The sequence below is a fragment of the Neovison vison genome, chromosome 7 (assembly GCF_020171115.1).
Source record: "Neovison vison isolate M4711 chromosome 7, ASM_NN_V1, whole genome shotgun sequence".
In the NCBI taxonomy this organism is placed as follows: domain Eukaryota; kingdom Metazoa; phylum Chordata; class Mammalia; order Carnivora; family Mustelidae; genus Neogale; species Neogale vison.
The window spans coordinates 42031998-42170368 of NC_058097.1; the positions used below are offsets into that span (position 1 = coordinate 42031998).

At 50.2% G+C, this 138371-nt stretch overlaps 9 protein-coding genes across 20 annotated transcripts; 7 read left to right on the forward strand and 2 right to left on the reverse strand.

Moving 5' to 3' along the window:
• Positions 1-23645: 23645 nt before the first annotated feature.
• Positions 23646-55561, reverse strand: LOC122911546 (protein FAM187B-like). 5 transcript variants are annotated; one of them, XR_006385487.1, is made up of 3 exons: positions 55206-55299; positions 53285-53402; positions 23967-24033 (listed from the first exon to the last, which is right to left on the reverse strand). XR_006385487.1 is itself a non-coding variant. In XM_044256320.1 (2 exons), the coding sequence occupies exons 1-2, from the start codon at positions 27141-27143 to the stop codon at positions 23646-23648; spliced, it is 1101 nt and encodes a 366-aa protein (XP_044112255.1). The 5 variants fall into 5 exon arrangements, 1 of the variants encoding a protein (XP_044112255.1); XR_006385488.1 differs by lacking the exons at positions 23967-24033; positions 55206-55299 and adding exons at positions 50859-50884; positions 55390-55561; XR_006385486.1 differs by lacking the exon at positions 23967-24033 and adding an exon at positions 50859-50884.
• LOC122911547 (protein FAM187B-like) lies at positions 44233-44949 on the reverse strand. The gene has a single exon (XM_044256322.1). The coding sequence runs from the start codon at positions 44947-44949 to the stop codon at positions 44233-44235; it is 717 nt and encodes a 238-aa protein (XP_044112257.1).
• LSR (lipolysis stimulated lipoprotein receptor) lies at positions 54821-69693 on the forward strand. 3 transcript variants are annotated; one of them, XM_044256317.1, is made up of 10 exons: positions 54821-54918; positions 56980-57324; positions 62233-62352; positions 64468-64524; positions 65065-65211; positions 67965-68126; positions 68282-68341; positions 68440-68571; positions 68830-69467; positions 69558-69693. In XM_044256317.1, the coding sequence occupies exons 1-10, from the start codon at positions 54831-54833 to the stop codon at positions 69591-69593; spliced, it is 1785 nt and encodes a 594-aa protein (XP_044112252.1). In that variant the 5' UTR covers positions 54821-54830; the 3' UTR covers positions 69594-69693. The 3 variants fall into 3 exon arrangements, with proteins under 3 accessions (XP_044112252.1, XP_044112253.1, XP_044112254.1); XM_044256318.1 differs by lacking the exon at positions 54821-54918 and adding an exon at positions 55557-55781; XM_044256319.1 differs by lacking the exons at positions 54821-54918; positions 64468-64524 and adding an exon at positions 55559-55781.
• Positions 69694-70854: 1161 nt separating this feature from the next.
• Positions 70855-81152, forward strand: USF2 (upstream transcription factor 2, c-fos interacting). 2 transcript variants are annotated; one of them, XM_044256323.1, is made up of 10 exons: positions 70855-70943; positions 71215-71261; positions 71367-71485; positions 71621-71821; positions 72240-72390; positions 72515-72602; positions 72877-72935; positions 80004-80098; positions 80270-80398; positions 80507-81152. In XM_044256323.1, the coding sequence occupies exons 1-10, from the start codon at positions 70882-70884 to the stop codon at positions 80594-80596; spliced, it is 1041 nt and encodes a 346-aa protein (XP_044112258.1). In that variant the 5' UTR covers positions 70855-70881; the 3' UTR covers positions 80597-81152. The 2 variants fall into 2 exon arrangements, with proteins under 2 accessions (XP_044112258.1, XP_044112259.1); XM_044256324.1 differs by having other exon boundaries at positions 70856-70943; positions 71621-71740.
• Positions 81153-83222: 2070 nt separating this feature from the next.
• Positions 83223-84664, forward strand: LOC122913817 (hepcidin antimicrobial peptide). The gene is made up of 3 exons (XM_044260442.1): positions 83223-83376; positions 84394-84453; positions 84539-84664. The coding sequence occupies exons 1-3, from the start codon at positions 83290-83292 to the stop codon at positions 84638-84640; spliced, it is 249 nt and encodes an 82-aa protein (XP_044116377.1). The 5' UTR covers positions 83223-83289; the 3' UTR covers positions 84641-84664.
• A 3240-nt stretch (positions 84665-87904) lies between these two features.
• On the forward strand, positions 87905-101495 carry MAG (myelin associated glycoprotein). 2 transcript variants are annotated; one of them, XM_044256326.1, is made up of 12 exons: positions 87905-87980; positions 89810-89869; positions 90357-90425; positions 90611-90979; positions 92167-92463; positions 92571-92828; positions 93981-94241; positions 98369-98656; positions 99018-99114; positions 99908-100007; positions 100271-100309; positions 100979-101057. In XM_044256326.1, exons 3-11 carry the CDS (start codon positions 90380-90382, stop codon positions 100295-100297), a joined length of 1743 nt encoding a protein of 580 aa, XP_044112261.1. In that variant the 5' UTR covers positions 87905-87980; positions 89810-89869; positions 90357-90379; the 3' UTR covers positions 100298-100309; positions 100979-101057. The 2 variants fall into 2 exon arrangements, with proteins under 2 accessions (XP_044112261.1, XP_044112260.1); XM_044256325.1 differs by lacking the exon at positions 100271-100309 and having other exon boundaries at positions 100979-101495.
• A 12364-nt stretch (positions 101496-113859) lies between these two features.
• Positions 113860-125336, forward strand: CD22 (CD22 molecule). Of its 4 annotated transcripts, none has more exons than XM_044260446.1 (14): positions 113860-113940; positions 116175-116230; positions 116455-116835; positions 117977-118294; positions 119414-119680; positions 119800-120063; positions 121066-121323; positions 121526-121789; positions 121871-122134; positions 123292-123388; positions 123542-123617; positions 123788-123919; positions 124122-124206; positions 124521-124612. In XM_044260446.1, exons 2-13 carry the CDS (start codon positions 116197-116199, stop codon positions 124167-124169), a joined length of 2403 nt encoding a protein of 800 aa, XP_044116381.1. In that variant the 5' UTR covers positions 113860-113940; positions 116175-116196; the 3' UTR covers positions 124170-124206; positions 124521-124612. The 4 variants fall into 4 exon arrangements, with proteins under 4 accessions (XP_044116381.1, XP_044116378.1, XP_044116380.1 ...); XM_044260443.1 differs by having other exon boundaries at positions 113862-113940; positions 123788-123912; positions 124521-125336; XM_044260445.1 differs by having other exon boundaries at positions 113862-113940; positions 116557-116835; positions 123788-123912; positions 124521-125336.
• Positions 125337-128234: 2898 nt separating this feature from the next.
• FFAR1 (free fatty acid receptor 1) lies at positions 128235-130160 on the forward strand. Its single transcript, XM_044256328.1, has 2 exons — positions 128235-128511; positions 128932-130160. The coding sequence occupies exon 2, from the start codon at positions 129251-129253 to the stop codon at positions 130148-130150; it is 900 nt and encodes a 299-aa protein (XP_044112263.1). The 5' UTR covers positions 128235-128511; positions 128932-129250; the 3' UTR covers positions 130151-130160.
• A 138-nt stretch (positions 130161-130298) lies between these two features.
• FFAR3 (free fatty acid receptor 3) lies at positions 130299-135589 on the forward strand. The gene is made up of 2 exons (XM_044256327.1): positions 130299-130347; positions 134040-135589. Exon 2 carries the CDS (start codon positions 134051-134053, stop codon positions 135020-135022), a length of 972 nt encoding a protein of 323 aa, XP_044112262.1. The 5' UTR covers positions 130299-130347; positions 134040-134050; the 3' UTR covers positions 135023-135589.
• Positions 135590-138371: the final 2782 nt, after the last annotated feature.

Consider the following 138371-nt stretch of genomic DNA (forward strand, 5'->3'; position numbering starts at 1 on the left):
AAGAAGATAGAATTCTAAACCATTAGGGGTGCCTGCGGGGCTCAGTCAGTTAAACATTTGACTTTTGATTTCAGTTCAGGTCACGATCTCAGCGTCATGGGTTTGAGCCCTGTGTTGGGCTCTGAGATCAGTGTGGAGGCTGGTTATTCCTCTCCCTCTGCTCTTCCCGCCCCCACTCTTTCTCTCTCTTTCTCTCTAAAATGAGTAAATAAAGTGTTTTTAAAAAGGAATTATTAAACTTTACATTTCTAACAGACCATGAACATATATGATGCAAAAAACTGACAGAACAGAAGGTAGAGATAGACCAGACAAGATGGCCGCTGAGGGCAGAGTGAATACAGAAAGGCCTCTTAGTCTATTCAGTCGCTATAACAAAACACCACAATCAGGGGTAGCTTATAAACAATGGAAATTTACTTCTCAAACTTTTAAAGGTTAGAAGTCCAAGATCAGGGCATCAGCATGGTCAGGTAAGGGCCCTCTTCTGGGTCCAAACTTCTTCCTATATCCTCACATGGTAGAAGGGGCTAGGGAGCTCTCTGGGATCTCTTTTGTAAGAGTCCCATTCATAAGGGCTCCACCTCCATGACCTTATCACCTCCCAAAGACCCCACCTCTTGGTATCATCATATGGGTCATTCAACATATGAATGGGAGGGACCCTAAACGTGGAGACCATAGCAAATGGATAATGGGAAAGGGAGTTATAAATATAATTATAAATGCCAGCCATGAGCAGGTACAGAAGTAAGAACTGTAGCTATACTACTAGAAAGAAATACTTACTTCTTCCCTTTTTTGAAATGAATACATTTGTGTGTGTGTGTGTGTGTGTATATACATTCCACATATTTTTATTTTCTTTCCCTCTTTCCCTTTGTTCGCTAACAGAGGATGTGTTCATAGCAGTTAGCTTTATTGCTCAATATGTAAATGACAAGATATCAAAGGTGGAGAATCAGCTATGAGAAGAATAAGCATCAACCAATAATTTAAAAAAAAAAAAAGGTGCTCTATCTTCTCCTTAGAAAAAGGCTAGCAAATTCTGAGTTTTAGCTGGCACATGTGTACTTTAGTTAAAGCACGACTCTGTTATTCTTTTTATTTGGAGATTAAGTATGGTTTAAGGAGATGCGTACATGCTGGGTGACAAGGGGTAGACTGTGTGTAGTGGTTTCCTAATGTAGCAACTTGCTTGCATTGAACTACATTTCCCAGAATCCCCTTCTCTGTGTGTTTCCATAAGGTTGAGCCCATAGGCGGGATTCTTATGGAAGATTTGGGGCAGCCGGAAGTAGCAGGCTTCTAGAAGCTCATGCATCCTGGCCTTTAGCTGGCTCACTCCACTGGTCCTGCAACTGCTCCACCTTCCCCCAGATCCTCCTTCAGCTGCCTAACTCCTGGGCCAGGTGTACATTTAGCCCTCTGTTGAAGGGCTCCGACTCCAGAAGGACACACACACCACCAAGTTGTCAGAGGCAACAGGAACTGACATAGGCTCAGTCCATCCTCACAGACTCCAGCCTGGGGGGCATGATCCTGCTAATTCTTGCTCTCCCTGACCTGACATCCATCTTTCCTTCCTGCCTGCCTGCCCTGTGGACTTCAAGTTCATGTATCAGACTCAAATACAAACCCCTGACAGAGACTGCTTCACTTGCTCCCCAGATTGCATAAGATCAGATCCAGGAACAAGAGCCTTCATAGCTATTTATAGGTATAGCTCAGTGGTTCTGCTTCTCCGGTTGAATCCTGACTGATACACCCACCAAATTCTTGTGATTTCAGGACCAGAGCCCAAAACGTGGGCATGGCCCATTGGGTGTAGGAGATTTGGCCAGAATAGAGTTTCTATTAGCATCTGACTGAAGCTTCCCCCAACTCCCCCACTGCAAGAGATGGGAAGATGGAATTTCACAGGGAAGAAGGGAGGAATGCCAGATTCAAAGGCTGGAAAGCAGAGCTATAGGGGGAAGGTGGAGAATAGAACAAGAGACAACAGGAGAAAAGATTTCACTGTAGATACTTTCCCTTCCAAGAAACAAGCCCCAGTGGCTCATTTCCCTTAGTCGTTCAAGGAGGCAAGAAAGCTGGATAAAGTCGTACCCCCAAGCCATCTAAGCAGAGATCTGTGTGGCTGTAGAGGACATCTCTGGTTTCCCTCTGACCAACAACCACTCTCTCTTCTTTGAGTAACAGCCTTCATATTTTCCTTTGGGCAATTCTTGTCCCAGTGTTCAGCCCCTATACTTTGGACTAGGACATCCTTTCCTAGCTCCAGAAATGAGCACAGGCCCTAGCCCTGGCCAATTGTACCCTGGCCACTGCCATTGGTTCTGGGATGAGTACATGGTTAGGCTCAACCAGTGATACTCAGTTCTGGGAATTCTGCTGATATTTTGTCTGGGTTACTCAGCCTTTTAATAGGATGTGAACCTCAAGTTGCCATTGTTTCTCCCAGGAAGGGAGAGTCAGCCTGAGAATGAGGCCACATAGAGGTACATTGAACTGGTAGAAGAGACAGAGATACGCTCCTACTATTGTCGTCTTGAGCACCTGAATCCAACTATGCCTGAATCTGAAAACATTTTAGTGTACCAATAAGTTTCATCTCCTTTGTTGTTGTTCTACTTAAGTCCACTTGAGATTGGGGTTCTGACACTTGCAGCAGAGTCAACACTAATTAACTGACCCTTCAGTAAAAGAACTTGTTTACACCTGCCTCACATCTCAGGTGTGTTTGATTTGGGAGGAACTTCAGGAGCCCAGAGACACTGTTAACAATGGCAGCTAAACTTACTGAAACCTTACTAGGTACCAGGTCCTCAGATATCTCAATGTACCCCACAAGGAGGCTACCACAATTACCCCCATGTTTTAGGTGTGGCGCAGCTTAGACAGCCACTTACCAGTTACATAACAAACAAGAGGCATCAGTGGGAAAGGAACGGCAATTGTTCTGTGACAGCAGACGGAGAAGACTCCCCAAGAGCGGGAAACTGAAAGGTGCTATCCCGACCACACGGGGACAGGCTAGCTGCCCCCTTACAAGAACCCCTTTATGGGCGCCTGGGTGGCTCAGTGGATTAAGCATCTGGCTTCTGCTCAGGTCATGATCTCAGGGTCCTGGGATCCAGTTCTGCCTCGGGCTCTCTGCTCGGCAGGGAGCCTGCTTCCTCCTCTCTCTCTCTCTGCCTGCCTCTCTGCCTACTTGTGATCTCTCTTTGTCAAATAAATAAATAAAATCTTTTTTTTTTTTAAAGAACCCCTTTATGACTGCTATAACAACAAAGTATAAAGATGCCCTCTCACTCTGCCCGCCAAGACCTGTGGTACTGAAGCAGCTGCCTGTGCCCTGTATCTTCTCTGTCACCAAATGTGGTTTCTTCCACTGCTGCCTGAAGGCTGTTCTGGCCGCCCTCAAAATATATTCCATGTGTGGGGCGACAAGCTCCTCCCTTTATCATTTTTAAGTAACATCAGGCCAACCCATCCTCCCTTGCACCAGTGAAATGCTGAGCTCTCCAGGTCTGTTTTCTCACATCATGGACTCATCTGACCTGCCCGAGGTTGACTCTTAAAACCCCCTTCTGCATCATTAACCAGAGGCACATGCAGAAGAGACGGAATTGTCGTCTCTGCCCCACAGCTGCGTACAATCTGTACTGTACATCTCGTTCCTAGAGTCTGATGGGAGAAAGCATGAAAGAAGGCATTTCCAGGAACATCCCGTCACACGCCGTGGGAGGAGCCCTGTGTGACTTGTGCTTAGGATCAAACCCAAATGCCTCGCCCTGCCACAGACCTTGCTTGGGCTGCCGCCACGTGCAGACACATCTCCCCGCCTCCCACCTTGCTTCTGCTTGCTCTCCCCTTAGCCCTTCTCTTTCTTGGCACAAGGCTTTTGCACATGCTATTCCTTCTGCCTGAAACACTCTTCCTTGCAATCTTGATCTAGTTAAATCCTCTCATCCTTGAAGTCTCTGCTCAGATTTCATGTCCTCTGAAAAGCCCTCTAATAACAGAGATTGCAGTTTGGAATACGCAAACAATGGCAAACCTATAGGCAAGTCAGGAGAACTTTAAGGAGAGGAATACTATTTCATGGAGGAGGAGGAAGTTGGGAGCGGTTGTTCTGAATGAAGGTCTGTTGGAGAAAACAAGAGTCCAGGCTGCTGGCGGTTCCTCATTGGCTGAGTAGTGAGATGTCAATGTCTTGTAGAAGATTCAGTGACTTCTCTTAGGGCCTACAGTTGATCATTTTTTCCCTTGGGGGTTATCCCCTGGGGTCTGTAATTGACAGTTCTTCCTGTCATTGATAGGACTGGTTCAGTTTCCATTTCCAACCTCCCACTGGACTTTCCTGGGGTTTCCTTATATTAATTTTCAAAGGGGTAAGGTGTGTGTATGTGGGGGGGACTCTGATTGATAGCTCTTCATGATTCGTGTGGCCCATCTCAAGACATCAGTGTGATTTCAACCAAAACTGCTGAACATTTTAACACCTGACTCCTGCCGGCCGGTATGATCCAGCTCTAGAACCCCACTGCTGCTAACATCCCAGCACCCAGCAACAGTTTTGTTGAATGAGTGAATGAATGAATGAATGAGTGAAATTAATCCCACAGATATAGCTTCCCCTATTTGTGCTTCTTTGTATGCAGCACATTCTCATCAGTCCGCTGCAGATTTAAAAAAAGAAAAACAAAACTATGATGCTTTCATCAAGCAAAATGTATTCACCGTAAAGAAATATTCTTTGGGTCCCACTTTTTCCTGGTGTTAAAGCATCCTTTCTTGCCTATAATTAAAGCTTTGCAGACTGTGAGTAGTGACTCATTAGTAGTTCATGAGATCAATTTAGAAAGTCATGACAAGCATCTTTTAAATTGAGTAGAAGACAAGACAAATTTCAGAATACCAGGATTTGTCCTGGGCTGTCAGGAATTATTGTTTTGGGAAATTTCTTTTGTTTGCATGTGTTCATCCTGACTTGTGATGTAAAGTGACTTTTTAGCATCAAGAAAGTTTGAAAACCACTGAGATTAAAAGCAATCCTTTTTAAAAAAATCAATAAATGTTATTTTTAAAGCAATTTTAGGTTTGCAGCAAAATTGGGTGAAAAGTACAGAGATTCCCCCATAAAATCCCTATCCCCACACAGACACAGCCTCCCTGTTATTAACATCTCCTGCCACAGTGGTCCATTTACAATAGAACCTGCAACAACACATTGTTATCACCCAAAGTACAGAGCTTACATTAGAGTTCACTCTTGGTAGTGTACATTCTGTGGGTTTGGATAAATGTATGACATATACCCATCAGTGTCATATCATACAGAGTAGTTTCACTGCCCTAAAATCCTGGGTGCTCTGCTTTTTATTGCTGCCTAATATTCCATTGTCTGGTTGTACTATGGTTTACTTAACCAGTCACCTACTGAAAAACATCTTAGTTGTCTCCAAGTTTGGGTAGTTATAAATAAAGCTGTCATAAACATCAGTGCTGGTTTTCGTGTGGACAGTTTTTCCCTCCTCTGGGTAAACACCAAGGCCTGAAGTTGCTGGATTGTGTGGTAAGAGTAGGTTTCATTTTGTTGGAAACTAACAAACTGTCTTCCAAAGTGGCCGTATCATTTTGCATTCCTAGCAGCAATGAGTGAGAGTTCCTGGTGCTCCATGTCCCCGTCAGCATTTGGTGATATCTGTGTTCTGGATTTTGGCCATTTTAATAGGTATGCAGCAGTACCTCAGATTTAGTTCCTTGATGATATATGGTGTTGAACATCTTTTTACAGGCTTATTTGCCATCTGTATATTTTCTTTGCTGAGATGTCTGTTCAGATCTTTTGTCCATTTTTTGATCAGATAACAATGCTTTTTCATTTAGTGGACTTGTTTTGTTTTCCATGTCTTTATTGCAATTTTTTCAAAAGCAAGAATACTATATCAGACTTCATGTTTTTGGTGTACATATTACCAGTTTCTGGGAAAAAAAGTATCAAGTTAAAAAACAACAACAACAATCCAGCTTTCCCAAGACCTCAGGGACCAAAAGGTTAAGTCCACTGAGCTCTGAGAGATGACAGATGGATAGATGATAGATAGATAGAGGGATAGGAAGGTGTCTGGCTTGGGGGGTAGGGAACTTCTATTCTGGTCTACCTCTCCCCCCACTCCCCCACAATGACCCTGGTTATAAGTATTCATCCCAGAGTCATGGGACCCTTTTCGATCTGGCTGCCCCTACCTGGGAACAGCATGAGCAAGGCAGGGAGCATGATGAGGGTGATGCTTGCTGTTCCAATCCTCTCTACATGCAGGGGAAAGCCCCTAGCTGGCCCTTAAGAACAGAGCTAGGGGTTGGGGGAGGATTGGAGATAAAGCCAGACCCAGGCCATCGGTGGAGTCCCACGTCCTGCCATGAACCCTCTCTAGATTGTAGCTGGCTGAACAAATTACATTGTAAATCACTTTCCGTTTGCTGCCTGGAGGCTTGCACTAGATACTTTTATCTGCATGAGTTCATTATACCCGCCCCACAGCTGTGTGTGCCTGCTTGGATGCACATCCATGATGGAGAGCAGAGAGCATGGTGGTGCAGCAGCAAAGCTCATTTTCCAGAGAGAAACAGCTCCGGAAGAGAGAGATCCCTTGGACAGGGTCACACAGCCAGGAAGCCACAGTCGTGGCTGGAATCTGAGCCCTGGAGAGTCATATACAGGTGACCGCGGTGCCCAGCTCCCTCCCAAAGACTTCACGACGACCCTAGGGTGGTAAGAATGAGACCATAGTGACTGACCCTGATGGGGCACCTATGTGAGCCGAGCTCCAGGGGCTCCGTATGACTTAGATGGTTGTCTTCAGAGGGCGTGTTATGCCCCCTTTACAGAGGAGGGAATTGAGGCACAGAGAAGGCACCACCTCATTGGAAAGAGCAGACAGGGGGCATAGCTGAACCTTGAACCCTCTGAGCAGGTGCTCAGGGAGGGGGAGCAAACTTCTGTTGCCGAGGTTTGTGCTGGGCACTGAGGTGACAGCTGCAACCGCTGTAGCCTCACAAACATGAAAACCTCAAGGAAAGAAAGTAAAGCAGAGCAACGTGACTGGGAAGGGGTCGTGGGGCAGGGGGCAGGGAATGCCATTGGGGTGGTCAGGGAGGGCTGCTCGGAGAAGGGGACTTGGCTGAGACCTGAGGGCTATGAGGAGCCTGGCTTGCAGAGTTCTTGGGGAAGGGTGTTTCAGGTGAAGGGAACAGCAAGTATCAAGGCCTCCAGATGGGAGCAAGTTAGGTGTGTTTGAGGAACTGAGAAAAGGAAGTGAGAATGAGAAGGCGGGGTGGGAGGAGAGAATGTAGAGAAGGAGGGGAGAGCAAGCTTTGGAAGGGGAGGGGGTTTCTAGGCAGCCATAGGAGCCTTAAGGACTGGAGGGAGGGATGTGGGGCGCGGTCTCCAAGGCAGGGTTCAGTGCCATCTTCTCCTCCTGGCTCCCGAGTCCAAATACCTCTCCCCTCTTTCCACTTGGGCAGTCTGTGCTGTCTACTTCCCCTGCAAGAGCTACAGCCCAACCCCAGCTCCCCTATTACCGCAGGGCTCATGGGCTCCTTCTGAACCAGAACATAGCGCTCTTGCCTGCAGTCCTGCCTGCAGGCATCCATTCATTAATTCCTCTGTCCACTTGTCCATCAAATGTGGATTGGCTGCAAGTCTTTTGCTTTTGCAGGTTCCTCGGCCTGAAACAGCCTTTTATCCTGCAGGGATCTGCTTCCAGTGGCGCCTCTTCTGAGATGCCTTCTCTGACCACCCCCAGCTAATTTAGCCCCTTATCACTCTGTGAGTGACTGTACTGCGCTTCATGATGAAACAGGTTAGGCCGGTGCGCTCTCTCTCTCTCTGCAAGAGATAAATATGTCCTTCTCATTTTCTTTTGGGAACCATCCTTCCCTTCTTTTTGTCTGCATGATTTGTTTGTGTCAGCCATGTTCCCCCACTTCAGAAATGAGCACATCATCCAGGTAAATCCAGTGAGAAAGCTGCAGGACTTTTGCTGAAGCTCCTGAAAAGCTAAGCTTTGTTCCTACCCTGGTTGCTCACCTGGTGGGCAGCAAGTTTGGAGCTTCTGGGGGAGGAGAGGACCTTCCTGAAAATGAAATTGATATTGAGGGCAGAAAAGGTGAAAGAAGGAGCAATGCACAGTCCTGACTGAATTGTTTGAGCACCTGGATTCAGCCATACCTGCTGGCCAACCCCCCCCCCCCGACTTTTCCATTGTAAGAACCAGTACGTTCCCTCTGTGCTTAAGCTAGTTTGGGTTTCAGTAGCAGTAGACAGTCTAATTGGTAACAAAGTCTTGAAGATACACATGCAGCCAAACTTAGGTACTTTCCCCCTGAGGGATGTGGGCAGGCACTTCCCTCATTCAGAAGCCACGCCCCCTCTAGAGGCTCCTTTTCTACAAAGCCTGAATGGTTCCCTCAACCTGAGACAAAAAAAGCAGAATCCAGGCGTGAGCCCAAGACATGGGGTGACTTACAAAAGCAGCCACGCGACCAGCAGCAGGAACTGGGAATCTGCATTATTAATAAGCAAATCCATTTTCCTTCCCTCTTCTGGATGGGCTGAGCCCTGATTTTATTAGCTTGTTTTTACTAGCTCCGTCCATGTGTCCAGGGAAAGTATGTAGGCCAGTCATAGTTCTCTCGTCTCCTGGTCAGTGACTGGTTCTGGAAGAAGCTGTGACTAACCACTTCCCAGCAGACTTAAACTCACATGTCGGGGTTCCTGGGGTAAAATGGTTTTGTTCTTAAAAAGTAGTGCAAGGGGAAGAAACTTCCCTTTTGTGCCTCCCACAGAAAGTGCAGCCATGTGAGGAGGCACTAACGGACCTCGGATTCAACTTTCTCAAACTCTTCATCCAAAGCAGAATCATGACAGACTCTGCCTGGTTGTCCCCTCCATCCATGTGGGAGAAAAAAAAGGCAGTGCCGATCACACTTGAGTAGTTTAACAAAGGAAAAAAAAACCTCACAAATATTTAGCCTTGTCACAATCTATATGGCAATCTAAGTATTATTCCCAGGGCAACAAATTATTAAGTAAGACAGATGAGAATTACAGAATTTGGAAGGTTAAAGGTTGCTTGATAGAGTATTTTCAAGAGGAGTTTTATAATGCTGAGGAGTGTCTGATTTTCTACAGCTGCAAAGAAAGATCAGTTTTCTACTTATCTTTCTGCAGTTTCTTCAACCAGCACTTAGAAGAGCCTATAAGTACCAAGAGAGAAATCAGAGAGGTCAAACACTTAAAAAGGAGGAGGAAAATGGGCAGAGCAAGATTTTAGCAAAAGAAACAGTAAGGTTGTAATGTTTTGCATCTGTAGGAAATGATGGCTGGAACTGTAGCAGCCATATTGCCACCTTGAGGGAGGAACTCCCCACATGCAAGGACTCTTAGTCCATGAGAAATGCAATGACCTTGTAGAACTTCTCTATCTTGGTGATATTCATTGTTTTGCAAAATAATAAAAGCCTTTTTTTTTTTTTTAAAGATATTTGGCATCTCTTCTTCCCCTACTTGCAGCCAGGAGTATCCTACATGATCCTCCCAGAGTGAGGGATGCACAGGAGACGGCAAGGGAACTTCAACAGTATGGCCCATGCAGTGCTCAGACCACTGCCCTCACCAGGCATGGTCCTGGCTGTCTGCACGAGAGGCCCCTCATTCCCTCCAGGCTCTGTCACTGCTGGCATCATAGTGATTATGGTTTCTGTATTTTGCAGAAGGGCTCAGTAATTGTTTTTGGTTTTGTTTTTTAACTCTAGCCACCAATTCTTAACATTTAGCTAAGGTTACTCCCGGAGCACAAATGTCATCAACCCTGATAATTCAATAACAGAACCATGACCGCCTTGGGGAGTGGGGCAGGGATTACCTGGGCAGGATAACTTCGTGGGGTGATGGCGCTGTTCTTTCCCTGAGTCAGGATGTGTGTGTGCACCAGTGGAAACTCAGCAACATCCATTTAAGATTCGTACATTTCATCGTATCCAAATTTTACCTCAAAAAAAGAACTGTAGACCTCAAATCCCTGTTAGTGATGTGTGCATGCTGAAATGAGTTTAAAGTGCTGATGTCAGCTTTAAAATCCTTCACTTGAACTCATTTAAAAAATCCAACGGAGAAATCATACGGTTGATGAATGAACAGAAGCGGGCTGATGGGTATGTGATAAAGCAAACGGAGGAAAACGTTAATGATCGTGGAATCTAGATGATGGGTACCTGGGGGTTATGGTAAAGTTCATTCACTTTCTTTGTAGCTTGGACAGTTCTAACACAAGGGCCCCCAGGTGGCTCAGTCATTAAACCATGTACTCTTGATTTTGGCTTAGGGGTTCCTCGTTGGGGCTCCACACTCAGCGAGGAGTCTGCTTGTCCCTCTCCCTCCCCCCATACTCCTCCCTCTGCACAGTCTCTCTCTGTCTCTCAAATAAATAAATAAATAAATAAATAAATAAATTTTTTTTTTTTTTAAAGAAAGTTCTCTTACTTCAATGTTGGTGGTTTGGGGGGAGGAGGAGAAGCCTATGGATCTTTCTTGGTGACAGTCCAGTGGGCCCTTCTCTCCAGCGGGGGGCACCCCCAAGGGTGTGGTCCTTGCCCACAGTCCCACCTTCTAGGTCTAGGCCAAGGGAGGGGAAAGGCCAGAAGGAGACTTGGAGATCTGCCTGAGATGGAGAGTTATAGAGATAACTAACAGAGAAACCAAAAGTGATGATAGTAGTAATTGTCAGAACAAGAGCCAACACCTGCTCTTAGCTCCATCCAGGCTCTGCTCCAAGGGCTTTAGAGGAATTCATCCACCTGTTCTTGGTTGTTCTCATTTATGGATGTGGAAGCTGAGGCCCAGGGAGGGGTGATATTAGCTTGGTGCTGCGGTGGGAGGGGGCTGGTGTCAATCAAATCCTCACCCCACCGCGGGGTGGGGGCAGGAAGTTGATGGGGAAGGGCTTTGTGGGTAACACTAATGAATCAAAACCCAGAGGCATCAACATCTTGTGAAGAGATGGGGAGACTGTGGTGGAAGGGTGTGGAGCAGCCGTGACAGCTGCCTGCCTCTGGAGGAAGTGGTGGGGGGCAATCCTGGGGTGGCCGGTGCTGTTTCCGCAGCAGGAAAGGAGGGCCGAAGCCACGAATCTGGGAGTCTGGCAGGCTGCGCTCCCCGGGTCCCAAGCGTCTGCATGGCCCATGGAGGCCAGCGGGCCCACCCAGTGAGGGTATGTGGGATGCGGGTCAGCATGATCCGAGCCCACGGAGGAGGTTTCAGGCTGAGGGTGGAGCATGAGGCCAGAGGCCGGAGGCCGGGGTGGTCCACGCAGGCACACCCACGGGGGACCCGTCCTGACAACAGGCCAGCTCTCCAAAGCCGCCGTTGAAGACAATAGCACCGAAGCCTGTGCTCCAGGCCAGGCTTGGAGTGTTCCAGGACCAGAAGCTGTTTCCAAACTCAGGTTCTGCGGCTGTTTGCCCCTTGAAAATCAATACTTAAGAGACAAGCGATGGCGGGAAAAGAAAGGTTGCTTTATGCAGGGAGCCAGCAACCTGGGAAGACGGTGGACGGCGGACGGAAGTCCCAAGGCCATGTTCTCCCGTCCAGGGGGAGCCGGAGGGTTTTCACGGGGAGGCTACGAGAACAGAGACAGGGAGGGGGCCTGCGTGCAGGAGAGGCGGGTGCCCGGCAGTTAGCCGTAGGTCCCCACGACCCTGCACAGACGTGCTGGCATCCGTGGCAGCTGTTTTGAACGCAGTTGGGCCTTATCTCTGGGGAAAGTTTGGTCTTTCATGTCTCAGGGCCAGTTGAAGCACGTGATGGCCTCAGCTGACTCGATCCTCCCAACAACAAGGACGAGGAGGGGACACGGAAGCACAGGGCGCGAGATCCCAGGAAAGGCTGTTGTCCTGGAGACTCCCATGTGACATGGCGGCCTCAAAGGACCCCTGGAGACATATGCCAAGTCAAACAGCAGCTCCCCACGGGTGGACAGCTACCTGACTCATTTCCGGTGCCCTCGCTTCAGTCTCAGTGGCGGGAGCCACAGGGTCTGTGCACAAGTGCTGAGAGCGTCGGTGGCCGGCGGGGACACAGCGTGGAGGAGCCACCGGGCACTGGCCTCCATCTGGAAAATGGCTATAATTTGGGCATTTGCTAGAGAATCCACTAAGGCCAGTGGGCTTCCGTGTGGGGAGAAGTCGGGGCACAACGGAGCCTCTCTAATGCCAGATGTTGTGAGCGCTGTGATTATCGCCTTGACAGAAGGAGAGGGAGGAAGGGAGGAAGGAAGGAAGGGGGCAAGAATGCAGGAAAGAGAAACAAGAAAGAGGAAAACATGTTCCATTCAAGAGGAAGGAAGGAAGTGAGGTGGGAAGTGGGGTGCGGAAGAAGAAATGGGAAGCAGGTGGAGTGTTCCTAAAGATTCCCACGAACAACTGGACAAAGAGCTTTGTCCTTCCGGGGGTGGATGGCAGGGTCCTGACCACGAGGCCGAGGAGGTCTGCCGAGTTGGATCCTGTTTCCAGCCCTGCCACGTCCCAGCTGAGGCGATGAGCGCCTGACCCTCCCCCGCTGAACCTCAGTCTCCCCTAGCCCACAGGTTGTATGAGAGGCTGATGAGCCCATGAAGCAAGCTCGCTGTCTTTGCTGAGGGGCGGGCAGCCACGCCTGGATTCCGCTCACGGGATGTCATTACACTTACCCAGTTCTCAGTTGGCTGACAAATCAAAAGGCTATAAATAGGCATGTTTGGTTTCTCATAAATGCATTAAAAATGACGTGGCATCTTGCCCAGGTTTCCCGTCAGGGTGGTGGGCAAGGATTGTTTTGCAGAGATCTAAGGGGTGTCAAGGTTGTGGGCTCAGAAGGAGCTCCAGCTGCCCAGTGGCACCAGGTGTCGTCTCGACAAGCCCACGCCCTCCTTGGCACAGGCTCAGGCCGCCACTCTGGGCCCTGGCAAGCCCTGCCGGGTGACTCAGGCCCGGCCCCTGCCTGTTTGCCTGGACTCAGCCCTCTGGCCCAGCCTGCATTAGGTCAGTCTGTTCACAAGTGGGTTCTGGGAAGGCTGTGCCAGGCGGCGGGTGGAGGGGAGAGCAGGGAGAGGCAGACACAGCTAGGGGAAAAAACTGGGCTGTCCTGGGGTCTCCCTCCATCTTTCTTCATGAACTTCTCAGAGGCTGACCTCATTCCTGGCTCAGGAGGGAGACCCTGGGGGCAGAAGATACAAATTCTGGACTCCACCATCTGGGTTCAGTTCCTAGCTGCTCCACGTGTGACCTTAGGCATATTTACCCCATCAGTGCTTCAGTTTCCCCATATGCAAAATGAACATAATAGCAATGCCTACCCCATAGGGTGGCTGGAAGGTTTAAATTATTAAATGGGTATTATTATTACTATTACTATTATCGTTATCTCCTGAGGCTCCAAACAGTGTCAGGCACAGAGTATCTGCTCAGACTAGGGCATGCTGTTTTTGAAGTGGTTAAGAGCAAGGACTCTGGAGCAGCCTGGTTGGGTTCAACTCCCAGCCTCACCACTCATGAGCACCTGGATCTAACTGTGCCTGAAGCCAGACCTACTCTTGGGCTTTTCCATTCCAAGAGCCAGTACACTCCTTGTTAGCTTAAGCACCTTTGCCTGGATGTTTGTTACTTGCATCCCCATGGGTTCTGACTAATACAGAAGGCTACTAGGGGCTCAAATTACAGATAGGGAAGACATCTGAGGAGAAGGGAAGCTAAGGAAAGGAACAGAAGCGATACAGATAAGTTAGCATCCTCCTCCTAGGTTAGAATCCCAGCTGTGTTCCTTACTGCCTCTGATAAAGTGAGTACAAAGGGGATGCAGTCCTTTACTCCCTACGTCCCTCCTTACAGTGTGACTTTGCTACTCTTGCCATCAAGAGATGAGTCTATTTCCCCACCCTTTGAATCTGGGCTGACCTTGTCACTTCCTTTGGCCATGGACAAAGTGATACTGTGCTGGTTCCAAGCTTAGGCTTCAGGAAGCCTATACAGCTTCCACTGGCTCTCTTGGACCCTTGCTGCGACCTTGTGGACACATCCAGGCTAGACTGCTAGAGGGTAGGAGACTGAAGGCTTCCCAGGAAACTGCCACCCAACCCTCGGAAGCAGAGCCATCCAGCTCCTCAGAGCTGGCCACAGAGGCATGAACGAGGCCAGCCAAGATCTGAAGAACTACCCAGCTGAGCCCAGCCTGTGTCCCCACCCTACAGAAAGGAGAAAAAAATAAATGACTGTTGTGTCAAACCATTGCACTTTGGGTGGTTTCTTACGCAGCAGGAGATAACAGATACAGCTTGTCTAAAACAATCTTGCCCAGGGGACTTCCCAAAACCTCACCTTTAAGGTGCACGGCAAGCCACACCCGCTCTGCCCCAGTCCCGGGTCCAATGCAGCCTCAGCCTGGGCCTCAAGAGGGCTTGCAGCTTCTGTTCCCTTTCTTGGAGCCCTGCCACCAGCTTGTGGACAAGCCTGTCTCACACTCCTGGAGGGTTAGAGACCACGCGGAGAGCCCAGGTGCCCCAGCTCATGGCATCTGCTCCAGCCTGGCCAGCCGACTCCTACCCACGGAAGACACCTGATTTGGGAGGGTGCTTTATTTAGCTGTCATAACTGATAGATGTTTGCATTAATAGGTGAGTAGATTTATCATTCTGACCTTCGGTGTCCTCCTACAAAAAATAAAAATCACTTGGGATGTGTCATGAGAAGGCCATGAGCTCACGATCCTAAAGCTTTTGGCGCAGGTCCTGGCAGAGAGTGAGCACTCAATTAATGGAAGTTGGGAGGGAAACTGAAGGATAGAGAGACAGCCAACTGCCTCCCACCCTTTGAATCTTCCTACCTTGTCTGGCCAGCTGTGGATCATTCCAGAGAGGACCCATGACCCATAGATATCCACGCCTTTTATCCTTTAGTGTCACCAACACAGAGACATTCCTCAGAGGTAAGGCTGAAACCCTTGAGTAGAGGTGTCCTTGGCCCCCGAGGCCATCCAGAAAAAGTAGCTACACAGCAGTTACAGGTTCTAGACTCAGACACTGGTTCTGACCAATCTCTGCCTTTTACTGCCATCTGACCCTGGGCAACCAAGGCAGCCCTTCTGAGCTTCCACCGCCTCCCTGTAAAATAGAGATAGTTGTACCTACCTCTCAGGCTGACTGCTCATTCATTTCTTCCTGTGATCAGCAGACATACATTTATTGAGCTCTTAACTGCTTCCAGCTGTTTCGTGAGTGGGAGGTACAGTGAGGAAACCATACCAGAAATATCCCTGTCTTCTTGGAGCTCTCAGTTCAGTAGGGAAAGAAAACAATTAACCCACCAGGGACAAAAGAAGTGAAAAACTGTGAAAGTGATAAGGGTTTTGGAAGGAGAGTGTATCAGTCAGGAGAGGCTGGGTTATGCTGTGGGAACAAACAACCCGTGTCTTATGGCTTGGGACAACAAATATTTATTTCTTTTTTTTTCTTTTTGGAAGATTTTATTTATTTATTTGACAAGGAAGAGACAGGCTTCCTGCTGAGCGGGGAACCCGATGAGGGGCTCAATCTCAAGACCCTGGGATCATGACCTGAGTTGAAGGCAGGTGCTTAGCCAACTGAGCTACACAGGTGCCCCCAAATGTTTATTTCTTACTAATGTGTTGTGGGTTAGCTAGAACTCTGCTCACATCACAACCCAGGGCTGGCAGAACAGCCTCCATCTCAAGTACTGTGGGCTCTACACAGAGGAAAGTGGACTTGAGAACGTCTCGCTCTGGAATTAAGTGCTCTAGCTTGGAAGTGACTTGGATTACTTCTGCCTGAATCTCATTGGCCGGAGATGGTTGCATGGCCCCACCCAACCCCAAGGAGGCCAAGGGCACCATCCTACCCTGTTGGAAGGTAGACAGCCAGGGAGATTTGGTGAACAGCACTAGGGACCATTCTGAACATGTAAATATTGTGGGGAGGCTTCCAGGAGGGCAAGGATGCCTGACCTGAGGCCTGAACAATATGAGGGGCTAATGAAGAGGAGGGGGAAAGAAAGGGCTTTCTAGAAGGGTGCCCACAGCCTGGGGAGGAGGGTAAAAGGTAGCCAGTTTGTCTGGAGCCAGAGAGGGGGTGACATACAGTGTAAGGAAAGATGAGAAGTGTGTAGTGGCCCATTGGTGTGGGCATGGTAGGCCGTGAAGGTAGTCAGTCTGATTCTAGAAGCAAGGAATGGCCATTGCTGGGGCTTTAGGCAGATGTAGGGTGTCCTGGATTTGCTTGAGCATTCAGGGAGAACATGGACAGGGACTCTTGTGAAGGCTAATGAGGGGTGCCCTGAGCTGCTGCGGAAGGATGTGGATCCCCTGAAACGCTGTGTCTCCCAAGACTACTGCAGGCTAAAAGCTTTACTTTTATCTAAAGATAAGAAGAGATGATCTTTCAAATATCATATGATCTCCCTGATATGAGGAAGTGGTGATGCAACATGGGGGCTTAAGTGGGTAGGAGAAGAATCCATGAAACAAGATGGGATAGGGAGGGAGACAAACCATAAGTGACTCTTAATCTCACAAAACAAACTGTGGGTTGCTGGGGGGAGGGGGCTTGGGAGAAGGGGGGTAGGGTTATGGACATTGGGGAGGGTATGTGCTTTTGGGTAAATTGGAAGGGGAGATGAACCATGAGAGACTATGGACTCTGAAAAACAATCTGAGGGGTTTGAAGTGGCGGGGGGGGGGGGTGGGAGGTTGGGGTACCAGGTGGTGGGTATTATAGAGGGCACAGCTTGCATGGAGCACTGGGTGTGGTGAAAAAATAATGAATACTGTTTTTCTGAAAATAAATAAATTGGAAAAAAAAAAGAAGAGATGATCTTTTTATGTCTGAACAAAAAAAATTGAGCAATATATATAAGTTTTAGGAATTCAGAAATGTCAACTTAAATATTCCCCTCAGGTCAACAATTAGTATAAGGAGTCAGAATTACAGATATTTTTTAGGGGTTAAAATTGCTTCAGAAGCTGCAGCCACAATCTCTGAAGCCTGGATTGTGGCAATAACAGGCCAGATGCAAACCAGTTTACCTCCTCTTTCTGGGGACACAGAAGGCCAGGTTTCCAAGCTTCCTCTGAAGTTAGGTAGGGGCTGTGTGAATAGGGTCTGGCCAGTGGACAAAATGAATGACACTTGTAAGCCTGGCCTGAACATCCATACCTGATTCCAGTTCTTTCCGTCTCTTCTGTGGTGACTGTGGAAACCATGCTCCAGAGGGAAGCCTGTACCTTCTAAGTCACTGCTTTAAGGAAGCCCTGAGCTGCATCTGATCATAACGTGAGCCAGAAATAACACTTTATAGTTATTCCGGGGTTTCTTTGTTACTGTAGCAAAGCCTAGCCTATCCTGACTTACAGAATGACTTACAGGACTCCTCTAATAGAATTAATATTTGCAAAGGCAATTTCAAAACACAGAAGGTGTCTGTATTCAGGGTTGCCCTGTGGAGTTGTGTAGGTCAGCACTGGGCAGTGTGGCCAGCCCAGGGGGCAGGTCGGGATCCACTCTGTGCCCGACTCACCAACCTAGTACCCTCCTAGGAGGCTGTGTCCATGTGAAGGAAGCACATTCAAAATTGTATGGTAAGGGGACATGTAGGCTAAGGGCAGCTTTTTCTGTGTTTCTGCAATGTCAGAAAAAAAGAAAGGGGAATACTTTCCCCATTCATTCTTTCTCTAGCGATGGGATGGGCTGTAGGCCAAACACTGGAATTGCATTTATTAGTAATTATATTTTTTTAAAAAGTAAGCCTCAGAATTTAAAAAAAAAATATGATGGAAAACACCTCACCAAAGAGGATACACAGATGGCAAATAAGCAGATGAAAAGAGGGTCAGAAGTCATTGCATTAGGGAAATGCAAATTAAAACAATGATATACCACATCACACCTATCAGAATGGCGAAAATCTGGGACACAGACACCAAAAAATGTTGGTGAGGATGTGGAACACCACGATCTCCTATTTATTGCTGGTGGGAATGGAGAACCCCACAGTCATCTTGGAATATGGTTTGTCAATTTCTTACAAAACTAAACAAACTCACCATACAGCCCAGCAACTGCACTCCTTGGTATTTCCACAAAGGAGTTGGAAACTTAGGTTCATACAAAAACCTGCACACGGATGTTCACAGCAGCTCTCTTTGTAAGTGCCAACACTTGGAAGCAACCAAGATGTCCTTCCACAGGAGAATGGATTAACAGTGGTAGATGCAGACAATGGAAGAGGATTCAGGGCTAAAAGGAAACGAGCCAGCAAAAGCCATGAGAAGACATGGAGGAAATTTACATGCATAGGTCGAAGTGAAAGAAGTCAGTCGGAAAATGTGCCACACTCTATGATTCCTCCTGTATGACATTCCAGAGGAGGGAAAGTCTGGAGAGGGGATAAAAATGAGTGGTTGCCAAGAGTTAGCTGGGAGACAGGGATGAATGGTAGAGCACAGAGGGTCCTTAGGGTGGCGAAATGACTCTATTTGATACTACAATGATGCATACATTTATCCAAATCCATAGAATGTACACATCGAGAGCGAACACTAGTGTGAACCGTGGACTTTGGGTGATACTGCTGTGCCCATACAGACTCATGGATTGTGAGAGATGCACCCCTCAGGTGGCAGGTGTGGATGATGGGGAGGCTGGGCATTCACCAGATGTTGATAATGAGTGGGGAGGGGAAGTAGAGGCCATCTCTGTCCCTTCCTCGATTTTGCTGTGAACCTCAAACTGCTCAAAAAAAAAAAGTCTTAAAATTACAATAGGACAAGGAGGGACAATTGGGTGGCTCAGCTGGTTAAGCGTCTGCCTTTGGCTCAGGTCATGATCCCAGGGTCCTAGAATCAAGTCCCACATCGGGCTCTCTGCTCAGTAGGGAATCTGCTTCTCCCTCTCCCTCTGCTGTTCCCCCTGCTTCTGTGCACTCTCTTTCACTCTCTGACAAATAAATGAAATCTTTTTTAAAAAAATTAACAAGTTAAAAAAAAACCAATATAACAATGACAGGGCAAAACAGGATGGTTAAAAATGGAATATGGGGCATGTGGTGCCTTCCACGGCACTTGGAGGTGGGGGGAAGAGGTGGCGAGGGCTGGCCTCACTGCTTCTCCCACTGGGTGACGGAAGCTTCTCATTGTCCAGCTGACTGAATGGAGAGTGGCTGCCACTCCCCATCCTTACCCGTCAGGATCTCTATGTTGCCAAAATCATCTTTTTATTTTTTTTAAAGAATTTTATTTATTTGACAGAGAGAGACATCCAGAGAGGGAACACAAGCAGTGGGGGTGGGAGGAGGAGAAGCAGGCCTCCCGCCGAGCAGGGAGCCCAATGTGGGGCTTGATCCCAAGACCCCCGGGACCATGATCTGAGCCAAAGCAGGTAATTAATGACTGAGCCACCCAGGAGCCCCAGAGTCACTTTTTTTTTTCCTTAAAGATTTTATTTATTTGACAGACAGAGATCACAAGCAAGCAGAGAGGCAGGCAGAGAGAGAGAGAGAGAGAGAAGGGGAAGCAGACTCCCTGCTCAGCAGAAAGCCTGATGTGGGGCTCGATCCCAGGATCCTGAGATCATGACCTGGGCTGAAGGCAGAGACCTTAACCCACTGAGCCACCCGGGCACTGCCCAGAATCACCTTTTTAATTGGACATCAGATCAAGGGTCTCCACTGCTCAAAAGCCTCCCGTGGCTCCCATCTCACTTCAGACAGAATCCAAAGCCCTGGCCTTCCGTGCCCTACAGGATCTGGCTGTGCTCCCTCCCTCTTGTCCTCCCTGCCCCAGTCAGCCCCATCCACCAAGTAGAAACCCACTCTGGAGCCTTCATACACACTGCCTCTGCCCAGAACCCCTTGGGACCTGCTGAATGACAGTTCCCCAAAGGGTTCTGCTCCAAACCCCTGCATCTGTGAAAAATGTTACTTACATGGTGGAAGGGACTTTGCAGGTATAATCAAGGTCAGGATCTTGGGATGGGGACATTATTTTGGATTATCGGGTGGGCCCGATGTAATCCTGAAAGTCCTTGTAAGACTTATAAGAGGGAGGGGCGCCTGGGTGGCTCAGTGGGTTAAGGCTCCGCCTTCGACTCAGGTCATGATCTCAGGGTCCTGGGATCGAGCCCCACATCTGGCTCTCTGCTCAGCAGTGAGCCTGCTTCCCCCTCTCTCTGCCTGCCTCTCTGCCTACTTGTGATATCTCTCTCTGTCAAATAAATAAAATCTTTAAAAAAAAAAAAAAGGCTTGTAAGAGGGAAGCAGGAAAGTCAAAGAGTCAAAGAAGATGTGATCCTGGAATCGTTGGTCAGAGAGTCAGGCACAGAGATCTGAAAAGGCCCCGCTGTTGGCTTTGAGGATGGAGGACTTATGAAGGAGCTGGAGGGGCGAGCATAGGATTCCCCGCCTTGAGCCTCCAGAGGAATCCAGCCCTGCTGACACCTTGATTTTAGACTCAGTCAAGACCCAAATCAGACCCATTTTGGTCTTCTGACCTCCCGAAGTGTACCACTGTACATCCATGTTGTTTCAAGCCATTCCGTTGATAGTCATTTGTTACAGTAGCTGTAGGAACCCGATACCCACCGCCTCGAGACCCCTACTTTTCTGGCTCTTTCTCACTGTTCAAGGCTCATCTGAGCTCATCTGAAATGTCACCTCTTGAGAGAAGTTGTCCCTAGCGACTCCGGCTCATAAATATTTATTGAATGAATAATTGAAAACAGAAACATCCAGTTGACCCCGATAAAGGTTGAAGCAAGAGCCTACAGACTAACACCTGTGGGCTGATGTCTTTTATTTGTCTGGGGCTGTGTTTGAAAACATTTTTGAGCCAGTTTTTATGATTTGAAACAGCTTCGCTGAGATATCTCAGTTTCAAGAAGCACGAGAAGCTCTCGGAGGAATGAGAGGCCTGCATTTGTGCCTGGTGGAAGTCAGCTAGAATTTTCTGGCATGGCCCCAGCTGCCCCCCGCCCGCCCCGCTCCACCAGTATAAAAACTCCTACACCGACTGCCACAGCCCCCTCCAGGCCTTGCCCCTCATGTATGGTTTCTGCTTGGCTTGGGCAGGCCACCGCTTTAGCAACCCTGGCATCTCAACTAGGAATCCCCCAAAAGCAAATATGAAAATAGAAAGTATCAACGAGGAGGCAGGAGGTAGGTATGAACCATCAGATGAAAATTTGAGAACTACAAAATACATTAATCCAAGTAAAAGGCTCACGGGACAGACTGAGGGGCAGAAGGGAGATGACATAGGAAGGTGTCAGCAAACTTGAGAGGAAATAGACGTTCTCTGATCTGCAAAGCAGAGAAGATGGGAGGAAAATCATCAGTCTTGGGGGACCGGGGGACAGCAACAGCTCTGACGTCCATATCTTTGGAGTCCTGGGGGAGGAGAGGGAATGCTGGGGGGAGAAAATATTTGAAGAATCTAATTTCTGGGAGCAGAAGGGAGGGAGAGCAAGGCCAGGAAGTGGCTAACTCAATCCACAGTGCTTTATGGAGCCACTCACTGCTGCACCTGCCAGAAGCTCAGTGTCACTGAGGACCCTCGGAAGGAATGTGTAGAATGTGGCCTGGACTTGGAGCTCCCACTCCCATGCCTTCTGGGTACGGGTGGCTCCCACGGGCACCAAGCACTCTGCTGTCAGCCTGGCCCATGCCTGGTGCAAGGGACCATCTGCGTAACTGCTAAAGCTACAGGGGAACCTCAGGGTGGGCTTGGGGCAATGGGTGGGGGGTGTCTTGGTTGCCTACCACGGCATAATAAATTACCAGACATTCAGTGTCTTAAAATAACATGTATGCCTGACACCTTGGTGTCTGTGGGTCAGGAGTGCAGAGTGGCTGAACTGGGTCCTCTGCTCAGGGCCTCCCAAGGCTCAACAGAAGTGCTGGTTGGGCTGTGTTCTCATCCAGAAGCTTGACTGAAGAACCTGCTTCTGACCTTCAGATCATTGGCAGAGTTCACTGCCTTGCGGCCTCAGGTCTGAAAGACCACTTGCCTCTCCCAGAGGCGGCTCACGGTCCCCACCAAGCAGACATGCTCAACAACATGACCGTGGACCTCGTTGGGCCAGCAGGCCTCCCTCGCTCCCGCAGGTGAAGACACAGTCTTATGTGACGTAATCTAATCCAGGCCTGACATTCTGACACCTTCACAATGGGAAGAGGGATATGGTTGGAAACAAGTCACAGGGGCCAGGAGGCAACAGTCGCTGGGATCACCTGAGGGTCTGCCTGTCATGGCGGGACACCGACTGCCTGGGCTGTGGGTTGTGAACTTCTAGGCTGTGCGGACAGCCTGTGCTCGGCTCCGGTTCCTCTGCCCCCAGATACCACACAATGTGCCCCTGTGGGTGCAGGACACTGGGGGTTTCTGGGGAGCTGGTTGGGAGGGGCCCAGAGGCCTCCTCCCAAGTTTACCGTGTGACCTCAGGCCGGGAGCTTGAACCCCTTGTGCGTTGATGTTCTGACCTACAAGATGAGGTTCATAGGAACCCCAGCCTCCTGGGAGGCCGTGAGGACAGAATGTTCATGAATGGTGTGAGTTCCGATCCTGCCAGAAAGTTCACAAACATTTCCCATTCCTGTCTTTGTGATTCTCTGCCTCTGCTTCCCGATGGACCCTGTTTAGTTCTCCACAAAGGTCCCCCCATTCTACAGGAATCTTTGTGTCTCTGGGCACCGCGTGAAGCCTTAAGTGTTTTGGCAACAGTGTCTGGGAAGTGAGGAGTGAACTCTGCCCTCTACTCAGGGGCAGAAGTTCTATTCTGGAAGTTTCAGATTGGTCCTGTCGTGGCTTTACAATGGACTCTCAGGGCAATGAATTTTACAAGGCATTAATATTTGATTTCTCACTCTTGTACTCTGCTGAACAGCGTATATAATTTCTGGGAACAGCCAGGCTTGGTGATTCCCGTGGGCCAGCTGGGCCAGGCCCGGCGCCTGGTCCTAGTAGAAGGGTCTGTCTCTCCTTCTCAGGGGCCTGAGGGGGCTCTCTGCCCTGCAAGAGCCAGGAAGGGTGACACGTGTCCAGTGGCCCTGGGCCACTCCCCTGGCAGCACCCTAAGCCCAAAGGCCCTAGGCACAGTGGGGGCAGAGTGGGGGCAGGCCTGCAGAGTTTTGGGGCTCCCTACCTCCGTTCCATCTCAGCCCCTGTCCTTGTGGGAATGCAGTCAGGAAGGTGGCGACAGTTTACCAACTCCCAGAGACTCGCTCTGCACATGGTCTCATTCCATCCCTCCCTCCCCGAGGGAGGAACACAAGACGTGAGCCGGGCAACCTGAGTTCAGATTGGAGACCAGAGCCCCCAGCCCCCGCCAGTCTCTGGACAGTAGTTTTACCTCGGCTTCCCCATCTGTGGGACGGAGATTGCTAATGAGTTAGCGGAGCAGGACCCGGGACAGGGAAGATGAGGCCTGGGCTGTAGCTGTGGGTCTGTCTTGTGCCCCTGCCCAGGCCCAGCTGCCGTGGGAAGGACTGTTCAGAGGATGAGGACGCGGGAGACCAGCTGTCCTGGGCCCCGGGGGCTCGCTTTATTTTACCAGCAGCACCTGGTCACTTCTTTTGTGCTGGGAAGGGTGGCAGAGCTTGAGCAGCAGGCCGAGCAGGCCCAGAAAGATGCCTACCAGCAGCATTAGCTTGAGTCCCTTGAGGACGGACCTGGCCTTCCCCTTCCGGGCCTCCCTTGACTCCAGCTGTGGTCCAGCTTCCTCTTGCTGGAGGGTCTCCGGCACATCCGGAAAGGGCCTGGGGTTGAAGCGAGCCATGAGCTCCTGCTTCACGAAGCACTTGTAAATGGCCGGCTGGAAGACCTGAAGCTGCCTGCCACCGTTGGTGGGTTCCAGAATGCTGCTCAGGACCTGGTTGGAGAGCTGGCCCTGCCAGGTCAGGGGGATGTCGTTGACTTCCCAGAGGATGGGCCTGCAAAGGAGGACAAAGTGAGCTGCAGCAGCCGGGGGCTGAATGGGGGACAGAGGTCAGGACAGGATGTGGAGACGGGAACAGCCAACAGGGCACCCCCTCCAGGAGTGCTGGGGGAAAGCAGGGCCGGGCTGGCAGGGAGCTCAGAGCCCTATGCCCCCCGCTACCCTCCCCGCCCCCCGCCCTAAATGGGCCAGGTTCATAGGTCTCTAGCTTTTTGAGCCTCCACCTGAAAACTGGGGATGTAAAGATTTTACCTGTTTCACAGGACTGTTTGAAGGAATGAGCCAGAACACTTGCCTACGTGATTGCCCCCACGCCCCACCCCTGCTCTCCCTGCCTGGCCTCATTTTCTCTGCTCTCCCTCTCTGTCTCTCTCTGCCTCAGCTGCACTGGCCTCCCAGGTGGACTTCCAGCAGGCTGGGCCCCATCCTGTCTCAGGGCCTTTGCCCCTCCCTCCACCAGGAGTGATCTCCCTCAGCACCCAGGGCTCCCTCACCTCCTTTCAGTCTCGGCAACTTCTCAGATGACTTCCCTGCCCTCTGTTTTTAAACTGATCCTCTCCTCCACGCCCATCTCCCTTCTTGGCCCTTAACCACCGCCACCTAGAACACTGTATGTTTATTTATGCGATTGTTCATGGCTCCATGAGGGCAGGAATCTTTCCCAGTTTTGGTCTCCTCTGATCCCCGGTACCAAGAACAGTGTTTGGCTTATAAGCCCTCAGTGGCACCATGTCAGTGAACACATAGATCAGGCCCATATCACAGCCATCGTGGCTGGGGAAGAGGAGCACTCAATCGACAATATTGACGAGGCCAGTAATCCTACGAGGAAAAGCTAACACCTCTGAGAGTGTGGAACTTTCCTCAGACACTGTTGTAAGTACCTTTATAGACATCACAATGACCCCATAAGGCCAGGGTCCCACAAGATTTCCGGACTGACCTGGGGAGTGTCCTTACCAAGTGTGTGTTCTAAACCTCAGAATGGGACCTTATTTGGCAATCAGGTTGTTGCAGATGTGATCAGTTAAGATGGGGTCTGACGGAAGAGTCCCCAGGCTCTAAATCCAATAGGACCTGTGTCCTTTAAAGAAAAGGAGGAGACACAGACACAAACACACAGGGAAAAGGCCAAGTGGTGACAGGCAGTTCAGGGTCATGGTTACAAGCTAAGGAAGGCCCAGGATTGTCCACCACTCCCAGAAGCGAGGAGGAAGCAAGGACGGGTTTCACACAGCATCTCAGAGGGCATGGGGCCCTGGGGACGCTTCGACTTTGGACTTCTGGCCTCCAAAACTGTGAGAGAATACATTTCAGGTGTTTTAAGCCACCCAGTGGAAAGCCCAAGGAAACTCATCCAACCCCCATTCAACAGACAGGGAGCCTGAGGCCCAGAGAGAAGCCACAGGCTCAAAAGCACACAGCTGGGAAGTATGGAGACCAGACCTGGCTGAATCTAGAGTCCAAGACATAAACGTCACATGGAATGCCACTCTACCCAGCACCCTAGAGACGTGGCAGCCCTTGAAATCTCAGTGACCTCTCTTGATTCTTTTTTCTTTCTTTCTTTTTTTTTTTTTTAAAGTAGACTACACCTGGGCTGCCTGGGTGGCTCAGAGGGTTAGATATCTGCTTTTGGTTTAGTCACAATCTCCAGGTCCTGGGATCGAGTCCCACATCAGTCTCCTTGTTCAGCAGGCAGCCTGCTTCTCCCTCTTCCTCTGCTGCTCCCCCTGCTTGAGCTCTCTCTCCCCAAAATGAATAAATAAAAAGATCTTTAAAAAAATATAAAGTGGGCTCCACACCCAGCATGGAGCCCAATGTGAGGCTTGAACTCATGACCCTGAGATCAAGACCTGGGCTGAGATGAAGAGTTGGATGCTTGACTGAACGAGCTGCCCAGGCGCCCCACGTTTCTCCGTTCTTCTCTGGGGTTCCCAACAATCGGCACTCGGGAACTTCTTGTCTGCCAAATGACACGGAGCGGGTGTCCCAGGCTAGAAAGCAGGGGCGGGTGCCCTTTCCCGAACTGTGGGGTCTTTGCAGAGACTACGTGCTACTTTTACACTTAAAGGAGGAGAAAAAGAGGAGGAAGGGAGACAAGAGAGTGTGGGAAAGAAAAGAAGTGCCATCACAGCGGGAATAAGGAAAAGAACACCAGAGGGAGGGAGTGGGACCATATTTGACAGAGCAGGTGGCTGCAGAAGCCCCAAGAATTTGCTTGGGCTCCCCCCAAGGGAGGGGCTGTCACAGGCCCATAGGGACAGAGGGTGGGGGGATCCCTACAGTCAAGTGTGTAGGATTTAGGGTCAACACAGCTCCCCTTGAACAAGGACTGGGCCCTTCTGGGCTTTAGTTGGCCCCTCTCTTAAATGCCCCCCCTTAGAGTCACCTGTAGATAGATCCCCGGGGGCAGGTGAGCCACACGGACCCCAAATCCTCCCTGATCTCGTAGTTGTCGAAGGTGATGAAATCCACCGTGGATATTTTGCATGGGACCTGGCAGGCCTCCACCTGCATCTCTGGCCGCATGCGGCTGGACCACATCTTCAGATTCCCCAGATAGAGCCAGCATGGCATGGGCTCCTGTAGAGGCTCCTTGATGTAGCAGTAACCCAGCCGTTTCCGCTCCCCGGGCTCCCCACAGCGGTTACAGTCCTGCCAGGGCTCCCAGTGGGTGAAGATGAGTTCCGTGCCACCCAGACTCAAGGTCTCATTCTGCAGGGGCTTCTGGCCCAGACCTCTGTGGGTGATGTGCAAGGTGCTGGCATCTTGGAAGTCAATCTCATACTGCACCACTTGGATGCCGTTCGTGTCCTGGCAGTGGTAGAAGCCCGTCTGGGAGGGCGCCGGGTCTCGGATGAGAATGCCGGTCCCGGGTATGATCTCTATGTTGGAAACTCTAGAGACTTTGTTGGACCAGCTGGCCTTGTCTTGCAGGAAGAAGAAGTACCACTGTGCCCCAGAAGAGTTGCAGGGCAGAAAGATGTCGTTGTCAGAGAGGAGGGCTTTCTGGCATTGGTTCTCGTTGGGACAGCTGAAGGTCATGTGGAAGTCCAGCGCAGGGATGGCGAGACTGAGAAGCAGCCATGGGGTGGCGAGCATGATGGACTGGGACTGGGGCCAGCGGGCAGGGCACTCCCCTGGCCACTGTTAAGTCACCCCTGAAACCCAAGCCTCAGCGAGGGGGAGGTGTCCTGGGGTGCACCGCATGGGTATGTGAGGTCACAATCCCCATTTGATTGGTGACAGTGTGACAATGCTTTTTCATCTCTCTTCTAAGTCCTCTACTCTGCTGGGATAGGAAGAAACTTAATTTGTCTCTTCAGGGTTTTCTCTACCATCCCCTGGTTTGGCATTCAAATATCACATGTGAACATTGGATGCATTTCCCCCAAACACCGACTATGTTCTGGGCCCAATTCTGAGTGGTAAGCATGGAGAGGTGAATAATTCCTCTCTGGTTACCAAGCAAAAGACTCCACCTGCCTCAGGACCTTGGAACACACTGGTCCCAGACTCTTTCCACAGATAGCTGCCTGATTCAATTCATTTTAAACAAATAAATATTTTTCTCAGGTGTCTCCTTCCCAAATCCTTTCCTAAACTCCTTCTCGGCCCTGAAATTAATGATTGTGTGGGCTTGCCCCACCATCACTGACTCATTTCACAAATTTTTACTGAAGGCCTGTCGCTGGCCCTTATTCTAATCGCAGCTCTGAGCTGGTTGGACAAAGCCTCTTCCTCCTTCAGACTTACCCTCTAGAGATAGATGATAAGCAAATATATAATACATAAGATCAGATACAGTAGATTATCCTTATTCATGGCAGTTATAACTGTTCTATAAAGTTGCTGAATTAGCAAATACTGAAACATTGTTCTCAGAATTAATGCAGGTTTAAGGTCCTACCAGCCTTTGGTCATTACATTTTTGTCAACCTCTCAATACACAGGCTTATTTTATGCATATTTTCTTTAAAGACCTCTCTTGTTAATTCGTTAACATTGAACTTGTAACCCACAGCACCATTAACTCATGGCTGAATAAAGCTTATCTGAGACACCTGTTTTCTTCACAAGACACGTCGAAGCCATCTTGTGCTTAGGAATACTGGCCAGCCTTCAGCTCTGCCTGGGAGCCATTTTAAATAGCAGAATCACAAAAAGTACAAAAATGCAGCAACAACAAAAAGTGGTGCTAAACAGGCCATGAAAAGGATGCTTTTAATCGTAGGAGAACTGGAACTAGAAGGCAGTGTCGTGGTGTTGGATCTCCGCTGGGAGTGTGCACCGAGGGGGCTCAATGTTTTCAGAGCCCTGTGCATGTCTGCGCATGACTACAAAACCACTGTGGGTGTTGATCTGGGGGCTACCAGTGAATTTTAGTGAGTGAGTAAATTCACAGGTATGGGTCCTTGAATAATGATTGCCCACTAATTGCTAAAGACCAGAAGAGAGCAAGGAATGGGGATGGGAAATGAAGGGTTGGTGTGTGGGTGTGAGCTATTTTAGGGAGTGGGATCAGGCCTGTCTGAGCACTCATGGGAGGGGTGAAGTTTTATAAACACTTGAATAAAGTGAGATAAAGGGCAATGTGGATATTTGAAGGAAGAATAATCCCAAGAAGAAGATTCCCAAACCCCTGATATGGCTGCCATATTTCAAGGGCATAGAAGTCAGAGTGACTAAGGGGTAGTGGACAAGGGGTGAGGCCAGAGGTTCACTTAGGTCTTTGCTAAGACATCCTGCCTCCCTCTCTCCCTGGCTCCTGTGGCTGGGGGCTCTCTTAGTCTTGTCCCTGTCCCATGTGGGGACCTCTACAGGCTGCGTTTGGGATAAGCTCTATGCTTAGGCTCTGGAACTTCTTCTATGGCCTTTTGCTGCCACCTTCACCCCAGGAGTGGGCCACACATCCCCTCTGTCCTCATATCTATTAAACCCATCTGGAGTGTTTGTCTGCTTCCCAGGACCTTATAAAGTCCCTCTACCTGAAACATATTAACATCTATACTTCTGATGCCTCCCCTCCATCTGCCTCCCTCCCTCTCTCCCCTCCATCCAGGACTCTTTTCTAAACAGGTAAACGGGCTATGGGGACCCTGTACAATATCCCACTTCCGATTTTCATATCTTCTAGGTGAGAAGAAACAAATTGGCTGGGTCCAGCCTGGATAAATGTTTTCACTGGTCTCTCTAGGATGTTTTTAGAATATTTAAATCAGTGACCAACATGTAAAATCCAAGAGATTGCGTGTGAGAATCCAGATTCCCTGCTATTCTTTAAATAGCGTGGGTAAGGTTTCTGCTTACTGCTACAATTGAGAAGTTAATATAATACTAATACTCTTGCTAACAACAACTACAGACTCTAGGGTAACTGTGATTAATATGATTAATTAAGATGAGGATTTTGAACCTATATAGAAGAATCAAATGGAAATACTAGAACTAAAAAATAAAATTTCTGAAATTGAGAATTCACTAGAAAGGGGAGCAAGCTATTAGACACAACAGAAAAGAGGATCAAGGAAAAGAAAGATGGGCGCACAGAAAAATATCTATACTGAAGCATGCAAAAAAAGAAAAGATAATATAGAAAAGAGTGAAAGAGACATATAAGACATGGTGAAGAGTTCTACCATTCATGTAAATGGAGACTTAGAAGCAAAGGAGAGACAGGAACATCAGTAATATTTTAAGATACAGAATGAAAACTTTCCCAAACTGATGAAAGACATTAAGCAACAAATTCAAGATGGCCTTCAAAACCTGTGCAGGATAAATATAAATGAAGCCATAACTAGGCATTTTATAGGAAAATGCTGCTACAAACCAAAGAGGAAATAATAAAAATGGCCAGAGAGGAAAAAGATACATGTTTTCAAAGTAACAATCATAAGACCCTACACTGACTTTTAAAAATTATTATTATTATCATCATCATTATGATTATTAAGTAGACTCCACACCCAGCATGGAGCCCAATGCAGAGCTTGAACTTATCACCCTGAAATCAAGACCTGAGATCATGATCCTACATTGACTTTTTTTTTTAAAAAAAAGGGGTGCCTGGGTGGCTCAGTCTGTTAGGTGTCTAGTTCTTGGTTTTAGCTCAGGTCATGATCCCAGGGTCATAGGATTGAGCCCCACACCAGACTCTGCACTCTGCAGAGAGTCTGCTTCTCTCCCTCTCCCTCAGCCCCTCCCCTCAAGTGCTCTCTCTTTCTCTTTCTCTCTCTCTCTCTAAAACAAATAAGTAAATCTTAAAAAATAAATAAAGCAATATTCAAATAAGTTATGGAAGCTAGAAGACAATGGAATGACACTTTCTTTTTTTTAAAGATTTTATTTATTTGTCAGAGAGAGTGAGCACAGGCAGAGAGAATGGCAGGCAGAGGCAGAGGGAGAAGCAGGCTCCCCGCTGAGCAAGGAAGGAGCCTGATGTGGAACTCGACCCCAGGACGCTGGGATCATGACCTGAGCCAAAGGCAGCTGCTTAACCAACTGAGCCACCCAGGCATCCCTGGAATGACACTTTCAAAGCACTAAAAGGAAATGATTGCCAAGCTAGAATTCTATATGTAAACGTCTATATGCCACAGTGAAAATATCCTTTAAAGACAGAGGCAAAATCAAAAGAAATGAAATCTTGCCATTTGTGACGACGTGGATGGAACTAGAGGGTATCATGCTTAGCGAAATAAGTCAATCGGAGAAAGACAACTATCATATGATCTCCCTGATATGAGGAAGTGGAGATGCAACATGGGGGGTTAAGGGGGTAGGAGAAGAATAAATGAAACAAGATGGGATTGGGAGGGAGACAAACCATAAGTGACTCTTAATCTCACAAAACAAACTGAGGGTTGCTGGGGGTCGGGGGGTCGGGAGAGGGGGGTGGGGTTATGGACATTGGGGAGGGTATGTGCTATGGTGAGTACTGTGAAGTGTGTAAACCTGGCGATTCACAGACCTGTATTCCTGGGGATAAAAATATATGTTTATAAAAATAAAAAATTAAAAAAAAAGACAGAGGCAAAAAATAAAGGTATTTTCAGACAAAAACTGAGAGGATTTACCACAGCAGAGCACACTAAAAGTAGTACTAAAGAGAATTCTCCAGGCAGCAGGAAAATGGGAGCAAGGTAATGCAGGAATGAAAACTACCAAAGAGTAAATATGTGGGTAAAATTAAATGAATATCTATAGTGTTTTAAAATAATGTCTTGTGGGGTTTAAAATATATTTAAAATAAAAATACTTGATCAAGAGCACAACAGATAGAAGGGGAATAAAGGGAGCTAAAGAGTTATAAGGTCTACATTGCCTAGGAAATGGTGCAAGTACAAATTCATATTATATTCTAATGAGTGAGGATTGATTTTGTAATCTCTAGAGAAAATAAAAAGAATGCATATCTAATAAGCTAATAGAGAGGGAGATGGGATAATTAAAAAATATCTGGTGAAAAAATATACTTGGTGAATCCAGTACTATGTTGAATAAAAGTAGTGAGAATGGACATCCTTGTCTTGTTTCTGACCTTAGGGGAAAGCTCTCAATTTTTCCCTACAGAATATGATGTTCACCATGGGTTTTTCATATATGGCCTTTGTTGAGGGTTTTTTATCATGAATGGATGTTGGATGTTGTCAAACGCTTTTTTCTGCATCTACTGAAATGATCATATGGTTTTTATTCTTTCTCTAATTAATGCGATATATCATGTATTTCGATTTGCAGCTATTGGACTACTCTTTCATCTGAGGAACAAATCCCATTTGATCATGGTGAGCAGAAAAGAAAACCCCAAAATAAACCCACAATTATATGATCAATTAATCTTCAACAAAGCAGGGAAAAGTAGCCAATAGGGAAAAGACAGATTCTTCAAAAATGGTATTGGGAAAACTAGTCAGTTACATGCAAAAGAATGAAACTGGACATGCAGGGAGTCTGATTCTTCTTCTGCCTGCCACTCGCCCTGCTTATGCACTCTCTCTCTCTCTCTCTCTGTCAAATAAATAAAAAACTTAAAAAATAATGAAACTGGACAACTTTCTTACACCATCCCGAAAATAAACTCAAAATGGGTCCTCAAGAGAGGACAGTGATAAGCTTAAACCCAACTGTATCAGTAGTTACATTAAATGTAAATGAACTAAATACTCCAATTAAAAGGCAAAGATTTTAGGGGCGCCTGGGTGACTCAGTCATTAAGCATATGCCTTCAGCTCAGGTCATGATCCCAGGGTCCTGGGATCGAGCCCCACCTCAGGCTCTCTGCTCAGTGGGGACCCTGCTGCTTCTCCCTCTCCCACTCCCTTTGCTTGTATTCCCTTTCTCACTATGTCTCTATCAAATAAATAAATAAAATCCTTAGAAAAAATAAAAGGCAAAGATATTCAGACTGAATACCAAAACAAAAATCTAAATACATACTTTTTAAGAGATTCATCTTAAGTAAAAGATAAAAGTTGAAAGTAAAGACATGGGAAAATAGCATTCAAACACTAAATAAAAGAAAACTGGTGTAGTAGCTATACTGGTAACAGAAAGTAGATACAAAGGCTGAAAGTATTAATAGAGATTACAGGAAACATTTTATAAGATGGTTTACTCCAATAGGAAGTTATAATGATCTTAAGTTTGTGTGAACCTAAAAATATATAAAGCAAAACCTTATAGTAACTAAATTTTAAAATAAAGAAATCCACAATGTAACAGTCAAAAAAATTTAGTAAAGTTATAGAAGATTTGAGCTATATGATATAAATTTGACCTTATATATATAGAACACTGTGCTCAACTTCAGAGCATGCTTTCTTTTCATATTCATATGAAATATTTGCCAAAAATAACCAGGTTCTAGGTCATAAAACAAATCTCAATAAATGTTAAAGGAAGAGAATCACATTCTAGGTCAGCAGAATTAAGTTAGACACAAATGACAATAAGATAACAAGAGCATCACTAGATATTTGATACTTACACAGTGAAATGTTTAAATAACTAATGGATCAAAAGAGAAACCGCAATTGAAATATAAGTATTTTTAACTGACAGAAGATATTTAACATCAAAACTTGTAGGATGCAAGTAAGTTTTACTTAGGGGGGAAATTTCCAGCCTAAATACATATTTTGATGGGGGAGGGAAAGGATAAAAACTAGAGATCTAAGCAAGTATCTCAAATACCAGTAATCAATTAGAGAGAAGACAAAACTATAATAAACAAAACTAATAAATGAAAAGCTGGTTCTTTAAAAGAGGAATGAGACTGATAAAGCCCTAGCAAGATGAATCAAGGAAAAAAGCAGGAAGAAGGCCTAAACAACAAATACTAGCAATGAAAAAAGAGTTACTACTATATATCTTACAGGCACAAAAAGATAATCAGATGATATTGAAAACAACTTTTGACCAAAACTTATAAAAATTCATGGGTGCCTGGGTGGATCAGTTGGTTGAGTTTCTACCTTGGTCTGGGTCATGATCCCATGTCTAGGGATCCAGTCCTACATCGGGCTCCCTGCTCAGTGGGGAGTCTGCTTCTCCCTCTGCCCTTCATCCTGCTTGTGCTCATTCTTGCTCTCTCTCTCTTTCTCTCTGTCTTGAAGAGGTAAATAAAATCTTTTTTAAAAAATGGATACATTTATTGAAAAGCTTAATAGCACTGGCACAAGAAAAAAACCTGAACTGTTCCATATTTACGATGAAAGAAATTGAATCTGTAATTTAAAATCTATATACAAAATACTGTATAATGCCAAAAAACTTTACCACTGAATTCTTCCAAAAATTTCTTAACAATTAAGAAATGGCATCAATATTTCAAAATCTTTCCAGAAATATAAAAAGATGAAACACTTCCAAACTTCTGTGAGGCCTGCATCACCTTAATACCAAAACCATATAAGGTTATTACAACTAAGGAAAATATCAGGCCAATCTCTTTCATGAACAAGGGCACAATATCCTAAACAAAATATTAGCAAATTTCCTCCAATGATAAACAAAAAGAATAAATATGATCACATTGGGTTTATCCCAGGAAGGCGGGGTTGGGTTTAATATGAATACAATAAATGTGATTCACCGTATTAACATAATAAAGGAGAAAAATCGTATTATCATCTCAGTAGATGCAGAAAATGCATTTGATAAAATTCAACACTCATTCATGGGTCAAAACTTTTGGAAAACTAGAAATAAAAGGGAATTTTATTAATCTGATAGTTTTTCTACTAAAAACCTAAAGCAGTATTATATTTACTAGTAAAATATTAAGGACAGCATAGCATGTCTCCCATAAGGTTATCCACTCAGCATTTTACTGGAGATAAGTGAATTTAGCAAAACAATTTGATACAAAGTCATATACAAATACCGAGTATAGGGATGCCTGGGTGGCTCAGTTGGTTAAGCTTCTGCCTTCAGCTTAGGTCATGATCCCAGGGTCCTGGGATGGAGTCCTGCATTGGGCTCCTTGCTCAGCAGGGAGACTGCTTCTTCATCTGCCTCCTGCTTCCCCTGCTTGTGCACTCTCTCTCTGACAAAATCTTTTTTAAAAAAATGCCAAATAAATTTTTTAGACCAACAACAAACAATTAGAAGATGAAATTTAAAAGATACAATTTTTCTCTCTAGCTGCTCCTCCAAAGGTAATAGGCACTCTGCAACCCTGCCTGAGCTGATGGGTGCTCCCCGCCCTCTGCACTCCGCCTGCCTCATGAAAGCTAGCAGCTACACACAGTTGACACAAAGGATTCCCCTTGATTGCCTAGTCCTGGTGGCTGGTTAGGGTGTGCGTGTGCGTGTGTGTGTGTGTGTGTGTGTGTTTTTCTGGGTCTCCGGGGACTGAAACAATTGGGAGAGACAGTTCTTGGCAGGCTACTATCTTCAGGGCACTTCACAGACAGCAGACTGAAACACAATGCAGTCTTCCTGTGAAAAAGACCTATTTACTCATCCTAGAGTTTTAGCCTGAGGGCCAGGCTTCTAGTCTTTCCTCAGACTTCTAGTCTGCCCATATAGAAGCTATGAAGGGTTTTCAGGGAATGTAGGTCAAGTGACACCAACTATGTGCTCTCCCTTGGTCTCATTACAGTTCACTGTTACCTCTAGGAAAGGAGATTATATACTCACCCGGAGCCCCAATTTTCACTACTCTCACACAAGGGACACCTGTAGAACACCTAGTCTAGAGGTCAGCAGGATTTACAATTGCAGCCCCATAGGATGATATAAATTTGCCTAATTTAAAAGCTATTGCCAGAAGGTCCATCTTCCAATCAGCCAGAAACTAGGCACTGACTGAGATTCCTCCCTTTGACACTCTGACAGGTCTTGGCACACCCTCAACAACTGGGACATACTGAGAATAAGGCAGATTGCTTGGAAAATCACAAAGGTATGAGAGAAAACCAAGAACTAGGACAGGGTTGAATGGTAAAGGTTCATCTCCTACACAATGTCATTTTTTCAAGACTTTCACCTAATACTTAGATACAAACACAGATAGGTGAGCAAGATGTGGAAACAGAAGAGACTGTTCCAAATGAAGGAACAAGATAAAACTTCAGGAAAGAAAAAGAAAATGGAGATAATTAATATAACTGATAGAGTAAGTGTTCAGAGTAACGGCATAAAGATACTCAGAAGAATGGGTGAACACAGTGAGAACTTCAACCAAAAATTAATAATAAATAAAATCTAAGAAAGTACCAAACAGAAGCCACAGAACTGTAAACAATAACTGAGCTGAAAATATACTAGCAGGTTAGAAAGATTCAACAGCAGATTAGATAAAACAGAAGAAAGAGTCAGTGATTTGGAAGACAGGGCAGGGGAACTCACACAGACAGAGCAGCAAAAAGAATAAAAGAATTTTGAAAAGTAAAGATAGTTTAAGGGACCTATAAGATAATATCAAACAGAATAACATTCACATTATAGGAGACTCAGAAGGAGAAGAGAGAGAGAAGAGAGAAGAAAACTTATTTGAAGAAAATAATGGCTGAAAACTTCCTTAAACATACAACCAGATCCAGGAATCCCAGAAAGTTCCAAAAAAAGACAACCTCAAAGAGATCCATATGAAGACACATTTATAACAAAAATTTCAAAAGTTAAAGAGAGAATCTTAAAAGCAGTGAGAAAAAACAACTTGTGTACATACAAGGGGACCCCCCCAATAAGACTATCAGCATATTTTTTAGCAGAAATATTGCAGGACAGAAGAGAGTGGTGTAATATATTCAAAATGCTGAAATGAAAAAACTTCCAACCAAGAATACTCTACCTGGGAATGTTATCATTTAGAACTGAAGGAGAGAAAAAAAGAGTTTTCCAGAAAAGCAGAAGTTAAAGAAGTTTGTTGCCTCTAAACCAGCCTTATGAGAAATGTTTTTAAAAAAGTCCTTATGCTGGAAAGAAAGGGCACTAATTAGTAACAAGAAACAAATGATAGTAAAAATCTCACTGGTAAAGATATATATAAAAACACAGTGGATTAATCACAAAGTTAGTATGAAGGTTAAAAGTAAAATTAGCAAAAATTACTAGACTCATAATAATTAGTTAAGGGACACACAAAAATAAAAAAAATGTAGAATGTGATATCAAAAACATAAAATGGAAGTAAAAATACAGAATTCTAGAATGTGCTCAACTGGGTGGCTCAGTTGGTTAAGCATCTCCATTTGGCTCAGGTCATGATCCCAGTGTCCTGGGATCAAGTCCTGCATCAGTCTCCCTGCTCAGCAGGGAGTATGCCTCTCTCTCTCTCCCTGTATATGCTTTCTCTTTCTCAAATAAATAAATCTTTTTTTTAAAGATTTTATTTATTTACTTGACAGAGATCACAAGTAGGCAGAGGCAGGCAGAGAGAGAGGAAGGGAAGCAGGCTCCCCACTGAGCAGAGAGCCTGATGCGGGGCTCAATCCCAGGACCATGGGATCATGACCTGAGCTTTAACCCACTGAGCCACCCAGGCGTCCCTAAATAAATAAATCTTAAAAAAAAATTTTTAATGTTTTCAACTTAGCTTGCTATCACCGTAAAATATATATATATATATATATATATATATATGCCATTATATGTGAAGCTCATGGTAATCACAAAGCAAAAACACAAAAGATGAGAAAGGATTCTAATCATAACACTAAAGAAAGTCATCAAACAACACAGGAAGAGAGCAAGGAACAGAGAGGAACTACAAAACAGCCAGACGGTTAAGCATTGGACACTTAGACTCAGGTCATGATCTCAGGGTCAATGCTTAACCGACTGAGCACACCCAGGTGCTGCATGTCATCATCTAATTTATTATGTTTTATCTTCACACTGAAATAATCTTTTACTTTTTTACCCATATAATATCTGTTAATGAAAATCAAGAGCCTTGATCATCCAAAAAATTATTTTTAAAATGTTAAAAAAACAGCCAGAAACAATTAACAAAATGAGAATAAGTATATATCTATCAATAATAACTTTAAATCATTAAGTGGACTAAATTCTCCAGTTGAAAGTTGTAGGGGGTACTTGAGTGGCTCAGTCAGTTAAGCATCGGACTCTTGATTTCAGCTCAGATCATGATTCAGGGTTGTGAGATCAAACCCTGTGCTGGGTTCTGCACTGAGTGTGGAGCCTGCTTACGATTCTCTCTCCCTCTCCTTCTGCCCTCCCCTGCTCTCTCTCTCTCTCTGTCTCTAAAACAACAACAACAAAAAAGACATAGAGGGGCTTCATGGATTAAAAAGAAGAAGAAAATCCAGACCCATTTATATGCTACTTACAAGAGACTCACTTCAGATGTAAAGTTACACACAAACTAAAAGTGAGGGGATAAAAAAGATGTTTCATGCAAATGAAAGAAAACAAACAAACAAAAGGTTGGTAACTATACTTATGTCAGACAAAATAGATTTTAAAATAAAGATTACGACACCTGGGTGGCTCAGCTGGATAAGCATCTGTCTTCAGCTCAGGTCATGATCCCAAGGTCCTGGATTAAGCCCTGTGTCGGGCTCCCTGATCAGCAGGGAGTCTGGTTCTCCCTCTCCCTCTGCCCTCCCCTCCATGTTTGTGTTCTCTCTCTCAAATAAATAAATAAAATATTTTTTAAAAGACTGCAATAAAAGAGAAAGATGGACATTGCGTAATGATAAAGAGTTCAATACAACAAGATATAACATCTGTAAATATTAATGCACTCAATACAGGATCACCTAAATATATAAAGCAAATATTAGCAGGGAGAAACTGACAGTAAAACAACAGTAGGGGACTTTAATATGCTACTTACATCAATGGATTGATGATCCAGACAGAAAATCAATAAGGAAATATCAACATTAAACGACACATTGACAAGATGGACTTGATAGATATATAACAGAACATTCCATCCAAAGCAGTAGAGTACACATTCTTCTTAAGTGCACATGGAACATTCTCTAGGATAGATTAAATGTTAGGCCATAAAGCAAGTCTCAATAAATTAGAGGACTGAAATCATATCAGGCACCTTTTCCAACTATGCTAGTAGGAAGCTAGAGATCAATTATAAGAAGAGAACTGGGAAAAAATCACAAATATGTAAAGATTAAACAACATGGTACTGAAGAATTAGTGCATCAATGAAGAAATGAAAGGAAAAATCAAAAACACCTTGGGACAAAAGAAAATGGGACTACAACATACCAAAATCTATGGGATATAGAAAAAGCAGTTCTAGGATGGAAGTGCACAAATTATACAAGTCTACCTCAAGAAAAAATGAAAAATCTCAAGTAAGCAATCTAACTGTACTGAAAAAGACCAAATTAAACCCAAAGTTAGTAGAAGGAAGGAAATAATAAAGTTCAGGGCAGCAAAGAAATGAAATGGAAACTAAAAAGACAGTTGAAAGGACAACATAACTAAGAGCTGATTCTTTGAAAAGATAAACCAAAATTGACAGACCTTAAGCTAGACTCACTAAAAAAGTGAAAGCACTCAAATAAATAAACCAGAAATGTAAAAGGAGAAGTTACAACTGAAACCACAAAAATATAAAGGATCATGGGATGCCTGGGTGGTATAGTCAGTTAAGTGTCTGACTCTTGGTTTTGGCTCAGGTAATCATCTCAGGATTGTGAGAATGAGCCCCACATGGGGCTCCACATCCCGTGTGGAGTCTGCTGGAGATTCTCTGCCCCTCTCCCTCTGCTTGTCCCACTTGTACACATTCTCTCTCTTTAAAATAAATGAATAAATCTATAAAGTTTATATATAAAGGATCATGAGAGACTACTGTGTACAATTATATGCCAACAAATTGGAAAACCAAGAGGAAGCAGATAAATTTCTAGAAATATAAAATCTCCCAAGACTGGATTGTAAAGAAACAGAAAATCCTAGAAGACTGGTTACTAGTATGGAGATTGAATCAGTAACCTAAAACCTCCAAAAAAAAAAAAAAAACCAAAAGTCCAGGACCAGACAGTTTTGCTGGTGAATTCCACCAAACATTCAAAGAAGATTTAATACTTATTCTTCTCAAACTCTCACAAATATTTCAAGAGGAAGGAATGCTTCCAAACTTATTTTTAGAAGAAGAATGAGGGGAGGGAGGGGAAGGGGGAGGAAGAGGAGGAAGGAGGAGGAGAGAGGGAAGGGAAGAAGGAAGGAAAGGAAAGGAAAGGAAAGGAAATGAGAAAGGAAAGAAAAGGAAAGGAAAGAAAGGGAAAATTAATTACAGGATAATCTGATGAATAATCTGATGCAAATCTGATGCAAAAATCCTCAAGAAATTCAACAATACATTAAAAGGATCATAAACCATCATAGAGTGAGATCTATTCTAGGGATGCAAAGATGATTCAACATTCACAAATCAACCAACGCAATAAACCACATTAACAAAATGAAGGATAAAAGTCATATGATTATCTCAGTAGATACAGAAAAAGCATTTGACAAAATTCAACATCCATTTGTGGTAAAAATTCTCAAAATGTGAATATAGGGAATGTACCTCAACATAACAAAGACCATATATGAGACACCTACAGTTAACATTATACTCAATGGTGAAAAGCTGAAAGCTTTTCCTCTAAGATCAGGAAAAAGACAAAGATGCCCACTCTCCCCACTTTTATTCAACATAGGACTGGAAATCCTAGACAAAGCAATTAGACAAGAAAAAGAAAGAAGACATCCAACTTGGAAAGGAAGAGGTAAAACTATCATGGTTTGTGGATAATATGGTTTTATATATACAAAATCCTAAGTATTCCACCAAAAAACTGTTAAAATAAACAAATCCAGTAAAGTTGTCAGGTACGAAATCAAGGTACAAGAATCAGTTGCCTTTCTATACATTAACTATTATTGGAGAAATTAAGAAGATGACCCTACTTATATGTGCATCAAAAAGAAAATATCTAGGAATAAATTTAACCTAGGAGATGAAAAACTTGTACACTGAAAACTATAAGTCACCGATGAAAGAAATTGAAGGAGACACCAAAAAACAGAAAGATATTCTATGCTCATGGCTTAGAAGAATTAATATTCTTAAAATGTCCATATTACCCAAAGCAATCTATAGATTCAAGGCAATCCCTATCAAAATTCCAATGGCATTTTTACAGAAATAGAACAAATAATTCTAAAATTTGTGTGGAACCCTTAAGGCCCCAAATAACCAAAGCATTTTTAAAAAATTTATTTATTTATTTGATAGACAGAGATCACAAGTAGGCAGAGAGGCAGGCAGAGAGAGAGGAAGGGAAGCAGGCTCCCTGCTGAGCAGAGAGCCCAGTGTGGGGCTCGATCGCCCAGAACCCTGGAATCATGACCTGAGCTGAAGGCAGAGGTTTCAACCCACTGAGCCACCCAGGCGCCCCAATAACCAAAGCAATCTTGAGAAGGAACAAACCTGGAGGCATCACACTCCCTGATTTCAAACTATACTGCTATTGTAATCAAAATAGTGCGGTATTGGCAAAAATAGACACATAGATCACCAGAATAGAACAGAGAGCCCAGAAATAAACTAACATGTATATGGTTAATCAATTTATGACAAAGGATCAAGAATATATAATAAGGAGGGGTGCCTGAGTGTTTCAGTCAGTTAGACATTTGCTTTCGGTTCAGATCATGGTCCCAGTGTCCTGAGATCCATCCCTGCATTGGGCTTCTTGCTCAGTGAGGAGTCTGCTTCTCCCTCTCCCTCTGCCTACAGCTCCCCCTGCTTGTGCTCTCTCTTTCTGTCAAATAAATAAATGAAGTCTTAAAAAAAAGGGGGGGGCTGATAAATTGGACTTCATCAAAATAAAAAAAAACTTTAAAAAGGAATAGAAAATGAAGAAAGAACAGTCTCTTTAATAAATATTGTTGGGAAAAACTGGACAACTACATGCAAAAGAAGGAAGCTAGACCTCTATGTTACATGATACACAAAAATTAACTCAAATGGATTAAAGACCCAAGTATAGGACCTGAAACCATAAAACTCCTGGAAGAAAATATAGGCATTTAGTTCTTTGACATTGGTCTTGGCAACAAATCTTTGGATTTGACTCCAAAAGCAAAAGGCAACAAAAGTAAAAATAAACAAGTGGGACTACATTAAGCTAAAATGCTCTATACAGCAAAGAAAACCATCAACAAGATGAAAAGGCAACCTATGGAATATTTGAAAAATATTTTTCCAATAAGGGGTTAATATCCAAAATATATAAAGAACTTATGCAACTCAATAACAATAGCAAAAACAAACAAAAACAACAATAAAAACCCCAAAACCCAAAAACCCAAACAAAAAAACCCCAAAACCCAAATAAAAAAACCCCAAATAACCCAATTTAAAACTGGACAGAGCATCTGAATAGACCTTTATCAAAAGAAGACATACATATGGCCAACAGGCACATGAGCAGGCAAAGCCTCAACATCACTCATCATCAGGGAAATTCAAATCCAACCCACAATGAGATATCACATTACACCTGTTAGAATGGTTATTATTTAAAAGATAAGAAGAGGTACATGGTAGTGAGAATGTGCAGAGAAAGCGACCCTTGTGAACTATTGGTAGGAATGCAAACTGGTGCAGCCACAATGGAAAACAGTATGAAGATTCATCAAAAAAATTAAAAATAGAGCTACCATGTGAACCAGCAGTTCCACCCTGGGAACTTATCTGAAGGAAATGAAAACACTAATTTGAAAAGATATATGTATCCTTACGTTCACTGCAGTTTTATTTACAATGGCCAAGATACAGAAACAACCTAAAGATCCATTAGTGGATGAATGGATAAAGAAGACATAGTGTATATGCACAGCAGACTACTATCAGCCATTAAAAAAGAATGAAATCTTGCCATTTTCCACACTATGGGTGGACCTCAAGGGAATTATGCCAGGTGAAATAAATCAGACAGAAAGACCAGTACCATATGATTCCACTGATACATGGAATTTAAAAAACTAAGCAATGGGCACCTGGGTGGCTCAGTGGGCTAAGCCTCTGCCTTCGGTTCAGGTCATGATCTCAGGGCCCTGGGATGGAGCCCCGCATTGGGGGGGTGGTGTCTCTGCTCAGCAGGGAGCCTGCTTCCCCCCCCCACTTCCTCTGCCTGCCTCTCTGCCTACTTGTGATCTCTCTCTCTGTCAAATAAATGAATAAAATCTTTTAAAAAAATAAAAATAAGATAAAAAACTAAGCAAATGAACAAACAAAATAGATATGAAGAACAAATGGTTGGTTGGCAGAGGGGAGGAAGGTTGAGGGGTGGGTGGAGTGGGTGAAGGGAGTCAAGGGGTACAAACTTCCAGTTATAAAATAAATAAATGGAGATGTAATGCACAATATGCCGACAAAGGTCAATAGTATTTTGTTGCATATTTGAAAGCTTTTAAAAGAGTAAATCTTAAAAGTTCTTACGACAAGAAAAAATTTTTTGTAATTTTGTACAGTGATAGATGGTAATTAGACTTATTGTGGTGATTATTTCACATTGTATAGAAATCTTGAATCATTACATTGAACACCTGAAATGTATATAATGCCATATTTCCATTAGTTGAAATGTTAAAGTCATTTTGTTGAATTATGTTGACTGTTAAAGTCAAAATGTCAAATTACTAATATAATATATCATTATATTAGTTTCAGGTGTACAACATAATATAATATATAACATATAATATAATAACATATTTTATTATAATACTATTTATAATATATATTATGTGTGTGTGGTATTTATATGTCTATGACTTGAATTGGATTTTAATATCAGGTATATTAAAATTTTGTCAATAGTCAAAACACTGTTTATAACCTTGGATTATTTTATTTCATGTACCAACTTATAAACCATGCAAAATAGCCATAAGAAAGACACAATTTGTAATAACATGAAAAATCAATTACTCAGGAATATATATTATAAAATATACATACGATCTCTATATTAATAACTGTACATTACTGGGAGAAATTAAACAAAGCTTACATAATGGGAATATTTATGATGTTCGTCGATTAGAAATCTTCATATTGTAATATATTGATTCTACCCAAATTTAGCTTTAGAGTCAACAAAGTTCCAATTTATTAAAAAATAGGATTTGGGGGGGATGGAAACTACAAGCTGATTCCAGAATATTTATACAAAAGGCCAAGAATAATCAAGACAATCCTGAAGAACAAAGCTGGAAAATCTATACTACCAGATATGACTTTTTATAAAGGTATAGTAATAAAAATGCTGTGACATCAGTGCAAGGACGGACAGACAAATTGTATCTGTCAGAGTCCAGTGAGGACACAGAAACAACACTAGTGATGATGTTGACATGGATGGCCAAAGCCAAGGTTTTACATTTGGTCACTCCTGAATATCAGGTGCCTAGGAGGGCAGAGGCTCAACCTTTCCAGTCCCCGCTGTGTCCCCAGCACCACCTGCCCACGGTCCGGCTCGGAATAGACACAAGCAGTTCCTACTGAATGAACCTCTGGACAAGCCAGTGAAGAGACCCCTTCCTGGACAGATTGACCATGAATGCTTATGGGCTGGGAGACAGAGCCTGCGTTTCCTTTGGAAGGCGAACCCCTGCCCCAGGGGGCACAGGAGACAGAGCCTAGGCGAGGGTCAAAGGCAGGGCTGATGCCCTGGTCCCATCACCTGTAGATGGAGGCCAAGGGGCAGGTAAGCCACATGTTGTTGGTCAACTTGCCCAATGGGTAAATGTCAAAGATGAAGTATGGCTGGTTGGTTTCCTTGACATGGTCGCAGGGTGCAAGACAGGCTTCCACCTGCAGTTCAGTCCGCAGACGGCTGGAGTGGGTCTTCTCCCCTCTCAGGTAGAGCCAGCACGGCATGGCTTTTTCCTGGGGCTCCTCGATGTAGCAGTAGCCCAGCCGCTTCCGCTCCCCGGGCTCCCCGCAGCGGTTACAGTCCTGCCAGGGCTCCCAGTGGGTGAAGACGAGCACACGACCACCCAGACTCAGGGTCTCATTCTGCAGGGGCTTCTGGCCCAGGCCTTTGTGGGTGATGTGCAGGGTGCTGACATCTTGGAAGTCAATCTCGTACTCTACCACAAGGGCATTGTCACTGTCCTGGCAGTGATAGAGGCCTGTCTGCGAGGGCTGAGGGTTGGTCAGTTGAAGGCTGCCCCCAGGAAGTTTCTTTATGTTCGGCACAGAGGAGAGCAGGAAGGGATCTTCCCCCAGAATGGGAGAGAAGTACCAGAGTGCCTTGGGGTAGTCACATTGCAGGACAACATCATTGCCTGAGACTAGGGCCTGCTGGCAGAGACTCTTATAGGAACATCTGATTAATATCTCTGCCCACAGACTGGGGACAGAAAGGCTAAGCAGCCACAGGGGAGCCAACATGGTAGCCTGCTACAAAAGGATGCTGGGAACCACCCTGGGCATTATGAAGTCACCCACAGAACTCGGGCTGCAGCCCTGAGTGGAATGAAACCTGGTCCTGCCTCACTTTCTGGAGAAACAGAAATCACTGGTCTGTACCATCTCTAAAATCCACTGAGGAAATACAGCCAGGTCCTCCTATCTCATAACTGGGGAGGACTGCTTCATTAGCATAGCACCAGATCAGCTCATGGAGGTGGGATGGAGGTGTTTTCTAAGTCTTTGGTCCCTGTGCTCATGTATCCCATCTCCAGAGAAATCTCTCTTTTTCCTTTACTGACCTTGGCGGCATCTGAGGTGGCATTGAGAGAGGTGTCCTTCTCCCCTCATGAGCAGTGGTTTTGGCCTTCTTCCTGCCTTCCAAAGTTTGGGATCTAAGGATTCTTAAAAGCCTCCAGCCAACTCCATTGCAAAAACCCACATCCGTAGTTTGGCTCAAGATGTTCCCCATCGGGCACCTGGGTGGCTCAGTTGGTTAAGTGACTGCCTTCCACTCAGGTCATGATCCTGGAGTCCCAGGATCAAGTCCCACATCAGGCCCTCTGCTCATCGGGGAGCCAGCTTCTCCCTCTGCCCCTTGCCCCTTTCATGCTCTCTCTCTCAAATAAATAAAATCTTAAAAAAAAAAAAAAAAGATGTTCCCCATCTCTCTCCCTCTCTCTTTCTCTGTCATTGCAGAAACACTGTATCAGGCATCTGTGGACAGCCATATTCTACATCTCTCTCTCACTGAGCCCTTTTGCCTACCTGGGAGTATCTTAAGGATTTTCCAGGAGTATCTTAATTCATTCAGAGATTTTAACAGTGGTTAATAATTATTTAATTCAGGCTGTACCCTTGATTTTATCCTTGGCAGAATCTGAGTGCTCACTGGATTTTGTCTCTCAAAGGCCTTCCCAATTTTTGGCCAATTTTAGTGAATTTTCACTCCTATTCTGTATTCCAACTGTTTCCCTCAAAGCTGCAAGTTCATGAAGTATATTATTTTGCGTTTAAAAGTATCTCAGGCAACAGTCTTCATCCTGCTGCTTTCAAAGACATTTTCCTGTTCCCTTTGCTCTGTGTCAAAGCCAATGCCATGCATTTTTATTTTTGGTTACAGCAGCATGTCACTTGGGACACTGATTTCTGTATCATTCAAGGTAGTCTATTTGCTTCTATAGCAAACTTACCCCAAATCTCAATGACTTGCAAAAACAAATGTTTATTTCTCACTCAAGCTCCTTGTTCATGGTGGGTTGGCATTATAATCACTCAGGGAACCAGGATAATGGAGCAAAGTCATCTCAAACATTTCTAGTTTCATGCCAGAGGAGGAAGAAAGAGAGATCTGTAGGATTTCGTATCTACATTAAATGCTCTGACCTTAAATGACAGTTGTCACTTGCTCACAAACCATTGGCCAGAAACAATTACAGGGCACTAAACCAATCTACCAACCCAACAAAGGAAACAGAATTCTACACGCCCAGGAAACCTTTGGCAAAAGGAAATCGGTAATGATTACTGCAGTTGATGTTTACTACGAGGAGTGTTCTTTTATATCATAAAGTTGAGATCATTTCCAAAATTATCCCATCAGATCTCCTAAAGTCTCATTGGCCAGGATTAGGTCCCGTGTACAGACCCACATCAATCTCCAAGAGAAAATAGAATTTCCATGATTGGCTTAACAATCAGATTGTGTCTCTAGGACTGGGGAGGTGTGACCTTCTCTGACTACAGAAATCATTGAAGACAAACAAAATCAGGGCTTTGTATACAGGAGAGATGTAGAAGAGAATGCTTGTTTGGTGAGAGTAATTCTATGTTATCTAGAAGCTGAGAAGAATGTGGTGAAGCTAAGACAGTAGTCATGTGACTTGGGAGAGGAGAACGTTTGGTATTTTGTGGCTTGGACCATGTTCTTGTCTTGTCTTTTCAGGCATGATTATAGATTGACCTCATCTTTTCTTGGTTCACAATAGTCACAGAGAAGCTTTGTGTGATGTTGTTGTGCTGTGGAATTGTTTATGTTTGACAACATAACATGATCTAGATGTAAGTTCTAGGCTAGCTTCTAGGAACACCAACACTGTTATTAGTGTCGGGTCATCTCCCAGTTATCCGAGGCTGGTTTTTTTCTCTTTCTCAGACATTTAAAGAACTGCAGTGAAGTCTCTTCCTGCAATGGAATTCTGATCAAATGGCTTTCTCTTTGGGAACTGGTTTCCTCATTTTCAAAATAGGGATGTTAATAGTACTGGCTCCAAAGGGCATTTTTGAAGATTTGATGAAATTTTGTAAATAAAGTGATCACCCAGTGTTGTTATTGGGGAATGCATAAGAAGGACCTTGTCCTCTAAATATCGGGGTTCTATATTCTGGTTGCATATTACTACCTCTGATCACAGAAGTGCAGACACAGAAGCAGACCACCATTGGTTTGACCCTCATTGGCTGAACAGCTCCCAGGAGATTTAAAGGGACAGCCTCTGGGTTTTCTCCCACTTTCCCCCCTTTTGGAAGCCAGACATTTAGGGATTAGGAGATTTGTAAGCAACCATACATAATGTAGGGGAACTTCATTGCATGAGCCCAGGGAAAAATGCAAACTCAGAAGAGCTCTGAGATGAACCCTAAGTTTGCACCTCAGGCAGATCCCCAGCATAGAGTTACCTTACAAGAACAAATACTGCTAGCAAGCCCTGGGGAGGGGAGGGGAAATATGATTTCCAGAGTTACTACATTATAAGATTCAAATGTCTGTTTTTGACAACAACAAAAAATCATAAAGTATAAAGAAACAGAAAAGTATGGCTCATTCAAAGGAAAAAATATCCCCAAGGAAGCCCAGGTGGTAGACATACCAGACAAAGACTTAAATAGTCTTAAAATGCTCAAGGAGCTTGAGAAGATATGGAGAGAGACTGGAAAATGATGCATGAACAGAATGAAAATATCACCAGAAATGTAGAAAATATAAAGAAGAACCAAACAGAAATTCCAGAGCTGAAAAATACAACTACTGAGATGAAAAATTCATTCAAGCAGTTCAGAACAGATGTGAGGAGACAGAAGACACAATCAGTGAACTTGAAGAAGGTAACTGAAATTATTGAGTCTGAGGAACAGAAGGGAAAGGAGACTGAAGAGTGAACAGAACATAAGGGACCTATGGAAGATGATCCTGCACCACATCCATATTGTTAGAGTCCCCGAAGAAGAGACAGAGAGAGCTGTTACAAAATTACATTTGAAGAAATATTGGCCAGAGACTTCCTAAATTTTACGAAAGACATAAATCTAAAAATCACAGAAGCTCACTGAACTTCAACAGAATTTACCCCAAAAGATCCACACAAATACATACTGTAATCAAACTGGTAAAAGCCAAAAAGAGAGGGGCGCCTGGGTGGCTCAGTGGGTTAGGCCGCTGCCTTCAGCTCAGGTCATGATCTCAGGGTCCTGGGATCGAGTCCCGCATCGGGCTTTCTGCTCAGCAGGGAGCCTGCTTCCCTTCCTCTCTCTCTCTGCCTGCCTCTCCATCTACTTGTGATTTCTCTCTGTCAAATAAATAAATAAAATCTTTTAAAAAAAAGCCAAAAAGAGACAATCTTGAAAGCTGGGAGAGAAGCTACTTGTTATATAAAGGTTTCTCCAGTAAGAGACTGGGCAGATTCCCCATCAGAAACCCTGGAGGCCAGAAGGTAGCAGGTTGAAATTTTCAAAGTGCTGAAAGAAAAAAAAATACAACCAGGAATTCTATAATTAGCAAAAGTGTCCTCCAACAATTAGAATTAAAATACACCCAGATAAGCAAAAGCTGAGAGTTAGTTTGTTGCTACTAGATCTGCCCTGAAATAAATTGAAATGAAAGGGTGTTTTTTTTTAAAAAATATTTTATTTATTTATTTGACACAGAGAGAGAGATCACAAGTAGCAGAGAGACAGGGGAGGAAGCAGGCTCTCTGCTGAGCAGAGAGCCTGATGTGGGGCTTGATCCCAGGACTCTGAGATCATGACCTGAGCTGAAGGCAGAAGCTTAACCCACTGAGCCACCCAGGCACCCTGAAAGGATGCTTAACAGTAACCATAAGCCATGAGAAGAAATAAAGATCTCCAGCAGAGGTAAATATATGGACAATTATAAAAGCTAGCATTTTATAATGCTAATTATAATAGTTATAATTATAATTCCACTTTTAATGGTCTACATGACTTATAAGAAAATCCATAAAAATAATTATTACTCTTTGCTATTGGGAAAACAGTACATAAAGTGCAGTTTGATATAGCAATAACGGAAAGGAGGTGATAGAGATGGACAGGAGCAGAATTTTTATATGATATTGATGTTAGACTGGTATAAATTCAAACCAAAGTGTTATAACTCTAGGGGGTTTTGTGTGTAATGAAATTCCCAGGATTACCACAAATAAGATTACCATAGAACACATACAATAGGAAATGAGAAGGAAATCAAACATTTTATTATAAAAACATTAGCTAAACACAGAAGAAGGTAGTCATGGGGTAAATGAGGAGCCAAAAAAAGCTATAAGGCATACAGAAAATAAACAGCAAAGTGGCAAATATAAGTCCTTCCTTATCAGTAATTTCTTTAAATCAAAAGACAGAGATTGGCAGAATAGATAAGGAAAATATGATCCAACTATAGGCTGTCTACAAGAGACTCACTTTAGATTCAAAGACACAAGTAAGTTGTAAGTGAAAGTATAGAAAAGGATATTCCATTCAAATAGTAACAAAAGAGAGTTGGAATGGCTATGCTAATATCAGACAAATAGACTTTTTTTTTTAAAAGATTTTTATTTATTTATTTGACAGAGATCACAAGTAGGCAGAGAGGCAGGCAGAGAGAGGAGGAAGCAGGCTCCCTGCGGGCCTCGATCCCAGGACCCTGAGATCATGACCTGAGCCGAAGGCAGAGGCTTTAACCCACTGAGCCAGCCAGGCGCCCCAGACAAATAGACTTTCAACTGAAATTGGTTTCAAGAGACAAGGAATGACAGTATTTATTTTTTTAATTAATTGTTTATTTTTTATTAACATATAATGTATTATTAGCCCCAGGGGTACAGGTCTGTGAATTGCCAGGTTTGCACACTTCACAGCACTCACCATAGCACATACCCTCTCCAGTGTCCATAACTCAACCACCCTCTCCCTACCCGCCTCCTCCTGGCAACCCTCAGTTTGTTTTGTGAGATTAAGAGTCTCTTATGGTTTGTCTCCCTCCCGATCCCATCTTGTTTCATTTTTCCTTATCTACCCCACAAACCTCCCATGTTGCCTCTCAAATTCTTCATATCAGGGAGATCATGTGATAATTGTCTTTCTCTGATTGACTTATTTTGCTTGGCATAATACCCTCTAGTTCCATCTACATCGTTGCAAATGGCAAGATTTCATTTCTTTTGATGGCTGCATAGTATTCCATTGTATATATATATACCACTTCTTCTTTATCCATTTATCTGTTGATGGACATCTAGGTTCTTTCCATCGTTCAGCTATCATGGACATTGCTGCTATAAACATTCTGGTACACGTGCCCCTTCGGATCACTCCATTTGTATCTTTAGGGTAAATACCCAGTAGTATGATTGCTGGGTCATAGGGGAGCTCCATTTTCACCTTTTTGAGGAACCTCCATGCTGTTTTCCAGAGTAGTTGCACCAGCTTGCATTCCCACCAATAGTGTAGGAGGGTTCCCCTTTCTCTGCATCCTCGCCAGCATCTGTCATTTCCTGACTTGTTAATTTTAGCCATTCTGACTGGTGTGAGGTGGTATCTCATTGTGGTTTTGATTTGTATTTCCCTGATGTCAAGTAATATGGAGTACTTTTTCATGTGTCTTTTGGCCACCTGGATGTCTCCTTTGCAGAAATGTCTGTTTATGAAGGAGAGTATTTATTAATAAATTTTCAACAGAGCAAGAAGCTATAACCAGTATATTTATACACCTATAAAAAGACCCTCAAAATGTGGATAGAGTTGCACAAAGAAATAGGTAATTCAACAATAATGGTTGGAAACTTCAATATTCTACTTTCAACAATGGATAGAACAAACAGGTAATAAGTAAGGAAATGAAAGACTCGAACAATACAATAAAGCAACCAGCCCTGATAGAAATATACAAAACACTCTACCCAACAAGTAAATACAAGTGCACATGAGACATTTTCCAGAATATACCATGTGTTAGGCCATCAACTAAGTCTCAATAGATTTAAAAAAATAGATATGAATCAAACTGTCTTCTCTGATCATAGTGCGATTATGTAAGAAATCAATAACAGAAGAAACAGAAAATTTACAACTGTGGAAATTAAACACTCTTAAACAATGAGTCAAAAAATCACAAGGAGAATTAGGAAATAGAGATAAATGAAAATGCAATATACCAAGACTTGTGGGATGCAGCAGAGAGTAATTTATAGCTTTTAATGCCTATATTTTAAAAAATCTTAAATTAGTTACCTGACATTATACCTTAAGGAACTAGAAAAAGAAGACAAAACTGAACTCACAACTAGCAAAAGGAAGGAAATAATGAAGAGTAGACCAGAGACAAATAAAATAGAGAATAGGGAAAAAAAGAAAAATAACAAAATCATAAGGTGTTTTTTTTAATATCAACAAAATTGACAAACCTTTGACTAAATTGACAAAGAACAAAAGATAGAAGACACAAATAACTAAATCAGAAATGAAAGCAGTGACATTTCTATTGACCCTACAGAATAAAAAGGATTACAAGAGAATACTAGAAACAACTAGATGCCAAGAAATTAGATAACCTAGAAGAAATGGGCATATTCCTTGAAACATACAATTTACCTAAGCCAACTCAAAAAGAAATAGAAAATCTCAATAGATCTATAACAAGAAAGATATTGAAGCAGTAATTAAAAACCTCCCAGCAAAGAAAAGCCCAGGAACAGATGACTTCACAGATTAGCCAAATATTTAAAGAAGAATTAACATCAATCCTTCTCAAATTCTTCCAAAAAGCTGAAGAGGGGGAAAACACTTCCTAAGTCATTCTATGTAGCCCGCACTATCCTGATACCAAAGCCAGATAAAGACATCAGAAGAAAAGAAAATTACAGACCAAAGTTCCTCATGAATATAGATGCAAAAATCACAATAAAATATTAGCAATGCAAATCCAACAGCATATTAAAAGATTACTCACCATGACCAAGTGGAATTTATCCAAGAATATAAGGGTGGTTCAACATAAGAAAACTAATCAAAGTAATACATCACATTAATAGAATAAGGAAAAGAGGGGTATCTGGGGGGCTCAGTCGGTTAAGCATCTGCCTTTGGTTCAGGTCATGATCTCAGGGCCTGGGATAGAGCCTCAGGTTGGGCTCCCTGCTTGGAGGGGAGCCTGCTTCTGCACTTCTAAATACCCCAACCCCACATTCATGTTCTCTCTCTCTCTCAAATAAACAAATAAAATCTTTTTAAATTTTTTTTTTAATTTTTAAAAAAAATTTTTTAAAAGAATGAAAGGCAAAGAAACACAATTATCTCAATTGATGGGGAAAAGACATTTGACAAAATCCAACATCCTTTACTAACAAAAACTCTGTGAAAACCAAGAATAGAGGGAAAATTCTCAACCTGATAAAGGGTATTACGGAAAATCCACAGCTAACGTCACACTCAGTGGGGAAAGATTGAATACTTTCCCTCTAAGTTCAGGAGGATGCCTACTTTCACTGTTGCTTTTCAACACTGTATTAGAAATCCTAGCACAGCAATCAGACAAGAAAAAGAAGAGGATCCATTCATCCAAACTGGAGATCGGTAAAGTTAATAAACTTGAGTCTTCTGTAGGGCTCCCTGCTCAGCAGGGAGAGCCTACTTCTCCCTCTCCCTCTGCCCCTCCCCACGGGCTTGTGCTCTCTCTCACGTGCACGCACTCTCTTGCACGCTTTCTCAAATAAATAATCTTTAACACAACCACAACCACAACCAAAAGGTGGAAACAACACAAGTGTCTAACAATAGATAAACGGATACACAAAATGTGGCATATACGTACAATGAAATACTATTCAGCCATAAAACGGGAGGAAACTTCCATTGTGATATATCCTAAAACATGCACGAACCTTGAAAACATGACACGAATGAGCCAGCATCATGAGCACATTATGAAGGCGCACATGCGATTGCGTCTTTCCACAAGGTCAGCTCTGTTCAATCATAAAGCAAAGTTAAACCACAACTCTAAAGCGGGTTCAGGATTCCAAACCTGATGACAACTCACCACACGACTGAACTTGGCTTCTTACACAGCGCACGGAGCAGGACTGAAGACAAGTCACACAACATAGTGGAGATGTGTTCTCAGTCTGGTCCGGGTCTGCTCTCCGCACTCACAGCTTCTGATGGTCAAGTGGGGAAGAATCTCGGTTATGTTCAGAGATCAATCAGGCAGAGCCTTTGAGGGGAAGCTGCCTTTTTTTTTTTTTTTTTTAATTTTATTTATTTGTTTGACAGACAGATTACAAGTAGGCAGAGAGAGAGAGAGAGAGGAGGAAGCAGGCTCCCCGCTGAGCAGGGAGCCAATGCGGGGCTTGATCCCAGGACCCTGGGACCATGACCTGAGCCGAAGGCAGAGGCTTTAACCCACTGAGTCACCCAGGTGAGGGGCAGCTGCCTTTTTTAAGTGGTCAGACATAAAGGGGTCAGGTTTGAAGAGTCAGAGTTTACTGGCCAAAATCCTTCCCTTTTCAAAGGGATTGGTTCAGTTTTTGGTCTTTGCAGACCTCTGGTTCTGTTCCTTATCAGTTCTGGGGTGTCAGGTGACATTGGTCCCGAGAGTATCCCCTAGCTGTGGTACCTTCCTGTTTTGAGTCATCACTTGACACAGGCTTCAGCTTGGCCTGAGCCTCCATTTTGCTCTCTACAGTCAGACATAACAAATGTTACATCTTTCCATTTTTATGAGGTACTCAGATTAGGCAACTTGGTAAAGAAAGTAGAAAAGAGGTTATCAAGGGCTGGTGCAGGTAGAAATGGGGAGTTATTGTAAAGTTGATAGAATTCATGTAGGGGAGGATTAGGTAAGTCTGTGAATGTAATTAAAAACGCCACTGAATTGTGCACTTACAAGTGGCTAAATGGTAAGTATGATGGTATGTGTTTTTTACCCCCCCTCTCCCACACACACACAAGAGGTGAGGGAGGGACGTGAAAGAGTTGACATTTTAGAAGAAATGACCTTTAGGTAAATCCCTGAAGGAGATGGAAGGTCATATGGCCACTTGCAGGAAGGATGTGCGGGCAGAGGGAGTAGTAAGGGGAACAGACATTCCAGAACCGGGCGGGGGTTGGGGGGGCGCACCAGTGTGGCTGAAGTTGAGTGAGCCGGGGGAGAGGGAAAGGAGGGGCGGTGAGAGAGGGCTCAGGCCACTGTAGTTTGGCTTCTTCTGGGAAAGGGAGCGCCGCAGGAAGATTTGGAGCAGATGTACGTGATCTGACCTGAATTCTAACAGGATGCTGCCGAACAAAGCATCCCTGGGCACTGCACCGGCCACCAGCGGCCAGTTCGCGCGACCTCCAGAGAGTCTCTCAGAAAAGGCGTCTAGGGCTTCCCAGGAGGCGCTTCCCCTCGCCGCCTTCTGGGGGCAGAAGAACCCCGCTGAACGCCCCGCGTTCCGGCGCCTCGACGTGCCCCGCCCTAGGGCGCAGGTGGCCCTGGCCCCGACAATCCTTGTGCGGAAACCTATTCCTACTTACGCGCCTCCACTCGGCCCCTTTAAGAACCAAAGAGCCCCGAGCGAGGGATGCCCGGGGGCTGAACCGCGACTATGGAAGGGGCGGGGGAAGGCGGGGAAAACTTCCGAAAGAGAATTTCAACTTTTCCTGGGCCTGATTCCCCTCCGGCGTCCCTAAGAGGTTAGAGCTTCCTTTCCGGAAACTTCAGTCGGTTCTTGCAAGTCATCTAAGTGGAAGGCACCAGAAGCCCGTGGCTACTCGGCGCCCCCCGGACGGTAGCCTCTGCCAGCCCAAAGCTCGCTTAGACTCGCCCCTCCCCGCAGGGTGTACCTAGGCGGGTCCATCGCCAGCCGGGGAGAGGGGTGTGGGCAGAGCGGAGACAGGTGCAAGGAGGACCCGCCCCCCGCAACAGGTGAATCACCCCATTTGGGCCTCAGTTCCCGTGAGTTATACTCTGCTAGGCTCACCCGGGGAAGGAGAGGGCGGGACAGGATACCCAAGTCTGCACGCGCCCTCCCGGCCGGCTGGTCACTTGGTTCCGACCCTTGGGGCCGGAGCGCACCTGGGTCAGCCCACTTCCGGGGAGGGAGGTGGAGGAGCCCCTCCCCGCCGCCCACCCCCTGGCCCAGCCCTCTGCTCACACCAGTGTACCTGGGTCGATCCATTCCCAAGAGTGCACAGGGGGTGGAATGGCTCGGAGAGCCACAGTGGGTCAGGCAAGTTTCCCCAGAAAGCTGGAAGGGTGCTCCTCATCCACGCTATTTCCTCTCATTAAAGTCCTGGAACAGGGCAAAATGGTCTTGGAATAGGGACAAGGAACGGAAGCGGGAAGGGGAGGAGCACGCACCCCTCCCAACCTTGGTGCGCGCCGCGCCCCCTACCCTCTCGGTACCAAGTAGGGGACGCGCGGGCTGGACGCGCCCAGACCGCGGCGATGGCGCCGGTGGCCCGCGGGCTTTCGATGTGGATGGGTCCCAACCCGGCCTTTCAGGGCTGGGGCGCGGCCTTTTTCGTGCGGCTTTTTCTCACCACCTTGTGCACAGGTACGGAGAGCGGGGCCTCTGGTGCGGCGGAACGGCGGGATGGCACTGTAGAAGGGGGATGGATGGAATTCTACACCGCCGAGCTGGCTGAAGAGCTGGGGCAGGGGGAGAGCCGAGATTAGGATTTCCTGATCCCCAGGGTCTCGGGAAATCCCTTGGGTGCCAGAGGGAGGGAAAGTCCCCATTGGAGTCAGGGAGCGCTCCCCCGCCCTTGTTCAGAGATAGCAGGAAGTGAAACTCCCTGGACCGCGAACCCTGGAGCGGCAAGGAGAATAGGACCCTTTGTGGTGTAGGGGTGAAGGACCACCTGATCACTTGGCAAGGCCGGGATGGGGACTTGGGCGCACCCCAAGATTTCTAAGTCTTGGGGTAGCGGGGAGCGGGTACTCGAGGGTTGGATCAGACGTTTCCTGGAGAGAGAGTTCAAGAAACCATGCCCAGGCTTCTGGTGGGTGTAGAACTGGGGAGTCCCCAGCCCCCAGCCCCAGCCCCACCCATGTCCCGAAGTATCTGCTTAAGGGTCTTGTGGGATGGACGTATGGACTTGGTGTGAAACCATCCTGTTGGCAAGCTTTCACCTGGCTCGGGTGTTTGTTTGTTTGGATGGGGTTGTGGAGGGGACTTTATCTCTCCCCAAGCACTTTTGTTGTGTTTCTTTTAGATGACTTTGGGGAGGATGAGGTGGGACGCTGCTGGAGCATTATGGGAGCTTTACCTACTCCATGGCAAAACAGTTCAGTGAAACAATTCCACAATTCCGCGCCCACCACCGCACCCCATCCACAAAGCCCCGCATAACTTGGGACCTGTACTGGTTGTTTTTGCGATTGGGCCTTGAGTGTGGGCGGCTTTGTGGTGGTCATTTGTGCCTTCCTGTACAGGCCACAGAGGGAGGTACTTTCCATGAAAGAATGGCTAAGGGAAGAGGGAGCTGGGTTCAGAGGCCACAGTCTGGGAAGAAGGATGGACGGGATGTTCCGAGAAATCTGGCTGTGTGACCTTGTACTTGCCACTTTAGCCCCATGGGTCTAGAAAATGGGCACGATTATCGGAGCTTACCTCTCCAGTTCCAGGGATTAAGAAACAATGTGTGCTAGGCACTCTGTAAAGCCATTACACTAGTAAATGTCAAGCGGGCGGCACTCATTCCTGCTGCAGCTCACAGAGGCCCTGGTAACTCTCTTCTCGCCGCCCTCAGCCCCGGCCAGCGCCATCCAGGTGACGGTGTCAGACCCCTACCACGTGGTGATCCTATTCCAGCCGGTGACCCTGCCCTGCACCTACCAAATGACCACGACCCCTACGGCGCCTATCGTCATTTGGAAGTACAAGTCTTTCTGCCGGGACCGCATCGCCGATGCCTTCTCCCCGGCCAGTGCTGACAACCAGCTCAGTGCCCAGCTGGCAGCGGGCAACCCAGGCTACAATCCCTATGTGGAGTGCCAGGACAGCGTGCGCACTGTCAGGGTCGTGGCCACCAAGCAGGGCAATGCTGTGACCCTGGGAGACTACTACCAGGGCCGGAGGATCACCATCACAGGAAGTATGTTGGGCGGGGGTAGGGGGCGGGGCAGGGGGGTCGGGAGGGGCGGGACTTGCTGGGGTGGTGGTGTTGGCTCCGTTGTGCCTTTGCCTGGTGTTCCCACCAGGCAGCTCTTGAGCACCAGTGCCTGAAAGGATTGATGAAGGGAGGTTTCCTTCCTTATATCCATCCATTCATGCATCTATGCTTTATTGAACAGCAAAAATTTGTTGAGCACCTAAGATAGGCAGGCGCTCTTTGAAGCTGGAAATAGAGCAGTAGACGCATTCATCAAATCCCCTCCCTCTTGGAGCTTGCATTCCAGGCAGGGAGGCGAACAAGATAACACACGCTGTCAAGTGCTTGGAACATAAAATTGGGTAATGAAGAGAAGGAGGGGTTCTCTAATAATAGGAATGCCAGCACCAAGAAGTAAAATTTATGTAAGGAACAACTTAAAAAGGGCCTCCTATGGGCCAGGCTCTCATCCAGGTTAGACCACACAGTAATTGTGTGAGTAGATTCTATTGTCATTTTAAAGAGGTCCAGAGAGGTAAAGCGACTTGTGCTGGGTCGCAAAGCTAGGATTCTAAGTTAAGTGGCTGTCTAGGCACACAGGTAGGCAGGGGCTGGAGCTGGGATTTGAACCCAGGCGGACCTCAGAAGACATGTACTTAGCTGTAACACTGAGAGTTAATAAGTGCCTACTGGGACGAAGGGGGAGGTGGGGAGTCGTTCATTCATTCTTCTGGTATTTATCCAGCATCTCCTAAGTGTCAGGAGCTTTGGTGCTGGGGATGTATGTGGTGATCAAGACAGCCAAGGTTCCTGCCCCCAAGAAGGTGACATTCTATTGAGGCGGGCTATAAACAGGCAGATCAAGAGAGAGTTTCAGGGAGGACTGAGTGCTACCTAGAAAGCCAGCTAGGACCAGGTGCTATGTGGAATGATGACTCTGGGGTGCACACTTCCAGATCTTTCACAAATGTTATTTTAGAAGGACCAGACCCTAAAGAATCTTGAGGAAGGTGATGGGCTGCAGTGGGCGAGTGATTAGAGTATTAATCTTGGGGATGGGGACAGAGTGGGGAAGGGAGCAGCCCCTTATAGACCCCAAGGGACCAGGCAAGCCATGGAGCACAATCCCTCACTCCATCTAGAGACAGTGGACGAGACAGGCTTCCAGGGACCCAGCCTTTTAATCGTGTTTGGGGGAGGGACTGGACCTGCTTGCCCCTCATTTTCCTGAGAGGTTCAGCCCAAAGCATCTTGCTGTTTGGTGGTCAGAGAGCTTCTTGGGGCTTCAACCTGTATAGGCCCCTCTCCTAGAGCCCTGTGACCTCTCGGGCCTGGACAGGCATGACGGCCCAGCAGCCCGGTCAGGACAACCTGAAAAACCGAGAGTGCCCTTAAAGGCTGGCTGAAATCATGCCTCCTCTGCTGAGTCTAAAATTCTAGAGTGATGCCCAGGCTCTCCTGGCAGTAGACTCTCTGTGTTCCAGAGGCCCCCAGCTTTCAGTGATCAAGTTGCCTTGAAGTGCTCTTGTGTTTGATACAGGCCATAATTTGTAAATATCCATTGTGTGTACGTCCTGTCAGGAAGCCTGGGAGTCGAGAGAGCTTCCTGCATTTCAGCTTTGAGCATGGAGAAAAGTGGACCTCCTTCTAGTATTCCTGGGTCACCATCTGTCCAGGTTTTAACCAAAAGCTGTCCTAGGCAAACTATAATGGTGTCCACGCTCAGTGTCCATTCGTCCCTGCTCTGGGTGATGCGGAGTACTGGGATGCTTCTGCCTTGCCAGGCTGCTGGGGGCTCCTGGGACCCCTGAGTTGAGGGCTGCCTCTGCTCTATGCAGATAAGGAAGCAGAGACCCAGAGCTGTAAAGAAGGCCCGGCATCTTCTCCTGGCACCTGAAACAATGAGGGCAATGCCCAGTCCAAGTGATGTCAGGACCAGACATAGGCCAGGAACAGGGTGTGCCTTGCAGGAAGGAGGTGGGCCCAGGCCTTAGAATTGATCAAAAGAAGCTGGAAGGCCATATTTTGTGTGGGTTTTGCAAACATTATGTAGGCCAAACAAAACACACAGAGGCCTGGAGCCCAGATTTCAACTCCCGGCCTCTGAACTTTTGCAGGAGCAGGGGGTTCCCATCAAAGTCCTCGGCACTGCGCAGGGACCTGCCCCTGAGCTTTGGGGAGAGATGTGGCTGGAGTCTGACTTAAGGATATAGGTGGAAAATCAATGGGCCAGCGGGGTGTTACAGAGAAGCAGAAAGATTGGGGAGCATGTGGTTCTATGTTGTATGAGGGTTCAATGAAGGAGTGCATGGGTGGGGGACCCGGCGCAGGGACAGCTCAGTACTCGGTGACTGGATGCATGACGCGGAGGGGAGTCACGTCCTCTGCCCCTTCACGGCTCCTCGGAAGGTCACCTTCCCACGAAGGTTTCTTCCAGTTCCCCCTGAAATTTGTACAACTCCCCACTCAGCTCTGGGACTTTCTCTCTGCCTTCCCTGATCAGTTTTCTCCATACTGCTTATCACCATGTGATATGTGATCTGTTGACATTTTTTATTTGTCTTTCTCTCCCAGTTAGGATCTGAGCTCCGTAAGAACAGGGATTTATGTCAGCTTCTCAAATGTGCTGGGGGCGGCGGGGGGGGGATCTCTACGTGTTTTTTTTTTCCTCTCTCTCTCTTAAATTCTTCCAAGAACCTTGTTTTTATAACTAGCGAACTGAGAGAAGTTTGAAAAATATTCATCATGACAATGACAAACTCATTATAGTTTGACATAAATTACATGCTTTTTATGAAAAAGATAACCCTATTTTCCAGAACACAGCAAAAGACCTCAATGAAAAGTATGGCATTGCCTCAGCTTTATGTTTTTGCACATCTCCTTCAAATCTGCCTGAATAGGAAAAGGTAGATTCTCGAAGCTGCTCCTGCATTCAGCTCATGGTGATGGCACACCCTAGGCTCTGGAAGACTTCAGGGCCCACTCATGAGAGTGTCCGTGAAAAAGGCAGATGACATCTTAGTATTACTATGATAATAACTTTGACCTCAAGGATGCTCCGAAAAGATCTGGGGGGCCCCGGGGCCATAGATCAGACTTCGAGAACCATTGTTCTCTAGTACACCACCAGGTGCCTCGGATACTGCCAGGAACGTAGGCTGCATTTGGGAATTACACATTGAATATTGAATGAGTGTATCAGGTGCCTGTTTGAATATAGCCACGTATGTGTCGAGAATGTTGGAACAGGTGTCAAGAGGGAAGGAAGGGGAGCATGAAGAGGGAAGGGGTCTACTTCTTGGTCCTGGCCAAGGTGTCCGTGTCAAGCACGGGGGTCTCGGCACTGGCCAAGAGAGACCAGATTCTGCTTGCATGGGGCCTGCATTCTCCCAGGTGGGAGGTCAGCCCCTCCGCCGGTGGACGCAGTTCAGCAGTCAGGTGGGGGTTCTACTTGTAGGATGGAACCAGGCCTGTGAGCATCTGGGAACCAGTGCCGGCCAGAGGGAGTAGCACAAGCCCTGGCAGGTGTGGGCGCAGCATCTTGGGGGACAGTGAGGAGGCTGGTGTGTCTGGAGTCTGGTAAGCAAAGGAGAAGAACAGGGTTGAGGCCGGTGTGGTAACCAGTAGCCAGATCTTGCCAGGGGCCTTGCCGGCTGGGGTTAGATGCTTGAAATGGTGGAGGAAGACATTGGCAGAGGGTTTTTCTTTTTCCTTTATTCTTTTTTTTTTTTCTTTTAGAGAAAGACTGTGAGTGTGGGGGAGGGGCATAGCGAGAGAGAGACAGAGAGAGAGAGAGCTTATGCCCTCGCAGCCCAAGCAGACTCCCTGCTGAGCATGCAGCCTGACTGGGTCTTGATCTCAGGACCCTGAGATCACAACCTGAATCGAAATCAAGAGTCCAATGCTTAACTGACTGACTCACCCGGGCACCCCAAGAGGTTTTTTCTGTAGACCTGAGGTCTTTCGAAGAAGGAAGAAGGCTCCCATTCTTTCATTCCCTCAGCAACGGACTGGTGCCCTGGTGGGTGCGGCGCGGTGCAGATAGAGGCGCACCCAGTTCCTGGCCTCCAAGCCCAGTGGGGAAGGGCGGTGGGTGCGAGGGGCTGGGAGGGAGGCAGGTCAGCCGGAGCCAGGGAGAAGGAGCCAGGGAGAAGGAGCCGCTGGGGAGCTCTGGGGGCGCTCACCTGGGCCTGTTCCCGTCTGCAGTCGCACGAGGTCCCACCCGCTCCCACATGAGTGGATGGCCAGAAGGATTTAACTAATTAAGGCCTGAGGAGCAGAGAGGAAACCGGATGTGCTGACTTTCATTACTGCCCTAATTGATGGGCTCCTCACCCGCCTGAGCGTCCCAAGCCCTGGGCCTGACCTAGAATGTGGGGCTGATGACTTGGGAGCTGGGGGGGGGCCCTCAGCTCCTTCTCACAGCCCCTCTTTCCCATGCCTGGGCAGCACCTGGTTCTGGAATCTGGCCTGTTTATGTCTGCCTCACCACCCAGGCCCCCTGCCCTGGGGGCTACACCGATCTCTGGGGTGGTTCGAGTTGGGGGAGTTAGCTTTGCTGTGAGAAGGGGGTACGACGATGGCTCTAGGTCTGCCGCCCAGGCTCTATCTAGATCAGCCCCATTCAGGATTCTCTGCTGGGGCGGATTAGGTCATCTTGCCAGACCTCTTTTCTTATCTACAAGACAGGAAAGGTTACAGGACTCACCTCACAGACTTGCTGAAACACCCTGTGTTAAATAAGTGTTTACAACCGAGTCCAAAAAGTAGCCCGCCCTTGGTACAGATCACTGAATGCTCCCTCCGTCCATCTGCAGCCCCACTCTCCTGCCCCGTTCCTTCCTGATGTGCTCGTGGGGAGGCTCCAGTCCTCCCCCTCGAGGTGTCCTCACCTCTCTCCTGTTGCAGATGCTGACCTGACCTTTGACCAGACAGGCTGGGGGGACAGTGGTGTGTATTACTGCTCCGTGGTCTCGGCCCAGGACCTCCAGGGGAACAATGAAGCCTATGCAGAGCTCATCGTGTTGGGTGAGTGGGTTGGGCCACAAGGGCCTGGGAAGGGGTTGGCGATGGGATCAGGGCCCCTTCTTCAGGCACCTCTGTACATCTGCCCTCTGCCCTTCCGCTCACTCTCTGCACTCTGTCGCCTGCTTCGCTCTCCTCTCATGGCACCACCAGTCACTGGGGCTTCTCTGCCCTGCACCCCAGGCAGGGAGCCTTCCCTCCAACATGTCAAATAAGCCAGAGCCAAGCTGAGAGTGGAGAGAACTGGGAGACTCTCCCTCTCCCCAGGCTCCTTTTTTAATAAAAACCCCCAAATTTTCAGAGGTAATTGGCAGTGAGTGGGGAGGGAAGATGGTGGGTCTCACCGAGGGGAGGCTGGACCTGCTCCCTGCCCCATTCTGGGGGCCGCAGCTCACGCACATCCCTGGCCAAACTCAGGAACCTCACCCTCTGCCCCGAAGGGCTGGCATTGTGTGGCTGACACAGTGAGGCCACTGCCACGTGCTCAAGGGCAGCACTGCCCCACCAGCAGCCCTGCCCCATCTGGCCTTGAGCCCGCTGCCCCGTGTGGCTGGGATGCTGCCATTAGCCAGATGCTCTGTTCTCAGCCAACACATATGGTCTTGGGCAACGCGTGCTGTATGGGTGCTGCTGGGCTGTATGTTGCCATCATCACATGCATGATGCAAGGAAACGCATGTGTGAATGAGCACACATGATGGTGGGGGGCGTGCACCAGGGTGTTCTGATCACAACAGAGCTCGTGTGTGGGTGACAGAACGCATGTAGCAGGGCCCTGGAGGACTCCGTTGTGTGGCCACATGCACAGCCTATATCCGCAGTTCCCAAAACACAGCATCAGGACCTGCTTGACACCATAAAAAATTCTTGAGGATCTCAGAGTTTGTGTATACATTTTTGTTGATGTTGATAGTTGCTTAATGTTACAAATGGAGAGCAGGCGGGTTTTTTTTTTTTTTTTTTTTTTTTAAGATTTTATTTATTTGAGAGACAGTGAGAGAGCTTCAGAGAGGAGAAGGTCAGAGGGAGAAGCAGACTCCCTGTGGAGCTGGGAGCCGGATGCGGGACTCGATCCCAGCACTCTAGGATCATGACCTGAGCCAGAGGGAGTTGCTTAACCCACTGAGCTACCCAGGCCCCTTGAGCAGGCAATTTCTAAAGCACAAGGCACTCGATTACACAATCCACTCTAATCAGAGCAGTGAGGTCACCCCTTCTCACAGAGCCTCCGGAACACCCATGGGAGAAGCAGCGCAAAAAAGGCAAACGGGACTTGGTGTTCTCTGAAAGTGGTCTTGTCCTCCTGGGCAGGAAGGCGCTTTGGGAGCCCCTGCTTTGCATGCTAGAACCAGGGGCAGGTGGCGCAGAGAGGTGAGCCCTGCTGGCTAGAGCTTTGCGGGCGCAGAGCCGGGTATCCCCGTGATACAACGCTCATGGGATGCAGAGAACTGGGGGCACTTAAGGGGAGGCCCTAGGTGGGCTGCGGAATTTGTGCAGGGGACAGAATGCGTGAAATGAGCTGGAACTCCGGGTCACACTGTGACTTGTATGGGCCTTCATGGGCCTCTTCCCTCATGTTAAAAAATCAGATGTTTTGTGATTACATTGCTGCCAAGACCACTCGTTATTATGGAATCGATACTGCTATTTTTCTCCTTCAGATTTTGAAATAAAACGAAAACATTTTCTTGGGTCCTAGGGCACTGTGCCTACCCTGCCTGATGGAACAGGACTAGCCCTCTCACGGGAGATGGAGCCCTTGGGGGTGATAGGACCCGTGTATATGGAGAAGATGGGGAGCCCACACTTGAGGTTGAACCTTCAGAACCCACGGGATGTGTTCTGGAACACTATGGGGTGACAGAATTCCCCAAGGCATGAGAGAGTGGGTGAATTATGGGCTGGAAGCCTTCTGGAAAACAGTACCTACATGGTCGAGGGCAGGGAGGGGAAGGAACCACGGAACCATCTGCTAGGACCCTCCTAGCCCACCCCCACCCCACCCCCCACCGCTTCAGGACAGACCTTCACCCTGAAGAGCCTGGAATGAGGCTTCAGGGTAGGGGCGGGCTGGGCTGGCCCTTGCCAGCATAATCTGTCTCTCTTTTGTCCCTCCAGGCAGGACCTCGGGGGTGGCAGAGCTCTTACCTGGTTTTCAGGCGGGGCCTATGGAAGGTACGGGGTGGAGCCCCCCCCCATCCTAAACCCCACTCGCTGTGTGGACCCCCACTAACCCCACCTGATTCCAACTCTGTGGCCTCTAGTGACCTGGCTCTGGGGTTTGGGGTGGGCTGGACTGGCTGCAGAGGGGCCTGGGGTGTAGACAGGGGGCTCCTGTTGACTGGTGCCTGCGGTACTCTTCTAAAGGGTGGGATCTGGGCAGGTGGCTCTCTGTCCCTCCTGTAAGCTACATTCTGTTCTTGCTCCGGCCAGGTGACCTCTAGTTTTCTGCCTGGCCGGAGGAGCCCCATGCTTGCGGGTTCCCTGAATCCGGGACTGGCCTGGGTGTGTGGGGGGGTGCCTCTTTACTGCCGTGGCCCCTGCACTTGGCTGGAGAATCCAGCAGGGGTCGCAGCTTTCCTAGGAAGCTTCAAGAATCACCTTGCCCTCCACCTGCCTCTGCGTCCCCCATGAACAGGGACATGTTCCCTGTTCCCTTCCAGGCCTCCTGGGAGAAGGGCCTTCCTTCTCAGGGCCCGTTCCCTCTCTCTGCAGACTGGCTGTTCGTGGTCGTGGTCTGCTTGGCTGTGTTCCTCGTCTTCCTCCTCCTGGGCATCTGCTGGTGTCAGTGCTGCCCCCACACCTGCTGTTGCTACGTCAGGTGCCCTTGCTGCCCGGACAAGTGCTGCTGCCCGGAAGCCTGTAAGTGCCCCTCACGGGCCCATCCCTGCCCACCTCCCTCTTGGGTTCCGGGGCAGAAGGTGGCCGTGCACCGGCTTCCCAGGGCAGTGCCATCGGTCTGGAGGGTATGGGGTGATCAGCCTGGGAGAAAGTGGGCCAAGGAGGATCTTGCTGTCTTAGGTGATCGTTTACATATGCTTCCAACTTTGCATTCATTTTAAATTTTCACTTATTTTGAGGTGTTTTAAAAGCATCATTTATGCACAAGGTGAAAAATTATCAAATAGTATACAACATCATTCACTGGGAAGTACAGCTCCTTTTTTTTCTTTTTCTTTATCTTATTTATTTGAGAGAGAGGAGTAGGAGTGGGATGGGCCAAAGGAGAGGAAGAAGCAGACTCCCTGCTGAGCAGGAAACCTGAGGCCAGGGGAGCTCCAACCCAGGACCCCGGGATCATGACCTGAGCAGAAGGCAGGTGCTTAACTGACTGAGCCACCCAGGCGCCCCAGTAAAGCTCCCTTTAAAAATAAACTCTTAAATGGAAAAGGTAAGAAAACAAGGTTTACAGCACTAATATAATCTATACAATTTTCAAATTCCACATCCACACAAGCACCCTGGTCTAAGGACATCTCTAGCATATCAGAGTAGGTCACTGGGGGCTGGGCGTGGAAGTGAGACTGGAGATGAAGGGGAAAGAACAAACAGAACAGAGAAGGGGGAAGCAGAGGAGAAGGTGGGGTCTCCCTCTTGCCACTGCCCTCCACTTCCCCTCCTCAGGGATGGCTTTGTTGCCAGTTCCTCCCAGAGTGCCCGAGCAGGGCCACAACTCTGCTCAGTCCAAGAGGCTTTCAGGGTGAAATCCCAGGCAGCTGTCGTTGGCTTGGGCAGGTGGAAGCTGGAGGCCTGGCTGGGTGTTTTCCCCACTGGGAAGCCCAGGCAGTGACTTCCCCTCGTGCGTCCAGCACTCAGTGCGGGGCTTGGCCCGCTCCTTGAGCTGTTGGCCACATTACTGTCAGCACTGGTCGTGACCAAGGGCCAGGAAGCACATCAGAGCCATGCCTCAGCTACTATGTGGCCTCAGACAAGCAGAGCTCCCTCTCCGAGATGGTTTCCTTCTTTATAGGGTTCCCACGTGGCGGTGTGAGCATTAGAGGAGGACGGTGTGCGAGCACCCAGCACAGGGCCGCCGCTCGATGCATACTGGCTAATTTCCTGAGCATTGAACACCCCAGTGGACCGCCCCGTCCCGCCAAGTGTTGCTGCCCTGGGAAAAATCCACTGCCCTCTGGAGGCAGATGCTGGCCCTCCTGTGTCTCTTGTCCTTTCTAGTTGAGGGCTTCAGCCTCAGGCGGTGGGCACTGGTCTCAATCACAGGTGTGATCCCCACCCCAGGAGGGGGATCCGCAACCAAGTTTGCAGTTACCCCACTGATTAAGGCTGGGCCCAGGATGTCCAGTGTCTGTCCCAAGGCCATGCTCCTTCCATCCAGAGACCCTGATACCTCAAACAGAGGACCCATTAACTCCCTGCCAGAGGCCCTGTTACATTTGCCAGGGCCACAGCCCTGCTGAGGCAGCTGGGAACAGCAACTCCCACAGCTTATAAAATGCCAGCTCCCCCGAGCTCCTGAGGAGGGCCCCTCCTGGGGCTGCTGAGCCCTGAGCCTCCTGCTTCCAAATTGAATCAGAGGAAGTAGCTTCCCTGGACTCCCATCTCCGTGTGACAATCCCAGGGAGGAAGTGACTTGCTCTGTCAGGCCCAGTGACTTTGACAGGAGAGCAGCCACCTGAACCCTGCCTTTTGTGGGGAAGAAGATGGCAAGGAGGATTTGCCCTTGAGCTGTCAAGCCTAGCAGGCGGGGGCGGGCTGGGAGAGGGTGTGGCCCGGGGTTGGAAACACTAGAGGTACTTTGAGGAGTTGCTGGGCTGCTTGGCCGCAGGAAGTGAACGCTGAGGCTCCCACGCTTTTGCCTCAGAATGAGTCCCACTGCATCTGGGCCTAGAGAACCCAGCTGCCATGAGAGGGGAGTGGGCATGGGATTCCCGCTGCCCAGATGATGCATTTTCTGGAATGGTGGCCCAGCTGCCAAAAGGGAATACTGGGATCTGGTTAGAGGGTCCAGCACGTGGGCTTTCTCTAAAGGGGCATCTTTGCTCCCTTTTGCTCTGTAAGAACTCGGGCCAGGGTGGCCACCTCTCCTGATGGGGTGGCTAGAGAGCTGGGATTTTTGATAAAACCTCATCAAACTGGGGCGCCTGGGTGGCTCAGTGGGTTGGGCCGCTGCCTTCAGCTCAGGTCATGATCTCAGGGTCCTGGGATCGAGTCCCGCATCGGGCTCTCTGCTTGGCGGGGAGCCTGCTTCCTCCTCACTCTCTCTCTGCCTGCCTCTCTGCCTACTTGTGATCTTTCTCTCTGTCAAATAAAAAAACAAAAAAAAACTTTAAAAAAAAAAAAAAAACCTCATCAAACTAGGGCAAACCATCATACAGTCAAACAAGCATAGTGGCTAGCCAGATGGGGCCATGGGCTGCTGGTGTGCAACCCCCGCTGCCCAAAAACTGTGTGAAAAAACACAAACAAGGTGTGGAATCAATGAAGTCAATGGCCTGAGTCTCAGGAACCCTCCAGAAACCAACCCAAGTGCCTAGGGAAGCCCCATGGCTCAGGGGTTGGGAGGAAGGTGCAGGCACATGGCCCTCCTGACACTCTAACAGAGCAAAGGGTGACATGGCTCCCAGCTGCTTTCTCATACTGTGTGTCCTCCCCAGTGTATGCTGCAGGCAAAGCAGCCACCTCAGGCGTCCCAAGCATCTACGCCCCCAGCACCTATGCTCACCTCTCCCCTGCCAAGACCCCGCCCCCACCAGCCATGATTCCCATGGGCCCCATCTACAATGGGTACCCTGGCGACTTCGACAGGAACAGCTCAGGTGAGGAGGCCTTGAGTAGCTGGGAAGGGGCTGGGGCAGGGGTAGGCTGGGCATTTGGGCACTAAGAGGCCTGGAGCCAGAAGAGAGGGGATTGGAGGCTGGGCCTGGAGGGCTTTGCTCCATGCAGGCGGCCACTGACAGTCAAATTTCCCCAGTTGGCGGCCACAGCTCCCAGGTACCCCTGCTTCGTGACACAGACAGCAGTGTGAACTCTGGTGAGAACCAATTGTTATAAGATTGGATGTGTCTTTATGGGAGGGGGCTGGGTCAGCATCTCTCCCCCTAAACTTATCACCTCCATCTCGTGTCCTAGAAGTCCGCAGTGGCTACAGAATTCAGGCCAGCCAGCAGGACGACTCCATGCGGGTCCTGTACTACATGGAGAAAGAGCTGGCCAACTTCGACCCTTCTCGACCTGGTGCCGCCAATGGCCGTGTAGAGCGGGGTGAGTGGGAGCCTTGTGGTTTGAGGGGTTTCTGAGTAAGGAGGAAGCAGCTCCAGGTATGCTTGCTGGAAATCCTGGACATAGTACCTCCTTTCCTACGGTGGCCACAGTGAGAAGTGTACAACACTCTGCATGTCAACTCTTAAAAGATGAGAAGTCCAGGGCCCCCTAGAAAGTATATGAGCCAAGTGGGTGACTCTCCTGGGCCTTGGAGTTCCGGACCTCCCAGCAATCAGTGATATCCCCCCTTTCCTACAGCCATGAGTGAAGTCACCTCCCTCCACGAGGACGACTGGAGATCCCGGCCTTCCCGAGGCCCTGCCCTTACTCCAATCCGGGATGAGGAATGGGGTCGTCACTCCCCTCGGAGTCCCAGGAGTCCCAGACGGTGGGGGCAAGAGCCCCCTGTAGAGCGGCCAGGGAGTGGTTGGGGGGCCGGGCGGCCCCGTGCCAGATCTGTGGATGCTCTGGATGACCTCACCCGGCCGGGCTCTGCTGAATCTGGGAGGAGGTCTCCCCCAAGTAGGGGGAGGAGAGGTCAAGCCTATGGACCACCCAGAAGCCGAAGCCGAGATGACCTCTATGATCAAGATGACCCAAGGGAATTTCCACACTCCCGGGATCCCCACTATGATGACTTCAGATCTAGAGACCGCCCTCATGCTGACCCTAGGTCCCGCCACCACCGATCCCGGGACCCTCGGGAAGATGGCCCCAGGTCTGGGGACCCCCAGTATGATGGGCGGCTACTGGAAGAGGCCTTGAGGAAAAAGGGGCCAGGTGAGAGGAGGAGACCTTACAGGGAGGAAAATGAGGAGGAGCCCTACTACCCTCCAGCACCTCCCCCTTACTCTGAGACGGACTCCCAGGCGTCACGGGAACGGAGGCTTAAAAAGGTGAGAACAACCCTTCCTGCTTTAAGACCCTTCCTGGATCCTCTCCTCCAGTCCTCCCCTGCTCACACCCATTTTCTTTCTCCCTTGCAGAACTTGGCCCTGAGTCGGGAAAGCTTAATCGTCTGATCTCACGTTTTGTATGTACCTTTTGTACTTTTTTTTTTTTAAATTTGAGGGACTTATTGATGATCTGCCCTCTTAAGACTAATAAAACTTTCGATCACAAGGCTTGTGTCTAGAGGGAGGTGTTTCTTTTGCTGCATGAGGTGGGTAGCCCGGCAGCTGCTGTGTCTATGTGTCTATGTGTGCGCGTTGCATGCCTGCGAATCTGCAAAAGGCCGCGTGTCCAGCTTTCTCCCAGGACTTGCATCCTGGGCCAGGAGGAAAGCACCGGCTTTGCCTTCTTCCCCGGGCCAGGAGTACGTGCCCCACGCTGACTCCGCCCGGCCCTGCGTGCGCGCCCCGGCCCCGCCCGGGCGTGCGCATGCGCCCCGGACCTCCGCCTTCGCGCACCCCCGACCGGCTGCCGGGAGCGCGCGTGCGCGCTCCTCTCCCCTTCAACCCGGTTCACCTCCCCCCAACTCCGACCTACTTTACTGTTTCCAAACCCCGCAGCCTGCCTCGTCCCCGGCGACCAGAGCCCCTCCTCCGGGTCCCCCGGCGTTCTATCCGGGGCCGCGTTCCACTCGGGCGGCCCGCCGGCGAGTGCCGGGTGGCCGCGGAGGCGGCGACGGCGACCTCGAGCCCCGCCGAGACCCGGGCCCGCGCGCGCCCGCCCGCCATCGGAGACACACAGCGCGCGCGCTCCCCGGGGGCTGCCCTCCCCCCGCGCGCGTCGGCCCCGGGCTCGCGCCGCCGCCGCCGCCGCCGCCGCCGCGCGCGCGCAGCTCAAGTAAAGGAGGAAAAAAAAGGGGGAAAAAATAGAAAGCAGCGGCGGCTGTAGCAGCGATCCGCCGCCGGACTGGGCCAGGCCGGGCGGCGGACGCGCGAGCCGGCGATCCAGGGGAGAGGCGGCAGCAATCCAGGGCGGGCCGGGTTAAAAAAAAAAGTCGCGGCGGCGGCGGCCGCTGCTCAGGGAAGGAGGCCCGAGGGCCGCGTGCAGCGGGCGGGGGGCGGCTGCGCCGCGTCCCGGAGCTGAGAGCCGCCGGGAGCCGGCGGGCGGGCAGGCGGAGGCGGCGGCGGCGGCTGCAGGAGCAGCAGCGGCGGCGGCGGCGGCGGCATCTCCTCCTCACATGACCCCACTGTTTGTCCCCGTGATCAGCGCGAGCGGCTCCCGTGTCTCCTCCGTCCCCTCCTGCCGCGCGGCGTGAGCGCCGGGCTCGGGGGCCCCCCCCGGCCGCCCGCCCCCTCCCCTCCCTCCCCTCCCCTCCCCTCCCCCCCCCGGGCCCCGCGCCCCCCCCGCCCCCACCCCCCCATGGACATGCTGGACCCGGGTCTGGATCCCGCTGCCTCGGCCACCGCTGCTGCCGCCGCCAGGTAAGAGTGCCCGACCGGTCCGTGCCCCCGCGCGCCCTGGCCCCGGCCCTTCGGCCTGGCGCCGGGGCCGCCATGATCCCGAGCGGCCGCTGGGCCCAGCTCAAAATGGAGGCTGCGAGGGAGGGGGGGACCCGCGGTAATAGTCTCGGCCCCGGGTCCTAGCGGTGCCCTAGCTCCAGACTGGGCCGGACGGGACGGGGGCCGTGCACCTGGGCAAAGGGGCGGGGGCGCGGGCGGCCCTGACCCCCTCTTCTTCCCGTGCTCCCCGCAGTCACGACAAGGGACCCGAGGCAGAGGAGGGCGTCGAGCTGCAGGAAGGTGAGTGCTCGCGGGTCTCACCGGGGCCGCGGCCTGCGCCCGGGCAGGGGACTGGGGGCGCCTTGGCCGCGTGACCACTGACCATGCCCCCCCCTTCGACCGCAGGCGGGGACGGCCCTGGGGCGGAGGAACAGACTGCGGTGGCCATCGCCAGCGTCCAGCAGGCGGCGTTTGGCGACCACAACATCCAGTACCAGTTCCGCACAGAGAATAATGGAGGACAGGTGAAGCTGTGGGTCGGGAGCCCGCGGGCAAGTGGAGGGTTGAGCCGAGGGTCCGACCGGCGAGCTGGGAGGGGCTCAGACCTGGCCGCAGCCGGGACCCCAGAGCCGATCTCGCTGCTCTGCCGCCCCCTGCAGGTGACGTACCGCGTAGTCCAGGTGACTGATGGTCAGCTGGATGGCCAGGGAGACACGGCTGGCGCCGTCAGCGTCGTGTCTACGGCTGCCTTTGCGGGGGGGCAGCAGGCTGTGACCCAGGTGGGTGTGGATGGGGCATCCCAGCGTCCTGGCCCCACTGCTGCCTCTGTGCCCCCAGGTCCCGCAGCGCCCTTCCCACTGGTAGGTGCCCACAAGCCCTGGGGGGATGGAGAGGGGACACTGACGCTGTTCTGGGAATCCCCAGAGGGTGGGGCAGGTGGCACACTGATGCTACCTTTAGACCATCGTGGGGAGCGTGGGTCAGATCCCAGTTCTTTCAGGTGAAACTTGGGTCAAGAGTTTTGAAATACCATTTTTTCTTTCCTTTAAATGGGGATGATGGTAACAGGGAAGTCTCCTAGATGTGAGAGTGGATCATGCTGTCAAATGATTGCTGGGCCTGTGCTCAGTTCCCCGGCTAGGAGACAAGGCAGAGTGGCACACACAGAGGGGTTTCCCATGGTCCTGAGGGTGTGGGAAACGTCCAACATGGCAAGAAGGGGATGGGTTGGTGAACAAAGATGGCTAAGGGTGGCCTCTGTGTCCTCCTACTCCCCAGGCCGTAATCCAAAATCCCTTCAGCAATGGCGGCAGCCCGGCAGCTGAGGCTGTCAGTGGGGAGGCCCGGTTTGCCTATTTCCCAGCATCCAGTGTGGGAGATACCACAGCTGTGTCCGTACAGACCACAGACCAGAGCTTGCAGGCCGGAGGTAAAGGAAGGGCCAGGGCGGAAGGCAGGGGAGGCAGCAGGCTAGCAGGGAGGGAAGCCTCCCCGAGCTGTTTCTAACTGCCCCTCCCCTCCAGTTTTCGCCCTAACCCCCGCTTTCCCTGCAGGCCAGTTCTATGTCATGATGACGCCACAAGACGTGCTTCAGACAGGAACGCAGAGGACGATTGCACCCCGGACACACCCCTACTCTCCGTACGTGCAGGGGTCCCCAGGAGCAGCTGGTGTGAGGGGGCCATAGGAAGGGAAGGTTTTCTGGAATGGGAGCCAGACAGTTGTGCACACAATAAGCAGTCAGTATATTTTCTGATTTGTTTTTGCTTCTTGAGTGTAAGCAAGGGAATTAGCATTTTTCCTCTTTTTGCACTGGAGTTTACTTTGCAGGGATAATTTTTAAGTCTGACTCCTTAATAGAGGTGTAGACAAATGGGACCTGAAAGAACCCGTGCCTATCTTCTTCCTCTTCTAGGAAAATTGACGGAACCAGAACACCACGGGATGAAAGGAGGAGGGCCCAGCACAATGAAGGTACATTCCGGGGGACTTTCTGGGCCCCACAGCCATCACCAGGCCCGGTCTTTTGTGTCATAGATCGCCAGCACGCCATGAGTGCTTAAGACGTTTTTGGTGAATGCTGGAAACGTAGAAACAGGTAGAAGTTCGTTGTCAGGAACAGATGGGCAGGAGGTGTGAACTGGGGGTTGTTTTTTCATGCTGGCTAGTGACCTTGAACTCACGGTCAGCGTCTTAAGTGGCAGATTGCATGTTTACCTGTGGATTTTCTGCCTTTCTTGAAAAATCGGTTTGCTTTGGTTTCCCTAGGACTGCTTTCCCATGTGGCAGCTGTCGTGCTCTTGTCTGTCAGTTTCCCCTGTTCCCCTGCCCATCTAATTTCTAGAAGCAGCTTTGGTCTGCTGGGGAGCACGTCGGAGATTGCAGCTCCCGGAAGCTGTGCCCTTCGCGGTGGCACGTCAGGTCCTTCCATTAAACACTGGATCCCACCTTGGGGTCATTTGGGTTCTTAATACTGTCCCTTAGTCCTCTACTGTGTTCCCTCCTCCCTGTCATGGTAGCACTGCATGTCCAGGGGAGCACTACACCTAGACAGTCATCCCTCCGCGAGTGTTCCCTGAAGTTGGAATCTAGGCTGGGTGGCGTGCACCCTTGGCTGGTCTGGAGCCTGGTCTGCGGTATCAAGGAGGCTGGTGTCTTTCACAGAGAGCTGGCCTTTGGGGGAGCCTGTCAGGCAGAGGAGAGCACCGGCTGGGAGGAAGGCAGAATGGGATGAGGCTGCTTCGGGGAGTGCTGATTTGGTCAAGACAGAGGTTGTGAAGTGTTGGGGGTGGGGGACCAAGGAGGACTAAGGCAAGCGTTAAATGTCAGGGTGTGGCCTTGAGATTCCTGAAGGTGTCCAGTTGGGTTTGAGCCTTTTCAGCTATGACCTGAGCAATCTGTACCCCATATCTGCCTGGCTTTTAGGCCCTCGGGTCCTGGGGGTGATAGAACAAACGAGATCTTGGCTCTCACAGTGTTCCTCCTGGTGAGAGAGACAGATTACACAAGGCTGTGGTGTGATGTGAGGTCACATGGGTCCTGAGGAGGAGATAAGGCCCCACGAGAAGCTAGGGAGTGATAGCGGCAGGGCGCTCTGTAGGCCTCTCTGAGATGTGACGTTGGAGCAGAGGCCTGAACGGGCCAGCCAGGTCCCTGAGGAAGAGTCCCAGGCAGAGGGATTGGCAAGTGCAGACCCCCAGGCCCGAGCCAGAGCAGACTGGGTGTGTTTGAAGAAGAGTGGAATTCAGAGAAGGAAAGAGGAAGTTGGTGGCGATGCGGGAGGGCTGGCCAGGTCACGCGGGGCCTTGTAAGAACAGCATCCCTACTCCAGGGTTTTTATACTAGTCAGAGGGGAAGCCAGCAGAGGGTTCTGTGTATGGAGGTGACAGGGCACCAGAGGCTGGGACATCAGAGGAGCTGACTGTAGCTGTCAGCCTGAGACAGGACAGGGCATGAAGTAGGGGAGTGCATGGGGCAGAAGATTCCAAGGCTGGAGAATCAAGGTTTCGTGGTGGCGTCAGGTTGGTTGGAAGGGAAGGGGGGGAGGGTCCGAGCTTGGTTTTGGGGCACGGTGTGTTTGAGGGGCCTCCAGTAGGCTACCCACGCAGTCCTGGCCTGGCTGCTTACTGGCTCTCTGACATCAGGCTGCTTCTCAGTCCCTGCATCTGTTGAGTTGTGTGTGAAATGGCCTTGGCTCGACTTGCCCCGACGCTCATGGCCAGTTCTGCCGCTGCAGACACGCAAGCCTGTGGCCGCGCAGTGGGCCACGTGGTAAGGCTGCGGCCTGTGACTCGGGGCCCCCCTCCACCCTGCTCTGCACGCTCTGCCTCTCGCCTGCAAAGTCTTGAATCTTTCTCATCCTGCAAAAAGCAGTTAGCAGTCTTTCTCATAACCTTGTCCTTCCACTCCTGCTGCATCCATTTTCTTGTCTCCCAACCTGCACACATCTTTGATCCATCCTCTGCCCACCCTCCCTGGACCCTGGCTCATTCCTCTACCAAAAGAGGTCTGTCTGAGGTCACCCATGACGACCTCATTGCCAAATCCACTGGCTTCCTTTCCTGTCTGTGCTCCAAGCCTCTGACCCTGCCTGTTCCTTTCGGGAATGTTCCTCGCTGCTCTGTGCACTCTCATTTTCCTGCACTCTGCTTTTCCCTCCCGGTTTGCTTAGAGCAGAGCTTCCCAGTAGCTCCAGGAAGCTTGTTAACAGTCACAATCTCCAGGGCTGTCCTCTCAAGGTTCAGAACGAGTAAGTCACAGGAAGGCCCAGGAGCTTGGATTTGAACAAGTTATCCATGTGATTCTTCCCATTGGGCAAGGCTGGAAACTGCTTTGACTCTTGGTGTCCCTAAAGGTCTAGCCTGTCTTCCGTTGGCCTCAGGAGAGTTGAAGCCTTCGGGATGGGACTTCATCCCGGGGATGGTCAGCATCCCCCAAACCTGTCCCCAGTTGTAGGCATTCATCATTGCTCCAGAAAAGTGATTTGGACAAGGGGAGTCCTCCCAGGGCTCCCCGTCGCCCTGGCCCCTGGCTGTGTGCAAAGCTGTTTATATTCCATTCTTCTCTCCTGAACTCCAGAGCCATAATTTGAACCACCCCTTCAAAATCTTCATATCTCGGTGTCCTTGAGACACCTCATAACTCAGCTTGTCCAAAACAAAGTCTGTCCCACCACCCCTACCCCCAAAGGCTCCCATGCAACATTTCCTTTCCCAGAGGGAAAAGGCATCCCTCTTAGAATTACCCAATCCAGCACCGAAAGTCAGGGCCACCCTCCACTCTGCCTGGGCTCCTTCCCCCACGTCTACAAATCCCAAGATTCTATGCTGAAGTAGACCTCAAATCGGTTTCTCTTTCTCCTCTTCCCCCTCTTTGCCACTGTTTCTTGGGAACGTCGGAGCCCATCTCCAAGCCCCGTGGGGAACTGGAGCCTGTGGGGCCAGCCCATTGCAGCCGGGTCAGAATTTGGGCCCACTGTCACAGGGAACCTCTGAGGAGCCAGAAGTCCACATCTTTATGTGAAATCTGATTTTCAAATGCCGGGTGGGATTGCTTTTTCTATTTCATTAGTTTCTCCTCTCTGTTGCTAATTCGTTCCATCTACTTACTTTGGGCTTAATTAGCTTGGAGTTTTTTCCCTAGCCTTTCAAGATGATTTAAACCTTTCTTTTTTCCCAACACAAGCCTTTCTAGTTGAAAATTTCACTCCAGGGACGCCTGGGTGGCTCAGCTGGTTAAGCCGCTGCCTTCGGCTCAGGTCATGATCCCAGCGTCCTGGGATCGAGTCCCGCATCAGGCTCTTTGCTCAGCAGGGAGCCTGCTTCTCCCTCTGCCTCTGCCTACCACTCTGTCTGCTTGTGCTCACTCTTAAAAAAATAAAAAAATAAAATAAAATTTCACTCCCGTGCTGCTTTAGCCGAATCCCTTTGGATATATTGGTTTACATTATCATTCAGTTTAAAATACTTTCCAATTTTCCTAATGATTTCTTCTTTGACCCCTGGGTTATTTAGAGGTACATTGCTTAATTTCAGAAGGTTTGTGGCTTTTCAGGATATTTTCTCATCACTGATTTTTAATTTAGTTCTGTTCTGATGGAAAACGCACTCCTAGTATATAATGTCAGTCCTTTGAGATTTGTTGAGACTCATTTTATGGCCCTGAATATGGTCTGTGTTGTGAAAACATCCACGTGTGCTTGGAGAGAATGTGTGTCTCTACCACAGTGTGGAGTGTTCCCTTGGGGTCAACCAGCTCAAGTTGGTTGACACTCGTCAGGTTTTCTTTTTTTTTTTTTTAAGATTTTATATATTTATTTGACAGAGAGAGAGAGATGACAAGTAGGCAGAGAGGCAGGCAGAGAGAGAGAAGGAACCAGGCTCCCTGCTGAGCAGAGAGCCCGATGTGGGCCCCAATCCCAAGACCCCGGGATCATGACCTGAACTGAAGGCAGAGGCTTAACCCACTGAGCCACCCAGGCGCCCCATTTGTCAGGTTTTCTTTTTTTTCTTTTTTCTTTTTTTTTTTAAGATTTTATTTATTTGACAGAGAGAAAGAGAGAGAAATCACAAGTAGGCAGAGAGGCAAGCAGAGAGAGAGGGGAGGAAGCAGGCTCCCTGCGGAGCAGAGAGTCCGATGTGGGGCCTGATCCCAGGACCCTGGGATCCTGACCTGAGCCAAAGGCAGAGGCTTTAACCCACTGAGCAACCCAAGTGCCCCTGTCAGGTTTTCTATTTTTTTTTTTTTTAAAGATTTTATTTATTTATTTGACAGACCGAGATCACAAGCAGGCAGAGAGGCAGGCAGAGAGAGAGGAGGAAGCAGGCTCCCCGCTGAGCAGAGAGCCCGATGCGGGCCTTGATCCCAGGACCCTGAGATCATGACCTGAGCCGAAGGCAGCGGCTTAACCCACTGAGCCACCCAGGTTTTCTATCCTGACTTTTTTGTCTGCTTGTTCCCTCCGTTACTGAGAGAGGAACAATAACATCTCTAAGCATATCTGGGAGTTTGTCCGTTTCTCCCCTCTCCTGGAAGATTTCATTTCTGGCTAGTTTTCAGTATCCTATGGGTGTAACTGAAGCTTGTCTGTGGAATAGGCATGGCTTTGGTCTTGACAGGTCCTCTTGTTTCAAATGTGCCAGGATGGTCTTCCCCAGCCACAGGCCTGCCCACCGCACTACCTGCTCAGTGAAAGGGCCTGGGCCCATCACCAGAGCATTTGAGGCCTTCACAGCCTGGTCTTTCCCACCCCCAGCTGCACCCGAGTATATCCAGACATTTCTGCATGTTCCATGCCTGTCTGCCTGATGCCCCTTCCTTCAGAACCAGGCCCAATGTGCCCTCTCCAAGTCTTTCTCTGAAGGCCACCATGCCCCGGCGCCATGCAGAAAGCATTGGCTCACCCTGGCATGCCCCCTGGCACGTGATGCCACCTTCAGTCTTAACACTCCACTGGTATCCGTGTCCCCTGTTCACACGCATCGCATGGTGTGCCGCGAGCACCAGTGGGGCGGAGCCAGAGTCCGCCACAGACTCTGGGCTTGCAGGGTGCGCCCCTGCACACAGTCGGGCAGGCAGAAAGGTTTTTTGATTTTGGGTTTTTTGGGCTTTTTGAATTTTATTTATTTGGCGGTGCAGAGGGAGAGAATCTCAAGCAGACTTCCTGCTGAGTACAAGCGTGACCTGGGGCTCAATCCCACAACCCTTTGATACTGTGACCTGAGCCAAAACCATGAGTCAGACGCTAAGCCTACCAAGCGCCCTAGGCAGGCAGTAAGTTTAAAGTGAATGCAAACTGGAGAAGATGTGCGTGCCCCCCACCCCCACACCCCTGCCCTCTGCTGGCTGGAAGGGAAGAGTCCAAAGTAGGAGGCCTGGTGCCTGGGCTTGAGAATGCCAGACCGCATGAGGGGAGAGTAGGAAGCCGAGAGGCCGTCTGCTATTGCGTTCCTCTGCTGAACCCTAGACATAGAGCGCACTGCTCTATTTGGGGATGGGGTGGCCAGCGCCGCCAGGCCCGGGCAGACTCTCGGTTCCACTGAGGTATTTAGCCACAGAGTTCCCAGGCTGTAGGACATGGCCATCCTCCGTGGGGAGCTGCAGCTCACCCCAGGGTAATGGGACGTGGGCATTGCACATTCACCCCAGGGGGACTGGTGACTGAAGTAGAGTCCTGGAGAGGAAGGGAGGAAGAGGGACCAGGGAGGAAGAGAGCCTGGAGGGGAGTGTGTCATAATCCAGGCCGGAGTAAGGGGAACCTGGACGTGGGAGGGGACTTGCAATGGGCAGGCAGAGCCAGGTGCCAGCAGCCAGCATGGGATTAGCCGATGAGCAGCCAGGAATGTTCTTTGTGAGAACAGTGGGGTCAATGGCGGGGACCAGCCTCAGAGTCCATGAGGAGTGAGAGGTGTGATTCTGGCCCACCCTGCCTTTTCACTCTTCCCCAGACCCCTTCTGGTAACCCCCACTAGCACTGCCCAGCCCCAAGAAGATACTCCTTTGCCCCGCTTTGCACATCCCACCTATAGGCGACGTCTGTCCCTGAGCTGTCCTGACAGGAGGGAAGACGAGGGTCTGTGATGGTTGGGGAAGGTGTCTGGACCTTTTTGGGTGTGTCCACACCAGCGCCTAGGATTGCACTTGGAAGGTGAGGAAGATTCTAGCCCAGCTTTGCTTCCAGGGGTCCTGAATCCTGGTGTGAGGTGCCAGTGAGGGCAGACCCCGAGCAGCTGTCTCGTAAGGCTGTGACGTGAGCCTGATGAGAAGCCGGAGGGAAGGCACGTGCCCCATCTGGATGGGGTACCTGCCACTCAGGTCAGCTGACAGAGTTTGGGTGAGATTGCTGAGTGTTAAAAGAGAAATCACAAGTCTGAATTTTTCAGAAGTCGTCTTCCATTGGCCTGTCAGTCCTGGCCTTCAAGGTAGAGTTCACATTGCTCTTGGGGGACTTAGTGCCTGGTGGGGCCAGGCCCCTGAGAGCCACAAGTGCCAGCCTGGGCAGCCTGGGACTCACAGCCCGGGCTCTGGAGAGGGATTTTAGCTAGGGGCGAGACATGGTCAGACTATGATTTTAAAGATAAAGGAAAAACAAACTTGGAGAGCCCAAAGGATGGCCTGAGTACTGAAAAATGGAAGGCAGCAGCCATGGCGGGAGCAGGTGGGGGTGCCGGGGTCCTGTGGAAAGGGGGCATTCCAGCCTCCCAAGAACAGAAGCCACAGCTCCCATTTTTCAGAAGATGCCAATTACTATGTGAAATTTAATTTCACGTAACATTAATTTAAATGTTGGCTCCGATTTTTAAAATCTGCCAGGCTGGTCAACAGAATGAACCCGCCGTCCCCAGCTGTTGATTCTGGCCTAAAGGTGTGTGCATGGCCCTTGAGGCCCAGACTTTGTTCCTCTCGAGAAGCAGCGGGAGGCGGGGCGCAGGTGCCTGCGTCTGGGCGCTGCTGGGCTGTCCCCGTCCGCGCTGGTGGGAGAGCGCCTGGCACGCAGAAAGGTTCCAGGAGCCCTGCCGCTGATGCTCCTCTTACCTCTTGCAGTGGAGCGGAGGCGGAGGGACAAGATCAACAACTGGATCGTCCAGCTTTCCAAAATCATTCCAGACTGTAACGCAGACAACAGCAAGACGGGAGCGGTAGGTGCCCCCCACCCCGCTCCCACCCTGGCCCTCCAGACCCCCATACCGCCCGGGACAGGGCCCTGCCCCTTCCAGAAGGTCAGCCTGGCCTGGCTCCTGGGCTTGGGCAGGCACCATCCGGGGCCAGCTGGCGGGTGGCGCTCACTGGCGCCCTTGCCCACCCCCCAGAGTAAAGGAGGGATCCTGTCAAAGGCCTGCGACTACATCCGGGAGCTGCGCCAGACCAACCAGCGCATGCAGGAGACCTTTAAGGAGGCCGAGAGGCTGCAGATGGACAATGAGCTCCTGAGGCAGCAGGTGAGGGGCGCGATGGGCGGGGCCGGGGCGGGGCCAGCCCAGGTGCGGGGAGCCAGCCCCTGGCTCCTCGTCCCCTGGCGGGTCCCCCTGTCGTGTCATATGTGCCAGATCGAGGAGCTGAAGAACGAGAACGCCGTGCTCCGTGCCCAGCTGCAGCAGCACAACCTGGAGATGGTGGGCGAGAGCGCGCGGCAGTGACGCCCACCCCACTGCGGGGCGGGGTCCCCTCCGGCCCTGCCGCCCCTTCCCCAGCCCTTAGCACAGAGAGGGACAGACGCCCCTCCCCCAGCTGCGTTTTTTTATAGTAGATTTTTAACAAAACGGGGAGAAATAATGCATTTCTGTGGATAAGCACCCACTGCTCTCCTCAACTTGGGAAACGATATCCTCCCTCCCCCTCTTGTCTGTCTCCCTTCTCCGGCCCCCATGAAGCCCCAGCACTTCTAGTGGTCTTGCCTGGAGGCACAAGGGAAGAGGACAGAGACCCTGCCATATCCTGCTGCCTCCTTGGTCTCTAGAGGTACTGAGACAGGGTGCTTTAGGGAAGGAGGGGAGTCTTTAGGGGGCCATCCCCGGGGCCTGGACCTACGCAGGGAGGCCATGTCCCACCCCACCTCTTGTTTCTGGATCCCTGCTCCCCTTTGAGTGTGTGTGTGTGTTTTAATTTTCTTTATGGAAAAGTGGACAAAAAAAAATAGAGAGAGAGAGAGGTATTTAACTGCAATAAACTGGCCCCATGTGGCCCCGCCTTGTCTGTCTGTGTCTCTGTCCATCTTGGGTGTGGGGAGGGAGCCCGCCGTCCATGCAGAACTCCGTGAGGGCAACTCTGGGAGCATGGCCTTGGTGTGTGTGGCTGTGGACCCCGGTCTGTTAGTGGGTCAGATGGGTGGAGAAATTAAGGACTATCCCCTTTGAGGCTCCAGGTGCGCATATGTGGTGTGGGGGCGTGGGGCACTAGGGTCAAGGACATGTCTCATGTTTTCGGAGGAGAGGCTGGGGTCTCTCCTGTCATCTGTTACTAAAAACAGCACTGGCTTCTGACCCTGCCCTTAAGGGTTGAAGCCCTCCCCTCTGTACCAGCCAATGGTGGAGCCTGGCCTTGAGCCCCCCACCCCCAGGAAGGGCAGATGGCCAGGAAGCCGGGCTTGGCCCGGCAGCCTGTCGCCTCAGCCCGTGGCTCTGGCGCCTGCACTGTGACCCCTGCCCCGGCTAGTGATGAAACCTGGCCTCAGCTGCGATGCGGTGCTGCCTGGGGCTGCTGGGGGACGCCACTGTGTCTCCCCGGGGCTGAGTGTGCAGCGTGGCCCTGTGCAACCCCCAGGACGGAGGCCGGTCCTGCTGCTCATCTGGCCCACCTCTCCACCTGCTCCCCATCCCAGATGCTCCCAACAGCTCCCAACTGGTCTGCCCCCTGATGGGCCCTGTCTCCCTTTACCCCTCTGACTGAGGCCATTAGAGCAAAGATATTTGGCGCAGGGGGCCACCGCACTTCCCAGACTCCACTACCTCCACTTCCCTGGTTTCAAGTGGGCCTTGGCAAGCAGGTCAGGGCTGGGAGGAGTGTTCATTCCTTGGCAGCATCGCCCACAGGCCCTTAGGCTGGAGCTGACCCTGCCTGGGTGGTCCTCAAGTGAGTCAGGGAAGCAGTGGGCCAGAGGCCTGTCTTTGGAATCAGGGTTTGTGGTTCCCTGGACTACATGCACCCAGAGATGGCTCAGAGTTTGTGGGAGTGAGGTTGCCAGGTCAGGACACCTGCCTCGTCTTTCCATTGGCGACGTGCTAGAGAACCAGCTCTCAAGAAAAAAGGCCCAGGTTTATAGAGTCAGCCAATGTCTAGGGTTGAAATATTCCCAGTGCCAAGGTGGGCCCTGTCTAGCACGTTCTCCTGTGCCCTCCTGTGCTTGAGGGGAGACAGAGCCAAATGGTGAGAACACAGTCCCCCGTGTCAGGCAGCTCAGGCTGGAGCACTAGCTCTAGCCTAGCTTTAACCCTAGTCCTGGTCTCCGACCGGGGGAGTTGAGCAGTGCCCCAGTCTCTTCCTGCAGCTCCTAGAAAGTGAAGATGACAGGGTGGGTGCTGTGCTAAGAGGGAGCAGGGTCTGGGCAGCCAGGCCTCGGGGGATTAGTGGCAAAGGAGGCAGTTGGGGTCCCTGAATGCAGAGCAGAGCCCAGCACAGGGCCAGCAGAAGCTGCTCGGAGGACAGGTGGCTGGGACGTGGGTCAGTACATCTGGCATAAAAGAGGCAGCGTCCAGTGTTAGCAACTAAATACTGCTGGCTCCTATGGGCAGAAGTTCCAAAGAAATTCTAATACTCAGGAAACCACCCGCATGCTGGGGGCTTGTGCCGACACAAACTCGTGCATCTAGCTGCCCAGTGTTTCCTACTGGGATCTGCGCCCTGTGAGAGGGGAGTCTGAAGCAGTAGGAATTACACTGGGCACCCCCGGGGGTGGCCTATGAGTGATGGCCGGCCTCCCAGGGGATGAGGACATTGAGAAAGGGTGGGGAATAGGAGGTCACTTCACTCCTGCTCATCGACTGGTTCAACTTCTGGGTCAAAGGGGGAAATTCTTTTTCTGAGGTCAACCGGGTGATGCCCTGTCAGGGAAAGTGTTTCCCAGGTGGCCCTTCTGCCCCACCCCCAGACACACCTCTGCTAAGGGTGACATAACACTGTTCCCTGTCACTCTGTTCCCGCTTATCTCCCGTCTTGTCGGCGCCACTACCTTCTTGGAAATGAGTTAGGACAAAAGGGGCGGCGGGGGAGGGGGGGCTTACCACCCCCGCCTCCTCCAAAAGCACCCATAAAAGCCACTGAAACGGGGGACCAGACACCACAGCCGGTCCTGAACCTAACAGCAGGACAACCTAACAGCCAGACAGACCGCACGATGGTACTGAGCCCGCGGATCCAGGCTGCCGGCCTCCTGTTCCTCCTCCTGGCCAGTCTGGCCAGTGGCTCGGTTCTTCCACACCAGGTGAGTCCGCAGGGCCTGAATCCAGCTCAGCGACCGAGACCACTGGAGAGCCAGGCCCTTGCGGGGACAGTGCTGAGGACAGCTGGAGACCCCTCAGCATGGGGCAGAGCTCACGGCAGGGCAAGGGGGGATGGGGAGTTGCCCAAAGTACAGAGCGGGGGGCCTGAATATCAGGGACTGGAGGCCCCAGACGAATTCCACAGCGGGCGGCGTGCCTGCTCTGTGCTAAGCCCAATTCTGGACAGTGGGGAGTGCCCCGCAAACAAGGAAGAGTTTTCCTCTTGCGGAGTTTATATCCCAGTCAGGGAATTAGTCCCTGAACCATCAAAACATAAATGAGATCATTATGTCTCGGTAAATGCTCTCCATGGATAACAGAAAATGATGATGATACTAGAGGGACCAGGAGGGGTCAGGGGAGGACTTCAGAAGGGATGAAGTGCTGGCGGCGAAGCGGGGGCATTTGGTGAGAAAAAGAAATTTGACCTAGGACTGGGAGGATAAGAGAAAGGGACAGCAAGCAAAGGCCTGGGAGAGGGCAAACGTGGTGACGTCCCCAAGGATCAGAAGGTGTCATGAGTGAAGGGGATGGTACTTGGAGAGGAGATGGAGGAGGGTTGGAAGGCAACCCTGCTGAGTCTTGTGGACAACTGTGGAAGTACTGACTTTGCTCCACAAGCAAGGGGAGCCCCCCAGGCTTTTAAGCCGACTGATAAGGCACGGGGAACACAATGTATGCGGCAAGACCCAGGAAGCCTTGTTCCAGGTGGGGGTGGCAGCAAGCCAGGGAGGGTGACATTCCCAAGGAGAGTAGCTGTGGAGAGAGGAGACAGATCTGGGGCGTCTATGGGAAGAGCTGTGTGAGCAAGGGGGAGAAAAGGCCAGACCGCGGGGCAGCTCCTAGGATACCTACGGAGCCGCAGGACACCGACCCTTGGGGAGGAGCTGGTGTGTAGGGGCAAATCTGAGAGCTCCGCTGGGCCCTGGCCATCCTCACCACCCCTTCTGCTCCCGTAGACAAGACAGCTTACAGCCCTCCAAGCCCAGGACACAGCCGGAGCCGAGGCTGGCTTGACGGTAAGAGCACCTGACACCCCCCTTCCAGGCCTCCCCAACCCTTGCCTGGGTCCAAGGTCCGCTCACTCTCCCTTCTTCCCCACAGCCCATGCTCCTGAGGCTGAGACGAGACACCCACTTCCCCATCTGCCTGTTCTGCTGCAACTGCTGTAAGCGATCAAAGTGTGGCTTTTGCTGCAAGACATAGAGCCTCCCCGGCCTGCCCCCCATCCTCCCCGACCCTCGTATTTATCTGCCTTGCCTTCCAACCCTCTGTGACCAGACTTGGAATAAAATGGTTCTGTTTGTTGTTTTCCACACTAGAGTGTCTGTTGTCTTTTCTTCCTGCCTGAGGCCTATGCCAGAGGCTTCTTCTGGCCCCTATCTGGTCCAGATGTGCGGGGTTGGTGGGTACCGGGGTTGGCACTGAGGTTTGGCAAAGGAGATCTGTTTCCTGCACTTCCCTTCCTTTCCCTCTTCAGAAGACCTAAAACCTATGTCTCAACAGCAAGGGCTAGAAGTTAAACCAGGTGTCCTCTCCCTAAAGCCTTCTTGAAACAAGGGTGGCAAATTCAGTGACCTCACAAGGGTTCTCAAAGTAAGGTCCGGGGAAGCCCCAGCAGGGCTCCACCAGGTGGAAATCACTAGAGTGTCATGTGCCTTTCTCACTCCTGTCGCAGGTCAACAGGCTCTGTGACGTGGGATCCACATCATCACTCTGACAGGAACAGGCTATGTGCCCATGTGCCTTGTGCTTTCCCAATATCCTGGTCTCCATTTCTAAGAGTTTCTAAGATGTGGAGCAGCTAGAAACAGAACCCACGTAAATGAAATTTCTGGGGGGAGTTCTCGATAATTTTGCAGAGTAGAAAGGGGTCCTGACACCAAAAAGTCTGAGAACCACTGGCTTTCCAGGCAGGCATAGTGACCGAATGAGGGGTGCTGGCTGGGTTTCAGAGGACCATGGTAAGGGGCATCCGCTCGGTAAGGACATACCGCCCTGCGAGACACGCAGGAGAAGACTGCTCACCTCCCCAAGAGGTTAAGTTCCCCCCCGTTCTTCTTGAAACCATGTCCCTCTCAATGTATCCCATTTCCCCACTTTTGACAGAAATAGAGACAATGCATTTCACTGTCTTCTTAGCGCCTAAGAAAACGTCAGCACTAGCAAGGCTATAAACGGCCTTGGCTATTTGGGCCCGGTGAGGAATATCAATGGGGAGGCCTGGGTTAGACCATGAGAGGGACCGGGAGACGGGCTTGTCACACCCAAAGAACTAGAAGAGTCTTCAGTGTTCAGCACTTCGGGCCGTGTTGCTGCTAATGAGTTATGAGTTAAACTGTGTGTCCCCCACCCTCCCAAATTTAAATGTGGAGGCCCTAACACCCAGTACCTCCGACTGTGACTTGATTTAGAGGTAGGGTCTTTATAGAGATAGTCAAGTTAAAATGAGGTCAGTAGGTTGGGCCCTGATCCAAGAGGACTGCTGTCCTTGTAAAAAGCAGGGATTTGGACTCAGAGGTCTGTCTGCAGGGAGAAGACCGTGTGAACATGAAGACCATCATCTAGAAGCTGAGCTGAGGAGCCTTGAACAGATCCTGCCCCCACCCCCAACTCTCAGAAGGACCAACCCTGCCAACCTCAATGTCAGACCGTGGCCTCCAGCACCGTGAGACCATAAATTCTGTTTTGTAAGCCACCCAGTCTGTGGTATCCTGTCACACATGCCTGGTTTTGAAGGCTCGGCTGGATGGGAGCAGTGGCTCCCCCTTTGGCCAGGCACAGGCCCTCCAGTGCCCCATCCTCCTGGGGCCTGGGGACCTGGGATTGCAGTTTCAGTGACAGTGGCCCCACACTGGCCTGTGCGTCCTGCCCCCAGGGACAGCCTACGGTTCACACCTAGAGAGGGGATGGACCCCCAAACTGTGCAGGCCCAAGACTCCAAGGGGGTTGGCATTGAGGTTGAAGGCTGTGACATAGGAGTACTCCAGGATCTCAGTGGCCTCCTCCAAAGCCCAGGCACCAGGGCCCTCTCTTCTCTAGGACCCAGGCGTTCAAGCCCCACCCTGTTCTCAATGGGCCTTTGTCCCTGTCTGGGAAAGGCACGGGCAGAGTCTGACATCATGAAGCCTGAGGTGGGGGTGGCACTCCCCCTCCCCCTCCATCCAGCCTTCTCTGACTCTGCACACTTGGGTCTGAGGGATTTCCCTGTCCTTCACCCTCCCCACCCTGGTGAGGTTCTCCCCTGGGAGAAAGGACCCCCCACCAACTCCCCGAAAACCACTCTGGCCTAAAGGACAGAAGATACCCCAATGTGACTGAGCAGCTCATGGTCAAACCATTACTACATTTAGTCACAGTACCATGGCTCCCTCCATCGCCCCACACACACGAGCACCTTGCAAAGGTCAAGACCAAGGGGAACAGTTGGGCTGGGGGGAGGGAGGATCACTGTAAAGTTGGGAATCTGTCAAGCATCGTGCTTCATAAACCCCGCTGGGCACCTGGCACTGTTCTAGGGGACAGAGGGTGAAGCAGACAGGCAGGCAGAAACACAGTCCTCTGGGAACTCCCATACTAGTGGGGAAGGAGGGCCCCCAGAGTGCTGTCGGCAAACACACAGAGGCCTGTGGAAGGAGAGGGCAGCATTTGAACGGAGGGGCTTGGTGTGGTGAGAGGGGCAGGGCAGGCTCCAGAGGAAGTGGCATCTGGGCTGAGAGCCTAAACGATGTGCCAGGCTGTGGCCTGTGGCAGAATGGGGTGTGGGATGGGGTGGGGAGGCCTGTCCAGGAGGAAGGAGCAAGCGCACATGTCGCCAGTCAGAAGGTGCCTCTGGATATTTGAGGAAAATTTGCGCACCCACCCTGTGGTTTTGAAGCTTAGCCTGCTGCCAGGAGCCATTCTACAAACAGGTTAGAAATCAGCCCGTGAAGCCCTTATCTTCTTGGAGATCATGTTCTCATGAGAGGAGACAATCAATGCATAAGTTCATTTCCAATGGCAAGAAGAGTCTGGAAAAGAGACCAGGATGTGGGCACCAAACATGATCCAGGGACGTGATTCAAGAGAGGCTGGAGTTGACGATGAAGCCAAGAGTGGGCAGGTCCTCTCTCCTGCTCAGCTCCTCGGTGGCCTCTTTGGACCGAGGTCATACCTGTCCCGGCCACCAAGATTCCCTAGACGCTGAGAACCATGCTTTTGTTTCTTAGCCCGAGACTTCCAGAGATACTAGAAGACCCTCCCAGGGACCCAGGACCAGGGTGCACAGTGATGGAGGAGGGAGAGCAAGTGAGGCTGCCTCCCCCCATCCCCTCCAGGAAGGAGCTAGTAGAACCCAGGCGTCAGACTGCCCAGTTCCAGCAGTGGTTACAAGGGCCCCTTTGTGCCCCCCTCCCTCGGGGGCAGGGAGGAGCTGGGCCCTGGAGGCAGGCGGCCCCTGGCACCCGGGGGGAGGGGACGGGCTTGCAAGTGGGGGCCTGGACCCTAGGAGGCCAGGGGACTGTGAGCGGGGCTGGTGGAGCAGAGGGACAGAAGCAAGAACATTCAAGTGAGTACTCAGCCGAGAGGGACCGGCAACCGGGTGGAGAGCAGAGGATGGGGGCTGAGAGTGGAGGATCGGGGCTGAGAGGGTGGGGCAAAGGGGGCCCAGAAGCACGTGCGAGGCAAGGTGCTCTGGGCCATGGATGGTCACCCGGAGCTGCCACTAGTTTAGGATGGGGCAGAGTGCTGCTCAGGACAGCTCAAGGAATGGGCTGGGACCGTGGCAGGGAGAGTGACCGGGCTTAGGGAGTGAACCACAGAAAGGAAGAACACAGGGGTCTTCTCAGCATCCCTGGGGTCTGCAGGAACAGCTGTCCTGGGGCTCCTGAATTTGGGGCAGACTTGGGGGGGGGACGGTAGTCTGGGGCTGGAAGAGGAGCAGAGGCATGGGCCAGATCCTGCCATCTGTGAGGGGGCAGGGGCAGAGAGCTGTGGGGGCTGAGAGCTGCGAGTGAGGCCGTGTTAGCACCGGGGCACATGACAGGTGTGTGTGTGTGTGTGTGCGCGCGCGTGTGTGTGCACGTGTGCACGCACGCACCTCCCCTGGGTGAGCCTCTATCTACATCAGCGTTCTTCAGCCTTGTTTTCATTATATTCCACTAGGGCGCAATTTTAGAGCACTTTTTCCTAATCCCATTCCCACCGTGAAATTTTACGACCACAGACGTACAGTGTTTGTGTTTATGAACTGTGGCCCTTCAGCGAGTCACAGCTCACCCTTACAGCTAAGACAAGAACCAGTCTTTGCCCCCATTACAAACAGGTGGGTTGCCCGCTTGCATCCCAGGTGTGCCCAGGCCCTGTAACCAGCTCTCCCGGGGCCCCTGTCCCTTCCTGTCACAATGTGTCCATCAGCCTGCATCCGGGTGGGTCTGTCCTTGGCCACCCCCTGGTGTGCGTGTGTGCGGGTCTGTGCGTCTTTGTGAGCACGTGTGTGCCTGAGTACCCATGTCGGCCCCACGGTGTGGAGGGCGGGAGGCAGGACAGTGCAGGGGTGCCTCTGGACTGTGTGTGTGGGGCAGTCTGTGGGTGCAGGGGGCTCGCTGCCCTGCCCGGGTGTGTGCCTGCGTCGCTATTGTGTGAGCCTGTTCCTTCTGGTTGGGTCTAGATATGTCACATTTCAGACCGGCATTTGCATGTGTCTGACTGTGCATGCGTCCGTGTCCGTGGGAAGAGGGCGGTGAAGGCCAGGCAAGGCAGCCACTTGAAACCATGGCTTTGACCCTGGGGCGACCCACAGAGCAGCCGGGTGCCAGTGACTCACAAACTCCCAACCCCAAGGTCCTTCCTGGCCCTGCTCCGAGCCCAGCCAGGACCACCCGACTCTTCTTTCATCCCACCTACCTCTAGAAGCCCCCCAGGATGAGGCACCCTGACCCTGAGGGAACAGGGCTCTTTTGTACCGGGTCCTGGCCTCTGTTGAGGGTGGGGACAGCAGGGGCCATCTGTGGGGTGGGAGAGGGCGGCAGGAATTCCCGCGGCATGTTGGGAATGCTGATGCTGTGAAACCCAGTCATTGATGGGCTGGGTCCCTGCCTGCCACCCCCAGCCCTCAGCCGTGGGACATCTGCTCCCTCACCCCACTCACCACACGGCCTGCTTCACCCCCCACCCCAACACGCTGCTGCTCCCCCTTCCTCCCCAAAGTTCTTCGCAATTACAACTTGGGGGCGGGCGGGCCATGACTACAGAGTAGCTTCCAGGCTATGTGGGAGCGTCCCCAGCATCCCCAGGCAGCGGAGACAACGTGGACAGCCTCATAGCGGGCCACCACTCAGAGCGGACGCAGAGAGAGGGCGGCTGGCCGGGGCTACACCTGTCTGGCTCTCATTCCAGGTCGGCTGGCTGACAGCTTCAAGTGAGACCCGAAGGCGTTCCCAACTCAGGGAGACTGAGGTGAGGGGCAGGGTTCCAACTTCTCTTTCCCCCTGGTTTCCCCTGCTTCCTGCAGCCGGTCCAGCCCTGGTTCTGTCCTTACTTTCTGGAGATGCCCCAGGGGGGCACGACGGCGATGAAGATAATTATCCACATGTCATTACGAAGTGGTGGTTAAATGTGCAGACCTGGAGCTTGGCAAATGGGGTTTGAATCCCAACTCTGCCACTTACCAGCTGTGTGGCCTTGGGCAAATGCCTTAACGTCTCTGGACCGCAGCTATAAAATGCGGGTTCTAACTGCCACTTTCTCAAAGGGACCGAATGAATTAATACAGCGGAGTCAAGCATTAGGGCCTGGGGCATGGTCAATACATTAGAAATGTTTGTAATTCCAAATAATGATACCAGCAGTAGCCAACTTCTGAACAGGCCCCCTTCTGAAGCCTTACCAGGGGCACCCTTCACTTCTTCCCGGTGCCTTTAGTGCTCTCCTCTCCCCTCTCCAGCTGTCGCTCACTTGCTGGACAAAATGATTTTCCTCACGACCCTGCCTCTGTTTTGGATTATGATTTCAGGTAAGGACTAGGGGTGCAGGGATCCTGGGGCCTTGGCCTCTGAGCAGGCTGGGGCTATTTCTGTGGGTCCCTGCAGCCTCCAGGGGGGTGGTGGAAGGTGATAGGAGTTGTGTGCCTTGAAAGGTGGGGCGTGATGACCTGGGAAGGACATGTCGCTCCACCTCAGTGGTCCTGCTTGCCCACAGCCTCTCGTGGTGGTCACTGGGGTGCCTGGATGCCCTCATCCATCTCTGCCTTCGAGGGCACGTGTGTCTCCATCCCCTGCCGCTTCGACTTCCCCGACGAGCTGCGGCCGGCTGTGGTGCATGGCGTCTGGTACTTCAACAGCCCCTACCCAAAAAACTACCCCCCGGTGGTCTTCAAGTCTCGAACCCAAGTCGTGCACGAGAGTTTCCAGGGCCGCAGCCGCCTCCTGGGGGACCTTGGCCTGCGTAACTGCACTCTTCTGCTCAGCAGCCTTAGCCCGGAGCTGGGCGGCAAGTACTACTTCCGCGGGGACCTAGGGGGCTACAACCAGTACACCTTCTCGGAGCACAGTGTTCTGGATATCATCAGTGAGTCCCCAGAGCGCCTGCGTGCGGAGGCTGGGGGTGGCACCAAGTCTTTCCCGCCTTTCCAGGGAGGTTGGGGATGGCCAGGCCCGAGGTTTCTCAGTCTGGCCTGGGGTGCACACCCCCCACACCCACACAGAGGAGGAAGATGAGAGAAACAGACAAAGCAGGGCCCCCAAACAGTCTTGCTGCCCTCAGAGGAAAAAACGAGGGTTCTTCCTCTTCTTCTAAAAACAACTGGAAGAAAAGCAGTGGGGCCCAGGGGCTAGAGGTAAGGCCTCTGGATCCCTGGGTTGTCTGGGTGACTATGGGCATGTTACTTAATGTCTCTGGACCTTGTTTTCCTCCTCTGTAAGATGGGGACAAGACTAGCACTTACAGCTCAATGAGTGAATCCTTGTGGGGTGCTCCGAGCTGCGCCTGGCTCTGGGTGACCAGTGCTGGGGGACAGCATGGACATACTGCTCTCAGACAGTCTGAATTTTTAAGAGAAACCAGAACTGCATGTTTTTCTGTGCAATCTCCTAATTCCTAAACATTGGCTGCTGATTCTGATTTTTAAAAACAAATCCTAAATTTAGGCCAAAGAGTATGCAGTTCTGGGCCAGATTTGTCAATCAGAGCAGGGCACGCCGGCCAATTTCCAAGAGGCCCTATAGCATGGAGCCCCTAGGTTCGGGTTCCCCATCTGCATGGAGTCCAAATGAGCCAGATCACAGCCCCAATGCAGAAAGAGACCCCACTGGCACAGCCAGACATAGATCTCCAAGACATCACACACACACACACACACACACACACACATACACGCACACTGACATATGTGACAGGAAAATAAACCAAAGCACACATGGGAAAGGAGAGAAATTTCTTGAGGAGAAAGCCGGAGTGAGTTTGAAGTTCAGTTCTACTCCACACTAGCTGTGGCCCCAGTTTCATCATCTAAAAACTGAGCAAAGTAATGTTACCCTCCTTCTAGCTTGGTCTGGCAAGGACTGGCAAGGGAACCACTGTCAAGTATTCAGCCCATTATACTGTGATTTTCATTATTACACGTCTGTGGTCAGATGAGGAGGGCCTCCAGGTGAAGGGTATCCAGGGAGAGAGAAGGTTGTAGGGAATTTTTGGGGGGAGGGGACCGCGAACCAAGAACGCTTCCAAGATCCTTCTGTTCCCTCCCCCTCATCTAGACACCCCCAACATCGTGGTTCCCCCAGAGGTGGTGGCAGGCTCTGAAGTGGAGGTGAGCTGCATGGTGCCGGACAACTGCCCGGAGCTGCGCCCGGAGCTGAGCTGGCTGGGCCACGAAGGGCTGGGGGAGCCCACCGTGCTGGGTCGGCTGCGCGAGGACGAGGGCACCTGGGTGCAGGTGTCGCTGCTACATTTCGTGCCCACTAGGGAGGCCAACGGCCACCGGCTGGGCTGCCAGGCCTCCTTCCCCAACACCACCCTGCAGTTCGAGGGCTACGCCAGCCTGGACGTCAAGTGTGAGCCTGGGGACTGGGCGGGGGGCGGGGCGGGGGGCAGGGCCGGGGGCCCGGTCTGCGGCCCGAGCCCGCTGACCCCCGCCCCCTCCTCTTGTCGCGGGCCTTAGACCCCCCGGTGATCGTGGAAATGAACGCCTCGGTGGAGGCCATCGAGGGCTCACACGTCAGCCTGCTCTGCGGGGCGGACAGCAACCCGCTGCCGCTGCTGACCTGGATGAGGGACGGCACGGTGCTCCGGGAGGCCGTGGCCGAAAGCCTGTTCTTGGATCTGGAAGAGGTGACCGCCGCGGAGGACGGTGTCTACGCCTGCCTGGCAGAGAACGCCTACGGCCAGGACAACGGCACCGTGGAGCTCAGCGTCATGTGTGAGTGGCCCCCGTGTCCGGCACTGGCTGGACAGAGGAGGGGACGGACAGAGGAGGGGAAACCGGCGCCCGCTTGCCCAGCTGGGCGGGGCCGGGAGCGGGCGGGCCCACCCGAGCACCGCCAAGGCTGAGGCCAAGGTGGAGTGGAGGGCTGCAGGTCAAGGCTTTCCCTCCTGCGTCCCACAAGTATCTGATGAACACCTACTGCGCACCACTCTTCTCCCCACCGCGAGGTGGAAAGACAGATGGGTCCCTGCTGCGCCGGAATGCCGGTGAAACTCTGACCAGCCTCGCCTGGTCTGGGAGTGGATCTGGGCCCTGGAAATCCGCATTTCCCAATGAGCCCCCTTGCAGTTGTAGGCAAAGGGGCAAGGGACCCCAGACCTCACCCAGCCCCTGGCTGGCTGTTATGCTCTGGAGTCCCCCGCGGGACCGACTGGTCAGATAGGGTTCTTTGTTAGGAACCAAGGAGAGGTCATTCATTCATTCACTCATTCACAAATATTTATTGAGGCAAAATGCCCAGGCCTGTGGATAATAATAATGAGAGCTGCCGCCAGCATCCACTCAGCAGTTTCTGAGTGCCTTCCACAAATACTCTTCCCCCGGACATCCCCACGGCTAGCCCCGACCCTCCTCTTCTCTTCTCGGGGAAGCCTTCCCTCACCATCCTAGTTAAAACTCCAACTACCCTGATTTCCCATCACCATGTTTGTTTCTCCCCAAAGCCCATATCCCCGTCTAGCCAACTACATTTATTTACTAACACAGTGTCCACTCACGTGGTTAGGAATCTTCATCTCACCTTGCTCAGGCTAACACAGCTCCTGTCATTTAGGTTCTCCGTGACTCCTGTGAGGTTGGGACTATTATTAAGCTCATTTTGCAGTTAAGAGAAATGAGGCCCCGAGAGGTTAGGGCATGGGTACACGCACAGCTGGGGAGGGGTGGAGCTGGGATTCGAGCACAGCAGGCTGGCCGCAGAGTCTCTGTTCTTATAAATAGGATAGCCGGACAGGAATTATCTGAACCATCGGAGCCGGTGTGCTCAGATTGGGGTATATAGGGTCACATCGGGGATGGGAGTTAGCTGGCAGAAGAGGCACCCTTGGCTTCTGACCATCGCTCCCCCCGCCATCCTGCCCCTCCCAGATGCACCCCGGAAGCCGATGGTGAACGGGACGATGGTGGCTGTGGAGGGGGAGACGGTCTCCATCTTGTGCTCCACACAGAGCAACCCGGATCCTATTCTCACCATCTTCAAGGAGAAGCAGATTCTGGCCACAGTCATCTACGAGAGCGAGCTGCAGCTTGAGCTGCCTGCCGTCACTCCCGAGGATGACGGAGAGTACTGGTGTGTGGCTGAGAACCAGTATGGCCAGAGGGCTACCACGTTCAACCTGTCTGTGGAGTGTGAGTACCCCCCCTCCCCCCGCTCCTCTCCCCTTGTCCTGCTGGAAGCGGGCTGGACTTCATGTCCTTCCTCATTCCCCGCCTCAGTGGGTGGTTCATTGGGGGCACATGGGTCGCTGGGAAGCATCCACGCATTCCAGCCAAGGGTCAGTTTTACCCCAGCAGATGAGAATGGGCAAGGTAGGGAAGCTGAATCCACAGCAACAAATTGAAAGTCCCACCTGAGAGTACTGTGTTTCCACATCCTGGGATGCGCTTTTGACCAAGGAGATTTCTGGATCCTGTGGCCTCTGCCCCCTTTGCAGTCACCAATAACCAGGACATCTAACCCTTGTGTTGCATTGCTATGTATCAGGCATTGCTGGAAGCTTTGTATGGGGACCCATTCATTTCAACCACATGACATTCCCAGGAGGGAGGTTCTGTTACTGTCTCCAGTTTCCAGAGAAGCAAATGGAGGCCCAGAGAGGTTATACCATTACCCAAGGTCACACAGCCAGAGAACGGTTCACATCCAGACAGTCTGGCTCCACTGTTCTGCTGTAGTTGACCTCATCCTGTTGTTACATCAGAATACACTGATCGAGCTGTTGCTATGTGCCAAGGGCAGTGTGACTGTGGGGAACGTGGGGGAGAGGACCAAGAGGACACCAAGCTGACGAACAGGTGGAGTTTAGCCAGAGAAATGGGATGGGAGGGATGCAAGTAGAAAGCTTGGAAGACTTGGAAATGAAGCTTATCATTCCACTGGCAACCAGCAGCTGTCCCAACCTCTTCACCGATGACATGGCCAACACCCCCATCCCATCCCCACCCCCCACGGCCATGCAGGGCTGTAGCCCCCAGCGAGTGGTTTCCACTCCCTCTCCTACAGCAGCTCCCTCTGGAATGTCACCCCCATGTGGTCATCTCCTCTGCTTCCTCTTCAGCTCCTGCCTGGTTTCTGGCACTAGTTTCCAGACCTGACCAGTCCCTGCCTCCGTTATTCTACCTCCAGTGGTACCCACCCCCCAGGTTTGCCAGAAGGTAGTGAGCACCACCTAGACTCAGTACTCTGAATGTGGTAATAATCAGTACGTGGCAGAGACAGGCTATTTCAAGTGCCACCTTCCAAGGCAAAGGGATGGCCACGCACTGCTGTGCTAACCTTTCACTCTGGAGCACGCTCCCTCCCAGCCCCTGCTCGCTCGCAGTACCCAAGGCGATCATGCATTGTGGGGTGTTCTGCTTTCTCCATCCTCGCCCTCCTGGGCTAGCTTCCTCCTTCTGCTACACCCCTTTTCCCTGTCACACCCCAAGCCAGTGGCCTCATAAGTCAGAGGGTCAGAGAGCCCCCTGAGAATCGGGTAGAAACCCCTGAGCCTGAACACCGTAGGGTCTCACGTACATTGGAGTCACAGGCTCTCCTGGACAGTGAGAGGGGCGGCAGCAAATGGTCATTCATGGTCTCCTCTGGGCAGGATCCCGAGCCCTGCAGTGTTCTTCTCCTGAGCCCGTGTGGTCACCCTGTGAAGCAGGTACACGTTATCATCATCCCCTCTTTGACGGAGCAGAAGACAAAGGTCAGAATCCCCCAAGACCATGCAGCTCAGAGGGTCAGTCAGAGTCAGTCTTCTGGACTTTTCTCTGGCACAGCTCTTAAACCCCTGGCTGCTTTGCTGCTCTGCAGCCTGCGGCGCCCAAGGACTTACCTAATCAGGCTTCTTTTTGGAAACAAACCAACGGATTTGGAGTGGAAGGCCTTCAGCCTGCTGGAGCCGAGGAGCAGCTGTGCCACCCCACCGGCCCTCACCCCACCTGCTGAGCCCTGCCAGCTTCACCCAGGCCTGGGTCACAGGCGTGCCCTATGGCAGGGTGGCCTCAGGCTTCTGGCCACAGCATCCCTCAGGCTCCTCTCTGTCCCTGAAGTCCATGTCCCCTCGCACCAGGGATTTGGTGCCCACTGACAATGGCAGGTGCTCCTAGAGCGGGGCGTCCTTCTGACCCATTGAGCCAGGGCCCAGCACGGTGAGGGACATGTGGCAAGGCTCTCGCCTCTACTGAGTGCTTGCACGCAGGGGACTAGTCTGAGCCCTCGGCGCATGCTGACCTATTTTGGTCTCATCACAACATGATTGTGAGGAACTGTTCTTCATCCCAGTTTAAGAAGGAAACCGAAGTGTGAGCTGGTGTCCAGCACCAGACAGAGCTGAACCCACCTGGGTCAGAAACCCTGCTCTGTCTCCATCCTGCGGCGGCATGATCCCAGACAAGTGACTTCACTTTTGCAGAGCCTCTCCACTGAAAAACGGGTATATGATAACCATAGCTGACCCCGAAGAAGGCTGTGAAGAGTCTGGAAGTTATGCTGAATGCCCACATTGCCTGACACCATTTGCTCCGAAAATAATTTCCCACTAATCTCTCCCTTGGACTCCAGGCTCCTGGCCCTGCTGGAGTTCCTGTGGCCAAGGCTTTGCTCACGTGCTCCCCCTGCTGGAATGGTTCCATTTATCGCATCCTGAATCCTTGGGAAGGATGTTAAGCCAAATGGCCTAATCAGGGCCAGTAAATGGCAGAGCTGGGCTCTGCCAAAGCTGTCGCACCCCAAACTCCCCATTCTTTGTGGGACTGGGGGTTTGTATAGGGTCAGTCAGGGTTCCCCAGGTCTCCCCGGTTGCCTGCAAAGCTGCGGAGATACTGAGCACATGGAGGCAGGGTGGTGGCAAGGGGTTGAGGGCGGATGCTGTCCCTGGAGCAGAGGGGTGCGGTCTTGAATGAAAGGGTTTCTAAAACAATGTAACAGCTGTTGGTTCGAGTTTGTCATTATTCTGCAGGGTGTTAATTCATTAACACTACAACAAGGCATAGTGCATGTTTGCCTGTACAGATTTCGGGCTATATATTTTTAAATTACTAGATTTAGATGCAAGTACACATTGAGGTTCCAACTGGAACCATCTTGAGCTTGAATCGGGTCATGTGACTCCCTGGCCCGTCACTGTTACTTGCATATTCTTTTTTTAAACCGGAAACTGGAAGTAAATGGGGGTAGGTGGCCCGAGGGTCTTTTGGCCCTGTGCAGGGGGTTTCTGGTCAGAACTGAGAATCAGAGCTCAGTCTAGAGTGAGCAGACTCCAGTGCTGGATTCTTCAGGAAGGGAGAGAACATAGTTTTGAAAAGCAACATTCTATGTTCTATTATATTATCATAGTTTAGAAAATGAAAGAAACGAACACCCCCCCCCCAAAAAAAAGCCCTCCACAAAACCCAGACCAGTACCATTTTTGTAATACAAACGTCAGCAAAGGAAAGCTCAGCGCAATGACCTTGGGTGGAGGATGGGGGTTGGTGCCAGTGGCAGTGGAAGAGCCCAGGACAGAGGGACAGTCAGGGTGCAAGGGGGCTTGAGGGAGTCAGCAGGGGCATCTGCAGGTGGCCAGGGAGGGGAGCCGGCAGGATTCAGTAGCCCATGGCAGTCTTCGCAGAGCTCCGCTATGTGAAAGGCGGGTTCTAAGGATGGGGATGGAGAGTAGGCAGAGCGAGAACCAGTCTTGATGGCAGCAAGAGCCCAGCCATGTGGGTATCTCACATGGGTAGGGATAAGTGCTGGGGAGCAAAACCCAAGCAGGATGGGGAGCGAATGGTTAGTGAAGCGAGGCACAATTTCCGTGAGTCGTCAAAGAAGATAACATCTGAGTAGAGCCCTGGGCACAGAGGGAGGGACTGAGTTCAGCAGGTGTTAGGGGAGTGTTCCAGGGTGAGGGAGAATCTCCAAGACCCTGAGCTGGGAAGAAGCTCCATGAGCTTTAGAAAGACTGAGGAGGCCAGTGTGACAGGTCAGGAGCCATGGCAAGAGAAGACCCGTGCGGTTGGGTCCCGCGGGGCCTTGCCAAGCCAGGAAAAGAATTTGGATATCATTGTCAGTGACCTGGGGGCAACGGAAGGAGGGTTTTGAGCAAGGAGCCTCGTGATCTCATTTGTTTGACAAGGTGAACAAAGAGAGGGGGCCGGAGGTAGTGCGAAGGGGGAAATGCAGCTTGTCTCATCTCCCAGACAGCTACCACCTGCTCCGCCATGGAGTCCCCTGAGGCTCAGCCTCCGGTTGGCACCAGTCCCCTGAGTCCTGGTCTTTCTTGCTCCTGCAGTTGCCCCCATGATCCTCCTGGAGTCCCACTGTGCAGCAGCCCGGGACACGGTGCAGTGCCTGTGCGTGGTGAAATCCAACCCGGAGCCATCCGTGGCTTTTGAGCTGCCCTCACGGAACGTGACTGTGAACGAGACCGAGCGGGAGTTTGTGTACTCGGAGCGCAGTGGCCTCCTGCTCACCAGCATCCTCACCCTGCGGGGGCAGGCCCAGGCCCCGCCCCGGGTCATTTGCACGGCCCACAACCTCTATGGCACCAAGAGCCTGGAGCTGCCCTTCCAGGGAGCCCGTGAGTGCTGTGGTCGGGGGTGGGGAGGGGAGCCACAGAGGGGGCTTCTCTTGGATCCAGGCTTCCCTCCCCGAGGCTGACCATCAGCCACCCAGCGTGGGTCGGGCGACGCAGGTGGAGCAAGTGGTAAAGATGCCCTTTCCAGTTGGTAAGAATAGGCTGCCCTGGGTTTGTCTGTGCTTCATGGGCCCTCTCCTGGACCGTCTGGCCACTAAACCCTCCAGGCCAGTCAGGCAGTGCAAGGCTGTGCCAGCTCTGGAAACGTTTTCACCATCATCTCTGCCCCAGCCCATCTCCCAAGACCCCGAGTGTCCTCACTATCACCAGCATTCCTGAGGGTGTCTGGGTCTTCTGTCCTCAGACCGCCTGATGTGGGCCAAGATCGGCCCCGTGGGAGCCGTGGTAGCCTTTGCCATCCTAATTGCCATCGTCTGCTACATCACCCAGACACGCAGAAAGTGAGTGGCTTGCCAGGGCTCATCTGGGGGGTTGGGGACTCTCCCGGGGCTGGGGAGGTGGGGAGATCAGTTAGAGGTAGCAGGTGGCCAAGCAAGGGCAGCCCTGTCTGTGTTCGGGAGGGCGATTCTGCTCTGTGCATGTTTGGATGCATGGAGGAGAGAGGCTCCTGCTAACGTTTCGGGGTGGGCCAGTGCCCGGGCCGGGCACTTTCCCCTGTTGGTTACCCGGTCCCCACATTCTGTGGCCACAGCCCCTTGCCCTCTAGGAACCCTTCTGCACACGCTCCAGTGCGGTGGGGGAGAGCCAGAGACCCCTGGCTCATAGCCACGGGGCCGGTCACTGTCGGTTCCAGGGCCTGGGTGCTTACACACATCATCTCTGGCAAAAGGACACTCCCCAGCCCCAGACCACCCCCCACAACAACTCTGCTATTCTCCCTCCTTGTGGCACACACATCAGCTTCCCTGAAAACAAATTCATCCTTCTGCTCCATGTCCTGGCAGCAAGAGGGGAGGACAGAGCCAGAGCACATGAGAAGAACCCCAAGAAACTAAGCTGGGTCCCCAAAAGTTGCAGAGGCCAGGAACCTGATGGAGAGATGGGCACAGGTGACAGGAAGAGGCTGGTCATTCTGGAAATGACCAGAAGGGGCCATCTATGCCGTCTTAGAGAGATGGGTGGGAACTGCCCTGGGGTCCGTTGAGCCAAACTCCTCAGGTAGATGGGGTGCAGAAAGGGAGCGGAGAGGGAGGCCTGGGACTCCTGCTGGGGCTGATGTGTCCTGCCCTGCAGAAAGAACGTGACAGAGAGCCCCAGCTTCTCGGCGGGGGACAACCCCCCGGTTCTGTTCAGCAGCGACTTCCGCATCTCTGGGGCACCAGAGAAATATGAGGTGAGGGCCGGAGCCTTGTGGCTCCAGACTAGCTGGAAAACCTGGGTGACGGGGACCGTGAGGGCCTGGGAGGTCCTGGGAGGCTAAGGGACAGCGGGGAGGCTGGCCCCTTCAGAAGGGAATGGGAGGAAGCGTGGAGGGCGGGCTGTACCCGGGCTGGGAGGGGTGCTCAGGCTGAGACTGGGATGGGGGCTGAGGGGCTCAGCAGAGGGCAGCCCCCTCCTCCCCACCCGGGTCTATGACTGCATTTCCTTCTCCAATAGTCCAGAGAGGTCTCTACCCTGGAATGAGCGCCCCAGGAGGTAGGATCCAGGGACCTCAGTGTGCCTGCCCTCTGGGCCCTTGTGGGCCTTGGGGTTGGCGTGCATGTGTGTGCGTTCTCGTCAGGTGTCCAGGATGTTCCCTGGCTAAGTCTGGCCCTGCCCAGCTCTCCTGGCCTTGTCTATTCTGTCCTGTTGCTGCTCCCTTCTGTCTGTGGTCACTGTCCCGTGTCTGTGTCCAAAGACCCCATGTAGGAGTGGGGGTGGGGTGGAGCACAGGACAGGGAAGATGAAGTCACCCCTGCAGGATCTCCCAGACTGAGGAGGGAAGTCACCCCAAACCTAAACATGGGGGAAGGTCATATGGAACCAGGCACTTACACATTTGGGAAGGCAGGATCCCAACCAAGTGACTTTACTCTGACAAGACGCTATGGGTTGAATCGCCTGTGCCCCAAATCCTTACGTTGAAGAGGTCTTCCTGGACACACTGAATTTGTGAGTGACTCTCAGGCTGAAGAGGCTGTCGTGCGTGGGGGCACCAGCATGGGCAAAGGCCCCAGGCTGCACCGGCGGGCCTTGAGAAAGAGAAAGGAGGTCTACACGGAGCTTTGGGACTTGACTTTGGAGCTGTGGGGGTGAATGTGACTGCAGCTGTTGGACCTGGAAAAGATGGAACAAGACTCTTTATTGGGCTCTTTCTGTTTGCAGAGTGAGAGGCGACTGGGATCTGAGAGGAGGCTGCTGGGCCTTCGCGGGGAGCCCCCAGAGCTGGACCTGAGCTATTCTCACTCGGACCTGGGCAAACGACCCACCAAGGACAGCTACACCCTGACGGAGGAGCTGGCCGAGTATGCTGAAATCCGTGTCAAGTGAGGGAGCTGGGGGCTGCCTGTGCGGCCACCCCTCCCTCAGGACCCTCACTGGCCCCTACTGGTTATGGGCTCCCTTGCTCCCCAGAGTGGAGGGGGCTGGGGCCGTAAAGGAAGGGGGCAGGTGACAGTGAGGTCCTAGGGGCCTGGCCTCCCCTCCTTCCCAGCCGTCCCCGGCCCGGCCAGCACCCACCCCACACTGTGGCTCCTCTCTAACCTCCTTTAACCTCATGTCTGGAGGGGAGCTCCGTCTGTCCGTCCATGTTATTTATTGCTACCCCCTGCCTGGTCTCCTGCCCCCACACCCGGCCCCAGGGCCTGTCCAGAGGGACGTGAAATAAATGCCATGAAGCCAACCACTTGTCTAGATCCTGATGGTTCCTGATCCATCCTAGTGAAGCCTGCTGCCCCTCTCCTCGCCCTCTGCGAGGTCCTGGGCAGGGACAAAGGCCCAGGAATTCTAGCCCTGAGTCCAAGGCCACTACCTTGACTGGCAGCTTGTGGGCTGGGTCTGGCCCCTTCACTCACTCACATCCCCTCACGCCCCCTGCCGGTCGGGGTGTTTTGTGAGCCTGCGCTGATTTGACCGCCATCCCTCACATTCACGCCATATTTCACAGCCTCAGCCTTCCCAACTTTACTTTTTTTGGTTTAAGAAACATTAAGTAGGCACCAGCTGTGTACAGAGCCCCTTCAGGAAGCTCAGGCCATCTGGGGTAAGGAACGGGACAAGGCCGCGATGATGACACTGGGGCTCAGAGAAGCTAGGGGATTTTCCTAGGGCCCCAGAGCTAGCAAATAGAGTGGCCAGGCCCTGGATACCATTCTTCTCTTTTCCCTAACCCCTGTTGGCAATCTGAAGAGGGCCAGACTCTCTGGTATGAATGACATTAATAACTAAGAGTTGTTATGTGCCCCATGGTTCTACCTGATCTACATTATTAATCTCCACTTCGCTTCCCTAACTAGCATGACAATGGCTCTCAAAGTGGGGTCCCACACCAGCAGCATCCATATCAACTGGGAACTCGTTAGAAAGGCACATTCTTGGGCACCTGGGTGGCTCAGTGGGTTAAGCGTCTGCCTTCAGCTCAGGTCATGATCTCAGAGTCCTGGAATTGAGCCCCACGTTGGGCTCCCTGCTCGGTGAGGAGTCTGCTTCTCCCTCTTCCTCTCCCTCCGCCAGTGCCTGCCGCTCATGTGTGCTCTATCTCAAATAAATAAATAAAATCTTAAAAAAAAAAAAAAAGGAAAGAAAGAAAGACCCATTCTCAAGGTCCCATGCCAGACAGCAGGAGCCCCAAACTCGTTTTGACAAGTCCTCCAGGTGATTCTGATGCACGGATGTTTGAGAACCTAGAGAAGCTGAGGTCCCCCAGGTGGTAACTGCACAGCCCCGACTTGAGCCCAGAGCCCAGAGCTCTCCCACCGTGCGCCCCGCCATCTTGGTGAGAAGCACCTGAGCTCACCGGCCCAAGAGCACTGAGGGAACCCAGAGAGTAGAGTTGCTGTTTGGGAGTGGCTCCTGAACAGGGCTGTTTCCCCCTGGTTTTTGAAGAGGGCAGAGGATACCACAGAGGCCATCGTGGAGACTGAGGGCAGGACTCACCAAACCACAGTGGCAGGGAAGGCAGTGAGGACACCTCGGCTGGAAATGGAGGTCAACTTGCAGGACAAGAGCTGTGGGTGCTAGTGGGGTTGGGAGCAGCCAGGAGGGGACCGACCCCAAGGCCTGCCCGGGCTCTTTCCTGGTGGGACTCTATCCTGTAGAGAGGAAGACATTGAATCAAGGACTTCATGTACAACACCCGACTGCAACCCGTGACACCTGCTCCCGGGACCAGGGCAAGAGGGGCTTTCAGAGCACAGAATGGAGGTGTGTCTGGGGGGGTCTCAGGAGCCAGGGAGGTGTCCCACTGACAGGAAATCCCACAGGGACACTGTGTGTGAAGGCTCTAAGTGGGAACATATTTGGCAAAATTTCAGGCGCTGAAAATAAGGCCAAGCAGTGGTCCAGGATTGGGCAGAATCTAGTAGGGGCTGCCCAGCAGCTGCGGGAGCAGTCCCCACCAGATCTCCTGTGCACACGCATGGGGACCCCGCCCTGACACACCTGTCTTCTGACAACAGACCCTGGCTCCAGCAGGTCTGGCCTGGGAGGAATGCTCCTAAGGACTTCGCCCTGAGGAGCAGAGCAGTGTCAATAATGAGAGACTCCGGTAACCCTGTGCTGCCCAAAGCGCCACCCGAGCGCCATGCTGATGAGCCCGCTGATCCCGGGAGGAGGGCAGAGCAACTTTTACCTTTGCTATGTTCAACTCAGCACTTACCAGAACAAAAGGACACCTGCATGCCAAACGGGTGGTTTTTTTTTTTTTAAATAAAAACTTAGGAGGAGACTAAGCTTAAAAATAAGTCAAGTGATTGATTTAAAGAGATATATGAAATAAAGTTTCACAGACAGGACAAAAGTCCTGAAAATCATAGGCAAACCTCTAAAGTTTAGGAAAAATGAAGTGATCTGAGGCAAGATCATCTCATAGGAGGGACAAACTTTTGGTGATGACATACAAGGAGGACCAAAATTCAGGAGTATCACATTCCACCCCTCTCCTAGACTCCCCCAGAATTCATCTGTTCCAGCAAAACATGTTTGCTGAGTACCTACTCAGTGCCAGGACTATGCTGGGCTCTAGGGCTATCACAGGGGCCAAGAAGAAACACTCTCTGACCTTGTGGAGCTGACATTCTGTGGAACGGACAGATGACAATCAGATAAACAAGTGTTGGTCAGATAGTGAGCGTGCTAAGAAGGAAATTAAGCAGGCGAGAACGGAAAGTGCTGGGCAGGCTGCTGTTTTAGAGCATTTGAGTAGAGAGCAGAAGGAAGCAAGGGAGGGAATTCTGTCCCTTTCTGGAGAATGTAGAAAAGCCAAGATCAGGTGCAAAGGCCCATGATGGGAAGGTACTTGATATGCTCCGGAACAAGGAGGGAACCAGCATGCCTGGAGGTAGCTGGTAAACAGAGCAGTTGCCCAAGGGTGCCTGATCACAGAAGGCCCTGTAGGTTAGGACTCAGGCTTTTACTCAGAGTAAAACTGGGCTGTCAGGGAGGATGATACGTGCAGGAATGTTTCGGAGGGGCTGAGGTTTCTAGGACCCTGCTTGTAGCTGTGGGGATAATGAGCTCAGCAGGTGCAGGCAGAGGGATCAGAAGGCCAAGAGAGAGGAAGTGGAGATGGTGAGAGGGGACAGGTCAGGACCTCTTTTGTAAGAGGAACTGATGGAGCTTGCTAAAGCTGGAGGGAGGGAAAGAAGGAGTCCAAGATAGCCACTTCCTCAGCTGCCAAAGATGGTGGTAGGAACAATGTTGTGGAGAATACAAGTGTGCTCTACTCCAGTCCTTCCCCCTTGCTGGCTCTCCCGGCTGGCACCTCTCCCTTGGGAAATGATGTGCCGAGGAAGAGTCAGAACCCATAGTACAGTGCTTCAGAGAGATGGGGACAGGTGCGCAAGAGGACATCTGTCTGGGCTTGAGTAGAGGTGAGCAGGTCTTGTGTTGGCAGGGACAGGCCACCCTGTGTAGGAAGGAGGATGCCCGGGCACCAGGCCAGGTTCATGACAACATGGATTTCCTTTCCCTCTTCTCCTGCCAACCTCCCAGGTGCCCCCTGTCTGAGACAAGCCATTGGTGGCCCCCAATCCCATCCTGAGGACAGTGTCTGTGGCAGGTACCTCTCTTATCCTCATGATGAAAGGGCTCCAGGCCAGGGCCAGCTATTCCAAAGCCTCTCCCTGGGCCAGGGTGGGGGACTCACAGCACTGCTCCGGAGCAGCCAAGCCTGGGTTCAGCCAATCCTGAACCCATCTCCTGGGTTCAAATTGCGTCCTGGGGAGGGGGCTCAGAGGGGTCACATGGCTCACAGGGGGCACCTAGTTGCCTGGTTCCACTGCTTCCCCAGTGGGAGGGGATGTCACCCAAAATGGTGGTCACCTACCATAGAAGAGTAGGCATACCACCCAATGTCAATTACAGGAAGAATTGTCAGTTACAGGCCTCAGTGGAAGAATCATCAACAGGAAGGAATCACCGATCGCAGATAGGATTTTAGAACGCTTGGTCACCCAAAATGGAGACCATCTACATCTTTGGAGGAAAAGATGGAAGGATGAGTAAAGGCACCAAAGTTACAGAGTCCTGCTTCCACCCTGGCCTCTTCCATTAGCCCTTGGCCTCCAGAAATCAAGGCACATCTGTGAGCCTATTGCCCAGTTTCCTCTTGTTAGAAGACTTAGCAATGCCTGGAGTTATGCCAGCAGAGACCTTAGGCCCTCCTTCTAGGTGATGATCAGGGATTTAAGTCCCAAGTGGGTCTCCTGTTAGAGACCTTTGGGACCCTGTTCCCCAGCTGGAGTCCCCATTGAGATTTCTGGGGATTTTAACTATTGATTTTGAAATAATTATAGAATCACAGGAAGTTGCAAAAATAGTACTTTTAATTTCGAAATAATTATAGAATCACAGGAAGTTGCACAGATAGAATAGAGTTCTGGTGTGTCCATGTCTTACACAATGTCTTACACAATGATGGTACAGTATGAAAACCAGGAGTGTGGCATTAGTACAGTGTGGGTACAGTTCCAAGTCCTTTGATCACATGTCTAGATGTATGTGACTATCACTGCCAGCAAGATCCAGAATTTGTCCCTTACTACAAGGCTTTTCCTTGTAGTCCAACCTACTTCCTTTTGCCCCTGGCAACCAGCAATCTGTTTTCCATCTCTATCATTTTGTCATTTCAGGAATGTTATATAAAAGGAATCAAATGGTGCATGACCTTTTGAGGTTGACTTTTTTTTCCTTAGTATAATGCCCTTCAGAATCATTACCGATATTGTGCCCTGCTCTTGCTGCTCCATGGTATGGATGGATCACAATTTAACTCTTCACTTACTAGGGGACATGCTGGTTGTTGCCAGTTTTTGGCTATTACAAATAAAGCTGCTGTGAACAATTGTGTAAAGGTTTGTGTGTGGACATAAGTTTTCATTTTGGGGGGATAAACACCTAGGAATGCAATTGATGAGTCATATGGTAGATGTATTTTGTTCATTTTTCAAAAAACCCACAACCTAATGTTTTGGAGTGGCTGTAGCATTTATATTCTTAGCAGCAACATATAAATGATCCAGTTTCACTGTATCTGTCACTGATACGTGGTATCATTGCTAGTTTTTTATTTTGGCTGTTCTAATAGCTATGTAGTGATATCTTACCTTGGTCTTGATTTGCATTTCACTGATGGCTAGTGATGTTGATCATCTCTTTATGTATTTATTAGCCATCTGTGTATCCCCTTTGGTGAAATGTCTCTTCAGGACTTCAGCCCGTTTTCTAATTGCCCATACAATCCACTTACTTACAGTGTACACTTCAGTGGTTTTATGCTCACAGTGGTTTATATTCACAAAGTTGTGCAAGCATCAACACAATCAATTTTAAAATGTTTTATTTTAAATAAACGCCAAGCCACACGTGGGGCTCAAACTCAAGAACTGGAGAGCAAGAGTCTCATATTCTACTGACTGAGCCAGTCAGGCACCTCCAACCACAATCAATTTTAAAATATTTCATCACCCCCAAAATAAACCCATGTGTATTAGCAGTCACCTCCCATTTCCTCCCAGGCCCCCCACCCCAGCTCTAGGCAATCATTAAATCTACTTTGTATCTCTATAGATTTTCCTTTTCTAGACATTTCATATAAATGGAATCGCACAATACGTGGTCTTTTGTGATCAGCTTCTTTCACTTAATGTTTTCATGTTCAACTGTGTGGTAGTATCTATCAGTACTTTATTTCTTTTTATTGTCAAAAAATTTATTATGTGGATTTACCACGTTTTCTTTATCCATTCATCATTTGAAGGACACCTGGGCTGTTCCTATTTTTTGCCTTTTATGAATAACGCCACTGTGCACATTTGTGTTCAAATTTCTGGATGGTTATGTTTTTCTCTTGGGCATATACCTAGGAGTGGAAATGCAGAGTTATACGGCAATTCTACATTTAACCTTCTGAGGAACTGTTTTGAGATTTTTTTCCAAAGTGGGTGGAGAATTTTACACTCCTACTAGCAATATATAAAAGATTCAGTTACAGCACATCCTTTCCAGCATTTTATATTGCCACTGTTTTTTATTTTAGCTAACAATAATAGGTGTGTGGTACTATTACCTCATTGTGGTCATAATTTGCATTTCTCTAAAGGCTAGTGATTCTTGAGCATCTTTTTATTTTATTTATTTATTTTTTATTATTAGTTTCAGGGGTAGAATTCAGTGATTCTTCAGTTGCATTCAACACCCAGTGTGAACATCTTTTATATGATTATTTTCCACCTATATATCCATCCATCTTCATGGAAATGTCTCCTCATGTCTTTCGCCCATTGTGAAAATTATTGGAAGAAAAACCTCACTAAAACGGAGCAGGGAGGCTAGAAGGGGAAATTGAAAGGGGGAGCCATACAACTCAATGTCAATTACATGAAACATGGTTAACTACAAACCCCCCAAAAAGAATTCTCAACAGGTAATAATCCTCAATTTACAGGCCCCAAGTGGAGAAAAGATGCGCATTTCACCTCCTACAAAAAATCAACTACCACTGCAACTCATCCTATGAGAAACACTTATCACCCTGGACTTGTGTTTTTCTCCAACAGACTTTTGTTCCCAACAACTCCTTTTAACTTCTTCCTTGTCCATAAAATAACGTTCCTCTCCTTTGTTTGTTGCATTTACCTGTGGTTTTACCATAGCTTGCTTGTACACTGCAATTCTGTTATTCCCAAATAAACTAGTTTTTGCTGGTAAAACAACTTACTGGTTTATTTTGGGGATTAACACCATCTTCTAATTTGATAGATTTTTTTTTAATATTGAGTTTTGAGAGTTCTTTATATATATGCATTCTAGATATGCACATATTCTCTTCCACTCTGTAGTTGGTCTTTCATTGTCTTAACAAGGTCTTTTACAGAGTAAAACAAAACAAAACAAAACAAAAACCAAACAAATTTTCAATTTTGATGAAGTTCAATTTATAGATTTTTGGGGTTATGCTTTTGGTGTCATGTCTAGGAATGCTTCATCAGGCCCTATTCCCAAAGATTTCCCCCCATGTTACCTTCTAAAAGTTTTATAGTTAGATGTTTTGTACACAAATCTGTGATCCACACTTTGAACTCCTTTTTGTATAAAGTGTGAGGTTTGGGTTGAGGTTCATGTTTTGCTTATGGATATAGCCAATTGCTCCAGCAACATTTGTTGAAAAGACTTACATTTCTTCCACTGGATTCCTTTTGCTTCTTTTTAAAAAATTAGTTGGCCACATGTGTGTTCTCTTGTTCATTCAGCTGACCTATGTATTTATTTCCCCCACCAGTACCACACAGTTTTGATTACTGGATTTACTTTAAAATAAGCTTTGAAATCAGAGTAGAGTGACCACCCCATTATTCTTCTTCAGAAATGTTCTATCTAGGGGCGCTTCGGTGGCTTAGTCAGTTGAACGACTGACTCTTGATTTCAGCTCAAGTCATGATCTCAGGGTCCCGGGATCGAGCCCCCTATCAGGCTCCATGCTCAGCAGTGAGTCTGCTTGAGGATTCTCTCCCTCTGCCTCTCCCCTGCTCATGCACATGTTCTTTCTCTAAAATAAATAAATAAATCTTAAAAAAATAATCTATTCTAGTTCTCTTTCTATATAAACTTCAGAGTAATCTTGTCTATAGCTACACAAATGTTTGCTGGGATTTTGAAAGTAGTTGCATGAAATCTGCTTGTCAACTTTGGGAGAATTGACATCTTTATTGTATTTATTCTTCCAGTTCATGAATCTGGTATTTATTTAGGTTTTCTTTTATTGTTTCAGCATTGTTTTATCATTTTCAGTATACAAGTCTTATATAGGTTTTGTTAAATTTATTACATCTAATTATTTCTTTTTAAAAAGCCATTATAAATGGAAGTGTATTTTACATTTCAGCTTTCATGTGCTCATTGTCAATATTAAAAAAGTTACTAATTTTTGTGTTGATCGTGTATTCTGTAACCTGGCTAAACTTCCAGTACTATACTGAGTAGAGTGGTGACAGTGGACATCCTTGCCTTGTTCCCAGTCTGCGGGGGGAAAGTATTCAGTCTTTCAGTGTTGACATACCACCTTCAGGTTTGTTTTTTTTTTTTTAAGGTTAGCTATAGATGGTCAAGTTGAGGAATTTCCTCTCTGTTCCTGGTTTCCAGAGAGTTCTTTTCATAAACAGCTGTTGAATTTTGTCAAATGTTTTTTTCCTGCAACAATTTATATGATCATCTGATTTTTCTTCTTTATCCTATTAACATATTACATTGTTTGATTTTCAAATAGTGAATCAGCCTTGCATCCCTGGAATAATAGTCACTTGGTCATAGTGTATAATTCTTTTCATATATTGCTGAATTCTATCTGCTAGTATTTGGTAAAATTTTTTGTCCCCCATATTCATGAGGAATATTGGTCTGTAGTTTTCCTTTATACTGCTTTGTCTTTTATATTTGTTTATTTGTTTGTATCAGGGTAATCCTGGCTTCAGAGAATGAGTTAAGAAGTGTTCCCTCTCCTATTTTCTGGAAGAGATTATGTCGAATTGGTGTTACTTCTTCAAACATTAGCTTGAATTCTCCAGTAAAGCCATATGTGCCTGGAGATTTTTTTTTCACGTTTTAAATTATCTCACTAGTTATAGGGCTATTCAAATTACCTAACTGAGGGGCACCTGGCTGGCTCTGTTGGTAATGCATCTGCCTTTGGCTCAGGTCATGATCCTGGGGTCCCAGGATCAAGCCCTGCATTCGGTTTTCTGCTCAGCTGGGAATCTGATTGTTCCTCTCCCTCTGCCCTCCTTGTGCTTTTTATCTCTCAAATAAATAAATAAAAATCTTTAAAAAACACAAAAATTACCTAATTGACATTTGGTGAGTTGTGGTAGTTTGTATTTTTTGAGGAATTGATCCATTTAATCTTTATTTTGGAATTTATGTGCATAGACTTGTTCATAGTATTCCCTTATTATCTTTTTGATGTCTGCAGGACCTGTCATGATGAATTGATGTTAACAATTTGTCTTCTCTCTTTTTTTGTCAGTCTTGCTAGAGATTTGTCAGTTTTATTGGTCTTTTCATGAAATAGACATTTAATTATCTCTATTATTTCTCTGTTTTCTGTTTCATTGATTTCTGCCTTTGTACTTATTATTTCCTTTCTTATGCTTGCTTTGGGTTTATTTTTCTCTTATTTCCTAGCTTCTAGAGATGGAACCTTATATTGTTTATTTGAGGCTTTTCTTCTTCTTCTTTTTTTAAAAGATTTATTTATTTGAGAGAGAGAGCGTGGAAGCCGGAAGAGGGGCAAAGGGAGAGGTAGAGAGAAAGAATCTGAAGCAAACTCCCTACTGAGTGTGGAGCCTGACGTAGGTTCAATACCATGACCCTGAGATCATGACTTGAACTGAAATCAAGATTCAGAAGCTTAACCTACTGAGCCTACTTAAGCAGGTGCCCCTGAAGCTTTTCATTTTTTAATGTAAGCATTTGATGCTATAAATTTCCCTCATGAACTTAGCTGTGCCTTACAAAATTTGATAAGTTCTATTTTCATTTTCTTTCAGTTCAATTTTTTTTTTTACATTTCTCTTGAGACTTCCTCTTTGACCCATAGATTATTAAAATTGTGCTGTTTAGGGGCGCCTGGGTGGCTCAGTGGGTTAAGCCGCTGCCTTCGGCTCAGGTCATGATCTCAGGGTCCTGGGATCGAGTCCCGCATCGGGCTCTCTGCTCAGCAGGGAGCCTGCTTCCCTCTCTATCTCTGCCTGCCTCTCTGCCTACTTGTGATCTCTGTCTGTCAAATAAATAAATAAAATCTTTAAAAAAAAAAAAAAGAGTAAACCACTGGTTTAAAATTGTGCTGTTTAGTTTCCAACTCTTTGGAGATTTTCCTGTTATTGATTTCTAGTTTGATTCCATTATAGTTAAAGAATATACTCTACAAGATTTTAATTATTTCAAAATTGTTAAATTTTAAAATTTTCAAAAATTTTAAGTTTTTGTTTCTATCCCTACATACATATTGACTATTATGTGTCTTGTCATAGATTTCTTTGGGTTTATCTTGTTTGAGATTAATTCAGCTTCTTGAATCTGATGTATGGGTTTGTTTGTTTGTTTCATCAAATGAGGGATATTAGTTCTTCAAATGTTTTCTCAGCCTCACCCTCTTTCTCCTCTCCTTCTGAAACTCCAATGACTTTAATGTTAGATCTTCTCTCATACTAGCCACACATGCCCCTGAGGCTCTGTTCATTTATTATTATTTTTTTTTTAGTTTATTTTCTCTCTCTTGTTCAAATTGGTTAAATCCTATTGGTCTATGTCCCATTTCACTGATGTTATTTCTATAATCCCCATTCTTCTGTAGAGCCCATTTGTTAAGGTTTTCATTTCACTCGTCGTATTTTTTTAGTTCTAAAATTTCCTTTTGATTCTTCTTTATGTCTTCTTTCTTTGCTGACACTCTCTATTTTTTCACTTGTTTCAAGTATGTTTGTAATTGCTCACTGAAGCATTTTTATAATGGCTGCTTTAAAATGTTTGTCAGATAATTCCAACATCTGTGTCATCTTGGTGTTTGTGTCTGTTGATTATATTCCCACATTCAGTTTGAGAACTTCCTGGTTCTTAGTGTGCCAAGTGATTTACAATTGAAACCTGGACATTTGGGGTATTATCTATGGGACTGGATCTTATTTAAATTTGTGCTATTTAGGGGCACCTGGGTGGCTCAGTTGTTAAGCGTCTGCCTTTGGCTCGGGTCATGATCCTAGGGTCCTGGGATCGAGCCCCACGTTGGGCTCCCTTCTCGGCAGGAAGCCTGGTTCTCCCTCTCCCACTTCCTGTGCTAGTGTTCCCTCTCTCACACTGTGCTAGTGTTCCCTCTCTTGCTGTGTCTCTGGCAAAGAAAAAAATAAAACTTAAAAAAAACAACAACTATGCTTTAGTTTTTCACTGCTCCAGTAAAATGAATGGGGACACTGCCTTATTATTGCCAAGTGGGGGTAGACGTTCAGGTTCACCACTCAGCCCCTCCTGCCATCTGGTGTGTGTGTGTGTGTGTGTGTGTGTGTGTGTGTAGCTTTCTTATCATTGCTAGGCAGGGATAGAAGAACAGGTTCCCCATTATGCATTCACTAATACCACCCTGCCTGGGAGAGAGAGAGGGTCAATTCATTGCTGTTTTCCACATCGCTTCCATGTAGATTCCACAGTAGGAGGTGGGCTTATGACCACTGAGTGACGGTGAAAGTGCTGACCCCCCTCTAAACCTCCTCTTACACCACTCTAGTAAGGAAATGATGCCTCATCACTCCTGGGGTATGTGTGTGTGCATGTTCAGGCTCCCCAGGTGGTCTCCACTGACCCTGTGGGGAGGAATAGTCCAGTGGGGATGGAGTCCAGCTCCACACTCAGCCTTCTCTGGCACCACTCAGATGTGGTATGGGGGACTGGCCTGGGTTCTTCATTACGGCCTAGCAAAGTTAGAAACCTAGGATCCCACACAGCCTTTGCTGTCAGGGGTGGGAGTGAAGCAGCAGATTTTTCTGTGATATTTAGCTGAGGCAGAGCAGTTACTGCCTGAAAGACTTCTGTCTTTCTGGGTTTCCCCTTTCTTGGTTCTTTGGCTAGAAGATCAGAGTTTTGCTGAACTCTTTTTGTCTGTGCCCATTGGCATTTCTAGTTTCTTGCTTCTTTAGTAGCCAGTGAAAGCCCGGGAATTCACCATCCTACCATTCCTCAGGTCCCAAGGTTCCTAACCAGTGTGTCTTCTCTCAAACTTTCAATGTCTTCTTATGCTTGTTTTATAAAATCCAGGGTTTTAGTTGTTCTGAGCAAAAGAAATAGGGAAGAACACACCTTCCTAGAACATTACTGTTTTTTGAGCAAACTGTCCTTTCCCTTTTCCTTCTCAATGGTGGCAGTCAGTAGAGCTTGGTGATGTCAGGATGCAGATTCCTCAAAGACTTACCTATTCAAATCCCTGTAGGATCTGGACGGCTCTGCCTGATGTCTGGTTCTGGTCTCAAGACACTGATTAGAAGCCCAACCATATAGAAAGGTTCCAGTCTCATGACTTGCCCGTTCACTAACATTTCATGTAACTTCATGAAAGTTACCTTTCTTCTTCCTGATATCTGTGTGCTCTTCCCTCAACCCTTGGGAGCTGCTGAAGCATCCAGGTAAGTGACCAGACGCCCCACCATTCTTGCTTTTGGAGGAAAAGCATGGGAATGAGTATAACTGGATGGTAGCACTAAACTACAAATATTTTCAGATTGCCCTGTGCCTTTTAGGAGCAGGCTGGCAGTTCTGACGGCCTGGCTTGAATTATCAGCGTTTCCTGAGAGCTGGATGGGGAGGAAGTTGTGGAGGAACTAGCTCTAACTTTCTGATGTAGAAACTCCATATACTGAAACTAAAAACTGACCGTGGGTACTTGAGTGTTCCCTCCAATCTGCCTCTGACCCACATGGCCCTTATTCCCTCTTTTCCCACCTCTCCACTTCGCCATGCCTCTTGGTTGCCCTGCGAGTCACAGAAGGGCAGGGGGTGTGGCCGAGGAGGGTGAAAATCCTTCACTCTGCTTCCCCTTTCACTCTCAGATGCGCCCAGGGTCCCCGAAGAAAGAAGACACGAGGAAACAGGTAAAAACCGTTTTGCTGTCTTTTGCATTCGGCAAGTCAGTGTGGAGCAGCTTCTGTGTGCCAGGCCTGGGAGCACAGTGGCTAGTTGTCCTCCCTCTTGCCTGTGTTCTAACAGGACACAGACCCCTGTCTTTAAGCATGGCCGCTGACGGGCTTGATGGTCTTCTGAGAGTAAGATGGGTCACCAGATTCCCCGGGAGGGAAGAATGGCCTCGGGGAGGCTGGCTCTGAGATCCGGCAAGGCCCTCAACTGGCCTGTTTTGAGAAACTAGGGGTTTGGTAGTGTGACCTTATGCTGAGCCTTTGTGCCTAATGCCTATACCCCCGCCACCCTCAGCCTCCTGCCTAGTCTCAGCAGCCTTCCAGTTCCAGTGGTCCCACTTCTTATGGCCCAGAGACGGCCTGGAGCTGCTGGGGATGAGCACACAGCCCTGCTCTGAGGCGTGCCCTCTCCCACTGGTCCTGGTGTCCTCAAGCCATTCCCCCATGAGGGCAGCTGGTGGCAGACGGGGCGCAAGTCTCCAGCTACTAGAGACTAGTCTTTGCCACAGAGAAGGGAATCTAGCCCTTGCCACAGCTCTTGTGGAAACACAAAGGGGCTTCCAGCGCATCCCTCAAAACACTGACCCTGCGACCTTGCCGAAATCAGTCCTTGACTGAAAAGTAAAATCAGTCCCGTGACTAAAGAAGTGTGGGGCAATAGACTGTACTCTGGCCCCCATGCTGGGAGACGTATGATGTGCACCCAGCTGATGAAAGGGACCAAAAAGACCCACATTTGGGAATCGATTTACCTTTTTAACCCAAGTTTTCTCAAGTGGATGCGGCCTTGAAGACGTTTTTGTGTGTAGCACTGTTAGCGCCCGCACAGCTGGCATCTGTTCTGCCTGGAGAGTCTGCCCCCATTCACAGTCCTCACTCCTAACCTAGGCCCAGCCCAGGCTGGCACAGCCTCTACTCCTGGGGACAGGCCCCCTTCCTGCTCGGCAAGCGGCCTCGCTTTCCCCATGCTGGGTACTGGGCCCCCAACAGCAGCTGGCACGAGCCACGCAGCCTGAGAAGATGAACAGCCCGAGGGGGTGAGGGGCCCTTGGTGCGTGGGAAATGTTGGCTGCGCAGGTGGGATGGGTGCAGGTCTGTACTGAGACCGGAGACACACTCTGTCACACATCCTGCTAACTCCAGAGGGACCAGCACAGAGGGGCCCAGCCATGCAAATTGGCACTTAAATTTAACTCTCTGTAAATGTAACTCTATGTAGAAGTCTAGTAAGGTGGTGGAGAAGCTCACTAGTGTCTCAAAGAGAGACAGAAGGGTCGTGGCTGCACACCGGGGGCCCTTGACTGCCTCCGGCCCACAGATAGGTTGGGTTTGGCCAGCACCGTGTTTGTTTGTTTCTGAAAGCAGGACATTTCACATGAAAATCTGGCTTCTTACTTCTCTTAGAACTGGAAGGTCAGGCAGTGCTGAGCTCCATGTTCCCAACTGGCAACAATTGGCTGGGACTAGCGTGTCATTGTCTTAACCCAAAGCATGACCTCTGTCCCCACCTGGTTGATTTATGTTTTCTTCCCAGCCACCAGGCTTCTCTGAGTGGGACCCTTGGATCACATTCTCCTAAGTTCTTTCAGTCCCCTCTAAATGTTCTCCTGGAATCACACTTAATTATTAGTTTTAGAGTAATTTTGTTCTTGGTCTTTAAAATCAAGTTTTGAGCATGGTTCTGCCCTACATAAAACCCTCCACTACTTGCCTCAAGGTGAGCTTCAAGTTACCCAGGGCCTGGGATTCAAGGCGACCTAGTGGTCTGGTGCCACTCAAAGACTGAGAGCTGGGCAAGAAGTTTGTAAAATTATGAATGGATAGACAGATGGATGAATGGAAGGAAGGATGGGATGGGATGGATGGATGGATGGATGGAAAGAAGAAGGAAGGAGGGACGGAAGGATAGATAAGTAGATGGATGGTTGGTTGGTTGGTTGGTTGGATGGAAGAAAGGAAGGAAGGCTAGGAAGGAAGGCAGGCTCTCTGTACAGAGTTCTTAGGCTGACACAATAGACATGGCATGCCCACAAAAGGCCCCATGAACATCCAGAATTCAGTTCCTGCCATGTAACCAAATGTGGTCCTCCTGGGATCAGGGAAGAGGGGTTGGAGCTTGGTGGGTGAGCAAGAAGGTCATCTGAAAGAAGTAAGTGACCAGATGGCTCAAAGACAAATTCTTCCCGGCCCAGGTTCCTGCTTAGACACAGCACCATGCACCTCCTCGGCCCCTCACTCCTGCTCCTTGGTAAGGACTATGGTCCAGGCTTGGGTTCTGGGATGTCTGTGGGAGCTAGAAAAGGAGGAGAGTTGGGGAGGGTGGGGACAGACAGGGTGTGTGTGTGTGTGTATATACACTTCTCTCTTTGTGTACCTTCCTCTCGCCCTCTAGCTTCAGAGGGGATTCATTATTCATTTGAAAGCTCTTTATGTCCCTCAATAATGCTTTTTGATCACTGTGGTGGGTTCCAGAATACTTGGCCTTCTCTGACTCATCTAAATGGAGGGTTGAGCACCCCCACACTCTCTACAGCTGGGAGGGGGCCTGCGTCTGGATTCCCTGTACCTACACAGTTTACTCTGGGAGTAAAGAGGAGCTGGAAGAACTGATCGTGTACAGAAACTATAAATATGATGAAGCCACCAAGAGCTTCGAGGGGCTCATTCTGTATAACGACACAAAGCCTTGGAAGCGTCCTGATCCCCTGGAGAGGGTTCAGTTCCTGGGAGACCAAAGATCCAACTGCACCATACACATCAACCCTGTACTGGAAGAAGATGATGGCTGGCTGGGGCTGAGGATGATAAAGAAGAATTCCAAATGGATGACGAGAATAAACCTCAATGTCTCTAGTAAGGCCCTGGGGGACGGGGGCCTCGGCCTCGGTTTCGGGCAAGGAGGGAGGTGGGAAACCCCCAACACTTGGGAAAGGGGATGCAAACCAGGCTGCCTGTGGAGGCCAGGCAAGAGCTGCCAGTGAGTGACCCGGGCAGCCCGAGATAATGGAGCCCGAAGCCTGAGCACCTGTCTCTCCTCAAGCATTGAACCTGGCCCTCAGTTCCCACCCATGCTAGAATCTGGGTTCCAGTTTGCCTGATTTTTCTTTCTTTCTATTTTTAAGACTTTATTTATTTGTTAGAGGGAGAGAGACAAGAGGACAAATGGGGTGGGGCGGGGGGATGGTAGGCAGAGGGAGAAGGAGAAGGAGAAGCAGGCTTCCTGCTGAGCAGGAAGCCTGATGCGGGGCTGGATCCCAGGACCTCGGGATCATAACCTGAGCCAAAGGGAGAAAGATACTTAAGCCAACTGAGCAACCCAGGTGCTCCTGCTTGCCTGATTTTTCAAGGGAAGATGGAAATCTGGTTTGAGTGAATTCTCCCAGTTCCTTAATATTGGCAATTCATTCTAATCAGGCCTCCATGTCTAGAAGAGACACAGGTCAGGGACGAATAAAACCTAGGCCTGGGACCTCCGTCCCACAGCCCATTTCTTCAAAGTGCAGGGGCTGGAGGGGTCTAAGCCGAGCAGCCCTACAATGCGATGAGAGATGTAGCTTCACACCGTCAGTCCTAGGGGTGGCCGAGCCGGGGGTTCCCTAAAGGAATGCCATGTTGGGCACCTCCCAGCACTGAGGCCGTTACAAATGCAGGTCTGTCATCAGAGCCAGGAAAGGCATGGTGACCAAATCTGGTAAAATTGTCCCAGGACGGGGGAGCGATCTTGAAAATGCTTAGAGAGCAAACATCAGGGAAGGATAACGAGGTTAAGCATAACATATAAAACAGGATTCCTAAGGAGAAGCAGGGATCATGGGACCTTGAGCAAAAGCGATGCAAAGCAGAGAAAGGCAGGCCTGAAGAGAGAGGTGGAAGGGACTGGCAAGGGGGCCTGAGGGCTTATTTGGGGGGCAGGGCATCTATAGCCAGGGGTGAGAGGCTGGCAGGAAGGCACCTGGTCTCCCACGCCTCCAGCTTGGCCCCTACTCTCTTGCAGAGACCCCGCTTCCACTTCAAATTCAGCTCCCTCCAGAAATCCACGAGTTCCGGGAAGCCACTCTGACCTGCTTGCTGAATTTCTCCTGCCCTGGGTACAATATCCAGCTGCGGTGGTCCCTGGAAGGGGATCCTGGAGGGTCCCTGAAGGAGCGTGCCATCACCTTGACCTCCCTGACCACCAAGACTATCTCCACCCAGAGCAAGCTCACCTTCCAGCCGCGGTGGACGCAACACGGCAAGAATCTGACATGCCAGCTCTGGGACCGCAAAGCAGAGCAGATGCTCTCCAAGGCAACGGTGTTGCTAGATGTGAAGCGTGAGTGCCCCCCAGGGCCCCAGGGGAAGGATGAGGGTCTTGTCTCTTCTCCTCCACCTCAGAGTGTGCCAAGGGTAGCGGGTACCAACACGGAAGGACGCGTAATGGGTCCATGGACATCCATGGCTGGGAAAGGTCCCGCCAGGGCTATGTCCCTCCATCACCCCTGTTCTTAGGCCCAGTGTTTTGGGGGAACAGCTTTGTCTTAGCATCTGGTTTGGTCTAAGAGAATAACATAATATCCTTGAGGTATGGTGTGAATTTGAGATCATGTGGTTAGGTTTTTTGCTTCCCTTGGGTGGAGGGGGCGTGGGGTAAGAAATGTCTTCACATCATTGTTTATGCCTCATTCATTCATTCAGTAATATTTACTACGAGCCTCCTAGGTGCCAGGCCTCTTCTTGCCCACTGAGGAGCTAGCGCTGCAGCTGGGGAAGACAGACAAGGACTAGATTAACAAAGAAATGCCGATCTTAAGGGTAGGCAGCGATAAGTGTATTAGAGGGAAGCAAAGCTGGGCTCGGACAGAGAGAAGGAGGGACAGAGGCCTCTCTAAGGACAGTGAGCTTGGGTGGAGGGAAAGACTGAGACAGGCAGCTATTTGCCAGAAGATCCCAGGAAAAGAAAAGAGGAAGGACAAAGGCCTGGGGGCGGGAGCTTGGTGTACCTGTGTCAGAGTGAGGGGCCGGAGAGCCTCAGACCTGTGTCCAAGGGGCCAAGTGGTAAGAAAGGAGGGCCAACGCCAGACCTCGTGGGTGGCAGTGCAGTTTGGGATTTTATTCTGCATGGGGAATCCACTGAGCAGTTTCAAGCAGGGGAGTGGCCAAGTCTGACTGACAGGATCAGGAAGACAGCTGACTGCTGGTGGAGACCAGAACTCTGGGAACAGGTTATAGGGTGGCGCACAGAGCAGAGACTGGTTAGGAGTCTGGTGACAGTCACCAGGTGCTTGGACCAGCCCACCCTTGTTGACAAGGGGGACAGCAAGTTCCGCCCACCCTCACCCACTGTGTATAGGCCGCTGCTTTATCTGAATCAAAGCCCTGTAATGTCCCACCCCACATGGCCCCCTCTGAGAAGCCTCCACCCCCCTCTACCGCTGCCCCTCTGCTCCTCCAGATGTCCCAAAGTTGAAGATTGAGGGCAGTTCCAAAGAAGCCAATGTAACAGAGGGAGAGTCTGTGACCGTGACGTGCCAGGTCATTAGCAGCAACCCAGAGGTCCGGAACATAGCCTGGCTCAAAGATGGCACCCGGCTGAGGGAGCACAAGACATCCACGCTAACTCTGTTCTCTGTGACCAAGAAGATGAGTGGAAAGTACCAGTGTGAGGCCTTCAATGATGTAGGCTCAGGACAGTCGGATGCAGTGGTCCTCCAAGTGTTTTGTGAGCCTCCTGGGAGCTGGGAGCGGGGGGCAGGCAGGGAGTTAGCAGGGCGTGGAACCGAGGCCCTGGAGAGGGGAGCAACAGGGACCTCTGTTCACCTCCCTCTTCTGCCTCTGCAGATGCTCCGGAACCTTCCAGGGTTGAGATCTTCTCCTCGACAGCTAAGGAGGGGGATCAAGTAGAGATGACTTGTATGTCACTGGCCAATCCTCCTCCAACCAATTACACCTGGTATCACAACGGGGTGGCAGTGCCGGGAAGGACAAGCAAGAGCTTCCAGATCCCAGCGGTTCTCCTCAGCCAAGCTGGGAAATACTCATGCATGGCAGAAAACAGACTTGGTCCTAGTCAAATTGGCCAGGAGACTGAGTTAGACGTCCAGTGTGAGTAGTCACAGAGCCTCTGGGTTCTAGCGGGAGAAGGAGGCAGGCCAATGGGGTGAAGGAGAGTCCTGGACCCCCTGGCAAGCAGGGGGTCTCCCGACACATACGCTCCTTGGGCAGGTGCCTCACTACTGTTCCGAGTTGTATACCCAGCGCCAGAACAGGGTCTGGCTCATAACAGGTGCTCAGTTGATGTTTGCTGAATGAATGAACAGCAAGATGCCAGGGCCCATGAGGGACGCGGAGAACTTGGTGTCACTTAGACAGTGCTGGAGCTCCAGAAGGGGGCCTGAAGTTTTTAAGAACTGGAGCAAAATGTCTCACCGCCTCTCATCAGAGGTCAGACCCTGTTTAACACAGTCTCGTCCGTCAGTCAAGCCCGGGACCAAGAGAATCCCTAAGTTTGAGCCTTGGACCCTGAGATGTCAGAGTCTGAGTCAGATACTCACTCTGATGGGGATGCTCGAACCCTGAACATCTAGGCAGTGGGTGTGTGAAGCAGCAGCAGCAGCCACCTTTCCAGACTGTTTACTCCTGTCTGAGGGCTTCATCCCAGGTCCCCCTGGCAGGGACTCTACCAGGTCAGGTGCTCTTAGGACCCCATCTGATGGAGAGCACACTGAGTCCCACAGCCCATCATCACTCAGCTCTCAGCCCATCCGGCTCCAGGGCTGTGCTCCGCACCCCCCAGTGAATGCCTGCACTACAGCGGACTAGCGCAGTGCCCCAGGCCCCCGCGGAGACCCACAGATGGGGCACTTCTATCTTGCATACCCCATGCATTCTCTGCTTGAGCTCTGCTCTAGTCACCACGCCTCAGACCACAGCCAGGGCTCCAGTCCTCGTACAGACCCAGGAGGGAAGCACAAGCCTTCCTTTGGTTGATTTAGGAATTGTGTGAATGCAGGGGATATGCTGGGGCAGGGCGTGGTGGAGAAGGCCCTGGGAAAGGTAGTCTGGACAGCAGACTTTTCCTCGCCCATCTGTCTGGTTTTCTCCCAGATGCTCCCAAGGAGGTAACCACGGTGATTGAAAACCCCACACGGATTCAAGAAGGAGATACTGTGACCCTGTCCTGTAACTACAGCTCCAGCAATCCCGGAGTTACCCAATATGTATGGGACTTCCAAGGCTCTCAGATGAAACAACCACACGAGGTGCTGATAATTCAAAAAGTTGCCTGGGACACCAGGCCAATCACCTGTGCAGCCTGTAACCAGTGGTGTTCGTGGGCTCCCATTGTCAACCTGGATGTCCAGTGTGAGTGACTGGGCAAGGGGACCCAAGAGGTAGCCCAGCTGTGATATGGGCTCTCAGGGCGAGGGGCCTGGGGCCTGGGCTGGAACCTTCACAGAGAATTAAGGGCTGAGAGTCTGGCCTCAGGGCCAAGGGGAGAGGAAATCATGGGGACGGGAAGAGGGAAAGGGACCCAAGAGGCCAGCCTGAGGCCCTTGCTCTCCAGATGCCCCCAAGGATGTCAGGGTCCAGCAGATCATCCCCTCTTCTGAGATTCGCTCTGGGAACCGAGTCCGCCTTGAATGTAACTTCTCAAGTAGCCGCCCCAGAGACGTCCGCTTCTTCTGGAAGAAAAATGGAATCTTTCTGAAGGAAGGAAAAGAACTGAGCTTCGACTCCATCTCTCCAGAAGATGCTGGCAATTACAATTGCTTTGTCAACAATTCCATAGGTCAGACCATGTCTGAGGCCAGGACGCTCCAAGTGCTGTGTGAGTGCGTGGCTGGGGCTGGAGACAGGCGAAAGAGCCCATGGCCAGCTACCTGGATCCTGATTTTGCTTCTCCTTATAGATGCACCAAGGATGCTGCATGTGGCCATCAGCCCGAAGGACCAAGTGATGGAGGGGAAGAAGGCCATCCTGACGTGTGAGAGCGATGCCAACCCTCCTGTCCTCCAGTACACCTGGTTTGACTGGAAGAACCAAAACCTCCACCATTATGATCAGATGCTGAGATTGGATCCTGTGAAGATCCAGCACTCAGGCGCCTACCGGTGCGAGGCCACCAACCAGCTGGGCAGGGTCCAGTCGCCCCCCAGCACCCTCACTGTCTACTGTAAGTCTCCTCCTGGCCCCTCCTCCCCTGACCCCTCCCCCGCCATCCTGTGGGGTGGCCCAGCAGGTCACTTCCTGCTCCACACAGGCTCACCTGTGTGCCTCCTTCTCTCAAGACTTCTCCCGACTCTTTCTAGGAGGGTTCCCTCTAGGGATGCCCCTACCTGCCAGACATCCTGGGCTCTGTCTTTCTCTGTCTCACCCCTGATAGGCTGCTCATCTTTATCTTGAGATTTCAGTATTTTTTTTTAAAGATAAGGTAAAATAAAATAGCATGAAAAAGTAAATAGTAGAAAGACACCTCTCCTTTCTTTCTCCCTGAGGACTCTACCCTCTCTCTGAAGGCCTTCAGCACTGGCGGCTGGTTGCATGCCCTTACAGAACTATTCTGTACACAATACCATATTCTGCACAATACCATAAGTAGGTCTATGTCTGTACACCCTCCATCATGTGCACACGTTGTCCTGGACGTTCTTTTCTTCCCACATAACAATACCACTCGGAGACTGTGCTGTATCCATGGGTGGATATACATACAGGGTGTATGAAGAGTCTGGAAACAATAGGGAAGATATTTAATTGACTTTTTCAGATTAAACGTGGAGCTACGGCCTTTAGATTAGAGGGTCGTGAATGCCTGAACTTTGGAAATGCGACATATTGTATAAACACCTGTGTCTGGAGTCTCCACTTTGCAGACACCCTGGAGACCTGCCTTTTCCCCTCAGGGCTGCATTGTCATTGTCTTCCCGTGCACAGAAGCGACAAACCCTATCCACCCTGAGCCTTCCCCATAGCCCTGCGCTGTCTCCAGCTCTGGTCCTACTGAAAGACAGTTGCAGGAGAAGTTCTGATAAGTATGGCCAAGCAGCCGCTAAAGAAGTTGTAGCTTGTACTGTGTGTCCAGTGTGTGCCTGTGTCTGTCACAAAACAGGTGCTTTCCTGAGAGTTAGCCCTTCCCCCACCCAGGCCCCAGTGGGCAGGGGTCAGCTTCTCCCTTTTTCTGTATCTTGGCTCCTGCGTATGGAGAAGGAGGCAAGGACAGTGGCCACGCAGAGAAGCTGAGGATGCCTCCTGGGCAAATGCTGCAAAGCAGAGCTGGCCATGATCCGAGAGGCAGTATCCCCAACTCATGGTTACTCCTTCCCCCATCAGACAGCCCAGAAACCATCGGCAGGCGAGTGGCCGTGGGAGTGGGGTTCTGCCTGGCCACCCTCCTCCTGGCGTTCTGGGGAGTCAAGCTTCAGCGAAGGTAAGCTCCTCCCAAGGCCCACATCCTGGGCTCTCCCTGATACCTTTCTTGGAGTGACTCTGGTTGGCCATCCTGGAGCCCCCCCAGCATGCCCACTGCAAGGGGTCCTGTCCCCACTCCCCGATCCTCACAGAGTGGGGCTTTATTTATTAGCTGGAAGAGGATACGGAGCCAGCAGGGGCTCCAGGAAAGTTCCAGTGGCCAGAGCTTCTTTGTGAGGAAGCAAAAGGTAAGAAATGGAAAAAGATGACCAGGAGGGCAGACTCAGAAGTCAAGGGGAGACAAAGGGAAGGGGGGATACAGAGCATAGTCAGGGGGAGGTCAGGGGTCAGAGGCCAGGGGAGGGGGACTCGGGTGGAGAAAGGAGTGGCGAAAGCTGAGGCCTTGTCTCTCTCCCAGGTTAGAAGGGCCCCACTCTCCGAAGAGCCCCACTCCCTGGGGTGCTACAATCCTGTGATGGAAGATGCCGTCAGTTATGCTGCCTTGCGCTTTCCTGTCGGTGACAATGACACACCAAGAACTGGGTACCGAGTGAGGGTCCCGGGATGGGGACACGTGAACCCAGGGAGGGCTGTGGGAGGAACAACTCGGCTCGTGTCCTGCCTGCCCTCTTTGCGGCAGGCCCATGAGCCAGGCTCCGCTCTGGGGGTGCTCTCAGGGGCTAGGGGAGTTCGAAACAGGAAGAGTTCACGCAAAAGTCTTCATCTGCGGCCATCCACCCACCCTCCTTCAGAGATGCAAGGACCCTGGAGACAGAGGGACCTTCTCCAAACACGGATGACACCGTCACTTACTCTGTCTTGAAGAAGTGTCGAGTGGTAAGGGGACTGGGCTGGGGAAGGAGGGGGTGCAGGGGGACCTGGCCCCAGCTGGGAGCCCCAGATGGGAAGGACTTGGCGACCTCTGCGGTGGCAAGGGCTGGTGGGGGGCAGGGGGTTGCTCAGACACGGGTGTGGTGGGAGCCAGGGCGGACGGCCCAGTCCGAGATGCTGACTGCAGCCAGCATGGGGGTAAGAGGACTTCCGCTCGGGCTCCTGGACCCTCAGGAGGAGCCAGGGAGGGAGAAGGCCGGGGACACAGACTGGGAGGCCGGCGGCCCTGAGGCCCACCTCACACTGTGTGGCTTTCTCAGGGCGACTATGAGAACGTGCTTCCAAACAGTCCAGAAGATGAGGGGATACACTACTCGGAGCTGGTTCATCTCGGGGTGGGGGAGCGGCCTCCGGCCCAGGAAGCCGTGGAATACGTGACCCTCAAGCACTGAGGAGCCACACCCGCTGGAGCAGAGGCACCGAGGAAGAGACCAGAGGGAGAGACCAGGGACTAAGGAGCTGGCCCCACCCCTGCTGCTCAGCTGCAAAGCCACACAACCTCCCTTCCACATCCAAGCACACGCATGCGCACACACACACCATCACTCATGCCCTGGTCAGCGCCCAGACCTTCATATGTGGCCCAGGGATGGGCTTCCTTCTCCACTCTGGTGACCCTGACCTTCCCAAAGACCTTCCTTGTCCGCTCTCCTTCCCACTGGGAAAGTCCTCTAAACCCCAATCCTGCACTGCACACATCCCCCTGCCCCTTCCTGGCCACCTGCCGCCTACCCCCATCCCCCACCCCCAAACCCCATCCCCAGCGGGGCCGGTGTCCCTGCTGGGGTCAGCTTGTGACTGTATTTTTTCCTTTCCCTCTCCATCCGTTTGGACCTCTCACTCCTGCTCTGAAAGCCACACTCACTGGTCCTGTGCCTAATTTCTGCCTCTGGGGCAAAGCACAGGGATAGAGCGGCTGTCCTGAGCTGCGTTCTCCACAGGTCAGCAAGGCATTCCATTACGCTGCTGCAGCCCCTCCCCATGGGGGTCTGGTGGGCTGAGACATACACTGGTGTGGACAGACGTGTAACACACACAGAGCGGCACAATAAAGATGGCTCAGATACCACCTCAAAGAACCCATGAACGATTCCCATCTGTGGGGTCAGAGTGAGAATGGGGAGATGCAGGAGGGCCTCGTGGGACCTGGGGAGAAGGGAAAGTGGTCGAGGCAACCTCAAGGTCAAATCAGCAGCCTGGGGAGTCCGTTGTCGTGTTGCAAAGGGTGCACTGACCCTGCAGGCAGACCAGCACGAGTCTGAGTCCTGACGCTTCTGCTAACAAGCTCAGTGATCTTGGGCAAGCTCACCAGCCCACCTGAGCCTCAGTTTCTTCATCTGCAAAATGGAGATACCGCCACCTACGGGGCAGGCAGCTCAAGACAGGAAGTGAGGACATATATTGGAGTCACTTATCAGAAACCTAACACAACAGCCCAACATCCCTAAAAACCAGATTGCCATCTTGTTTGCCACTCTTGAAGAATGTAAGAAGGGGACCCCGATTCATCATCACTCGCAGCTCTTCTCAAAAGTCCCACTGCCAAGCTTGGTCACACCCCACAGTTGCCCAAGAACTTCTCGAAAGCCAGCTGCCTTGAGAAATCTCATCGCTTTCCTCTTGACCCACCATCACCATTACCCGTTCCCTGTCACGTTCGCTAATTCGGACTTTCCAGTTCGGTCCTCCCAGTTTCCCCACCATGTTCAGGTTTGACCTTTTTCCACCTATTCTTAAAAGCAGAAACAAGGGGACGCAAGTTCCTGGCCCGTGGTGGGCGCTGCACAAATTCCACCGTCCTCCCCTGTGCTCCCTTCCCATCTGCTCGAGACCGGAATCTACTCTCTGAGAAGACGACGTTCTGGTCATTCTTGGAATTGTGCCAGAACAAGGCACTCATTTCCCCACCAATCCACTTTGTCCCCAGTGTGAGTTAGCACTTCTGGAGGAAGGGGGGACAGCCAGAACTGTCTCAGGCAGAAGGTAAGGGTTTAGGTTTTCTGTCTCTAGAATGAGGTCCAGGATCATTCGCCCATTCAACTGTGTATTCAGCAAACATTTACCGAACACCTGTCAGCACATCCAGTATAGAGCAGTTGTTGGGGGTACAAAAAAGAAAGGACATCAGCCTCATCTTGGGGACCTCTAGTCTAGGGTACCCATAAGGTTTTAGGGCATGATCCCCTCTAAGGAGCTGGATGCAGCCCTGAACCTGGTGAGGCCTGGCACAGGCTCCCTGGCAACCAGCATGTGCCCTGCCTTCCTGTTCGAGCCCAGCTGCCGACATTAACCTACTTCGTGACCAACTGACCGGGAGATGTGGCTGTCAACAGGCCAACAGAATTCAGACAGCTCTGAAGCCAGGGCCTCCAGAATCCAGGCAGCAATCTACACGGCCCCAGATCACCCCGTCCTCTCAGGGCCCAGACAACCAGCCATTCATTCACTTACTGAGTCCTACTATGGACACAACAAGCAGAGGATAAAGCAGACAGAAATCTTGGGCCTCACTGACCAACATCCCAGCAGAGGAGCCAGCAAATCTGATATCACAGGCTCATGAATGCTAGGAATAAACACAGCGTAAGATGAAGATAGACTGGAGCGGGGGAGGGACCCATCTGGAGAGGGTTTGAGGAAGGCCCTCAGGTGACACTGGGCAGAGACCTGAGCCGGCAGAGGCATGGTGCTGAGACAGAGATCTTGAAGATCCAGGGTCTCCCCTCCCAACCTGCTTTTCTCTTCTTCCAAATGCTTGTTACAGGAGGTGAAATGGCCCTTCTTTTGACTTTTCCTGGGTTCTGCCAGTTTCCGAAGATAAAATTTTTTTTTAAAGATTTTATTTATTTATTTGACAGACAGAGATCACAAGTAGGCAGAGAGGCAGGCAGAGAGTGAGAGAGAGGAGGAAGCAGGCGCTCTGCAGAGCAGAGAGCCCGATGTGGGGCTCGATCCCAGGACCCTGGGATCATGACCTGAGCCGAAGGCAGAGGCTTTAACCCACTGAGCCACCCAGGAGCCCCCGAATATAAAATATTAAACACAGGTGGCAAGTTCTTCTACAGTCCAGGGGAGGTGCTGGACCACCTATGTAGGACAGGGAAGGGAGGCAACCAAGACTCAGTTGAGTGGATGAAGTAGAAAACGGGGATCCAATCGTGTCTTTGGAGGCCGTGGTTGGTATGCTGAGAATCCCTTGCTGCCTCCACCAGAAGCCTGGTGGGGAGCACTTCGGGAAACCACTAGCGAATTTCGTTCTGGGTGACGTGGAATCTGGGAGAACGTGGCAGCTTGATGACTGACACACACACCCAAAAAAGAGTCCAGAGAGAGGCTGTGCTGTCCATTTGAGAGAGAGACACAGGCATAGTCAGAGACAGAGAGACAGAATCATAGAGACAGGCTGTGGCCATTTTAAATTTCACTCGGGTCTTCCTAGAGAGGCAGGGTGACCCAGTAGGGGGTAAACAGCTAAGTTCTGAGAGGCTGAGAAGAAATCAAAGCAGGCAGCTGGAGTCTTGCACCATCTATGCTTTACTGAGAGCCGCTCAGTGTCCCTCCATGTGCCCCAGAGAGAAGCCTGGCACCTTCGTGCCACCAAAGGAGACCCATCCTTGGTCTGTCCTTCTCCCCATTCCTGTCAGCACCAGAAGGCAGGGTCAGAAACTACTGTCACTGAGCCAGAGGGCAGAGGAGAGGGAAAACCTTCTCCTCCCAAAACGTGCCCACAGCCTGTCGCAGAGGCAACGCCTTGGAATGATGACTTCATCATCCCCACATCAGTCACCAGATGGATATGGTGTGGGTCACCCAAGCTTGTTACTTATGAGTGAGTGCTGCCCACTAGCCAGGGCCTGCCCATGGGCTTATCTGGGAGGAGAGAAAACAGTGCCCAGAGCAGGTCTGAACGGGCTGGGGTGGGGTGGGATTGAGCTGTGCTCTGGTCGTACCCCTACAACCCTGCTCCTTTAAGGGACTAGCTACACACTCCTCCTGCTGTCTAGGGGAAAAACCTTCGTTGCCACCCTGTCCCTTCCTGTGTTTGCATCATCTGTTTGGACCCTTACCTCCTTGCCTCAGCTCCTGCTCGAGATGCCCCATTAGCTGCTCACCCAGGCTGCTGATGCCTCGGGCTAATGGCCTGCCACCCCGCCCTCCTCTCCCTTCCGGCTCACTGCTCATCTTGGACACCCTCCCTCAGCCGGGCCAGGGGGACTCCTGAGCTTCAGAGACATCTGGCAATGCCAAGAGGTGAGTCCGTCTTTCTGTGGCTCCTCTCTCCATGGCGATTATTCCCCCAGACTCCTCCATTTACCCACTTAGGGTGCCCCCAAAGTTGGCTAAGCTCATTCCCTTTGGCACTGATGGGACCTGGCTTCCCCTCGGGCTCTGCCCTGCCACCCGCCATGCCTGCCCTTGGCCACAGCCTCTACCTTACCCAAATCCTGCCATTCCCTCCACCCCCCACCCCAACTAGGAGTTGCCTGCAACCCTCATTGACTGCGATGCAGACTCTCAGCCATCCCTTTTGGGAGGAGGGGGGCAGCTGCTTCCCTTCCCAGGGAATTGGGGGAGGGGAGTGGACACAGGACTCTAACTTCCCGTCCTAGGAAAAACACACACCCCGTGGGGCCCAACTATGTACTAATTTTCTACTCTTTCTCTCCCAAGTCTCAGAAATTAGGAGGCCTTTCCTCTAATGGGACGTGCACGCTTTCCATTGTGCTTTAAGAGAGGACATGGTGGAAAGGAAGCAGAGGGCTGAGGGCGAGCCGTCCTCACTTCGAATCCGGACTCACCGACGTACCGGCACCAGCTCTCTCATGGGCCTCTCTGCTTGAGATAGTTGTCATCCCACTAGATTACTTCTAACACCCTGAGCAGTCTGTGACCCCAGGAACCCCTGAGCACTACCCCTCACCTTACCCCAGGCCTATCTAAGGGTGGGGAGAAAGTAGAGCTCAGGAGCGTGGAGGCCAGCCCCAGCCCCATGGACCTGCCCCCGCAGCTCTCCTTTGCCCTCTATGCGGCCGCCTTTGCGTTGGGCTTCCCACTCAACGCCCTGGCCATTGGGGGTGCCGTGTCCCACGCCCGGCTCCGTCTCACCCCTAGCCTTGTCTATGCCCTCCATCTGGGCTGCTCTGACCTCTTGCTGGCAGCCTCTCTGCCCCTGAAGGCGGTGGAGGCCCTGGCCTTGGGTGCCTGGCCTCTGCCGGCCCCACTCTGTCCTGCCTTTGCTCTTGCCCACTTTGCTCCACTCTATGCTGGTGGGGGCTTCCTGGCTGCCCTGAGCGTCGGCCGCTACCTAGGGGCTGCTTTCCCCCTGGGCTACCAAGCTGCCCGGAGACCGTGCTATTCCTGGGGGGTGTGTGCGGCCATATGGGCCCTTGTCCTCTGTCACCTGGGGCTGGTGTTTGGGTTGGAGGCTCCAGGAGGCTGGATGCACAATACCACCAGCTCCCTGGGCATCAACACACCAGTCAATGGCTCTCCAGTCTGCCTGGAGGCCTGGGACCCAGCCTCAGCGGGCCCCGCTCGCCTCAGCCTCTCTCTCCTGCTCTTCTTCCTGCCCCTGAGCATTACAGCCTTCTGTTACGTGGGCTGCCTTCGGGCACTGGTCCGCTCAGGCCTGAGTCACAGACGGAAGCTAAGGGCAGCCTGGGTGGCCGGGGGGGCCCTGCTCACACTGCTGCTCTGCTTAGGACCTTACAATGCCTCCAATGTGGCTGGCTTCCTGCGCCCCAACATGGGAGGCTGCTGGCGGAAACTGGGGCTCATCACAGGGGCTTGGAGTGTGGTGCTCAACCCGCTGGTGACTGGCTACTTGGGAGGGGCTACCGGGAGGGTGACAAGTGTGGCAAGAACAAAAGGAGGGACATCCCAGAAGTAGCCCCCGCTGGGGAGAAGGGGTATAGAAGAGAGCTGGTTGCTTGTCAGGGCCCCTGGAGCCCAGAGCAAAAGAAACTGGAGGGCAGCGTGGACTGGGAGCATCCTTGGACCTGCTTATGGAAAGAACTGAGCCTGGCAGAAGACTGCATCCCAGCTGGAGGGCAGAACGGAGGCTGGGAGCTAGGTCACAGCAATAAGGTAAGCTTGCGTCTGTACACATCAGCATGACTCCCTACCTCTGCCTGTCCCTTTTCTCCTCATGCCCCACCTGCCAGTGCTATGGAAGTTTTCTTCCAATATAGAGGAAATGCCGCTCTGATGATACACTTTGGGAGACGCTACTCCCAAAATATTTCCTTGGAAAGAACAGTTTAAATTTCCCAGTAAGAGAAGATGCAGGAGCAAGATACTGATGCTGTTATACCATCTGGGACTCACAAGAGGGCACCATTCGAACTGTGAATGGGAAGTTGGTAGGAAAAGCTGCCTCAGCAGGGAGAAAAAATACTAGCAACACCAGAAATAGTCATGAACAAACACAGAGTCTCTGAGACGTGACAGTCACCACATTGAGCACTTTAAAAGTGTCCCATTTCACACAACCCTTTGACATGGCCATGCAGCTGCTGTACACATGGGCAGGCGGTTCACTGCACAAGGGTGCCAGGCAGAGGGGCAAACATTGATCAAACTCTAACCTGAGCTTTGCTCACCAAGCCATGTGCCTGGTATGGGGCTGTTTCCATCCGAAGGAAAGAATATGTTATTCTAATCTGAACAAAGTTGCTGCTTACTCCTCAAGCAGTTGCATCCTGGTGGAGGGTGCTGCCACCTGGAGGGGGGCGCCTTTTCCTCATTTGTACAGAGGCACTTATGTAAGTTAGCTACAGTCCTGGAACAAGTCTTATCACCATTTTGCAGGTTAAGAAATGTTCCCAAGGACAAACCATAAGAGACTCTTACTGTCATAAAACAAAGTGAGGGTGACCAGGGGGAGGGGGGCAGGGAGAGGGTGGTGGGGTTATGGACATTGGGGAGGGTATGTGATATGGGGAGTGCTATGAAGTGTGTAAACCTGGTGATTTGCAGACCTGTACTTCTGGGGCTAATAATACATTATACATTTATTTAAAAAATTTAAAAAAAAAAAAGAAATGTTCCCAAGGCCCTACAGCAAGGAAAGGGTGGATGTGGGATGCGATACTTCAAGGCAGGTCCTCCCAAAGGGCAGGGGCATTTGAAAAACTGGGTATCAGGGTGAACGCCTGTCCTTGTGGTCCACTTTGCAAAGGTGAATGGTGGCACCCTCAACCTGTGAGAGAGTGGGTAGGGGAGAGTGGCCATGGAGGAGACAAACATCTGGGCATCTGCTCTGATGAGGCGAGGTGCAGGAAACAGACTTGTTCCTTTAAAGACGATAATGCCACGGACATATAAGACACAGGAAGTCAAGCTGCGTACCTGGCATGCACGAACCAGTTTATACAAGCTATTTCTTTTTATGCATAAATGTCCACGAGGGCAAGGCATTTTATTTGCTGATATATTCCCAGCACCTAGAGGGGAGCTTGGCACATAGCAGGCTTTCATTCAATGTTTACTGCATGAATGAATGTTCACAATAGCCTTCCAAGGAAAACATTATTTCCTGTTGTATAACTAAAACAGACCAGAGAAGTTATGAAACTTGCCTGAGGCTCTGCAGACGTGAGAAACAAGTTTATTCCCTGCACAGTGGTGAGACCAACGAATTTCGGTATAAGCTGACCTCTAGCTCAAGTGGCCTCACTCCCATCCTCCCAAGAAGCCAGGGACCGCTCTCTCTCCCACTGCTCGGGAGCACCTGCTGCTTCTGGACCACTTCTTCTGGAGAATTGTACCTGCTCCTTCTAAGGGTGGAATTTAGGGTCCCTGAAGCCCCATGTGATCTGCCACCAGCACCCTCATGACCCTTGCCCCTTAAGCCCGAAGGCTCCTACGTGTTCTCCCAGCAGGTCAGCCCATGCACCTGTCATTCTGTTTGCCTTAAGTGCTTCCACCATGGCTCTCTGCCTTTGTGACACTGAGGTTTTATTACCCTCTGACCACTCCATTCCCTAAGATCTCACTCCCATGAAACCCACGACAGCAAAAACTATTTTCAACAACTTTATTTGGGATAAAATCGATACCTCATAAAATTCACCCATTTTAAGTGTACAAGTCAATGCTTTTCAGCAAATTTACTAAGGTAGGCAACTCTCACTTTCATTCAGTTTAGAACATTTTCATCTTCCCAGTAAGACCCCATCCTGGTCATTTACAGTAAATGCCCCTAAGTCCCCGGGGCAACAAGTAATCTATTTTCTATAGATACAAATGGGCCAATTCTGGATATTTCATACACATGGAAACATACAGTGTATGGCCTTTTATGTCTCACTTGTTTCACTTGGCACGTTTTTGGGGTTCTAGTACTCATAGATATTTCATTCCATCTTACAGGCAAATAGTATCCCATCGTAGGGACAGGCCATGATCCATCCTTTCAGCAGCTGATGGACCACCGGTCGGGGGGGAGGTTCCTACTTTCCGGCTAGTATGAATAATGCTATTGTGAACACTGCTGAAGCAGTGGAGCTGGATCACACAGTAAACTGATATTAACTGTTTTAAGAAACTGCTTTCCAAGGTCACTCTACCATTTCATATTCTTACCAGCAACGCATGAGAGGATTCCCACTCCTTAACCTCCTGCCAACCATCTGGCCTTGTCCGATTTTTTGCCTATAGCCATTCCAGCGGGCATAAAAGGGTTATCTCACTGTACTCCATAAATATTTGAATGAATAAACCCATAATCTCTTAAGTCAGACAGAACTGGGGTTTGAACCCCAGGGGTGATCCTTAACAAGCTGTGTTGCCTGGAGTGAGTCACTTCTCCACCGAGGAGCCCGAAGACAGAACGGCGATGCCCTCATGGGCAGAGTGTCTGCTACTGATTATGTGACCCCTAAATCATCATTACCGTCATTAGTCTTCTCATTATTACCATCACCCCAGAGACAAGCCCACACCAGTGACCGGGATGATGGCAACCACCATCTGTTAGGTACCCACCACCACACGCCAGGTTCCCTTCTCAGCCCCTGACATACTAATGCTCTCATCTAACGACAACCCTATGAAATTGGTACTGGGATGGTCCCTCCTTTGCAGATGGAGAAGCAGAGACAGAGTTTAGGTCACTTGCCCGAAATCACAGAGTCAGTGACAGAGCCGACAGCACAGCCAGGCCACTGGCTCCAGATCCCCAGGCTCCCCATCACTGCCTTAGGCTGCCTGCCCTTATAGGCAAATTAGATGGCTGCCATTCAGAGAAGCAGATAAGAATCTCGGGATCGGAGAGGGGAAGATGAGGTTGGCTCAGGGTTGTCTCAGGCATCCCCTCCGAGATAGCCTGAGCTCAAGGCATGGAGTAGTGGAATTTGCTCCTCGTTTTGCATACTGGCTCAGAGCTGATAAAGGAACTAAACGCATCTTTTGTGCGATTGCTCAGTGGTGAATGATGTCACAGGTCTTTATCAGTTCTGCCAGATAATAGCTGACTTACACTGTTCTCCAGAAGCTGGCAAAGAGCTGGGCGCAGAGCAGCTGAGTTCTCAAATAAGCAGGTAAACATGGGGACCTGAGGGGCTTGGGAGGGGGCCCCTTGGTGGAAAGGGACAGGGAATAGGGTACAACCAGGAAGACAGGCAGGCTTACCGTTTTGGAGAAAGCATCAGAGGGCATGAAGGGGCTGCGTGGAGGGGTGGGTGTTCCCTGCCAATGGTTGAGATGCTGCTGGCACTGGGCATGAAGTCCCCCTACCCTCGAGCCTATCCCCTCCATCTAGCTGTCTCTTTCTCCAGTGGCCATCACCATGGGCACAAGTCCGAAATGGTCCTTCTTCCCCGGCGATCACTGGCTCTACTTCTCCGTGTACCTCTTCACCTTCATCGTGGGGCTCCCCCTCAACATGATGGCCCTGGTGATCTTCGTGGGCAAGCTGCGGCGGCGCCCGGTGGCCGTGGACGTGCTTTTGCTCAACCTGACCCTCTCCGACCTGCTCCTGCTGCTTTTCCTGCCATTCCGCATGGTGGAGGCCGCCAGTGCCATGCACTGGCCCCTGCCCTTAGTCTTCTGCCCCCTCTCTGGATTCCTCTTCTTCACCACCATCTATTTGACCTCCCTCTTCCTGACAACTGTAAGCATTGAGCGCTTCCTGAGCGTGGCCTACCCGATATGGTACAAGGCCCGGCCCAGGCCTGGACAGGCCAGCCTGGTCAGCGGGGCCTGCTGGCTCCTGGCCAGTGCTCACTGCAGCGTGGTCTATGTCACTGAATTCTCAGGGAACTCCTCCTACAGCCAGACTATGAACAGCACCTGCTACTTGGAATTCGAGGAGGCCCAGCTGGCTCTCCTCCTCCCCGTCAGGCTGGAGATGGCTGTGGTCCTTTTTGGGGTGCCCCTGCTCATCACCAGCTACTGCTATGGCCGCCTGGTGTGGGTGCTCAGCAGGGGAACCAACCACCGAAGGAAGCGGCGCGTGGTTGGGCTTGTGGCAGCCACCCTGCTCAACTTCCTTGTCTGCTTCGGGCCCTACAACGTGTCTCATGTCGTGGGCTACATCAAGGGTGAAAGCCCAGCGTGGAGAAGTTATGTGCTGCTTCTTAGCACCTTGAATTCCTGTGTCGACCCCCTTGTCTACTACTTCTCATCATCCGGATTCCAGGCTGACTTTCACGAGCTGCTGAGAAGGCTGACGGGGGGCAGGGGCCCTTGGAAGCAGGAAGGCAGCGTGAAGCTAAAGAAGAGTGAGGAGGGGGGCAGCCATGGGAGCTGTCCCACGTAGGGAACAGGGAGCGGACTCTGGCAGTGGCCAGGCAGTTCCTAGCTGGAGTCAGGCAGGACTAGGGAGTGAGATGGGGGAGCCGGGGGTTGATGCAGCTGGGACGGAGCAGGCATCCAGCCTCCCCAAGGATGCTCACCCAAGCCTAGCTCTCGGCCTCACCCAACTGCCCTCCTTTTCTATGCCCCCTCTGCCCCCCACCCATGAAGCTGTGGATTGAGCCCTGGGAGACAGTCGGGATGAGAGCATGCTCTGGAGAAAAATGACCTCCCATGGCAGCAGGGCGGCTCCCATGCTTTTTGGAAGGTAAAGGAGGAGTTGAGAGCAGTGACCAGGGACTGAGGGAGCTGCCTGGTGGCTTGGGACAGGAGGGGGAAGAAGCCACCCTCCAGAGCTGCTCCTACTCGCAGGTCAAGAGTGGGTACACAAAACCCCAGGCTTGAGGGAGCATCCTGCTCTCATGCGGATTTTTCCAGAAAGTTTCCATTGTTCAGTAAATTCAGATTTGGGGGACATTTATGAAAAATAATAGAAGAAAAATTACCTAAATAAATCTGGTAGCAAGTAAAAGAGAATGGTCTTTCCTTATTATTATTATTATTTTTTTTTTTTTGAGAGAGAGAGAGAGAGAGAACATGCATACACATGCAAGTGGGGTTGGGGGGGATGCAGAAAGAGAGAGAGAGAATCTCAAGCAGGCTCTACACCCAGTGCAGAGCCTGACACAGGGCTTGATCTCACAACCCTGAGATCATGACCTGAGCTGAAATCAAGAAATCAAGAGTTGGATGCTCAACCGCCACCCAAGGGCCCCTGTCTTTTTCTTATGGTATATCTAGGCCAAATGGGATTGGTGCATGGAAGCATAAAACACCTAGACTCCGAAGGAAAAGAGCTAAAATCCCTAGATGTCAGGAGAGGATCTGCATCGGAGGAATAAAAGTAACAGCTACTCTATGGGAAGGACTTGGCCTCACCCACTAGCTTCTTCCATCCTCTCACTAACTACAGAAGATTCTATTATTATTCCCACTTCGCAGGTGAAGGGATGGGCCAAGAAGCTGAAATCTCCTACCTGAGATCCTACAGTCTGTAAGTGATTGCAGCAGGCCTGGAGGCCAGAATTAGCTGACCCCGACTCCCATGTCCCCCACCCACTCTCCTCTTCTGCCTCCAGCTGTGTCATCTGCAGAGAGGGGGCCAAGTCTGGCTTCCAGAGCCAGCGAGACAGTCTGCCCAGGACAGATGTAAACAGGCCATGAGGACAACTGGAAAGACATGCAAAGCAGCTCGGCTGTTGCTAAGTCCTCTTCCCTTATTATTAGAAACCCACTCGAAAAAACAAAGCTTATCAGTCAGCACAGTTGACTTCAAAGACAGATGTATGTTCTTAAGAGCTATTTTTATCAAGATGGGACCATTTAGTAAGCTTTCCTTTCCTACTGAGGGGTGGTGCATGAGAAAGCGTGGGTTAGAGCCCCCTCTATCAGCAAGGTGACCAGAGCAACACGGGCACCTGTTTGTACTCACTCTGCTCTAGTTCAAAAACATTTGTTGTGCACCTACTGTATGCAGCTGGCTGGGCTGAGAACTGCAAGGGCTTTTAATATGAACGTCTTTAGCGTCTGCTTTTCTCCTGGGGTGAAGGTCACTGGAGAACCATAGCTGGCTGTGGGTGCAGGGCTGGGTTTCAGATGGAAGGGGAGAGACATCATCTCAGCGCCGAGACAGAGGCATGGGCTGTCTCTCTGACTGTGACTCATCTTCTGTCCCAAGGCACTCAGCCCTGGTGACAGCTAAGAACTTAATAAAAACATGAGTCTACATGGTTCAGATAGGGAACAAAGGTTGACATGGAGTTCTATGACTCCAGCATTGGTAACAAGGACCCAACTCAGAACAAAAAGGAATTGGAAATCCTATGTTCTAGAGAGAGCCGCGAAGAACAGGAACCTGACTCCTCTCCCAGGGTTTACAATGAGGAAGAAGAGGCAGCTTTGAGGGCTTTGCTGCTTCCAACTATCCCGCAGCACTAATCCCTTCCCAGTCTGTATAAGCAAAAGGCTAGGGGTGGGGAGAGCGAAAAGTCATCAGAGGCTGGGTGGTTGTCTGGGCCATGGTGAGGGGACTGTGGTGGCATTTTCCATATCTTGCGGAAGCCAAGGGACAGGGGTGCTCAGGGAATGGCAGGGCAAGTGTCTTCTGTGACTGTTGCCCTGTGCCTGTCCAGGCAGAGAAATGAGACCAGCAGACAGGTGGCATGGGAGCGTCTGTGTGCGTGACGAGCACCGTGCTCTCTCACCAGCTGGCCAAGCAAGCAGGTGAGAGCTCCCCATGGGTGAAGTGGAAATTCTAGATGCTGGAAGAGGTCAAACCAGGTTGGCTCTCCCAAGACAGAGGTCAGAAGAACTCAATTCTAGCTACAACAGAAAGCCAGTAAGTGGGCTTCTAATGCACAGTGGACACCAAAGGCTACTCGGTATTTAGCTAAAGCACTGTTGCCCCAATTTTTTTTTTGCGTCTCCATGCCTTCAAGGAGCCTTGTTGGGCATTTTTTCCTATTCATCACCTTCTTCTGCCCTGTCTGTGAAATTTTAATACAACACACACACTAGATACCTGTTTATGGGTACGACCGTTTGGAAGGCCACAAACCATTGCTCCCCTGCGGCTCATTTTCTCCTCTTTGGGGAACAGTGTTGGCCCTGCTGAGAATGCATGAGCTAGAGAAGCGGTTTTACCTCCAGAGTGATAAGGCCCATCCCACACAACGGTAGCCCAACGAAGTGACGTTTACTAGGCTGCCAGAGCAAAGGAGAGCACATTCCAGAGGAAGCATGGGTGCCTCCCCAGAGAAGAGACAGGGGTATTTTAGGATTCGGGGTGAGGGGAATATTTGGGTGCACTTTCAGTGAAGCAGTGCTTGACAAGCTCAGAGCAAAGACATCTGTTTGCAAAGAGGTCAATGTCAGGTCCTGGCTGAGAAATGGACTCCGGGTCCTGTTCTTCTGGAAAATATGAAGAAAAAGTAAAGGCAGAATTCTGTGTCTGAAAACCCTTGTTCTGAAGCTCTGGGGGTTGAAAAGCTGGGCTGTTTCTCGGTGTCACACGCTCCCGCTCACACTCTCGGAGCAGCAAGGGGAACATTCAGTTCTTCACTGACCGGATTTCAAACAGCCAATTTTCTGACAGCGGGATTTTAGGAAGTAAGGGTTCTCAGCAATATAATTTTGTTAATTAAAAAAAACAAGTTCTTCAGGGTTTATAAAAGGAATTCATTGATGGCCACGATGGAGGAGGAGATTTTCTTTCCTAGTAGGAAGGGTCCCCCTGCAGCACAACCCAGGAGGAG

Coding starts and splice junctions, on each gene's coding strand:
- FFAR1 (XM_044256328.1), top strand. CDS start 129,251: ATGGACCTGCCCCCGCAGCTCTCCTTTGCCCTCTATGCGGCCGCCTTT.
- LOC122911547 (XM_044256322.1), bottom strand. CDS start 44,949: ATGTTGGCTCCCCTGTGGCTGCTTAGCCTTTCTGTCCCCAGTCTGTGG.
- MAG (XM_044256325.1), top strand. CDS start 90,380: ATGATTTTCCTCACGACCCTGCCTCTGTTTTGGATTATGATTTCAG. Junction 90,980..92,166: donor CAGTGTTCTGGATATCATCA/GTGAGTCCCCAG, acceptor CCCCTCATCTAG/ACACCCCCAACATCGTGGTT. Junction 100,008..100,978: donor GGGCACCAGAGAAATATGAG/GTGAGGGCCGGA, acceptor TTCTGTTTGCAG/AGTGAGAGGCGACTGGGATC.
- USF2 (XM_044256323.1), top strand. CDS start 70,882: ATGGACATGCTGGACCCGGGTCTGGATCCCGCTGCCTCGGCCACCGCT. Junction 71,822..72,239: donor CCGCAGCGCCCTTCCCACTG/GTAGGTGCCCAC, acceptor CCTACTCCCCAG/GCCGTAATCCAAAATCCCTT. Junction 80,399..80,506: donor ATGAGCTCCTGAGGCAGCAG/GTGAGGGGCGCG, acceptor CATATGTGCCAG/ATCGAGGAGCTGAAGAACGA.
- CD22 (XM_044260443.1), top strand. CDS start 116,197: ATGCACCTCCTCGGCCCCTCACTCCTGCTCCTTG. Junction 116,231..116,454: donor CCCCTCACTCCTGCTCCTTG/GTAAGGACTATG, acceptor GGTGGGTTCCAG/AATACTTGGCCTTCTCTGAC. Junction 123,913..124,121: donor AATGACACACCAAGAACTGG/GTACCGAGTGAG, acceptor ACCCTCCTTCAG/AGATGCAAGGACCCTGGAGA.
- FFAR3 (XM_044256327.1), top strand. CDS start 134,051: ATGGGCACAAGTCCGAAATGGTCCTTCTTCCCCGGCGATCACTGGCTC.
- LOC122913817 (XM_044260442.1), top strand. CDS start 83,290: ATGGTACTGAGCCCGCGGATCCAGGCTGCCGGCCTCCTGTTCCTCCTC. Junction 83,377..84,393: donor GCTCGGTTCTTCCACACCAG/GTGAGTCCGCAG, acceptor CTGCTCCCGTAG/ACAAGACAGCTTACAGCCCT. Junction 84,454..84,538: donor GAGCCGAGGCTGGCTTGACG/GTAAGAGCACCT, acceptor TCTTCCCCACAG/CCCATGCTCCTGAGGCTGAG.
- LOC122911546 (XM_044256320.1), bottom strand. CDS start 27,143: ATGCTCGCCACCCCATGGCTGCTTCTCAGTCTCGCCATCCCTGCGCTG. Junction 24,034..26,430: donor CCCCGGGGATCTATCTACAG/GTGACTCTAAGG, acceptor CCTCCTTTGCAG/GCCCATCCTCTGGGAAGTCA.
- LSR (XM_044256318.1), top strand. CDS start 55,673: ATGGCGCCGGTGGCCCGCGGGCTTTCGATGTGGATGGGTCCCAACCCG. Junction 68,127..68,281: donor CTTCGACAGGAACAGCTCAG/GTGAGGAGGCCT, acceptor AAATTTCCCCAG/TTGGCGGCCACAGCTCCCAG. Junction 68,572..68,829: donor CAATGGCCGTGTAGAGCGGG/GTGAGTGGGAGC, acceptor CCTTTCCTACAG/CCATGAGTGAAGTCACCTCC.